General features: G+C 37.8%; 13 protein-coding genes across 34 annotated transcripts in view; 5 read left to right on the top strand and 8 right to left on the bottom strand.

Moving 5' to 3' along the window:
• Positions 1-3,938, bottom strand: part of LOC113712329 (uncharacterized) — an 8,443-nt gene extending 4,505 nt beyond the window's left edge. The window contains exons 1-8 of the mRNA XM_027235698.2: positions 3,798-3,938; positions 2,588-2,985; positions 2,256-2,481; positions 1,936-2,181; positions 1,712-1,830; positions 1,236-1,334; positions 1,023-1,110; positions 3-232 (exon numbers count right to left, since the gene is read on the bottom strand). Of these exons, the coding sequence (XP_027091499.1) occupies positions 3-232; positions 1,023-1,110; positions 1,236-1,334; positions 1,712-1,830; positions 1,936-2,181; positions 2,256-2,481; positions 2,588-2,886 (1,307 nt within the window). The 5' untranslated portion in view covers positions 2,887-2,985; positions 3,798-3,938. The remainder of the gene's footprint in view (positions 1-2; positions 233-1,022; positions 1,111-1,235; positions 1,335-1,711; positions 1,831-1,935; positions 2,182-2,255; positions 2,482-2,587; positions 2,986-3,797) is intronic.
• Positions 3,939-16,151: 12,213 nt separating this feature from the next.
• On the top strand, positions 16,152-20,680 carry LOC113712280 (polyadenylate-binding protein RBP47). The gene is made up of 6 exons (XM_027235622.2): positions 16,152-17,064; positions 18,194-18,674; positions 19,348-19,412; positions 19,484-19,614; positions 19,720-19,816; positions 20,268-20,680. The coding sequence occupies exons 1-6, from the start codon at positions 16,642-16,644 to the stop codon at positions 20,436-20,438; spliced, it is 1,368 nt and encodes a 455-aa protein (XP_027091423.1). The 5' UTR covers positions 16,152-16,641; the 3' UTR covers positions 20,439-20,680.
• A 2,761-nt stretch (positions 20,681-23,441) lies between these two features.
• LOC113710964 (uroporphyrinogen-III synthase, chloroplastic-like) lies at positions 23,442-28,996 on the top strand. Of its 4 annotated transcripts, XR_011822020.1 has the most exons (11): positions 23,442-23,707; positions 24,201-24,288; positions 24,681-24,747; positions 25,628-25,746; positions 25,910-26,005; positions 26,889-26,944; positions 27,512-27,597; positions 27,900-28,034; positions 28,136-28,215; positions 28,471-28,562; positions 28,643-28,996. XR_011822020.1 is itself a non-coding variant. In XM_027234069.2 (10 exons), the coding sequence occupies exons 1-9, from the start codon at positions 23,495-23,497 to the stop codon at positions 28,526-28,528; spliced, it is 918 nt and encodes a 305-aa protein (XP_027089870.1). In that variant the 5' UTR covers positions 23,442-23,494; the 3' UTR covers positions 28,529-28,562; positions 28,643-28,996. The 4 variants fall into 4 exon arrangements, 3 of the variants coding, with proteins under 3 accessions (XP_027089870.1, XP_027089871.1, XP_027089873.1); XM_027234069.2 differs by lacking the exon at positions 28,136-28,215; XM_027234070.2 differs by lacking the exon at positions 28,643-28,996 and having other exon boundaries at positions 28,343-28,492.
• Positions 28,997-33,127: 4,131 nt separating this feature from the next.
• On the bottom strand, positions 33,128-35,434 carry LOC140015444 (serine carboxypeptidase 1-like). The gene is made up of 8 exons (XM_072068027.1): positions 35,062-35,434; positions 34,805-34,912; positions 34,424-34,701; positions 34,080-34,319; positions 33,858-33,976; positions 33,629-33,718; positions 33,367-33,472; positions 33,128-33,271 (listed from the first exon to the last, which is right to left on the bottom strand). The coding sequence occupies exons 1-8, from the start codon at positions 35,432-35,434 to the stop codon at positions 33,128-33,130; spliced, it is 1,458 nt and encodes a 485-aa protein (XP_071924128.1).
• Positions 35,435-39,097: 3,663 nt separating this feature from the next.
• Positions 39,098-42,155, bottom strand: LOC113712581 (serine carboxypeptidase 1-like). Its single transcript, XM_027236064.2, has 8 exons — positions 41,743-42,155; positions 41,546-41,653; positions 41,164-41,438; positions 40,689-40,931; positions 40,451-40,569; positions 40,238-40,333; positions 39,902-40,007; positions 39,098-39,490 (listed from the first exon to the last, which is right to left on the bottom strand). The coding sequence occupies exons 1-8, from the start codon at positions 42,122-42,124 to the stop codon at positions 39,347-39,349; spliced, it is 1,473 nt and encodes a 490-aa protein (XP_027091865.2). The 5' UTR covers positions 42,125-42,155; the 3' UTR covers positions 39,098-39,346.
• A 16,539-nt stretch (positions 42,156-58,694) lies between these two features.
• On the top strand, positions 58,695-63,687 carry LOC113712742 (uncharacterized). 2 transcript variants are annotated; one of them, XM_027236289.2, is made up of 12 exons: positions 58,696-59,136; positions 59,294-59,388; positions 59,938-60,036; positions 60,104-60,220; positions 60,612-60,867; positions 60,989-61,146; positions 61,223-61,572; positions 61,663-61,762; positions 61,988-62,047; positions 62,465-62,548; positions 62,645-62,761; positions 63,061-63,687. In XM_027236289.2, the coding sequence occupies exons 2-12, from the start codon at positions 59,326-59,328 to the stop codon at positions 63,364-63,366; spliced, it is 1,710 nt and encodes a 569-aa protein (XP_027092090.1). In that variant the 5' UTR covers positions 58,696-59,136; positions 59,294-59,325; the 3' UTR covers positions 63,367-63,687. The 2 variants fall into 2 exon arrangements, with proteins under 2 accessions (XP_027092092.1, XP_027092090.1); XM_027236291.2 differs by lacking the exon at positions 61,988-62,047 and having other exon boundaries at positions 58,695-59,136.
• A 10,045-nt stretch (positions 63,688-73,732) lies between these two features.
• LOC113712578 (uncharacterized) lies at positions 73,733-74,869 on the top strand. The gene has a single exon (XM_027236062.1). It carries the CDS (start codon positions 73,733-73,735, stop codon positions 74,867-74,869), a length of 1,137 nt encoding a protein of 378 aa, XP_027091863.1.
• A 2,666-nt stretch (positions 74,870-77,535) lies between these two features.
• On the bottom strand, positions 77,536-82,970 carry LOC113711002 (ASI1-immunoprecipitated protein 3-like). 4 transcript variants are annotated; one of them, XM_072067491.1, is made up of 7 exons: positions 82,351-82,962; positions 80,485-80,547; positions 79,076-79,789; positions 78,778-78,912; positions 78,429-78,512; positions 78,037-78,092; positions 77,536-77,564 (listed from the first exon to the last, which is right to left on the bottom strand). In XM_072067491.1, exons 1-5 carry the CDS (start codon positions 82,732-82,734, stop codon positions 78,489-78,491), a joined length of 1,320 nt encoding a protein of 439 aa, XP_071923592.1. In that variant the 5' UTR covers positions 82,735-82,962; the 3' UTR covers positions 77,536-77,564; positions 78,037-78,092; positions 78,429-78,488. The 4 variants fall into 4 exon arrangements, with proteins under 4 accessions (XP_071923592.1, XP_071923591.1, XP_071923590.1 ...); XM_072067490.1 differs by having other exon boundaries at positions 78,033-78,092; positions 82,351-82,961; XM_072067489.1 differs by lacking the exons at positions 77,536-77,564; positions 78,037-78,092 and having other exon boundaries at positions 78,451-78,653; positions 82,351-82,968.
• Positions 82,971-83,998: 1,028 nt separating this feature from the next.
• On the top strand, positions 83,999-91,607 carry LOC113712889 (uncharacterized). Of its 11 annotated transcripts, none has more exons than XM_072067433.1 (6): positions 83,999-84,299; positions 87,063-87,145; positions 87,340-87,490; positions 88,606-88,663; positions 88,749-89,999; positions 90,880-91,607. In XM_072067433.1, the coding sequence occupies exons 5-6, from the start codon at positions 89,713-89,715 to the stop codon at positions 91,472-91,474; spliced, it is 882 nt and encodes a 293-aa protein (XP_071923534.1). In that variant the 5' UTR covers positions 83,999-84,299; positions 87,063-87,145; positions 87,340-87,490; positions 88,606-88,663; positions 88,749-89,712; the 3' UTR covers positions 91,475-91,607. The 11 variants fall into 11 exon arrangements, with proteins under 11 accessions (XP_071923534.1, XP_027092309.1, XP_027092307.1 ...); XM_027236508.2 differs by having other exon boundaries at positions 88,606-88,674; positions 89,587-89,999; XM_027236506.2 differs by having other exon boundaries at positions 88,606-88,674.
• Positions 91,608-93,246: 1,639 nt separating this feature from the next.
• LOC113711044 (probable dipeptidyl-peptidase 5) lies at positions 93,247-101,897 on the bottom strand. 4 transcript variants are annotated; one of them, XR_011821914.1, is made up of 20 exons: positions 101,094-101,894; positions 100,459-100,981; positions 100,144-100,331; positions 99,683-99,787; positions 99,510-99,581; positions 99,167-99,314; positions 98,772-98,854; positions 98,058-98,113; positions 97,438-97,574; positions 97,252-97,334; positions 97,093-97,175; positions 96,694-96,916; positions 95,888-95,989; positions 95,686-95,771; positions 95,480-95,602; positions 94,854-94,923; positions 94,575-94,666; positions 94,115-94,219; positions 93,637-94,020; positions 93,247-93,529 (listed from the first exon to the last, which is right to left on the bottom strand). XR_011821914.1 is itself a non-coding variant. In XM_072067429.1 (19 exons), exons 2-19 carry the CDS (start codon positions 100,632-100,634, stop codon positions 93,907-93,909), a joined length of 2,046 nt encoding a protein of 681 aa, XP_071923530.1. In that variant the 5' UTR covers positions 100,635-100,981; positions 101,094-101,894; the 3' UTR covers positions 93,609-93,906. The 4 variants fall into 4 exon arrangements, 3 of the variants coding, with proteins under 3 accessions (XP_071923530.1, XP_071923531.1, XP_071923532.1); XM_072067429.1 differs by lacking the exon at positions 93,247-93,529 and having other exon boundaries at positions 93,609-94,020; XM_072067430.1 differs by lacking the exon at positions 93,247-93,529 and having other exon boundaries at positions 93,609-94,020; positions 97,093-97,158; positions 97,244-97,334; positions 101,094-101,893.
• Positions 101,898-103,229: 1,332 nt separating this feature from the next.
• LOC140015313 (probable dipeptidyl-peptidase 5) lies at positions 103,230-111,040 on the bottom strand. Of its 2 annotated transcripts, XM_072067470.1 has the most exons (18): positions 110,682-111,040; positions 110,351-110,538; positions 109,963-110,067; positions 109,792-109,863; positions 109,460-109,607; positions 108,436-108,518; positions 108,115-108,170; positions 107,397-107,533; positions 107,218-107,308; positions 107,068-107,133; positions 106,734-106,956; positions 105,786-105,887; positions 105,316-105,401; positions 105,103-105,225; positions 104,519-104,588; positions 104,279-104,370; positions 103,899-104,003; positions 103,230-103,821 (listed from the first exon to the last, which is right to left on the bottom strand). In XM_072067470.1, the coding sequence occupies exons 1-18, from the start codon at positions 111,023-111,025 to the stop codon at positions 103,708-103,710; spliced, it is 2,205 nt and encodes a 734-aa protein (XP_071923571.1). In that variant the 5' UTR covers positions 111,026-111,040; the 3' UTR covers positions 103,230-103,707. The 2 variants fall into 2 exon arrangements, 1 of the variants encoding a protein (XP_071923571.1); XR_011821919.1 differs by lacking the exon at positions 103,230-103,821 and having other exon boundaries at positions 103,976-104,003; positions 104,492-104,588.
• A 490-nt stretch (positions 111,041-111,530) lies between these two features.
• LOC140004574 (uncharacterized) lies at positions 111,531-118,840 on the bottom strand. The gene is made up of 17 exons (XM_072068025.1): positions 118,038-118,840; positions 117,403-117,925; positions 117,088-117,275; positions 116,627-116,731; positions 116,454-116,525; positions 116,111-116,258; positions 115,716-115,798; positions 115,002-115,057; positions 114,382-114,518; positions 114,188-114,278; positions 114,037-114,102; positions 113,638-113,860; positions 112,832-112,933; positions 112,630-112,715; positions 112,424-112,546; positions 111,798-111,867; positions 111,531-111,610 (listed from the first exon to the last, which is right to left on the bottom strand). The coding sequence occupies exons 2-17, from the start codon at positions 117,576-117,578 to the stop codon at positions 111,531-111,533; spliced, it is 1,806 nt and encodes a 601-aa protein (XP_071924126.1). The 5' UTR covers positions 117,579-117,925; positions 118,038-118,840.
• Positions 118,841-120,173: 1,333 nt separating this feature from the next.
• On the bottom strand, positions 120,174-127,980 carry LOC140015326 (probable dipeptidyl-peptidase 5). Its single transcript, XM_072067526.1, has 18 exons — positions 127,622-127,980; positions 127,291-127,478; positions 126,903-127,007; positions 126,732-126,803; positions 126,400-126,547; positions 125,376-125,458; positions 125,055-125,110; positions 124,337-124,473; positions 124,158-124,248; positions 124,008-124,073; positions 123,674-123,896; positions 122,726-122,827; positions 122,256-122,341; positions 122,043-122,165; positions 121,459-121,528; positions 121,219-121,310; positions 120,839-120,943; positions 120,174-120,761 (listed from the first exon to the last, which is right to left on the bottom strand). The coding sequence occupies exons 1-18, from the start codon at positions 127,963-127,965 to the stop codon at positions 120,648-120,650; spliced, it is 2,205 nt and encodes a 734-aa protein (XP_071923627.1). The 5' UTR covers positions 127,966-127,980; the 3' UTR covers positions 120,174-120,647.
• Between the last annotated feature and the right edge of the window lie 11,625 nt (positions 127,981-139,605).

Here is a 139,605-nt window from a genome sequence, read left to right as displayed (position 1 = left end):
ACGCAAGATCACCCCCAATAAGGAGCAGGTTACCACGAGGCAGCGTAACCACAGAACCATTCTCTCGGACCCTGAGTAAAGGCTGAGCTAGAAGGCGAGCTATAGAGTAGGAAGAATTTCCACCGTCACCAGTATCAGCCATAAAATCAAACCACAGCTCATCTTTCTCAGTAAACTGATCGTACAGCAGATCCTCCTGTTTAGCTCCATCTTGAACTCTGCTCATTGCTGCCTGAGAATGAGGACAAGAAATCTAAGAAGCTACCACTGTGAAACCAGACTGAGATTGATGATAATAGCATAAAAAAACCCATGACCCATTCCCAAATTCACTAATTAACCACCAACTCCATCTTCTTTGTATAGAAGGAAAATGAAAGGCAAGCAGAACCCTGCCATCCTGCCATGTACTTGTTTAGACCTTCTACAGAGCAAAAATCTTTTATTTCAAACAGATATGGTACAAGATTACCTAAAAATTACTTTCAGTGCTTAGTAATTTTTATTAACATTTACTCTCTCCCGACGAAAGTGCCATACTTTGCTTTTTGGTTTGACCCTTTTGTCACCCCTACCAAAAATAGGAAATATGTGTCAACTGGTTTTCTGTTCTTACCCCTTGTGAGAATGATGTTTAAATCCAAACCATGGGGGTCAACAATTGTTATACAAAATGCTTATCAACTTCAAAATCCAGCTTGACATAAAAAAGTTGTCAGAATGTGAACTCTGAAGTCATGCAACACATTTTTGCTTGGACCTTTCGAAAAAACTATGGCCCCACTTCTTGTTTCCATTCCCATTAACAACAATGTTCAGAAAATTATTGCATGCAAGAAAAAGGGCAAAAAATAAACAAATAAGATTGCACAACATTTGCCAACGCTATTTTATAGAAAGCATGAGTCCTTATAAGAGTGACAAAATTATTGGGATGGAGGTACTTCAACATGAAGAATGGGAGACACATTCTACAATGCAACATCAATTTCCAACCAATGAGTTCAATTACACAACAGTACCTGCAGCATACGCATATCGAAGCGTCCAACGAATACAGTTACTGATACCAGTAGATCAAAAGCTGTTTTAAATAAGTCAGCGGATGTCCTGCAACAATCAATCATTGAGATCATAAAAAAGCAAAAAGGACCTTTCAATCCCTAATGTTCCCAATGTTTTGTTTGTGTGTGTAAAGAGAGAGAGAGAGAGAGAGAGAGAGAGAGAGCATGTACCCAGAGTACCAAGGAACCATATCCAAAAACTCGGGCTTCATTTGCTTTTCCTTCAACTTCTCAAATTCTTTTAGTGACATAGGATGACTAAGGGCCCATCTATTGACCACACATGACAAAATAAAAAGGAAGTTAGGCTACCAAAGATGAGAAACTTGATTTTAAAAAAAAAAAATTACAGCTGCACCAGCACACTTTCAGTTGACATGCACCATGTGTCATATACTTCTATCAAGGCATTGACCAAAATAATTCCATCTGAATAAGTTGAAGAAGACAATGGATAGAACCTTAAACTATGAGGGATGATGGTAGCCTCTATTTGATGGCCCTAAGATGGATTCTTGACCATGAAAGGATGACTATAAAAGGAAATTTCAGCAAAAAGAAGACCCAAACGACAAACAGACAATCACCAAGAAAAGTGAAAGAACTACATTTATAGATTTGAAAATAAGCACCAGCTAGCACCTCACCCGGTTGATCTTTCGACAACATAGTTGGCAATGTAAAGCCCTATAAAAGTGGCCCATAATGAATATATGGGAGAAATATCACCTGATGATCCTGAACATGAACCGTTGCTGCAGTTTGACTGATAAAAGTAAAGCGGGACAACAAAGGGCATAAAAGCATAAGTTTCTAAACACTGGAAGACTGACTAAGAATATCAGATGAACTTGACAGCCGAAAATCATACCTCTCCGTAAATAACCCACTTGGAGAGGAGCGGGTAATCGCTAGCAGATCCCACAGGAGCAAACCAAGACGAGCAAATTTCATTCTTGAATTCATTCATCCTGACAAACTTTGCAAGCCAGGAATTACGCTCTTCCTTATTCCACAGTGTGAACCAACCAGAACTTCTCCTTTCAAATGATTTTTTGGTCAACACAGTATTGTTGCCACAATGGCTATAAAAGACACAGCAGGCAATACTTAAAACCTACACACAAAGATAAAGCCATAAAATAAGAACCAAGGCTTAGCTTGACAAAAAGATGTGTTCTGAGGACTTACAGCACAATTTTGCAAAATGGCCAGAATTTCAGGCCTCTTTCCAGCTACACGAGCGACAAGGCCAATATACCAGAGTCCAAGAAATACAATGTGGAAGACCAGAAGAAACAAAATTGATGAGATAAAAATTGTCAAGAACAAAGAAAGATTCATCCTCATATCCACTCCCATTGATTGAAAACTGGGAAGATGATATACAGCAGCTACTAATATCCATGCAATATACCTGCAAAGCAAATGCAAATAAAAGTTCAACTTACTCTGATCTATGAGAATGCATCGTAGCAAAAAGATTGCCTCGTAGCTAAAGTTAGGAAAAGAAAGAAGCTTACCATCGACTGAAATTTGAATAACTGGGTTTAATTGTTTTCCCTATGAAAGGAGATGAAAAGAAATAGAAGAATCCGAACAAACAAGCATACATAGACCACCATTTAATATTGGTGTCTAATTTCTGGATAAGAGTGTGCATATTATCTGATGATATGAAAAACAAGCAGCCCACAACCACGGCAATAACTGCATGACGTGAATGCTCATGCGGATAAGGGGATGTGTGAGTCAAAATAGTCCTAACCGTCTCCATATTGAGAGTATCCAAAAAGCCAACAGACTGCCTATTAGAACCCATTAAACAATCTCAAATCCAAGCTACTTCACTTGACTCAAAATCTTGCACGCATGCCAGCTCCTTACCACCAACTGCAGAACAAAGACCAGCCCCTGGATCCTGAAAAAAGAATTCAAATGAGTGAATCTTGACATCATACGGTCAATAATTTGCACAAATAAGCACCAAAGCGCAACAAACAAGGGCAACTGGGCAATAAAGAATGCAAGCCCCACACACAAAGTAAATAGAAAGAAATCACTATTAGCTTACTCACTACTAATCTCAGATAAAACTTTTTAAAGTGGCTATTTAAACAAACTTGGAAAAGAAGTTCTGCAGATAGTCAATTCTGCGGTGAAAATAAGCCAACTTGATTCATCACAAAATTATGAATTAATAGAGTTTCTTCAGTCATTCATGAGAAACTGAAACAAGCATGAAAGACGCTCAGAAGTACACTGAAAAGAAACATCAAACCGGTTGAGTCGTACTAATAATATAATCCGCCTTACATTAGAAAGCAAATCAGCAGAAAAAGAAACAAATTTAGCAAACTAGATACTAACAACAACACCAAAGCCATTTCCTTTCTTGCAAAAACTTAAGTAAATTCGGCAACTAATCACCAAAGCCAACCCCTCAGTTCCCAGTGCCCACTTCGCGCAAGTAACAAAATTCTTCACTTGTTCACTCAAAATGCACAAAACCACAATCTACGCAGCACAATATATCAAGGGTTCCAGGGGAAAAAAGAAAAGAAAAGAAAAATAGCACCCTCATAAGAATAGAAGGCTTTGAGCTCCAAACTTTAACATCAACAATTTGTAATTGCAAACAGACCTTAATATATGACTTCTTTTTACAAAGAAAAAAGGGGAAGACATAAATTTCAAGAAAATTATATACATTGAGATATAGAGAGAGAGTACCTGAATGGAAAAAGAGGGAAAATGCAGAGAGGGAGAAGGGCAAGCCAGCTTGTGCCCTGTACTGAGTAAATATATCAACAGGGATGAAAATGGAATAAAAATTAGCGTAGAACCGAATGGCTGCTAAGGAACCATTTTTGGCAGAATGGCATATTCCTTTTTGCAGAGACAATTTTATAGTTTTTGACAACAAAACCGTTTCTCCGACCCCAGCCCACACCCCAAAAATTAATTAATGAACAATAGTGAGATGCCAAGAAAATTGACTTGCAAGATTTGCTACAACAATTAGGGTTTTTTCTTGGTTTTACAAGTACATGTTTGTACAAAATAAAAAGGAAGTGATTGGACAGAGGTTGCGCAAATGAATAAATGATTGCTTGCAATTCACAACTAGCAGTGTTGTGTCGATCTTGGCCTTTTTCGCGCTTGTGGAATTAAAAAATTTCTTTTGTTTCTATATATATATATAGTATATAGTAATAGCAGCATATAGTACTATTTGGGAAGCGTGTGGGGTCCTAGTTTGAGACCGTCGGATCGAGGCATCGTGGTCGGTGCACGCAACACCGGCAACTACCGCACGACGGGCAACACGTGTCATGCAGTTGGGGGGCTGTTTTGGGGGTCCAGCTCGTAAAACAGCTGTTTACATTTTGACCTCCAAAGCTTGCCTCCAACTTCGTTTTATGACCGAGATTTTCATTTGAGAAATATAATAGAAATTCCGATATCCGGCGGTTGCTTTTGACCCCATCATCAAGGAAAATTAGGGCACGTTTTCAACCGATTTTAAAACACAGGATCTTAGCTTAGCTTTTGATAATGATCACGTAAGAAAGTTATTTTCTTATTTTCTCTGTTAGTGACAACTACAATTTCAAAATAGAGAGGTAAATTTGAGAAGTCATTCCACAAAATGATTGTTGCACATGAAAGTTGATTGAGTCAAATGGAGTTTTCTTTTCTAGGCACAAAGGAAAAAAAAAAAAAAAAGGTACAAAAATCGCACCAATGGTACAGTACTATGTATTATAATGACCAGAATTAGGAGGAGGCAGAGGAAAAATTTAATCCCTCGAATAGACATCTATAGGAATTAGCTTATCAATCCCTCGAATAGTACTGCAAGAATCGGTACTGAACACCCCTCCTGTAATTGTCCATGCTCCCATAGCAATAACATATTTTGATTCAGGCATTTGTTCATATAATCTCACTAGAGATAGTAAAATGGGCGGGATTTGTTTGGGTTTGAGATGAAACTAAATCACATGGGTTTGGACCCAATCTTACCCATACGTGTTTTGGGACTAACTTGGGCGGGATCACTTTGGGATGGGTTTAGATTGATCCCGCCCAATACCCAAATCTATTTTCTACATATTTTTTTTCTTTTAATTCATTTTTTATTTTTTAAATAACTTTAATATTTTTTATTTATTAAATTTCTTTTAGTCTTATTGTGAATATATATTTTCATGAATTTATTTTACGCTCTAGAATGATTTACACTCTACAATATTTTTTTTTTCAAAAAATTATTTCAAATAATCAACCAAACCAAAGTTTTTGGTTATTGGAACCCATTTAGGCCATTCTTTAGCTTTGGTTGAAGATGTGAACCTTTATATTAGACTATATCATGCATTCGCATATGGAACATAAGCATTCATCTGCTACACAAATTGTTCAGGACGAGCCTCATATGCACTACTCACCGGCAATTGCTCCTGAAGCTTCTCAGGGAGAGGAGTGGATCAGGTTAGAAATGAAATTTTTTGGGAAGATATTTGGGTTCAGTGGGTACCCAAGTATTTCTCAATATTTCCTATCAATTAATGGGTACAATTGAGATATATCCCATTTTAAATTCAATATCAAATTACAATACCCATTCCGCCCAAAGTCCCTTTGGACATGGGCAGTTCATTGGGAGTTGGGACAAATTGCCGCCTCTAAATCTCACTAAAGAATGGACCATTTCATTGTTACCGTTCCTGTTGTTAAAATTAGTTCTGCCTGTCTAGGCCTTGATCTTGGTACCTCTGTTTTCAAACTCGGACCGGACCGGCCGGTCGAACCGGTTGAACCGGGAACCGGCCAGGTAGCCGGTCCGAGTCACATTAGAAAACCGGAAATTTAAAACCCGGTCAAAGCCGGTCAAAAACCGGGTTTGACCGGATTTGACCGGGAAAAAACCGGTTTTTCCGGTTCAACAGTATTTTTTTAAAAAAAAAATTCAAACTTTTTAATATTATGTTTTGACCCCCTAAATTGTTAAAACTTATTGATATACCTCAAATATTTGATACTTTATAAATATTGTCCTAAAATTTGATGTTATTTTTCAATTAAATTCATAATTTTAATTCTAAACTTGTTAATATTTATTAAATAATATAAATTGCTACTTGATTGTTCTAATTTCTTTGTATTTTCTTGTTAAATATATTTGAAACATCAAATATATATGAATATGCCTTTATTAATATCAATATATTATTAGATATTATATATATAACATTTTAATTTTAAAATAATTTTTATTTATGACGTCATCCGGTTCGACCCCTATCGACCCCCGGTCGAACCCATTGACCCCTGACCCCTGACCTCGGCCGAGTCGCTATCCGGTCCGGTTCTGAAAACATAGCTTGGTACCGGTCCATAACAATCAAAAAGTCGAATCGTGACCTTATCAGTGAACAAATTCATTGAAACAACAACTATTCATAGCTTTCCGAGACGGCTCTTGAGTGCCACAAGACTCTTCTTCCCTTGGGTGTTACGGGACTTTTCTTCCATGTTTCACACGTTAATACGATGAGTTCTCCTGATATTGGAGTTCCACACTTTTTTTCTGGTGCAAAAATGAGATTGGTCCTAAGTCTTTCGATATGCAAATCAAAATTTTTTAGTATGCATTATAAACAAGTTTTTCAATTAATTTCTTACCTTCTCACCTTCGTTTTTATTCCGTATGCATCACATCATGATAAAATTGATTAAAGTATTATTTTAAAATTTCCTATACATAGATAAGAAGCAGTAGTTGAGGGTACAATTCTCAAAATTTCATCTGCTCCTGGAGGATCAATTTGAGTTTTGGCAGACCAATTGATTTAGTAGAACGTACATACAAGCAGACAATGCTGGGTTATTTGTGAAATGACTTTAAGGGTCTATATTAAGTTGTTTGTCATCGACATTTTTACCCATAAATATGGTTACAAATCATTCAAAGTTATGAATAATTATAATGTAGATTAGTAGCCTGCTAGGGAAGTAATTATTTTGCTGCTTGTTACAACTTGCAACTACAAAAACTGGTTTTAAGGCAATGTTCATACCCTTTTTACTGAATCTCAGGCCCCTGAGATGCATTCTTTTAAACTTGGTAAGTAACTTGGCAGCCCAATGAATTCCTAAGTTCCTGAGAACCGGATTTTCTCCTCGATGTTATAGCTATCTCTTCCTTGATTTTACTCTCCTGTATCTCTTCCTTCTACTCTCCGGGCAAGTGTGCTTTTCATCATTCTTTTTTTTTGCACCGTTGACCACCAATAGGTTTACTCTTTTTGGCAAAGCTTTACTCTTTTTGCATTGAGAAATATTTTTCCAACTTCCATGCAAATGTTTCTGCCCATGTTTTTCTTTTTATTTTGACTATATAGCTTTTTCGTGTAATTAGCTACTGCATAATTTTGGAAGTTAATTATATATCAGAAGGAAAAAGTTTGATGAGGTATGTATTTAAGTGATTTGCTTTTTCTTTTTTTCTTTTTTTTTTTTTGTAAAAAAGTTGTGAACAAGGATTTAGACAATTCACAGGTGATTCGACACAAAAAAAAAAAAAAGAAAAAGAAATTGCACTTGCAATCTCTAGAGTTTCATGCTTTTATAAAGATAACAATACTTACAAATTACTATTTATCTCACAAATCACTAAAAGACAAACCACAGTATTTTAATACAGGCACCAAATAGCCGTGCATTGTGCGGGCTTCTTTTCTCAAGTTTGTTCAAGTAATTTTTGAAAACAAAACCTATGATAACTTCCTCCAAGCACCTATGAATAGTGCTGGTGTTCTGAGTGAAGAATGTTAACATTCAAGGTAAACACCCATGGTATAGCAATGGATGGTTTTCTTCCCAAGAAAAATCAGCAGTCGGTAGTGGCGGCCCTCAGAAAGTGCATTAGACATTCAACCAACGCATGATTGCAGAACTCAAATTTGGTCTGGTCTCAACAGTTTTTTGATTCAATTACGGTCCACCCCTTTTTGGCTGAACAGTTAAAATACATTTTGTCAAATTTCCTCGATTATGGGAACCAACCAGGCAAAGGAATCTTTATGATGCGAATCTAGTTGAAACGATATAGATACTGCGAATGTTTTGAGTACATAAATTGCTTGTTTGACTTGTCCACAATTATGCACCAGAAAACTATGGACGTGGATCGACCATTTTTCTTCAAGTGAATGATCGCATTAGGGAACATTATTATATACATATATATATAATTTTGTCACCACAGGAGTATCGTGGAATCACCTAAACTAATTCTCTGCGGCGGAGCTGCCCCTTAAAATGCCTAGCGCATTAATTCGAGGAAAGTCGAACCGTAATCAATGTTATAAAAATAGACGACACGATCAGTTGAGCTGCACCCGAGGGGCGAACATTAGTATATCCTCCTTGCAAAAACTATGAACTTGCACTGTGCATTTGATCTACAGGCTACATTGGCGCACATTAACTATATGTGAAGAACATCAAGACAAATTCCTTGTTATGGCTAGACAAGCGGAGCAAGAACAACTGGGAAACTTTCACTATCCTTTCTAGAAAAAGGCATTTAGGATTTGATGGACCGCAAAGCTTTGTGTATATGAGCTTTTCTCCCATCAAGAATAAGTACCCATTGTAACATCAGTTAAAAGTAGCATTATTAGCTGACACAGTGGCGGAGCCAGAAAAAATTCTGAATGGGAGCAAAAGTAATACTAAAATTTTTTACCAACGCTTTTTCTAGTTTTTTAAGCAAAAAAATATTCACCAACAAATTGAAATGAAAAATTTTTTTTTAGTTTACTTCAAATTAAACTTTGTAATTCATATATCCTTTTAAAATATTAGTTCATAAACCAATTTAGAGGGTCGCGTAATTCTTTCACTTCCTTCATAAAAAAACTTGGGACGTACATCTGAAATTATATCAAAATTCTATTAATACTATAGAAATCTAAGGGGCAGCGGAGCCCGTACTCCCAGTCCCCCAACGTGAAATCCGCCACTGAGCTGACAGTAACTAGTGGTAGAGTTTGAGAATTGAGATCGGAGAATTCGTGCAGCAGAGAACATGGTAATATACAGAAAAGTACAGTTGGATTGACAACTTCATGGATTGCGTTTCAGTTTGTCCTTCAGGAAATATAAATTTTTTTGCCTTTTGGTTGAGAACTCTGATGTGAATTTCAAGGTAAGCAACTCAAACTTAAAATTCTGATACGCCTATACATGTGTAACTAATACCCAATTTTTCATTTGTTGTCACTTCCAATTTTTGTGTTCTGATTACAGACCTCAATCAGTAATCGGAAGGCCGGCTTCTAAATACTTGCATGCGCTGCAGGTCTGTTTTTCTTTTATATTGTGCGGTCACCATTAGGTACTTTAGCGCCCACAATATTTTTGACGGATCCCATCCCGGAAAAAAGATCAATCCTACTATACTCGCACATGAAAATCTCAGAGAGAAGCTGCAGACTGTTACCCCAGCAACTATTGAGCGTAGACATTAATCAAGGAAGCCAAGTTGCTCAAGTCATGATAATGGGCTTGAACCAGAAATGTCACTCACGCAGAGCCGTGTGGCTTTATTCTCACACTTGACACTACTGTACCGTGTGTGTACTACTTACGAAAACTGATTTGGCCAACTCAACTGGGGTAGATCGAGTGGCTTCCCTCCCTCGAGTTGGGAACAAATATATTGGGGTCCTGAACATATAAATTAATGCATATTCTAGCCACGAATATATGGTTCGGATTCGGCCGTTTAGTTGCAAAGAAAGATGCGCCGTTAGATTTCAGCCATGTGAATTTACATCCGAAATTTGTAAACGTACGTGTTAAAGAAGAAGAAGGGTTAGATTGAGTGATAAGATCAAAGGAAACTTACAAAAGGAGGCGGATGGGATGGGGGAGAGGAGATTTTGTGCAAGTAAATATGATACTGACATCCACAGAATTTATTTGTAAGGTCCTTAGTCGTGCAAGTAACGCTTCCAAGTTGGTATGGTATGCTCCCGGGGTCCATCCTTTCCCAATCTTTCGTCTATAAATAGCAAGTGAGACCTCGCTCCTCACTACATTTGATCAAAACACTCATTTACTCCACAAACAATCCCTTTCTTCTATTCATATACATTACACCATCCTTAATTATTCTTCTTGTATTAATTAGTTGTAGCGATTCATTCAATCGCCAATGACGACTAAGGCCAGGGTCCTGCTCAGTAGTGCTTTTCTTCTTGCACTAATTTTGTCTTACGAAATCGTCTCTAGCGAGGCGAGACCATTGTTGAAACCAGAGAAGAATACTGCCGACGGAAAAAGGAGCTTGCATGAAAAAGACTTTAGCAGCGGGCACGCCCGCATCTTGCAAAGCCAGGTTTCCTTTCCCCAACGAGATAATCACGTGACTAGTCCCACCGTAGCCAATGAAGCTTTGGATGAAGCAGATGGAGGAGATGATGTCCGCTCCACCACACCAGGCCGCAGTCCCGGTGTCGGTCACAAAGTTTAAATCCACCCATCTATATATATATGGCTGGCGGCTGGACATGGATCGCGTAGTACCTAACGCAGCAGACCTACATGTGCATGGAAACACACGCACACACACAGAGAGGAGAGGAGTGTATAATTGCGTGAAGGCTACTACATCTGCATGCTGTGTTTTACCAGCTGCCACAGAACTATCCTGCTATAGTAGTAGTATTATGCCATGAAATTAAAGGTAGTGGAATGGCGATCCATGTGGATCAATGTGCAGTTGCTGTCAAAATTTCTCAAGACGTTATAATCTTAATTAATTATTGTACCGCTCATCTAAGATGCAGATGCAGATGCTATGTACGCAGCGTCGTCCTACATAATAATAAACATTTTCCGTTGGTTTTCAATGTTACCTCTTGCTTTTATATATATATATATATAGACCTGCTTACTCTGCATTAGAACAAGTGCTGCTTCTTTTTTTTTTTTCCCCCTTCTTTCTAAATTGGAGAAACTCTTATTATACCAATATGTGCTGGTAGGCTCATTATATTGTTGTTTACTCTTTCTGTTTATTTTTTAATTTTAAGGAGACCAATAGTTGTACGTACTTTTCTACCTTTTGTTGACTACTCGAACACTTGAACTACTAACATTAGTTATATAACCTTTTGAAGCGCCTTATTACTTGCTTCTACAGTCTAGCAGCAGGTGTCTTTTTCACTAAACATCAAATTAATAAATTTTGGCTCAACTCATCTGCCTTATTAGTTGACTTAATCTCGGTGCATGTCAGTTCAGGCTACTGACACAGGAGAGTAGTTGCTAGCGGATTGGACCAACCTAGTGCAAAAAATTAATTAATGATGGATGGTATGGTACATAATTCTTAAAAGCTAAAAGTCATGTTCATGTTTTCTTATTAAGGTCCAAATGATAATTATTGTTCATAAAATCCAGACCTAAGAAACTCTCCGATACCCTCTGCTGGAATTTTTCGCTCCTGTTGTTGGTAACTAGTATTCTATAGTAACCTCGACTAATTCCAGCAAAATCTCTCTCTCCCTCTCTCTCTTAATTAAACCAAAATTAATGAGCCATGGGCTCTGTTGTCATCTGCAGTTTTAGCAAGGAAAAATCGTTCAAAACGCCTATCACATTTTCCTAAACGAATTTTTCTTCCTTCACTTTTAAAATAGTAACATTAGATCCCATGTAAAATCAAATTGACAAAATTAAGTTCTGATCTAAATTTTCAATCACTTTTTTACTCTAAATCCATCACATGACCTGCACGTGATTATTTTTTAGAGCTAAAAAGATTGGATTATATTCCTAGTTAAACAAATGATTCAATCCATATTTTATTTTTATATCTAAAAAAGTAGGATCTGACCCCTACCATATTCATTTTTCTATTAAAAAAGTGGGATCAAACTAAATTCATATCTATTTTTACGATAGAAAAAGTGGAAGCTGACATTTTGTGCATAAAATACGACTGCATGTAGGTCATGTAATGACCTCAGAGTAAAAAGTGATAAAAAAAAAACTTAGATTGAAATCAAGTTTTGCTAACTTAATTCGTAAGCGACGTAAAATTAACATTTTAAAAGTGAAGGACGAAAAAATTGATTTTGCAAAATCGATTTTTTCTTTTAGCAAAGCATTACTTTTTTTTAGGGGGAGGGGGGGGGGGTTTGGGTCAAATGGAGGCTAAGCTGGATTACATCGCATTACCATTCAAAGTGCTCAAAGACATGGCTTGTTGGAGAGTGGAGACGTACCATACTCCATAAATCGTGAACGGTGGAGCGGGCTCCCGGCGAAGAAAAGGCAGACTAAGGGATCCGCTCGTTCCGGAAGCGAATTGTAGGCCGGTAGCCAAGGTTTTGCTAAAATGAGGTAAAAATCATGTTGAAGGAACCTTCAACTCTACCCACATACTCCACTTTAAGCCTAAAGTTATGATGTGGACTTATAATTTTGACGGCATTTTGTGATTCTTTCACATTGTTATTAACTAGAGACGAGTAGTCTTATGAATCGAGACAACCCTTTTAGCACTTTTTTCACATTTGCACAAAAGACCGTTCTGCTTGTACTGCATTTCTTTTGTCCTTCCTTCTCCTTTCTTGTGGTCTAATCACATAAAAAAAGGGCTGCTTTAAAATTTTTGTTCTTCCCTTTTCCTTCAAGCAAGTAACAGTGAAAAACCTAATCGGACTTTCCCTTATACAAAAGCTGTTTTTAGTTGTGAACACAAACGCTGCATAGCCCTACTTAGTTTGCTAAAAATCCTTGAATTTTACAACAATCTTTTTTGGTATCATATTTTCGTGGTTGCTTGTATATCTACAAAAAAAGCAACACCTATCTGACGGCCATAGTTTTGATAATTTATCTATTTTTCTTTTTGGGTATTTCAAATGGGATGATAACAAGCAGTCTTCACTTAGACTTTTGAAAACAGAAAAACTTGATATTAATATCATGTCACAATGTGTTGATGAGCAAATTAACACTGCATGTTTGGTAACCCATTAAGCTGATTCTGATGTATTAAAGAGTTTCTTATTTTGATCAGTTCTATGTCTACCCATTGTTTGATACAATTCAAATCTATCAAATAATGAGCAGTTGCTTTGCATGGTCGGTTATTTGTCATTTGGTTGATCTGCAATTATAACCCTTGTGATAATTTGACAAATCTCAAGCAACAAGTCAACTTGGCAAATCCAACTCCGTAGAAATAGAATAATTTTACATGCATGAATTGATGATAAATATTTCTTCTTCAATATCGCTGTCGTTTCATTCTCTGAAACAATGCCAAACTTCACATCCTTCTTGTAAAATTTTGGTGCATGGGGCTTCACAGGTTTCATTTTAAACACGTTTGCCCTTAGATATAATTTATTTAACTTGGACTAAAGCAAATCATATACAGACACCGTCCCGTCCCACCCAAGCCAACCGGGCCACAGCTCTACGATAAGAAGTGGGAAGGATGGGATAGTGGGGGGATTAAAACCTAGGTTTTCTACATTCTCCAGCCTTAACCTCAGTCATTAGACCAAGGCTGGCTTTTTCAGTAAATATGTATATTAACCTTTATGAACAAAACTTTGATAAAAAAAAGATAGGACGAAACAAAATAATTAATAACATCAAAGCAACCTTAAAAAATCAAATTAAAGTGAACCTAAAAGGCTTTACTTGATGTAATTTTTAAAGTATCAAATTAAGTAAAATTCATGAATTTGTACTGAATGTTCAAGAAATTTCATTCAGTTAAAATAAAGATTTTGTTGTAAAGGTGACTTTGAACAACTCAAATTAAATTCAAAATTTTGCACTGAATATAACTTTAAGAGATCAAATTAAGTTAAGTCTAAAAAATTTTACTGAATATGACTTTCAAATTATTAAGTTTAGTTAAAATTATGAATTTGTTATGAATGTGACCTTCAAGAAATCACATTCAATTAAATCAAGATTTTGTTGTAAATTTTACTTTCAAAAAATTACATCCAATTAAAATTTAGATTTTCTCTTAAATGTGATTTCAATAAATCAACTTTAGTTAAATTCAAAAATTGTGTTAAATGTGATTTTTTAAAAAAAATTATATTAAATTAAACCTAAAAGATATGTATGTAAGTAGAAGAAGTCATGCATAACAAACTACACTCATCAAATTGTAACTTAATACATGTAGGGTCTGCCTGGATTTGGTTGTTTTTGTTTTTGAAGTTTTAAAAAAAAGTCATATTAAGTTAAACCTAAAATATTTGTATTTAGGTATGTATGTAAGTAGAAAAAGTCATGCATACCAAACTCGAAATACACCTAATAAAAATTTAAAGAATTAAAAAAATAAAATAATTCTTACCATCATCACCCACCACCTCCTCTCCTTCTCCCTCCATTACCACCCCCTCCTTCTCTCCCCTCTATCCCTTATCTCCCTTCCTCTCTCATTCTTCCTCTTTTCCCAATTCCCTATGATCTAGTTGGTCGTAGGCTACTAGAAGATTGTGGAGGCAAGGGAAGGGTTGTGGGGAAAAGAAAGAGAAGGAAAATGAGGGGGAAGATAAATAGGAAGAGAGAAAAGAGAGGTGGGAAGGGATGATGGCGGTGGAAAAGAGAGGATGGGAAGGGGTGATAGCAGTGATAGAGGGAGGAGAAGAGGTTTGATGGATGGTTGTGGTAAGATTTTTTTAACAAAATTTTAAAATAATTCCAATAAAATTTTAAAATTTTAAAAATCCCCTAAAATATATAGTAGTGTCAAGTTTTTGATATACAATACTACAATATAGTATTTGAAAAATACCTCTAAAAATACTTAATTCATATGGAACCCCAGTCATTATTTACATAATATAGCATTTTCTTTTTAATCTTTATAAACGTATAACCAATACATGCCCAAAAATAGTACTAACATGTTTTAACTATTGACAAAAATATTTTATAATCATGATCTAATTTTATTCGATTCACAATAATAGAGTGTGTAGGCACATTCTTAAAGTTTAAAGTTTAATTTGTATGCCACTCTAGTGATCCTCGGACCTGACTTCTATACATGACATAGTTACCATGGTTTTATAAGTTTCATTATCCCATTTCCATCACGACTGAACATATAATCTAGCGCTAAAACATATTGAAAAACTAAAATACAATTATAAATTTCTTTACCTACTGTAAGATGCCATTTCCTTGCAGTACCCTCTCCAAGAAAATATCTTTTATTGCTTAAAAATAACTTGATTGGTCATTAGGTACTAATTATTGCATCATTTTACAAGTCTTACATTGGATTAATCTAGGTATTGTTTCCTTGTATGAACTACGAAGTGCATGGCAGGCAGAACATTTTCACTTGTATGATAATGTAGAAAGGACAAAAATAAATATTTTGAATTTTTTTAATAGGTGTCTAATGAATAATGGACACAAATATACCTTAACGAGTCTTCGATAGACAAACCACCAGCTCTTGGGCTGGTGGCCACCACCGAGTCCTTAAGGCTCACTAGAATGCCACTCTTGTGGTTCTGCTTTAAATCCAGACGGGTGCGTGGTGCACCCGTCTGGTCGGATGGTGGTTCTATCTACATCGGTTTTCCGTAGGCTCAGTTGAGTCTCCTCCAATTAGAGTAGGAGTAGAAATAGGAATGACAATTGAAAAAAAAAAAAAAAAAGTCTTAGATAGACATTTTTTTTTTGTTTTGGTTGGACTAAAAGGTGGCCATGTTATCATTAGCAACACCAAAAACCAAGGTAAAGACACAATAATAAGTCACTTCCCTTTATAGTAGTGGAATTAAGCAGTACTACGAATACGGTAGCGCAGGCCGTATCAGCTCAGTTATCTATCATACATCAGCATTCCCCATTTTCCAAAATCCGAAAGCCCAAACCCAGACCTAAAAGGGTAACCTATTCCTGCCCCAACAAAAAACAAATAATAACCAACAATAATCATCCACACTAACCAAAAAGCCCTGAGAAAATCTCTCATTCCCTTTCTCTCTCTAACTTCTCCCAAATCTGGCGGCCGAGCGCCGACCAAGCCCAAAAACAGCAGCATACCCCCACTTTTTAACTACTCCTACATATCTATCCCATCCGGGTTCTTTCTTTCTCTCTCTTTTTTTGGGTACCCCCTACCCTATCAAGTATACACATCATCCAATAATCCAACGGATCTAATTAAAAACCACCGTTTCATCCAACGGCTATCGTACCATACGCGTTGCTCCAGGGCTTCTCCCACGGATCCGCCGTCCTCACTTAAAATCTTCTCTTTAGCCTCCACCCTCCTGTTGTTTTTTTCTCTCAGAGCCCAGATTCATCCTGTACGTATTCGAAGCTTATCTCTCCGTCAATCTGAAATAAATTAAAAAGCATCTATTTTCATACACACTATTCTTTTTTTTTTTCGGGGTAGTAATACAGTATTAGGGTTTGAATAGAGGAGGAAGAAAGTGTGTTTTTTAGTGCGTGTGTTTGTGTTCCTTTTCTTCCACTGTAGAAGAAGATGCAAGCCAACAGCGGTTCGGAATCACAAAATACTAATAATAGTAACATCAACAATAATAATAACAGCAATAGCCAGCCGCCGCAGCAGGGGGTGGCTGCTACTCCTGCGGCGGTGACACCAGCGGTGGCGGCTGCACCCCAGCAGCAGTGGGTGGCGATGCAGTATCCAGCGGCCGCGATGGTAATGCCGCATCATATGATGCCAGCCCCACATTACCCGCCTCACTACATGCCGTACCATCACCACCACCTCCACCATCCTCCTCCTCCGCAGCCTCAAGGGCCTCCTCAGCAGCAACAGCAGCAGCAAGGAGGAGGAGGTGGAGGATCTAATGGTGAGAATAGAACGATCTGGGTCGGTGATCTCCATAATTGGATGGACGAGGACTACCTTCGCAGCTGCTTTGCTTCCACTGGCGAGGTCTAATCTGAACATTACCTTGTTCAATATTCACATGCCTTTCCTGGGCTTTAATTGTTTTCAACGTCTGTTTGGTAAACATGGCTTAAGATTTCACGCGCGCTATGCCTACAATGTCGGTTGGTAGATTTTTTTGTCGATGAATTTAAAGAATGATTTTCGTCTTCGTTATTTGTTGTTTACACTAAATCTTATTTTGAAAGAGAGTATGAATCCATGGTGATGTAGTTTGTCGCGAGAAACAGCTTAGTTCTTATGAGAAAGGAGAATTGAATGCTGATGATTTGATGCGCACAGCTGGATATTAGTGCCCATGTTTGGTATTATTTCTTAGAGAAACTAAAATTTTTGAGGTAATATGTAATGTAGTTTCTAAGTTTGTCAGATTGAATGACTAGATGAATTTTTAACTCTAGGTTTCTTTCTTGGTTCAAAGCTGGGATTTTTCTACAAACAAGGACAGCTCATTCAATTGACCAAATCAAATCTTTACCAGAGCTCCCTTTTTCCGTGCCAAGCTGGCATTTTTTTTAAGTATACACTTTTAGGTAGCAATTTTAGTTTTGTACATCTATATACTGAGATAAAATATTTCATATCACATTTTTTAGTAATGAATTACTTTTCATTAATTGCTTTAATTGTTCCAGCTAGATGGTTCAGTGTGTTTGAACAAAGTGCTGTGGAAGTAGAGGCTCAGGCACCTCTAAAACTGGCAAATTTTACAAGATTTACTTATTCAGAAAGACAAATTAAGAATGGTGATAATTAAGCATTCAGTAATTTAAATGAATATAGCAATCACCATGCATGAAGCATGTGAGCGAAAATGTGATAGAATATCTCTTTCCAAAGCACTTGTCTTGTCCAAATTTTGTTAGAATCCAGCATATTTGTGTGACGTTGCTCCTGGAGAGTTTAAGACGCAATCGTGTCAGGAACCTTAAATTTGTGATTTTGCTTCGCATAGTTTGTTATCATCTTCAAACATGTTTCCAATTCTACAACTAAAATATGGCTTTAGGGTGTGCAAAATATATTCTTGATGTTTCATCATTAGTAACTTGTTCATGTGCTTACATGTATAATTGTTGTACATCTTCCCCCAATTTATGTAATCTTCTTGCAGGTTGCCTCTATAAAGGTCATTCGCAATAAGCAAACCGGTTTCTCTGAGGGATATGGATTTGTGGAGTTCTTTTCGCATGCTGCAGCTGAGAAAGTCCTGCAAGCATATCCATGCATTATCATGCCTAACACAGAACAACCTTTTCGTCTGAATTGGGCTACATTTAGCACGGGCGACAAGCGTTCGAATAATGGTTCTGATCTTTCTATCTTTGTAGGAGATTTAGCTGCAGATGTTACTGATAGCTTATTGCATGATACTTTTGCCAGTAGATATCCTTCTGTTAAAGCTGCTAAAGTTGTCATTGATGCAAATACTGGACGTTCAAAGGGTTATGGTTTTGTAAGGTTTGGAGATGATAATGAGAGATCACAGGCTATGACTGAAATGAATGGCATCTATTGTTCAAGCAGGCCCATGCGTATTGGTGCTGCAACCCCCAGGAAATCATCTGGATACCAACAGCAGTATTCTTCACAAGGTAACTTCCATTGATTTTGCTGATGATTGGATTTGATGCTGTGTATCAATGCGATCAAGTTTGTTGACTAGATATTCAAGCTTTTCCTGTCAGGTGTTTTCTATTTATTGTGCTCTTCTACAATGCTTTTGGGTTACGGATTACATTTATGTTGATCCAAGGTTGAAGTAACTATTGATAAGAACTTCTATGTTTATCTCAGCCTACAATGATTACCTTTATGTTAAATTACAGATACAGACAAAGATATAGAAGGGAATTCTGTTAAGGTTACTTTTTCCTATTCCATTATGCAAATAGATGCACGACAATCTGCAACTTAAGTTGCAGAAGCATGTGACTTTATATGACCATGAAATTTGGAATCAAAGAGAACATTTGATGTCATTTTTGGTTGTGAAGCCGCCCTAGGATGAAAGATTTTATGCCAAGTGATTTTGCCTGTCTTCTCATTTCAAAGCCTTAATACATGGCTTGGTCAATTGGATATCATTCTACATCGAGTTCTTGGGTGATTGGTTTAGTTTGAAATGAGACAGATGCTTGTGTAATGGGATATCTCAAACCCTTTTGTTTTCTAGTTTGACCATGGACATTTTTGATCTATTGCAGTTGCATCGGCTCTGAAATTTTTGCTCAACAAGTTCTAATTGTTTTGGATTGGTTTTGACAGGTGGATACATTAATAGTTCATCAGGCCAGGGCTCTCAATCTGATGGAGATTCTCCTAATACAACAGTTGATTTCAGCCTTTATACTTTTCCTTTTCTTTTCCCCCACTTCCTTTGGCTAATATATTATGGTTGTAGATATTCGTTGGAGGGCTTGATCCAAATGTCAGTGATGAGGATCTGAGGCAACCGTTCTTGCAGTATGGGGAAATAGTTTCGGTGAAGATTCCAGTTGGAAAAGGATGTGGATTTGTACAATTTGCTAATCGGTATGTTTCTGGTCCAATCTAATTCATTATATTTCAAATTTTATACAGAGATTTTCCGCTGGTAGTTCAGGTACGATGGAATGAATGTGGCCATTTTTTGGACAGAAATGATGCCGAGGAGGCACTGCAGAAGTTGAATGGTACCACGATTGGAAAGCAAACTGTGAGGCTCTCTTGGGGGCGTAATCCAGCAAATAAGCAGGTAGCAACTTTCTCTTATATCAGTTCATTCCTGTGCACATTGTTTCTTTCAATAATTGAGATTGAAAAAATTAATTCGTTCTATTACAGGGCACCTTCGCTTTTCATGAAAAATTTGTGAAAAATCCGGACAATCAGGATATGCATGCTTAACTGTTTTTCTAGTGTGTCATCTGCTTCTAATATGTCGTCATTGGAGTGATTTAGTGGCAGCAAAAGGTCGGCTAGTAACAGTTCTACAATTGTGTATATGAAATGACCTCGATTAGCCATTTGCTCATTTTTGTTTTCTCCTTTCATTTTCTCCTTTTGGTTCCTGCCATTACTAACTTGTACTGGTGGAGAAATATTCTGTTAGGCTGCATCTTGAGTAGTTGGCAGTCTGAATGCTGTTTCATCTGCTTTGTTGTTGGCTGCAACTATTTCATAATTGATGAATTGTTATTTTGCAGTTAAGAGCTGAATTTGGAAACCAGTGGACGGGGGCATACTATGGAGGTCACTTTTACGATGGCTATGGGTATGCGATGCCACCACCTCATGACCCAGGGATGTATGCAGCAGCAGCAGCTGCTTATGGAGCCTATCCCATGTACGGAACCCACCAGCAACAAGTAAGCTAGACGGCCGAGCTCACAGCGATTCAGCAGATGAGGCACATGGGTGCTTTTGTCTCTCTGTTGAGCGTGTGGGAATTTGGAACCCTGTTATTCCCTCCGAAATCTGAGAGGGGAACTGAATTTTGACTAGAAATCAGGTAGTTGTTCTCTAGGGGCTTGATTAAACATTTGTTTAGAAGTGTGAGCATAATATTGGAACTTCTTAATTTGAATAAATAACATTGATATGGATTGTGAGCACTTAATTCTTTATTTGTTATTATTCCGAGCACTTGCTGCTCTGGCACCTCTGATGATGACGATAAAGAGGCAGGGATGTATTCGAATTCTGTGGTGTTCACGTTGCTATATGCTATATATACATTCGTTGAGGAGTTTGGTCAATTATGAATTGGAGTAGTGTTCAGTTCCTTCTGGTAAATGCGCCACACTTGCTAGGTTATAAAAAAACCTTAATGGCTCGCAGAATGCTCCTCCCATTCGGAAAAGTTAACTCCGGCCGAGGTCGGTGTTCTGTGGACTGGAGGAAAAGAAAAAAATAATAAATGTACAAGAAGTGATGGCCGATTACCATTGATGCACATACCACGTTGGTGTCAAGGCTAGTGGTACAACGTTGTCAGGCCCAATTGAGTGACAACTAGAGCACTAGACATTCTTGTTAAGCATTTGTTGACAGCCCCTGCGTGTGCATATCTTCATTTGAGGGCTCTTGAGATTTGATAAAGGTCCCATTTCTCATGCACCATTGTCAAAGTGTGAGCTCCATTAGGAGATCAAGCACAAAAATACTCCCTCCCTTTTTTTTATAATTGACATTTAAGAAATTTGCTCTTAAGTACTTTTATCTGTCGTTTTATTATCTCCATGCAGCATTAATTATTTTTTCACAATTTTACCCTTTTATCTCTCTTTTCATAATTGGTGGGAGTTAGTTTGCATTGCTTTTGGCCTAGTAAAACAGCATCATTTAATACTCTAGTGAGAGAAAACATGGGTGAATTGGACAATTAATGAGGGTACAAAAGGAAAGTAGTGTATAGATTTAAACAATGAAAAACTTTTCTTAATTGGTGTGCAAAACCTTAAACGTCAGTTATAAAAAAAGGGAGGGAGTACGTTTTAAAGGTTGCATTTTGGAAGGCTATAATGCCAAATCGGATAATCTTCCCGTTAAAGTAGAGAGTATGAATTTTACCAAAAATGGAAGTACAAGTAGGTGTATAAATAAGTTTAATCAAATCCAACACTCAAGTCGCCTAGTTTAATAAGGTTAAAATTGTATTTAAATTTAATTTATTTATTTACTAATCCAAGTTTAAATGAGTTTTTTTTTATTGAACTAAACTCGATTCGAGTTCGTGTAACTTGAAGTTTTTACATGTATTAGATCTTGTTTGATCATTCAATCTAGTGTCTAAAAGCTTTAGACTTGTCTGACAACAAAAAATATAACATCTTATTAAAAAAAAAAAAAATTTTGTGATAGAGGTTCACTTACTACTTAATGCAGAATATGCTTGAATATTAGGGTTTCAAAACTTAAAGAATTCAGATATTAGAGTTTTAGTGTTTAACGACTCAATAATTTAAAAAAAATTCAAATTTCAGATTTTAGATTTTAAATTTCAGATATTAATTTTATCAAAATATCATAAATTTTAATTTATGCTAATCAAGTGGAATTTAAATATTTGGTAAACACATAAATGCTATTCAATCTTAATTATTATCTGAATAATTAGAGAATCAATTTCGAAGTACATTTTATTGAATCGTACTCAATTCAAATACCACTATCATTTCATCTTTCACAAGGCACAAGCACGTTCCAGCTTGTACGGGCCTGCCTCATCAGAGGGCACACATCAGCAGATTGTGCATGAGCTTGGTTGCGATGTTGGGAGTTGGGTTGCACCACAACAATCAATCAGCAACGTTGACGCGCACCCGACGGGAACCCAGTCCCAGATCTCACCGTCAGATCACTCCCCCAACAACTCCTTTTATTATCCTCCCGATCCGATGGACGGCCCAGATCAACCCTTCTGGGAAGCATCGCGATTCCACTTCGTTTCCTAATAAAGGAGCAGGAGCCATCATTTCACGAGGTGGGCCGCGGTGACCCTTCGACCCATTGGGGGGCCAACTTACCACTAATACGTCGAAGTCAGACCACTTTTATTCCAAAATATCTGGATTAGGTCATCATTCAATCAACCAAGCTTCATTAATCAATTTTTCTTGCGGAAATAGCGAATCCAGTCATCCACTAATTTACCAAGATAGATTTAGTCCCCAAACTTTTGATCCCAACCATTTGGCCCCCTATACTTTGAGTTTCTGCACCATTTTACTCTGTCAATAGTTGCTCGACTGAGAAATTATTTACCCGTTCCAATAAACTTAACTTTAACTCAACTAGTAGGAGAAAGGCAATGAAAAGAATATTTATGATTTCAAATAATTTGTTTGGATAGAATATTATTTGTAATAATTATTGTGATGCTTCTTGTGATGTGATATATGTGAGATAAAAAGATGGATTGCAAAATATATTTTGATGTAAACAAAATATTATTTGAAAAAAAATTGCTATCCAAACACTCCTACTAGTACTAGTATTTGAGCGATTTATGATATTTATGATTTGTGACGCATCATACATATTAATTGAGAAAAACAGATAAAAATAATACTTATGATTCCTAATCGTATGGTGTGACGCATACACATTAATTTTTTTAGACAACGTTATTATTGATATTGAACACTACTATATTGAGCGATTGAAGATTGTTACAGAAATAAAAGCAAAAAAATTTCGAAAGACTTATAAATATTGGTGAGATGAAGTTTTAGGACCAAATTGGACATTTGCCCAAAGTTGTTCGTTTTTCAATTGTCAAGGCACTAGGAATTAAATTGAGTGAGACTGAGGTGGGTCAGGACTAGGATAAATATGGCAGTAGCAGTATTATATAAATATAAAAAATTTGGTAGGGGGGTTGCAGCTGGCTCTTTCGCCCGATTTTCCTAGCTCCACGTTTACCACAATAATGCCTTGGCTTTCTCTCACCTCCTCCTCTCTTCATCTTCCTCCTCCTCTTGCTCCGTCGTCGTCGTCGTCCTCCTCTCTGCAATTTCGCAGGATAACGTGCCTGCGTGCTTCGTCTTCAGTTAATTCGGCGTCGTCTGCTTCCTCAACGTCGCAGCCGAAAGTCGTGGTCACTAGAGAGCGTGGCAAAAACGCGAAGCTCATAAATGCTCTGGTATGTAACCACTCGCTCTCTCTCTCTCTCTCTCTCTCTCTCTCTGTAGCAGCAATTATGTTAATGTATGTGTATTAGCATTTTGCATTTGATGTAGTTACTCGTAAATCTTCTGGTTGCCTCCAGGAACGATGTGGCCGTTGGTTTCAGTGTAAAGTATGTAGACCTGAATTACGAGTTTTAATGCTGTATTATGGGCGTCGTTTCCTGCATTTTAGGTTTTTGATCATATACTAAGCTGAAATGTGGCTTTGTTTTACTGTCTTACTGTTGCTTCTGTAGAAATGAGTGGAAAGTCAGCTGTTTGTTGGGAAAAAAAAACAAAACGCTATCGAGCATCATTTTCCACCAAATGTATACTGCAAGTGTACTGGCATTCCTTTAGTGCCTTTCTAACACCATCATAAGTATAGTATGCTGAAGGTAGTATCCTGATTGGATTCATAAATTAGAAAACCCGGGATTAAGATGGAATTTTCATCATGTGCTGCAGGGGAAACATGGAATTGATTGTCTAGAGCTTCCTCTTATCCAGCATGAGCTGTTACCTGATTCAAACAGGCTGTCGTGTTTGTTAAGTGGTGAGTTCATTCCCCATTCGTGGTTTGGATTAGTTTGAAACTCACCCAATTGCCTAGTTTACTGGGAATGTCTACGTGATCAAATTTATTTGTTCATGTGATAATCATGGTTACTACGAATGGAGAGGGAGGGAAAGATTTTGGAAATAGGGCGACGGGAGTGTTAGCTAAAGCTGTGTGCATCATCCATCAGCCTGCTGCTTGAGTGTTGATTGCTTAACTGTTATACTCGATAGTGTTTGATATGCCTGATTGCTCTGGTATTTACTTCCGTTGTGTGCTTCACCCTAGTTTATTTTCACACTTTGATTTCATAATAAGAAAGAGTAAAATCTAGTATTGATTCTTTATTGATCCCAAGTCCATGCCTTTCTTATTCCTTGTGCCAACAGAGACTGCTTTTGACTGGGTCATCGTAACTTCACCGGAAGCAGGAACAGTTTTCCTTGATGCTTGGAAGTAAGTTTTTCCTGACTGTAGCTGAAGTGGGAAGACGTAGGTTATCTTTGAACATGATCCATCTCTTAATTGATAAGTACTTCTGCATTCTTTGGAAAAGTATTGCTTCTGGCCCTATCTGGTAACCTACAAAGATGGTTCTCCAAAGAATGTATCTGATGACAAATGAAATTTGAAGATTCTCATGATACATTTTTTTTTTTGCCATTTGAGTTTATGAAAGTAAATAAGCAAAAATTATGTTTTAACCACATTTCCGAAGTCCTGTGATCCCGTTTCATGACCATGCAATGCTAGTTTTGCCTTGGCCTAGGTTATAACTGCATTTTTGAATGCTGAACTTTTTATGTTTGGTTCCCCTTTAATTTAAAGCTGAGAATCAGAGGAGAGTTTTGGTTATGCATATGTCTCGATCGCTTTATAACCTATTGCATAAGGTTAGTAATAGTGGGATAAATGTGAATTGAATCCAATAGCCAATTCTAAAATATATGAGAGTCAGGATTGTGTCTGCAGAACTTTATGCCCACTGGAGAAAGAGGGTAATTGGAATTATTCCAAAATGAAGCATTTTAAAAGACAGTCACAGCAGAACTTGCAGTTTTGTTACAGCAGACTTCTTATTTTCTGTTGGCATATCTTAGAATCGCCTTTAGGGTGAAGATTTCACTCAAGCATGTCAGTTTTCTGCTAGAGGAAATTATAATAACAAGACAAAGTCACCTAGTGGACAGGAAATCCACTAGAAAATTGACTTGACAGAAGAATTACCCTCTTCAAATTAAGTAATGCGCATGAGTTAGCCATTTATTTCTGCTACTCTTGATCGTGATCTTTTAAGATAGCTGGTCAATAAACTTGTAACAAATTTCTGTTACAGAGCAGCAGGTACCCCAAATGTTAAGGTTGGTGTCGTTGGTGGTGGTACAGCTAGTATATTTGAAAAAGTTGCACAACAATCAAAACAGTACCTGCATGTTGCTTTTGCACCATCAAAAGGTTTGCGGTTAAAGTATTTCTCAACCTTGGACAGTATGCCACAGAAAATATTTTTCTGTATATTGTTACTGCTTGTTGCTTGTGTGTCTATTTCCTCACCAAAATGGGCAGCCACCTTTGCTTGCTGAAAACCTGAAAACTTGAATTCAATTGTAATTTTCAGCTACCGGCAAAATTTTGGCTTCAGAGCTTCCAAAGCATGGAAATGAAAGATGTAGTGTCCTATATCCTGCTTCAGCAAAAGCTAGCAGTGATATTGGTATGTGTTACTTTCATCTACAAAGATTCTGCGCACACACATACACACAGACAAGTATCTATATGCACAGGTGTATTATATTATCCTTTGATATGATAGAAAGTGAAAAGACACCAAATAAGTTGACATGTATGCACTAGAAGTGCTTTGAGTGAACAGGCATCTTGGTTTTCTTTTCCACTTACTGGATACCAAACTTACTCTATTTCATCTAAGCACATTGTAGATTAGTATAAATAACATCTACAAGCACTTAAGAAACTCATCTCAATCATCGCTTCATCACCTGCCATATTGGTGGCCTATGTAATGCCATTTTTCCGTTTTGCTGTCTCTACAGGCATAATCATCAGTACGTTATGTTTTACTTTCCATTTTCCTGGAACTGATCTATATTAATTAAGATTAAGCTAATCTTATTAACTGAAAGGATTTGGAGTTGGATATTTCTTATGTAGCGACTTCAGTTCTATTTCTTCTGCATCTTTGAAGATAATGAGAGGCTGTGCAATAAATTGCTGAAGATTTTTTTCTCTACTTTTATTAGAGGAGAATATGGAGAGATGGACAACATAAATGAAGAGATGCAATACTAAGTAGTTTTAGAAACTTTATGTATTCAAGTTATGGCTCATTTTGCAATATGGTGATTCTCTGTCGAATCATGAATGATGCTGAAGGTTATCTCTACATAAAGGGATTCTATTTCGGTGGAGTTTAGCCATTTCCTTGAGCTTTTCTTTCCCAGCATTTTGATACCATTTATCTGTTTTTGCAGTTACCTTCATCCTTGCAGAGCATGTTCCTTTTGCTCTTTGTTTCCATATGTGATTATATATAATAAAAGCAATACTAAGTAGATTTGTTTTGTAATAATTTCCAGAGGAAGGTCTCTCGGAGCGTGGATTTGAGGTCATTCGGCTTAATACATACACAACGGTAAATATGGTGTGAAATTATCAATAAATTCTCGTCTTTGCTTTCATGCATTGATGGCAATGTATGATTTGCTGTTTGTAGATATCATGATGGGAATTCAATAGTGACAGTTGTCTGCTACTGTTTTTGCATTGTGTTCCTTCTTATGTGCTTTTGTTTAGATGATTTTTTTTTTGGGTGGGATTGGCATGCATCTCAATATTTTGTTGCCTGGAACTAGGGATACAACTTGTTCACGTCTATGGAGTTAAGGATTCAGTTTGGCTGTGTCATTCACTTTGATTTTAAAATTTCATAATACAATAATTTTCTGTGCTGGTTCCAAGGGCTTGGATTTCCATGTTCATTTAACTGTTGTCTGGGGAAATGAGTTTTGGATAGTTAGGATTTTTATCATGGGAGCTATTCAGTATGTTTATAACTTCCCAGTTCCTTACTACCTGGGGAATAGCAGGTTGTTGCATGCGTAGTCTCCATTTGCTCAAGTCATGCCAATTGCCAAATATCCTTTTCTTTTTGTGTTTGCCTGCTTCATATTGCTGACTCTGAGCTCTACCAAATATGTAGGTACCTGTGGATCAAGTTGATCAGATGGTTTTGAGACAGGCACTTGCGGCTCCTGTTGTTGCTGTGGCATCACCTTCTGCTCTGCGGTAAAACTTTTGCCCTTTTAAATTACCGCAGAGCAGAAGGTTCTTTCTCTTACAATGTTGTGTATGTCAGTTCATGTGTGTAAAAGGAAAAAAAATGTTCTATTACTGGCATTGACTGCTCTGGATCAGTTGGTCTGGACAATAGATCAACAGTTAGTTCTGGCTTTGTGGTAATATCACTTTAATGACGTATATTACATGAGATGAATGCAAGACTTTATCTACTTTTGCAGTCAGTGCTTTACCTTTTACCTGCATTTTTTGCTGTTATTAATACTCATTTTGCATCTGCTCTGCAATAGGGCTTGGATTAATCTTATTCCAGAACTGGAGAGGTGGGGTAATGCTGTTGCTTGTATTGGCGAGACAACTGCTTCGGCTGCAAAAAGACTAGGGTTAACAAATGTATACTATCCAGTAGATCCTGGTCTTGATGGGTAATAGTTTTCTTTTCAAGGGAATTTACTTTCTGCAACGTCTTTAATTATGGGTAATAGTATCTATTGTGGCATGAAGGCAGAAATATGTTCCGATATAGGTTCAAGTCACCCCAGTGCCTCAGCTATGCAATGGTCTGAAGCCAGTACTTTTAAAGCTTTCCAGGCTCATCTATGCCAAGTATTGACTCCCTTTTTTCACTCTTTCCTGGACTACACCATTGTGTTAGCGATCCATTGGTCTTGTCTGCAAGTTGGCTTCCACTAATATCCTCCTCCTCTTTTTTTTTTTTATCAACTTCAAACAGTTCTCCAATTCTCAAGTCCTCTTCGATTGTGGTCTTCCACATAATATTTTCATCTTTTATTTTCAAAACAAGAGATCGACTAGTAACATCTACTACATTAAGCAATCTCATTTCATGCCTCCTTGCAGCTGGGTTGACAGCATTGTGGAAGCTTTGAAAGTTCAGGAGCAAGTCCAGAGAGTCTAATAGTCCTTTCTGAATGGCTTTTCCACCTTTCCAGGTAACATAAGACGACATATATAATGGTCTCCTTATATGTAGCTCAAACCTGTGATTTTGATTTGACCATGAACTTTGCAGGTGAAGACTGTAAAAGTAGTGCATCACTCAGGATGGACTGTATGCTTCTAGGAACACTTGAGAGAGAGAGAGAGCGAGAAGATTGTGGACAATTTAACGGGAAAATGTTGATTGTTCTGCTTATGAGCAAGCCCATTTTTCTATGGGACAAGGGGGGTGTAGCTTAGAGATCTGAGACACGGGGGGCTGGAAAAATTCTTAGAACTGTATATAGTATTTTTTTTGTCGTGTAAATGTTTTAATATATTTTTTTTTTGGGGGTTGAAATCTGTTTGGACAGTCAATTATTTGGCCAAATATATTTGCTGACATCACCATTACAATTTTCAATACACTTTTTTATCTTTTCAATTACCTTTTTATCTCACATACATCACATCACAAAAAGTGCTATAGTAAAAATATTTCAAATAACTTACAATCTAAACACACTCATGCATACGTCAATGCGTTCAGCTTTGACTTTATATAAACGATTGATCCTCCTGCTAATAATAAATTGAGCAATAAATAATATATATTTTGGCTGACCGATCTTGTCCCCCAAAAATTTATTAGTTTCCGTATACAAGTCTCGTGGCATGTTGTGTCTCATTGACGAGGAGATGAGCTGGATATATGCCATTAATTCGCTTCAAGTTTGTGCAATCGCAAATAGAGGATACGGTTCTCATTGATTCAGCATGTTGCTTTATAAATCTCTACTGCTGTAGGATTGGCAGTCGAATGAGCAGTGCTATCGAAGTTCAGGAGGATTTTTTTTTTTGGGGAGGAGGAAGTTTCCCTTGAAGGAATCATAGTTAGCGAGCGCTCTGGTTGATGGCTTGGAACTTCGTGCTCTGCGTCCCTAACAGTAAGTAAAACCAGTCCTCTGTGCCCAATTACGTAGCCGCCAACCTGCTATTTTCATGAGAAGTTAATGAAGTAAGAGGTTGCTTCTATTTATTTTATTTTATTTTTTGTTGGATGATGCAATTTGAGCAGGTTTATTTTCAGTTGCTTTTGTGCTTTTCCGAAATAGTATTGTGCGTTGAGCTTGGTGAGAAGTGAATGTGAATTTTCAATTAGATCTATTGTATGGCACTAATTTGTAACAATTAGCAGGTGATGTACCTATATAGCCAGATTCTGATGCCATTTGCGATTAAGGGAAGAATGGTATCTGGACTGCCGCTCCAATGGTATCGGTCCGCTGCCATATATATTAACATTTGTAACAGATGTCAGGGTCTTGCTTTGCCAATGTCTTTAAAATGTTTTGTCCATTTGAGGATTGAATCGAGTGACAAAAATCCCAGCTGGTTGCACTTCTACTCGGTTCAGGTATATGCCCCTGTATAATTCTTGGAGCATTCGTCCACTCTTCAATCTAATAAGGATAAAACAACAACGGCACTGTTTATATTTGGACAACATTTACGAGTATACGATGTTCAAAATGCCAAATAACATGCAGAGTTTCCACCAAATGGATTCGATTCTGACTTCGGAGTGCAAATTTCGCGCAAATGCTTCAAATTTGAGAGAGAGTGAAAAATAAATTATAATAATTTTTAGATTCTTCCGGATTCTTCATTATTTCTCTCAAATAATTTGATGTGATTACAAATCATGATAGTGTTTTGTTGATAAACGCATGCATGGTACAATGCTCAATAATGCACAGTGCACACTTACTGAATCGGAGGGTTTGCTTGGCTCTGAAGACCTGCAAATTGGAGCAGCAATGTTAAATAAACCGATCTCCCCGCGTTCTACCCTTGCTTGTTCCATGCATGCGGGTGAATAATTCCCAGTTCGATTGTCAATTTTTGCATGCGGATTTCGTCCGAGCTCAAAGCATGGGTCCAGAAGTAGTCGTACCTCCCCTTTGTCATTGTAGATGGAATGAACTGAATGCTCGTCTGTGGGTTTGCATGGAAAAAACTGAGTAATGGAACAAAAATGCAAAATGCAGTATTGACTTGCTGCAATGCCTTTGAGATAATGAAAGTTTTAGGGGATTTTCTATTCATCGCAAGGTTGGTGTGGGCAAGCTGAGGGCCATCGTAGCTCTCCCTAGTTATGTAGAACTCGTGGTTCTTGTATTGTGGGAATCTCTCAAACCAGTTTACAAGAAATGCATAAGAATCTGAAGCTGTGATTTTGTCACCCGGCACAAGGGATTTTATTAGAACATGAGAAGCCAACACCAGCTGGGGACTCTTAGAAATCTGACATTTGCAACATTATTTCGGCTGTAGTCATTTCGATAAGAGGGTCTTGCGGTCACTCTTGACTCTGAAAGGTCCAAGCTCTTGCATGGCTCCAATTCCCAGGTAGCAACATCCTGGCCCTGATCATTGCCATATCATGCTGTCAATAATATTTGTGGTAAGCTCTGCATCAATGAGAGGACAGATAATAAACTATATATCTGTTTCGGTATCTTGGGCCTAAGTTACTTGGGAGGTAGTCTTAGATGAACGGGGTCCATTGCGGATTATTGGCCTCTACTATGCTTTATATTCCTGTCCGACATTTTAGGCTCATAAGATATCTCTGTAATTGGTTTGAATCGCATTTTCATCTCTTGTACAACGCCTCATTTTCTTCTTGTGATTAATAACAGGCTGGTAGTTACATTTAAAGGAAAGAAGGGGGTTGTGTTGTGGAGGGAGGAATAAGAATAAGGGACAGTAATGAAAAAACTGAATATCAGAAAGAAGGTCCAAATGGTAGAAGTAGTTTAAAAATCCGCTTACCTCCATTGAGCCACAAGACTAGAGGCTTGGATCAAGAATCTTCAGGTGATTCCACAAAATAATATAAAATAAAGCTCTTCTGCCCTCCCGATTCACTGTTACGTAACTGGAATATTGGTTTAAATCAACTTCTTCAGGCTGCCCTGGCAATGAATCAATATTATCAGCTTCCATCAATCCATCTTGAGGGCTAATGTACACTGGGGCCATAGTTTTAATTAACTGCAAGATCTAGATAAAGCCATGGCTCCGAATTTTGGAGGATTTTCTGAATGTCGAGTCTTAATGAGTTCGTTAAGGTTATCAGCCTGAATGGCTTCACCTTTGATCATGAGAAAGGCATATTGCTGCCAAGACAGGAAAATTATAGTCAACAATACTAGTGTTGGCAGCTGCATGTTCTTGAAATTCAATAGCATGTCTAGCTACAAGTGCTTTCAAGTGCAGGGTGACCAGTTTCTATCAGTTTTTGCGACTCTGGTCAAGGCAACTTCCAACCTTATTTACGACCTAACTTCATTGGCATGGATCAAACACAACCTATAGGTGATTACTTCCATAGAATTTGAATAATTACTTGGAGAATATCTGATTCTCCCCGGTAAGTTTACCCAGAAAGCTATACAGACATAAACCTGCTGTCGCAATTTGCAACACTCGCCTACAGATATTAATCCAGAAAATTTATTTGAAAAGTAAATCACGTCCTGATTCAGGATTATCCTTTTTAGTGATTGTAGGTGGGTTATATATGGTTATTCTTCCTGTCGGCTCGCTTCCTCAGCCGGTTGGCTGATTTAGTGGGACTGTCATCATGTTAGGAAACCCGATTGTGATATTTTTGTTCTTCTCTCTGTTAAACTCCAGAAGATCTCTTGTATAGCCGAATGCAAAGATCAGTTGCTAATCAACTCAGTTCCATGGCACAAAATTTACCTCATCTCATTAAGCTAGCATACTAAAATAGGAAATTTGGGGACCATAGCTTTCATCATTTAGCCGTTTTAACATTATAGTTTTCACAAATGGACAACCAGACTCTTTCTTGAAGCAAATTACGTACTACTTGAATCTGAGGTTCACAGACAATTAGAGCGTACGTACTTGTGCAATGCTCTCGTGTCGGATGTTTGATAGCCTCTGCAGTATATAGTAGTGGGACTAGGCTCCTCTTCCTTGCGTTGGAGAGAGCTTCTCTCCATTACACTCCACTAAAATTAACTTAAAAATTATTTCAAAAATCAACATAGTTCATAACATATTTCATTACTTGTGTTAGTTATATATAAAATTTCATATAAAATTGACCAAGTTTTGTTGCCTGATTAATCATTGCAAAATTTTCATAATTTTAACTCATTTTGAATCATCTTTCTGCCCTCAATTGATTTGAACCAGAACTTGTGAGACCTGTGATCGGTAAAATTATGCATGCAGTTATTATGTTCACTAATAGAACTTAGGAAATGACTCTTTGCAAGTATATATGTCGATAATTAAGATTCACAATAGTTCAAAAAGAAAATAAAAAGAGACAACGTAAAGAAATGCACAGGGAAAGAGATATAATTTGTAACAACACTAGCTAGGGAGACATTTAAAAAGCAGACTTGATATTGAATTTTATTCGAAAAGGAAAATAAAGAAAGAATAAAAACTAAAAGATGACATTGATTCAAAGCGACAGCTCGCATGAGTTTCTTTCTTGTACAGTGGCGGAAGCATCATCCCGAATAAAAGTCTAGGTGGAAGGGGGCAACTGTGCATTGATGAATGAAGTGAAGAGAGCGAGGGCTCTTGCGGGTTGATGGTCGGGAACAAAAAGTCCGGCCCCTCTGACGGTAACGAATGTCAAGTTCTGGTATTCAACAACGTAGCCTCCGACCTGCACAAGCAACCATATGTATGTATATATCCACTTGTTTTAAGAGGAAATGTAGCAGATGCTATAAGAAATGCAAACGCGATTAGAAGAATTACCTCATTTTGAAGGTACCATGGGTACCAAGCAGTTTTCACCGATAACTTCAGCTTATTAACAGCATATTTGGCAGATGTTACAGGAATAGCACTATCAGTGTCCCCGCTGAACATCATTTGAAAACTCTTAATCAGGTATTAAATTTGCAAAAGGTAAGGAATACTACTATTTTGTTATGCTTTTGCTGTTGTTGTGTCAGGAGTTATCCATCCATCAAATGTCAGTACTGATCAAAAGCATATTTGGTCTGGAATGACTTGCCTGTAAATCCAAACTTGAATTCCACTTTGCATCAACTCAGTGATGATTGGCAACACTGTCCTAGGAGCATCGGTCCAATTCTTCAAATCACTAATTTCCGAGACATACCAGAGGACAACATACGATCCAAGGGACAATTTAATGATAGTCAAATACTTGGAAAATCTTGCTCCAAGTTTGAAGTACTAAATTTAGCAATCTAATATATTATACCAATTAGTAGCATTACTTGCAAATTTTCCACGGATAAGGAACGGTGGAAATATTTGCATGAAGAGCAATCTGAACTTCAGGATTTTCCATGTAATCCGAGACATAGTCGGTGGAGCACAGGCCAACATATGAATACTGTCATCATTTAATTAGCCAGTGATTAAAAAAGAAAATTAGATTAGTTTTTGGCACACTCGAAAAGAGACTGATCGAAGAGAATGTATCACTTTATACGTACCGGAGCCGCTCCAGGTGTAGAATTGCACAAGGATGCATAGATATCATAAGGATTGATGCCTTCAGTGACATTGCAATTGGAATTCAGATATTCAGAGCAGCTATCAGATTGAATGACTAAAGATAAATTGCAATTGGAATTCACTCCGTTATATATCTCATCTGATATGAGGGCATGTCTCCACGCATAGTCTAATGATCCGTAGAAACTTGATTCATGGTCAATGTACGAATTGCCATGCTGAAACATGAGTTATCATTTGAAAAAAAAAAAAAAGAGTAAGATTGATATCTAGTTTTATTATTATACACTAAAATTGACAAACTTGTCAAATCACTCCTTACTGCAACTCCCTTTAAGTTGATCGCAGTAGTCTGATTTGAATATTTATTTTGACGGAGTATCAGCTGAGCAAGTTGAGTAGCATAATGGCCTGCATAACTTTCTCCTGCAAGAAAAAGGTCTCTATTCTTGTATTCTGGAAACCTCTCGAGCCGGTTGACTAAGAAGGTATATGTATCGTATGCAGTGAGGGTGTCGCCAATACGTTCATAATATGCACTCGTGTTTGAGTATGAAAATCCAACACCAGCTGGTGCCTCAACAAAGATGAGATTGGCCTCTGGGACGAGTATTCAAATGCAAACTTTTGGTCACTATTCTGCAGTAACTAACCTACATATGAAAGGTTCATATCATGCGACTACGTTCGAATTAGCACTTACCGCTATTCCAGGCATATGGGTTACGGTACAGAGTTTTGCCATCTTTGTTGACTCTAAATGGCCCAATTTCCGTCCATGCTCCAACACCAAAGGAAGAACAACCAGGCACTGCATGTTCAAGAACAATATGTAAATAATTAAAGTTGATAATGGAATTTTAAACAAACGAATTCTGAACAAATGAACAAGTGATCAACATTGGTTATGTAACGTTGAAGACCAAAAGCGAAGTAACAGACCATGTCAAGGGACATTACCTCCGGCAAACCACATGAGAAGGGGTTTGGAAGATGAATCCTGTGGGGATTCAACGAAATAATAATACAAAACTCTTCCACAGTCTACTTTAACATAGCCTGAAAACTGGTTGAAGTCTACTCCATCAGGTTGCCCGGGCAATCTGTCAATTTTGTCTTTCTCTTTGAGTCCATCTTGGGGGCTAACATGCACAGCAAAAGCCTTGGCAGATGCATCAGATTCAGATCTTAGACTCAATGCATTAAAAGAATCAGCGTGAAACGCACCTTTGAACGATTTCTCTGTCAGGAATTCAGAAAGTGGTTGACTCCCGTAACACTGATGGGATATCACCACGAACAGGATTGACAAGATTAGTAGGATATTGGCCATTATGACGCTATGCTACTACTCTCCTGTAACCGAGGAATTGAAAGTGCACTGAAGCCTACTTTTGAAATGATCTGATTTATAGTCCTTTGAAGGTCGGCAATTTGATGCCATTTTGCTACATCTATTCACCAAGATATGCTTATAAACTGGTTTGTTTCTTTTTAAGCCGTCAGAGTTTGTTCAAACCAGAAGTCCGTCAATTATCTCTTTGGCTGACATGTTAGCTTTGCCCTGTTAAACCACATCTGTAGAGCACGTCAGCATGCATGCACTATAATCTTAACTTGTTACTGCTTTCCTTGATATATTCAACAAAGGATTCCTTCCGTCTCAATATTATACTTTTTTTTTTTTGGAAATTCATCATTTTAAGGGGACATTTAATCGTTGATGTCTGGATGTGTGCATTGAATGAAATTACATCTATAGCATTTTATAAAAACCATTCAGTTGGTGATTAAATGTGCATCCAAATTTGAAAAGGTTAATTTTTGAAATGATAAAATTAAAAAGCAACTAATATTTTGTATGAATTTTAAAATGGTGAGTCTTATTTTGGGACGTGAGAAAAAAAAAAAAGAAATATGGTGGAAGGTGTAGTAACTTATCTTCAAATACTCCGGCGCACAGTCTCGATTAGGTGTTTTAAGCAACTAATACAATTTAAGCAAACACGGCCAGATATTACAATTCCTTAAATGTGCATGCAAATGTTTTTTATTCGCAACGGATGCTTTTGTCTATTTGCACGTTTCAGTTTGGTTGATTCGGAATACTGACTACATGACAAGGAATTTGCAAATTCGTAGGCATCCCAAAGGATCTGTTTCGTCTCGGAGATTCTGTATCTTTTGTGATTTCAGGTAGAACAATAAAACAAAAGCAAGTTACCTTATTACCCACTAAATTTTTGAATGGTATAATTGTAGCCACTCAATCTTTATAAGTATGAAGTTATTCACACATCTCCGAGATGTGTATACTTTAGGCAATTCTGTGTATTTTCGCCATTAATTCTACCACATCTAAGGGTTTGTACGAATCATGAGACATCACCGAGAGACAGACCTGATGATAAAAACAGACGAAATGACCTAAATTATGTACGTTTGAAAGTTGAGTGGATAATTTCATACTTTTAAAAATTGAATGAACAAAACCATTCTATTACAAAAGTTTAGTAGGCAGCTGAGTAATTTGCTCATAAAACAATAGACAAGATGAAAATGACAAACGGAAACAAATTACTTTTTAAAATGCATTTAGGGTTTTTATTTTCAAAATTGTCTTCATATCTTTTGTAGTGGTAGGATTCTCAGTAATAATTTTAGGTGAAATGTCCTATTTCTTGATATGCAAAAAATCAAAATAAGTTGTAAAAACCATATTGTAAGCTTGAAATTGGTGTTCCCACAATTTACGACTTGGTGGAAAACGTTAGGTAAAGAGCGGGTGGAAGAAGGGGAAAAAAGCCGTACCCAAAAGAGTTGAATTGCAAGAGTAAATTGATTTTCCTTTTGTTGTTAGGACTTAGGACTCATTCTTTCCAATGTTCACAGATTGATTGCAAATTTTTGATCTAAAGATTTGGCCATTGTACATTTGTAATGCCTGACATACTTGTAAATCCAAACTTGAATTCTAGATTCCATGAACTCAGTGATAATTGGCCTTTCAATCAACACTCTGTCTTTCCATCTATGATTCACGATAAGACAATTTTCCACGGTCCAAAAAAGCAAGAATTGTAGTGAATATAGTTTTGCTCGAACCTCTCTTAATTCAGGCTAAAATCCTTAATATTCAAAATCAAAAGATTGGTACAAAGTCAATGTTATTTACTAACGATAATTTGATGTTGACCGTTAGTCATTATTCCATTTCTGTTAGTTATCCTAAATTTGCCTAAAATCACAAAGTTTGTTTGGGGGCCAAATTTGTTTTGATCAAAATATTAGATATCAGTTCGACACATAGGCCAAATATTGGGGATCAAAATTGCAATTTTTCCTTATTATAAAATAAAATGAGATTTGATTAAATCATGATCAAGTGAAAAAAGGTTTTACATGGTCAAAGACCAAAGAGAAATGAAAAAACTATATCACCAAGACATGCGTATTATCTCCATTAAACCACATGAGAAGTTAGGACTTTGGAAGATGAATCCTGTGGGGACTTTGGAAGTCCATTTTCGAAATGCTCTGATTTATAGTGCATGGAAGGACTGCAATTTGATATTCTTATATGGAGTATATATATGTTTTTTTTTCCTTTCCCCCTTCAGAATTTGTTCAAGCTAAAAGTCCATCCATTAAAAACTTCACCAACATGTTTGTTTGCCAAGGTAAACCAAAATTTTTGAGCATGCACTCGGCTTGTTGCTTTCTGCAGGTACGTACTCGGCGGTCTCCATCTGGATCTTCATTAGGTGTTTTTAGCAATTTCAATTTAGGAAAAAACACGTCGAGAAAATACAATTTTATAGAATGTGCATGCAATTCTGCTGTGCTTGTAACTTATGGAGTCTATACTTGTCTAGCGTACGATTTTTTAGTTTGATTTGATTCGGAGCAATGACAACAGGACAAGGGATTATATATGATCGTTTTATGCATACCAAAGGTCTCTAACGTGTCGGAGGTTTTCGATTCTTTTGTGACCTCAGGGATCGTTGGCCAGGATAAGAAACCATGCATACACAAGTGGAAAACCATATGAACAAAGTTTTACAAGTTGTGATAACTCAATTTTGTCCAATAAAATGTGTACTAATGGAGATTAAAACACACAAAATGTGTATTTATTCCACATGATCACTTCCACAGCTTTTCCTATTGAGCATATTCCTTTCTTTTTCTTTCCATTTTAATTTTCTCATTTTCAACTCCAGACACTTTTTTATTGTGAATGGGAGGACTCGAATCAAATGCATCTCACCTACATATTCTCCTCTCGAACCACTCAACCCATTCCACCCCATTTCTCAATTTCACGCTTAAAGAACTCCTTTGTTGTAAAACTATTACCATTATAATCAACTTATTTCTTGAAAATTCATGCAATTGCCCCATAATCACCACAAATACTCGTTTTTTTTGTATCTAAAGTTGTTGCAATATATTTGAAAAAAAAAAATCGTTCAAAACATCATTCACATTTCATCAAATGAATTTTTTCGTCATTCACTTTTAAAATGCTAATTTTATATCTATTACGAATTCAAGTCGATAATATTTAGTCCCAACTTGTGTTTTCGACCATTTCGATAAAAAAGTTAGATCCTATTTGTAGTTATACAAATGATCCGATCTATATTCATTTTATTTGTTTCTAAAAAGGTATAATCTGACCCAAATTATGTGCATTCTTTCCCTAAAAAATTGGAATATGACCCAATTTATATTCATTTTTGCCACTAAAGATATGGAATTTGACTTGATGTATATAAAAAATGATTGCATGCGAGTCACTTGGTAATTTAAGATTCAAAAGTAGTTAAATTGGGACCAAGTTTTACTAACTTAAATTTGAATTTGTAAGGGACATAAAGTTAATATTTTAAAAGTAAATGACCAAGAAATTCATTTAACAAAATGCAAGGGATGTTTTGGGCAATTTTTTCATTTGAAAATGCAAAACACATGAATACTGTACTTAGAATTATCATCTTAAGATGGTGTCGAGACATGTGCTCTTTTCATTTAAACACGAAATAGTAGTAATTTGGATCACAGATTTTGCATTCAACTAACAAGACAGTCGAACAAAATTTAATTTGTCAGGTCTCATACTAATTTTTTTGGCTAATGAATAAGAAGGCCAGACGAGTAGTTTGACATATATGCCAAGAACATATATGTGTTATCCGCATTTTCTTTCGGTCATCCTAAAGCATCCCCTTTTTTCAGTCTATTTGGATGGGAGAAGTTTTTGGTTTATGAATGAAGAGAAGAGTGCAAGGGCTCTTGCTGGCTGGTAACTAGGAACAAAATGTCCAGATCCTCTTATGGTAACGAACATCAAGTTTTCATACTCAACCACATATCCGCCAACCTGCAAACCCAGCATTGATATCTCAGACAAGTCCATAATTCTTGATGGGCAAGTATCATGCGAAATGTAAAGCATAATTTAATAGATGAAACTTCTCAAAAATTTTTATACCACTAAGTCTTCTATTCCACACAAAATATAAAGGAAGCTCTAGATAATTCATCTTACTACAATCCATTATAATGAAGAGCTTGCTTTTTTTTTTTTTGTTTAACACATGCTTGAATAATTAGGCAAAGTAAGTTCTTGAAACAAGTTTTACTTGTAAAAGTTCATTTTTGCCACTTCATTGGACTAACAAACTCCAGAGATATTGTTTGCGTGTAATGTTCAAGTGTTTAAGGCTCTCATTCTAAAATAATACGTTATACAACAAATAAGCCGATCAAAAAAGAAATATATGACACTTACCTCATTCTGGAGGTACCAAGGATACCAGGGAGTTTTCACAGATATCCCAAGTTTATTGATGGCATACCTTGAGGACGTTACTGGCACTGCACCATCCGTGTCACCACTGCAAATTAATCATCTGACTTTGTTAAGTTCACTTCTAACATTTTCTTTATTCAGATTCAGTCTTATTTAATGCTTAAATCCTGTTAAATTATACAATATTTGAAGATGTTGAATTGTAGGAGAATTTGGTTTTCGTTTCGTTGACAGGACTCTTTCTTTTCAATTTTCAGAGTTTATTTGACGAAATTCAGTCTAAAGATTGGCCATTGTTTATCTCTAATGACTTGCCTGTAAATCCAAACTGGAATTCCAGATTCCATCAACTCAGTGATAATTGGTAGTATAGGCAAACGTCGGTCTTTCCAGCTACCATTCATGGTAAGACTATTTCCACAGCCCAAAAAAGAAGAACATTGGTGAATATTCTTGGTGGCTCAAACCTTTAAAACTTAAAAAGCACAATTTATGACCATTTCTTCTTCAAGAGTAACAGTGATATACTTGCACAGTTCCCAGGGATAAGGAAAAGTGGCAGCATCCACATGAAGAGCAATCTGAACTGCGGGGTTGTTTAAGTAGTCGAAAGCATAATCCAGCGAGCAGGGATCAAAGACTGAGATCTGTCAATATTATTTCAAGGCAATTATCAGGAAAAAAAATAGAAGGGAAATAAGAAACCATAGATTTGATCAACAACGTTTGCACATTTAGAAAAGATAAAGAATTGATAAATACTTGCCAGAGTGGATGAAGAGGTGGAATTGCACAAGGGCGCAAAAATGTCGTAAGAGTATATGTCCTTAGTGGCATTTGTGACTTGGTCTTGATATTGGCGACATATATCAGATGGAGGAGCAGGAGACGAGAAATTGCAGTTGGATTCATGTCCAATATACATTTCGTCTGATATAAGGGCATGAGTCCAATAATAGTCTAACCATCCCCTACTGTAGGATTCGTAGTCAATCAACCCATTGCCAACCTGAAATTATGATTTATCCATATTAAATTTTAGTATGCAACTTCAATCCTTTCAACTAATAGGCATGTGCCAATGAAGCATTAGTCTAACGGTGAAGATTGAAACTCCAGAATTTAGTGATTTTGGATTCTAATCTCCTGTGTCCTTCTTACTTCTTAAATCTCACCCATCTCTGCTGAAAAAATAAAAAAGAAAAACTAACAGGCATGTCAATTTTAACTTTATCACTTACAGCGATTCCTTTTAGATTGATTTTAGTATGGTTCGTATTAGTGTTTGCATGTAGTATCACTTGAGCTAGCTGAGGTACATAATGGCCAGCATAGCTTTCTCCTGCAATAAAAAAGTCCCTAGTCTTGTACTCGGGGAACCTCTCAAGCCAATTGACTAGAAACGTATACGTATCAACTGCAGTTCTTTCGTCCCCAGTGAAATCATAATCTGATGTTGTATTTGTATATGAAAATCCAACACCAGCTGGAGACTCCAAGAATATGATATTGGCATCTGAGAAAGAATTAAAGTCCAACTTTGGTTAGATTCTTCATCTCTGTTATGTGTATTATCATATTATACATGGAGGGAAGACTGAAAATAATCTAGAATCCAATGACCTGCATTCCATGCATATTGATTTCTGTAGAGAATCTTGCCACCTTTTTCAACTCTAAATGGCCCAAGTTCCGTCAATGCTCCGGCTCCAAGAGAAGAACAACCGGGACCTGCAAAGAGCTTGGAATGCCTAGCACTTGATAAACTAATTAAATTTCGTAAGAAACAAAGTTAAACTGGCAACATTTAGCAACAGTACCTCCATTGAGCCACAGGACAAGTGGATTAGATGAAGAGTTTCTTGGTGATTCGACAAAATAGTAAAACAAAGCTCGTCCTGAATTGGGATCAACAGTAACATATCCTGAATATTGGTTGAAGTCTACTCCGTCAGGCTGTCCAGGCAGCCTTTGAATCTTGTCATTTTCTTTGCGCCCGCTTTGGGAGTAAAGATACGCTGATGAAAGGCTGAAAGACGTATCTGATCCAAATTTCGGGGAAGCGAAGTTCTGAGAGGGCTCTTCTTGCAACAATTCCTCCATTTTGAGCCCACCAATTGATGATATAGAAGCTTTACCATCATGGCACAGAAGAGAAAGTACCAAAAACAGGAGTTTCAAGCTAAGTTGTAGCTTCTCCATCTTTTGAGTTCTGTATATCAATGATCAGGGGGATGATTCATTCTGTTGAGATGTTCAGTATATATAGTCCGCCATAGGGTTTAATCAATCAATGCCAATCTTCTTCATTGTCCAAATTTCGTATCTGCCAGTTTTGCCGACTTACGTGTAGCTCTGATTTGGCGGACAGATCAATGACCCAAATCCAGGTTTGTCGACTTATGTTTAATTCCAGCTTTGCAAAGAGTGATTCCTTTCGATTCAAAAATTGCATTTATCGACTACTTCACACATATCCATATCCAGAATAGGTGCAACAAATGATCCGCCAAACAATTCAACGATGACCCAAATTCAGAATACGTGCAACAACCCAATGCCGCCATGGTGATCCGGATATTTGAAAGATTCGCACAACTAATGGTGGAGAAATACACAGTGCTTGAATTCTGTACTTGGACCGCTCCAGAAATAAGAATCCACAAATCATATTCATTTGTACTGTATTCACTTTGCTATTTCCCAGAATGGTTATTTTATTTGGATAAGTTTTTCATACACCGTTGTTTACTTGTGGATTTCGATAATTGGTGCATAATATGAATTCAAATTTAAAATTCAAATCATTCGACATGCATCATAACTGTTAGTGTAAATATTAATGTATAAAAAGTTAATCGAAATCATAATGGAAGACCGATGAAAGACAGAAAACAAAAACTTAACACTGCATTAATAACACAATTGCCATGTCCAAAGCCCACCCATTTGTCAACCCCTCGGCTTTTGTTTCAAGGCCTGGAGTCTCTCTAGAGAGACCCAAAAAATACTGAAAATTCAATGAATTAATTTCCCGCCGTCTGACGGCGAATAATCTACATTCTGTCCAATAAATAGATCCACCGCATGATTTGATTCTTTCTTGCAGGCGAGGGTTTGATCAATGATCCCTTTCCTTAAGAGGAATTAAGTGTCGTGATCATCATATTTCGCACAACTTCCTCTGATCGTGCAATTTTATTGTATGCTCACTTGTTAAAATATTGATCTTCTTTGCCACTATGTCCTCATTTCCGGAAGGAATACGCTTTATTCTGTTCTCCAACTTTTTATTATAGAGTGCACCTATAAAAAAAAAAAAAAAGACTGAAAATAATAATATTCCAAAATAATAGACTTAAGATGGGCTTTCAACATTCTTCTTAGTACTTATGTGGCTTAGTATAGGCTTTGTACTAGGATTTATCCAAGATGGGCTGTTTATTAACTCTTTTATATAACATGATGCTAGTGCAAATGTCTTAATTGGCAAACGGGCTCTCTTTTCCGGCATTAGCTAAGCGATTAACGGCAAAATTTGCAGTTTAGAGTAGCTCACGTACGTTTGCAATTTTTGTCATCCAACCTTAATTATGGAGATCATGATTTCTCTTGTGCTTAGAGAAGGGGATAAAACATATTTTTGTCTTTTGGCTAATAATACAAAAAAATTGGGATATCTCGAATGGAAAGTGCGACACTCTCAAGAAGGAAGGAAAAAAAAAAAAGAGGTGGTTTTGGCTGGCCGAAAGTTCTTGGCAACTACATATCGTTGATCAAATCATTGAACCTAAGCTATTTACTCTTAACCTAGCAATTACTATGAGATGCTGGTTGTACTTGGTAATTAGCCAGTTAGCCACTGCATAGTTTCTTGGGTCTGCTGATCTCCATTTGGCATGTACTTCTAGGTGGCCCGAGGGGGTTGTATGCTGCATTTTCGACATTTCATGTCAAGACAACTGAAAAAATGGTGAGAACAGAAAAATGGAACTTATTATATTCCAATTTGGATCAATAAAAAGACACCGATTTTGCTTGTCTTTTGAGTATAATGTAGGCCTCATAATTGTCGAATTGATCAAACACAAAAAGCTACAAGGCACCAACTTGCTTGAGGACGTGGTCCTGATGGAGAAGGAGACAGGAAGGGAATTAATTGAATTTGGTTTTATTTGCATACGCTCCCACAGAAGGGAATAGGGATATCGAACTAAGCTGCTGATTATGTTTTTGTTGCAGTTTCAGCTTTAACTTTCTCTTGATGCCTGGCATCAAGTTCGACAGGTTTGGGAACTTTGATCACGTTTTCTTAATTCAGTTCCGGGGTATCACTTGATCTTTTTAGTGCCATGGTGTCTGCTCAGTTTCGGGGTCCTTTTTGCTTGATTTTCCAGGTAGGCCTGGTTTTGATTAGAATAAGGACGCACGATCTTGTCCAAGTAGATTAGAGAAGGAAACTTCTTTCTTCTCTTTCTCTCGATGTCTAGCTTCTGATTGAAATAGCCTTACGCAACCTTCCAGGACTTACCATTCTCATATACTGAATGATACTGCTTGCTAGTTCCACCCTGGGTCTTATCTTTAGCATTGTTTGGTCCCCTGAAGGAAGGGTGAGACGGGAGCTTTAATTTTTCTGGACTTAAACCCGACAATCATTTAATTCTCCAGGGCGCTTTCACTCTGTTTCCTTATGGGAACTTCTGTTAGGGAGGCTCGCTGGACATTAGTGATCAAAAGGAAAGAAATACAATTAATAACCATGAAGTAGAAGAAGAACACAGTGCTAGTACGAAGACTTAAATCTTACATGGCTGGTTGACTTGTTGTACCCATCGATCAAGATATGGGCAGAGTTTTACTCTGAAAACATCACGGGTGGCAAAGGATTGGCATCACCCTTTATGCGGGCTTTCGATTTGTGGAGCCTTGGATTTGTGAATAAAGCTCTTCAACCCTTCTTTCCCGTTATCTGTGTACAATCAAGATGAGACTTTAATCTTGTTAAATGGACCACCAATCATCTCGGCCTGCTCCAAGTTCCATGACCTTGATCTCCATCCTGTGCTGAAATCAGGCAAACATCTGTACGCAACACCTCTTTCATTCCATGTCAAAGAAACGTGTGCGGAAAATTCTTATGTGATGATTCATGTCCCTTCCCAAAGCTAAACATTCCACAATTACCATTTACGTGGTTGGACTTGTCCATAAATTTTGTTTTTCTGATTGAATACCAAAATGAATGTCATATATGCTTTTAATGTCATTGCCCCATGTTTGGATTTGCTGATGCTTATTAGGCTTATTTCAATATAATTCTTCACATCATGTCTGGATTATTGATTCCCTAGTTTATCAAACAAGAGCAGAAAGAAATGGTGTTCCTCAGTGTTACACCTTCTTCTCCGCAAAATAGAAGACCAATACATGAAGAATGCTACTTCATTGCTATCTGCATCTTCACAGCAATTACTCCTTTCCCCACTTCTATACATTGCCTCATTGTTTACAAGCTTCGCACATCAATCTGGTGTGGTGCTGGTGTTCCTACAATGAAGACTAGGTTCCACAATTTTTAACAAAACTAGTAGTTGATTGCAAATTGTAGGAAGACGTTCATTTAACAAGATACATGGACCATTCTTTCTTGGACAGCGGCAAAGAAAATATCAAGATACTAACAGACAGTGACAGGTCTGTACGTTATGTTTGAAGCTTTGCTCTGCCCATGTGTTCTTCTCGTCTCATTTACCATTTTCTCCAGTTAATATATTGGATTCTGTTCTCTACTCTTTCTTTGAAGATCGACCTCCAAATGTTCTAGTTATTTATAATTTTCTTCAAAGCAACCCTCTTGAAGGTGCTTATTGTGTTGGATATTTTGAACGTGTAATTAATTGATAATAGACAAAAGTAGGAAGCATAAATGCATGCACACCGGCCTTAATTTTTCTTTTTCTTTTTCTTTTCTCCATCTAGAACTTTTGGTTGATCATAACTGTAGGGTTCTCTTGAAAGGTTATGGTTGTGGTCCAATTCTTTGTAGTGGCATGGCTCTTCATGCTTTCTTCTTTCCCCTCACTGGTTTCGTGCTTTATAACTTGTTGTGCACTTGTGTGGTAAGTGCCAGTTGATCAAATTACACCCATCAAGATTTCTGTTGATGTGCAGTAAGTGAATATGATGTCCTCGTGACAATGCCACGCCATAGTGTGTAGATTTTTAAGCTGTAATTTTGGTGCTCAAAGCATCTATATATATATATATATATGTGTGTGTGTGTGTGTGTGTGTGTGTGTGTGTACATTGACAGAGACTGTGTTCTGCAATAAGAAATCAGGAAAATGGTTTATTCAATTATAACTGGTTATCTTACAGCTAGCTGTGTATTCTATTGGTTTTCTGCTCATTTTCCCTCTTGCCTTCCTTTAGTGCACTAACATACTCACAAATGCATGTTGCACTAATCATGGAATTGGACAAGACTGACTATCCCTCGATGTAGAAGCACAATGATGTTCAAAGACATGTTTAGGTATCATTACATCTCATTAATCAGATATAATTATAGTTAACCAATTAGGAATTGGGTTTCTTGATGGCATCTGTATTTTAGCACTTTAATGTTTTTATATATTATGATATCAGTGGGTGATCCAGATAAAGACAGTTTAGAAATAATCTCTTATAAGCAAGTTCCTGGCGAAAGAAAGTGGCTTTTGGCTGTGATCACTCAATAAAAAGAGCATACCTTTTGGCATGTGGTTGCTTTTGCCCTTTTTTCATGGCTACGTAAAGACATCTGCTTTGTTTTCTATGTTGGCCTCATGCTTGGGAAAAGCAAGACCCAGAAACCCATGAAGAAGAGGCTGGGACCTCCAAGGACAGGAGGACCACAAATATGACAGAAAGCCAATGTAAATCTTTCGACCTTACCCGATTCATTTTAACCTTTTTTTTTTTTTCTTTTTCTTCTCCTCCTCTCTAGAATTAATTTTTATCTGAGGGGTGCATGAGGGATCAGGATTCAAGGTCCACAAGTTGAAATCTATCCAATTTAAATCGGTTAGCATAATTATTACTACATTTTGTTGGCATATTAAATCAAGACTCAAATTATAAATATTTTATATTATTATTTAGTAAATTTTAGTTAAGTTAGGATTTTAGTAATTCTATTGGAGTCAAATTATATTAGTTTTATTATTTAGGAATTAGTATCTTATTAGAAAATTTCTTATGGTTGTAAGACTTGTTTATCAAATCATCTAGTTTATAAATAGGGAGTCATATTATTATGTTTAGTTGAGAAGAGTGAAGGATTGAGAAAGATTGAGAAGAATTGAGAGCTTTGTTCTTATGATGTGATTAATAGATTATTGTTGATATTATTCCTCTTCTCCCACACATATTTTTATGTGTGTGAATTGCCTCCCCCCATATACATTGATTTTATCAAATACATCTCCAATAAGTTTTTGGGTTGATTTTTTGGATTCTAAATCTAGTATCAGAGCCCTAGACATTGAAGAAATTGATGCTGCGGTGCCTGTAGACATTGAAGAATTGACCCGATTATAAGGGTTAATTGTGACTTTTTCGCTGTCAGAATTAGAGTACAAAAATTATTGCGAAAAAATTAGTTGATCGACTTAGACCACAAGGTTGGTCACGGAGTGTCTAGTCTGTGAGGATTGGACCATAAGATTGGTTTGAGAATTGTCAGATTGATTGATTGCGGATGTTACAGCAGAGATCGAAGAATAATCCTATCAGTTGAATTGTGATTATGAAAATCACAAAATGAATTATCAATAAATTGACATCAAATTGGGTGACGAAAACAATCTATCTAGAAGCTTAAATTATTTTCGCAAATAAAAAGTTGAGCAACAAGATAAATTTGTCCAGGTACGTGGAATATTGCAGCGAAAATCAAGAGAGATTATTGATTGTGACGGTGGTGAACCTGATCTCTCTGTGATGATGGTGAACCTGATCCAAAAGAGAACTTGATTTTAGGGAGGCAATGTTGGCATATTAAATCAAATCAAAATTAGAAATATTTTATATTGTTATTTAGTAAGTTTTAGTCAAGTTAAGATTTTAGTAATTCTATTAGAGTCAAGTTATGTTAGTTTTATTATTTAGAAATTAGTATCTTATTAGAAAATTTCTTATGGTTGTAAGACTTGTTTATCAAATCATCTAGTTTATAAATGGGGAGTCATATTATTATGTTTAGTTGAGAAAAGTGAAGAATTGAGAAGAATTGAGAGTTTTGTTCTTATGAAGTGATTAATAAATTATTGTTGATATTATTTCTCTTCTCCCACATATATTTTTATGTATGTAAATTGCCTCTCTATATGCATTGATTTTATGAAATATATCTCCCGTATATTTTTGTTAGAATTTTTGGATTCTACACATTTGGTATCAACTGGTATAATTTTGGTGTGATCGACAAATCAGTTGTATGTGTTAACAAATATAAGTTTATACCCAAATTTTATGATTTTACACTAGAAATTATAGAAATTACTCCAATTGGTTTGAATGGTACAGATTTCAACTTGAGAGGCCTCTAATCTAGTGCACGAGAGGAGCGTTTGGGGAGTTTCTGTAAATTTCTACCCAAGGGTGACCTTTTATTTGCAAAATATTCACATCGACTTTTCTTTCTTTCTTTTTTTTTTTTTTTTTTTTTGATATCACATAGACCGTGTTACAGGGCACGAAAGTTACTTAGTTAAGAATAAAGATGAAACCTTCTTGCATAGATATGTGCCATGTATTAAAATTTACTGGCGTTATACTTATGTATCAATATAAGAAAAGTTAATCCAAAGAATAAACTATTTTAATGTCTAACCTAGACCATGCAATAAGAAATTTTTTTTAACAAAAAAGGGGTAGTATTTTTTCACATAACTTTCTTGTGATTTCAAAAACTATATATAACCCCCCTCATAATTTGGACTAAAGTGTGAAAGTCACGACATTTTAATTGACTCCATAATGAAGTCAATTAAAATGTCAAAAGTATCCTTTTATGAAGTTGAAACTTATTAATTAATCACAGAAGGGTTATGTATATATTTTGAAAATCATAAGGGAGTTATATGATAAAACACTAAATCATAAAAAGTTATGTAGTAATATACACATAACCATAAGGAGTTAAAGTATCATACGTATTAAGTTTATATATTTTGATTGCTTTAAATTATTTTAGTTTTTAAACAAGGATGTTCTTAATATTTCTTTGGATTCCGTTATAGAGGATCAGTTTTATCACATTGACACTTCAGTCTAAACTACAATGAGGTTACATATAGTTTTTAAAATTATGGAGAAGTTATATGAAAAATTACTAAATCGCAGGGGTTAAAGTATATTTTACCACAAAAAAAAAAAAGGGGTGGTTGACGGGGTTGCTGAGCTGTGATAAGGTTTCTCATTAGATTCCATGTATTCTTTGAGTCCGTTAATTGTCGTGGGGGGAGATTGTGCTGCAAAAATGTTTTCAGTGGTGTATGTCTAATTATTAAAAACTATTTCGTACTGTAAGGGGATAAGCCGATAAGATAATTGATTTGAAAGACGAAGAAATACATTGATAGAAGTGAATAAGCTTTAAATGGATGAGGTACAATGATTTGGGTAGCATGACTATGACACAAATTTCACCATGTCAAAAGAGAGGGAGCAAAAAAAAAAAAAAGGGGAGAGGAGTCTCGTCAGGTACTAGAAAGGAAAAAGAAAGAAAGAAAGCAAATAAAGAAGAGTCCCCACATTGAGGAAACTTTAACAGCAACAATTGATCCTGCATCCGTAACACTCACTCGTGTTTGTATGTATGGTCCTCGTGGTCCTCTTGGAATTGGGAGGATCATCATCATCAATTCATCATCTTTATCTGTATCTAATGATACACCTTCCAGAATAGGACCAAACAAGTAGAAATTTCAGATCCAATCTTAATTGCAGGCGATGGTTTTGGTGAAGGGTCAAATACCCCCAACCCCCCCCCCCCCCCCAACAAAAAAAAAATCCTGTAAACTTATATTTATTATTGGTTTCCTTTGGTCTCCCAATTCGAAATTTAGTCCAATTCTTCTGATCAATCATGAGAATGTTAAAAAATGTAGATGGTGAAGCATGAACTAGTAAAGTATGCCGTAGTGGCATTTATAGCTGTGTATCCTTTTTAATTGCGACTGCAACATATTAGTTTTGGTAAGTTGCCAAAGTTCCTACGACCCTTTAGATGGATTCTTCGCACAAACATTTTTTCCTCACTTTAGCTTTAATAATTGGATTTGAGAACTAAAAGGTTCGAAGAACAGTTTGATGTTCTTTTTTCCAATTCGATAGAAATGAATGGCCTCCTAAGGAATCAAATCAAATGAAAAGCGCTTATACCTGATTGATGATCACTATCTAATAATACTACTAAGAATTATTGTCCAATTAGAGTGGTTTAAAGTGTTTGGATTGTGTTAACAGCATATCATACTTTAGAGCATGATCTGGACCATGAAAAGAAACATTAACAGAGAACGAGTCAAATCATGGGAGAAATATCAGTTTCGTTTATTTTGGTAATTGATCCATGACATTTTACTTGCCATGTTGGTACCCCGCGGGACATAAACAGAAAGATGGAAAGGAAAGATTTTCCTTTGCTGTCATTGGGAATTGATCGTTTTGAAAACAAGTAGTGCCACGTTGTAGAGTAACAAATCATATACTGCTTGTATTTAATTGAAGCTTCTTTTCCACTAGGTTAGTTTGGTAACTCGGCAAGCATTTGGTAAGTAACAAGGAAGAGAAAATGAAGAAAGGGGTACTACTAAAGTATTTTTACAAGGGAGAGCCAAGAAGAAAATATCTGCATTTAATTTGTTCGCGTTCCTTCATTTATTTATGGTGATCAGATGCTACAACTGGAGGTGTACTTTTGCTCTGAGCTGGGTTCAGAGAAGAGTTAATTTATTCCCCCTGTTACTGTTGAGATTGCATTTCTGCAGACTTTGGACAAAGTGAAGCAAATTGCAAACCATTATTATTTATCAATCAATCAATCTAACTTGAATAATTGAAAACTGTAGCCTGGCTCTATTAAGCAGCATAATAAAGTAGTACTATAGTAGCCAGATTGGTGGATTTGGGGCAGGGACGGTCATCACGGTTCATGGTCCAGATTGGACCATAAAAAAATGTGCGGCTCAGATAACAAGTGGTAACTCGATTTTCGCGCCAAGTGTGGAGCCCACCACTATGTGTTGTGAAAATACAATCTGTGAAAAAAAAAGTTACACGGTGAACAAAAGAAGTTACGCGCTATTAATGAAGAGGGAATTTGCCACCTGCAACCGTCCCTGCCCCGAGTCCCCAGATTGGTGGTGAGAGCAAGGAGTATTGACTTGGAAAATTTAGCTGGCTTTCTTGAGATCGACATTTCGTGTGTCGAGAGGAGGACAAGCATCTCTGTCGGGTGGAACACAAGTAAGTGAAACACCACCGTTTCTTTGCGTCGGTGAACACTGTGCATTGATGCATGTTTGCCATTTTACACGAACATGGCCTTCTCATCTCTACGTTGTCAAGTACAGATGTAGGTCGAGTAGGAGTTGGAGATTTCTATTAACTAAGGTTATATATTGAATGGATATTGATTGGCAACTTGTGATACTAGTATACTACAATATAAAGCATCAATTCCTCTAAGTTCAGTTCTCAGCATTAAAAGCTTTCTTATGTGGATTTTATATTGTTTTTTTTTGGTTGGTTGCATAGCAAATTTCTCGCTTGCTCAAAATTCTTAAAATTTACTAGCCGGAATTTATTTGTTTAAACCATGACAAGTTTAAGCAACTTTTGTTTTTCACGTCAACTGTTACTTTGGAATGCACATTATTTACACCGTATTTAAATACTGACTTTCTTATATTATCAACACATTTTTCAATCACTCTTTTATCTTACCTACCTCTAAGGGTGGGCGCGGGTCGAGTACCCGCCCCATTCACCATTTGGCTGACTCGGTCCGTACTTTACGGGTCAGCCATTTTCTGGCCCTTACCCGCCCCGAATATCAACGGATACCGTTTGTAGGGTATCCGTTAAGATAGGGTCGGACCAGCGGATACCCGTCCCGCGCTGTTTATCATTTAATTTTTTTAAAAAAATAATTTATACCAACTTAAATTTATATTTTACACATTCATCTAAGATTTAATAATTTTTTTTCTAAAAAAAGGTTTCCCACCAAGAAACAAGCATATGAAGAGAATATAAGATAAAAGAAAAAAATTAAAAAAATTCAAAATCAATAAAAGTTTGAAATAAGTAGCACAATTTTTAATATATATGTTCCACATTAATTGAACTTTTTTCTATAAAATATAAGATCATGACCTTTACAAATGAATCTTGTAAATAAACTGTAGTCTCTCATATTTGTAATGCAATTTGTTCAATAAAATTACTTATTTAGTTCTAACTTATTATTTTATAGTGTGTGTATAAAAATAAAAATAAAAATAAAAAATATATATATGCGGGGCAGATCGGATATCCGCGAATTTTTAATTATGTAATCCTAACTCGCCCCGCATCTTAGCAGATACCCGACCCTCTTTTGACCCGATCAAATATCGAATATCCTAATTTTCAGATCAGATCGGATCAGATATGACGAGTTTTCAGGTTAGCGGATAATTATGCCCACATCTACCTACATCACATCAAAAAAGTGTTATAATATTTTTTTCACAGAATTATCTCAAATAATTTATTATCCAAACACACTTGAAATTACATTAGACCCTTCTCAATTCGTTTTATGTGCTACTAGTAGTGGTCCTAAGCTGCTAAGTCTCTTATAGCCAATAGTACTAAAAAAAAGAAGAAAAAAAAAAAGAGGCTGGCTTTACAGATATCATTGAAAATGAAGGTCGCTACAATTGAAGTACTATATCGCTGTAAGAACATGGTGGTATAGTATTGGCATGTACAAATTCATTAGCACTTATTTTCCTTCTACAGTTGTACTTCAAGTTCAATGTCGATTACTCAAGGCATAGTGCCACAACGCTTAGTATTTCCATGTACGGCCACTACTTCAAGTCAGGTTTGCACTTAAACAGAGTACTAATTCCACATTGTACCTCTCAGCTCGTGCAACTTTTTCATTTTGCATCTTAAACTTTAATTTTTAATTTTAGACGCTTTACACATTAAACTCTCAATTTGAGATACTTTATATTATAAATTCTCCGGTTATTAATGACAATATGTTGAGAATGATCAAAAAGATCAAAGGGATTATGACTAGAACAAACTGGTAAAAGTTTGTTCCATGTAATAACTAATATTGTTAACAAAATTAATGAGATAAAAGACAGTTCAAATAAACAACAATGTATTATTTTGTTTTAGTTGTGTTCCCTTTGATCTTTGACCACTTTAAGGACACCGTCATTGACTTTTGTGATTTTTTGTTCTATTAATTTTGCTAATTTTATTGTTGATTGGATTTAAATGGAATTAGTTTGAGAGTTTAGAATGTAAAGTCTCTAAAATTGAGAATTTAGGGTGTAAAGTATTAGAAATTGAAATTTAAGGTGTAAAGTTAAAAGTAGTACAAATTTGGGAAATGCAAAGTGGAGTTAGCCTTAATTAAATCATTCATGATTTTAGTCATTAAACAACTCAAAGAATATGTATCCTAACAACCAATGTTTTGAAAACCAGAAAGTACTGATTGTGGTCTATTTTAATAGTTAATCTAAAAATTCAATTAAATCCATCAAACTCGGTCAAGAACTGATTGGACCAAGTAAAACCAGAAAGTTCAACTAGAATTCACTAAATCTTTATCTTTTGGGAAAAAATTTTCATTTGTATTTAAATTTTTAATACTAAAATAAATAAAAATGATTAAAATTTAAAACTGAAATTGAATTGATCAAATTGGTTAAACTGCAAACCAAAAGCTCTTACCAACTCGCAGGAAAAAAAAAAATTTTGTATGCGAAAAACCAATTTAAGTATAACAAAAGAATCTTCCAGCTATTATTCAACAAAATTATACACTACTGCTTATTGATCAAGGAACGAAAAAAAAAAAAAGAAAAACTTGATTTGTGCTAAAATTTTGAAAAAGAAAAAGACTAAATGTGAACATTCTCTTCACATTTTTCGCTTGCACAGAATTCACAATCTAAATCAGACATCAAAAAATTGAGAGTATAACACAAAGATGAAGTTGGGAAAAACCATATATAGTTTGAATAAATCTTATATACACTGACAGTGTATACACTGTCATGGTTGGATGCATGACACATATGCAAAATTTAAATTATATGTCATGTATTTAATGGTGAAAGTGCATGCACTGTTAGTGTATAGAAGATTAATCCATATACTTTCCGTGCATTATTCTTGACGCATCCATAATTACAATTTACAAGACCGTACTTATTGGCTACTTGGTTTCATATGCTCTTGATAGGACAATAATTAAGGATTGATGAATGAGAAAGCAACTATGCAGTAATTTAATCCGCGCATTATTGATAACAGTAGTTTAATGGGTGTTCCTAAATCACAAAACCTTACCGTGCACGGTGATAATGATGTTTTGACCTATTTTTCTCCCATAATTAGACGAAAGCGTCACATTTGATCTACTACCTATTTTTTAAATCCTTTGCCTTTTCAATTGTCTCTTGCCGGATTTATTAGCTGGCAAGCGCTCATTGCATGATAAATTAAAACAGCGATTTAAAACAAAAGCATACAAAAACAAAATTAAACAATTCTTTTGATTCTTATTAAAATAATGACAGTGTGATTTTTTTTTTCTTCTAAAGAGTCGTTTGAAGTCACTGTCTATGTAAATAAAATCTGGAATCAAGTGCGTAATGTCAATTCTTAGTTTCTTACAAGTAATCATCTACTGTCTAATTGTCTAAGATGGGTTGAGTTTTTTTTTTTTTTTTTTTTTCCGGTGGGAGTCATTGTTAGATACTAAATGAACGAACATTAGACGCCCAACTCACTAATTAAGAATTTTCAAATTTGTTGCATCTATTGATTTTATATCCGTACGTATATGTGTCATATTTGATTTGACGTGTTTCTGTCATTAATACAGATTTATTGAATGAAATGATCTTTTTTTATTTTTTTTTAAAAAAAGAAACATCAAGTGTTGTGGTTACGAAACCTTAATTACAAATTGTACTGTGTTAATTGTGGTCGTAGGAGTCATTCTCACGTGGCTGTAAGTGGGACGTCTATTTCATAATCCTAAACTATCATCAGCTGTCTGTCCCTCGACCCTCCACCATCATGGTTTCCCACCCCTGAATTTTTAATTCCATGTGTATTTATCATCCCCTCTTTCACTAGGATAAATCATAGGAATAAAATATAATAAGACTTATGTTCATCTCTACAAGAAAAAAACTTTGTGAAAAATTAAGCCAAAAATAATATTCGAATCACTTTTTGGCTTATTGTATTGTCTTTTTTTTTGGGTATAAAATCATAATATCATTCCGATATCTGTGTTAATGGTAGCAAATACATCAAATATGACAAAGATCCATATAGATTTCAAAGTCAAATGATACATCTGATCTATAAAAAAACTCATAAATTTGAACTAAACCAGAGATATGAAATCAAGGAAGCAAACAAAATGTCTTTAAATAAGAAGATCATGTTTGATCGCTTAATCACCACCTGCTCTGGCAATTTTGATACTCCCTCCGTTCCACTTTGATAAGTCTTGTTTTTTTTTTCGTCTATCCCAAATTATAGTCCACTTTCTAATTGAAAAATGTAGTTGTATTTTAATTTTCCTAAAATACCCTTATTCAATGTAAGTTGTTGTTACTATAAACCTATCCCATTTAATGAGAGTTGGTTCTTTTTTTACCATCAATTCAAGTTCCCATAAAGTTGTACTCTAATTAATGTGAATGTATTTTAGAAAAATAGTTATCTAAATTGATTGTTCAAATAAAATTAACTACTTTTTATTAAATTGTATGAAAAAAGAATCAGAACTATCAAATGGGACGGAGAGAGTACTTAAAAGAAATGAGTGGATGTCAAATCAACGTGTGGCCGTGAAAGTGATTGGGAATGAACTTTTGGTTTTGGGATTTAGGCCATTTTTCTGGCTTTGTGCTCAACTTTATTATGCTCAACCACCTCATTCTTGAATGATAATCGTGCACCCTAGAATTGGACCGTTGCATTTTGGATTTCTAATCATAACCCTTGATGTATTATGCTTTGTGAGGGCTCAATTTTTTTTTTTGTCAAACCATAAATCTAATCCCAGAACAATCCTCAAAAGCCGGCAACTCTTGAGGACATCCTGAGGACTTATAACCTAACCCAAACCCAACCCCAACCCCGATGTGGGATAATCAAACCTCCACAAGGGAGCTTGCCCTTCGGCGCGGATCTTTTCGCCCGTGACTATTCGGACCCTCACTCCCCGTGATAAGCTGGCGTTTCTTCTCTCAACGTTGTTGTTGTTTTTTTGTCAAACCATAAATCTAATCCCAGAACAATCCTCAAAAGCCGGCAACTCTTGAGGACATCCTGAGGACTTATAACCTAACCCAAACCCAACCCCAACCCCGATGTGGGATAATCAAACCTCCACAAGGGTTGTGAGGGCTCAATTGATTTCTAGTATTCTTTAGATGACCAAAAAAAAAAAATCATAATTGAACTATTTTTCCATAAGATGGAGTATAAAAATTGAAATACATATTCTTGCCTGACCAGCACGTGACTGACTCCGTAAAAATTGGCTGAAAAATTATTGAATTGCCTTCAACAAAATGGGTACTGAAAACTTAAAGTTAACGTAATGTAAGGACATTGCGGGATGCCCTGAAAAGCCTTTAAATTTTCTTTTTCAAGTGCAGAACACTTTATTAATTGGCAGTCATGTGATTAGGCAGCTTTTGCATTCAGATTTCAGCCACTCCCACGCCACTCTTCTTAATTTCTTTCTCCTGCCTTTCATTGTTCGGATTGTAGCTTTTTACAAAAAAATAAAAATAAATCAAATTTTGCGTGTTTCCCTAAACATATTTTCAATTACTTTTTTACTTTATATACGTTAAATTCTTACAATATATTTTTCTATAAAAACTCAAAAAAAACTAAAAAATCCAAGCAGGATTAATTTCCTTGTTTGTCTGGTTGTTTTCATTTTCGGCAAAAGAAACCTCAAAGTTACTTATAGTTAAGAGAGAGAGAGAGAGAGAGAGAATAAGAAACCCGGCTCACTTTGTAATTCTAACATTTTAAAGTATAGTTTGTCTAATAGGTGCCATAGGGCACCCGTAACGGATATATTTCAAGTGTTATATTTTTAAAAATATAAAATTAATTAAGAAAAGTAAATAAATACAAGAGAGGGTAGGTACAATTAAACAATGAAAGTATATAAATATAAGACAAGATAATAATTATTATTATGTGCATATATATATATATATATATATATATATATATATATAGCGAGTTAGATGAATATTTGTTATGTTAACGCGTGCTTAAAAAACATCCGTTAGAAAAACCCTTTAAAATAACTTAAAGATTGATTCTGTGGATTACTATAAAAACAGGGAAAGTATTAAACTCAGTAACCCGTAAAAGCATATACTATAAGCGTGAATTAATAATGTTTAGAGCAACTCAATAAACTCATTTCTAATATCTCTATAGACAGAATTCAACATATTACCATCAGAATGAAGCCAAAAATGACTGCTAGAATTTCCTTATTCTTCAAATTGCAGTAAAATCAAAAGAAATTTCTTAGTTGGTGCTCGTTTTGTTAGGTGTCAGATCAAAACAAGAATTTATGCACATTTTATTCAGGGACCCTGGAATTACCATAACAAGGCAAATGCCCGATTAGAAACCATAAAGCAGAGCCAGATACGTAAAAGAGAAAGCGCACGTTATCTCATGATTACTGAAAATTGGTTTGTCTGCCTACTTTCCTTTTTATCAATCCCATTGCCAAATTTCTCAACCCTTACATCCATTTCACTGCCTCATCATTTTAGGAAACCCCAAGAGCTGGCTAGTGGGTGCACATTGCAGAAGTCAATTGCCATTGATGAAGACCAACCTCCCCCACCCCCCCCCCCCCCCCCAAAAAAAACTTCTCTCTTCTGATGATTAATTTTTCTGTCCTTACTTGAAAGACGCCAAATAGGAAACAAACAAAAAACTGGAGACTCCATGTCTAACCTCTTATTTTTGTCATTGCAATTTGCAACCAATTAAACAATCAATGAGCAGTTCTAATATTTAACCAAACCTCTAATTTTTAACCATTTTTTGCCTCCCCCTGGATTACCACAAATTGATATTCATTCTTCCGGGGCACTAGTTGTAACTTATTAGCACTGTATATTTTGATCAGAAAAAAAAATCTTGCACAGATAAATTACTAGGCATCTTTAGAAAAATTTATATTTGAAAAACTTGTTTTTGAAGAATAGGATTGTAGCATCTTTAACTGTTTTGTACCATGTCTATTGTAATTTAACTTGTACATTTTCCCGCACCATAATATTTCTAAATAAAAATTTTCAATTACTAATTTAATGTTAGCCAGAAAGTACAGTTGTAAATTCCCTCTCTCTCTCTCTCACTCTCTCTCTTTCATATGTATCTGCGCGTGTATATATATGGAGAGAGAGAGAGAGAGAGAGAGAGAGAGAGGGAGGGAGGGAGTAACAAATTGGACTAGTATATTTATCTCTCTTTCATACTAGTTTCACTGACATTGAGAAGTGGAAATTTGCACTTTTTTCTCGAGGGATGATATAGATAGATAGTAGTATACTAGTAGTAGTCCAGTAGCTGAAGAGAGCTGAAACGGGGTGGCGATAGATAATTAGATAATGCGTTAACTTCACGGAGATCAAGAAATGCAGGGATGAACTGAACATTCAACAGACCAAGAGAGACAGAAATACCAAGTACTCTAGTCAGTTGTTGTTGTTTGTCTTTTGGGATTCTAGGCTACCTTTGTTTTGCATTTTGGATTATTCAACACCTGTTTCCCGCTTCTGGGATATCGGAATTCTGCTTCTTCTGCTCATCTGCTGCTGCCGCAATGAATTGAATTCATTCCTCTGAAGGTCTCATTCTTCTCATCCATCTCTCTCTTTGCTTGCTATCTTCATTTATTGCTTCTCCCCTTTACCTTGTTCTTATTCTAATTGTCTTTTTTCGTTTTTTTTTTGTCTGTTTGTATATTTTTTGGATGCATTGAAATGGGATTTTATTGTATGGCAGGTTTCATTGATTTCTCTGGGGATTGAAGAAAGATGAATACCAGAGCCAGGACTGCTGTGCAGTCTATGAGAGCACCTCCTGTAAAGCAAGAAAAAGTAACCACAGTCTATGTTTACCTTTATCAGCTTGTACTAATCACAGCCATTCATTCTCCTTACAACTTCTATCCAATTTGTTTATCAATTGGTTGACATGAATCTTCCAGAAATGGCAATTTTCCAGAATAAGAATTTTAGGGCCTTAAGTCCAATTGGGAGGGCTTCAGATGGAGAAATTTCCTGGAAATTTTGATAAAGTAGGCATCTTTCATATGAATTCCAGATGAATTCTCTGTCTTAGTTGGTTAAATGCAGGAGGAACAGAATTTCTTTGGCTTAATCTTGATTAGTTTTGAGTTTATATTGAATTTTGGATATTGGAATCTGTCCCCTCCACTTTTTGTGTTTCCTATTGATGGTGGGATTGGATCCTCTCTTTCAATAAAGCTTCAAAAGTTTCCTGCTTTGCTTCTAATCCACAATGATTTTGATCTTTCCTGGCCTTTCTTTTGTCCCATGTGTATGTGTCCTTTTTTGTTTATTATGCCATGTCCAATTCTTTTCTTGTGGAAGCTGACAGTTGTATTCTCTTCTTACTGGTTGCAGGAAAAAGTGGAAATACATGGTAAGAGGATAATGAATGCTCAGAAAGCAACCACAAGACGAGTATCAATCCGAGAAAGAAAGAAAGCATTGCAGCAAGATGTAGGTTTTTAATTATCAATTCTGCATTTTAACCTTTCACAATTTGGTACTAATTTTTGAATTTTAGGTTGACAAGTTGAAGAGAAAACTCAGACAAGAAGAAAATGTTCACAGAGCTTTGGAAAGGGCATTCACCAGACCTCTTGGAGCTTTGCCTCGTCTTCCCCCCTATCTACCTCCTCATGTTAGTCTCTCTTTCTCTTTATCTGCCTGATCTAAAAAACTCTTTCCTTTCCAATGTGGAGGATGAATTTCAGACTAGCTACTGTTTATGGAGAGATAGGAACAGTCTTTTCTGTTTTCTGGATAAGTATTTGTGATATGCAGTAAGGTACTGCATTACAAACAGTGAAATTAAATGTTGTAGTTGAGGCATGAAGGGAGAATGTAGTTGAATAAATAACAAAACTCTTGATTTCATTGTGAAATTGCAACCATGCAACTGCTGTGTGAGACTACCTTTACTGTTAACTGGTTGTATACTGAAAAATTCCTGTCATGGTAAGAAATTGATAAATTCCATGGAGTTTTAATATCTCAAATGTGACCTGAATGCCTAAGATGGATATGTGTAGACACTGGAGCTGCTTGCCGAAGTTGCTGTTTTGGAAGAGGAGGTCGTTCGGCTTGAAGAGCAAGTTGTGCAGTTCAGGCAAGGATTGTATCAGGAAGCAGTGTACATCTCATCGTCAAAGAGGAACACGGACAATTCACATGATGTATGTGACCAGTACCAAACGAATGATTGGAAACAAAAGCAGTCTAAGTTGTCAATTCAAGCTGAAGAAAATTCCATAGTATCCAGAGGGAGGCATTTAACATTTCTCACAGGTAATACTTTGATCAAGTTGTTTTGGCTTTACCTCATGCCTATACCTACTTTCACCCATTTACCTTGTCAAAAATGGATAGGACAACTAGAAGAAACTGTTGCCTCTGTTTGATTTTTCAGATGATGCACGTGGAAAAGAAAATGATTTTTGCGCTAATTCAACAAAGAATAAGCAGAAACCTCCAAGTATCAAAGCACCAACTGTCAGAACTCCTGTTAAAAGGCCTCCATTCGAGTCCAGATCAGCAGACAAGCGCTTAGAACCCAAGAAATTACAGGTGCTTACTTCATTCTTTCTTTGTAAATCTATGAGATATATGTCCAATCAAATGACCACAGGTTCTAAATTTTCAGTTAGATATGGACCATGAGTGCAAAGGGAGGACTCCTGTTCCTGGTGATGAAAAATCATCAGCAACTGACAATCCAAACAAAATTTCCGAAAGCATTTTGAAATGCTTATTGAGCATTTTCTTAAGAATGAACTCCAAAAGGACTGGAAGCATAGCAGATTCATTACCTTCACTGTCTACATTGAGTTCTTGTGAGGGCTTTGAGGATGCAGATTTTAAGGATCCATATGGTATCTGCTCAGATTTTGGCAAGAGAGATATTGGTCCATATAAACATTTATTTGCTATAGAGGCAAGCTCTATCAATCCAAACCGAACCACAGTATCCGTGTTCCTACTTCATAGACTAAAGTAAGTTACTGTCATAATCAGTTCTAAACTTTATTACTCATTCATACTTTTACTGGTGCTCTTACATGTCTCGTCTCCCTTGGTTCTCAGGGTTTTACTTGAGAAATTATCATCAGTTGATTTAAAAGGCCTCACTCATCAAGAGAAGCTTGCTTTCTGGATCAACATTTACAATTCTTGTATGATGAATGTAGGTGTGAGATTCTACATGCATTAATGCAGAATCTATCTAAATCTCATTTCAGCATTCATTTCCTATATGCATCATGGTTCTATATGCAGAACACCATTTCTCCTACTCCCAAAAGAGGAAAATAGATGAAACGCACTAGATAAAACTTTCTATACCACCTGTATGTTTACACGTGCTCAATTTAAGTAATTGATGTGTAAGTTCTTTACTACCTTGATTCAGGCATATCTTGAACATGGAATACCAGAGAGTCCTGAAATGGTAGTTGCATTGATGCAAAAGGTATTTCTATTTGAGATGTCTTGTCCTTTTTTGTGTAATCTAAGAGTTTTTTTCCTTCTCAAAATGTAAAGAATGCAGTAATCATGAGTTGGTGGGGGGGGGGGGGGGGGAGGAGAAGAAAATGATCTTGAGGAAAAGCAAAAGGAAAATGGAATTTAATGCATTATGTGAAAGAAAAATTTATACAAGCTTAGTTACCAGAATAACATGTTCAAAGATTTGAATGACCTACAAAAACTGAACGTTATTTCTTACATGCATTATCTGCATCAGAAGTGTATATGGATGTAAGCTCTTTTGTCTCATAACCTTCACAACAATATTCAATAACAAATTTGATACATAATCTCAAATGATATTTCTATATAGATGAAATACTATGCATATCTTGGTGATACTTGGCTTCTTATAATGCAGGCAACCATAAATGTTGGAGGTCATTTTCTCAATGCGATAACTATTGAGCATTTCATACTCAGACTGCCATATCATTCAAAATATGTAAGATGAGTCTTTATCAGACAGAAGTACCAGCATTATGTGAAGTAAAATTTAAAGTAGCTTATGTTTTATCTGGCTATGGTGGTGTCTTTTCAGACTTTTGCAAAAGGGGCCAAAAATGAGGAAATGTCAGCACGTAGCATTTTTGGATTGGAATTATCAGAACCACTGGTTACATTTGCTCTTTCCTGTGGTAGCTGGTCTTCACCTGCTGTAAGTTAGTGCACAGAGTAGACAGAATTCATTTAGTCATCCTCAATTGGAAGTGTAGATTACTTGGGAAAACTATTGTTGACTCCTGCCAATATGTATTGTTGACTGCAATTGTCTTAAATTTGCATTTGCCAACATCTTGCCTAGTGTACTGAGGTGTGTATAAGATTTGAGACTCGAAAATGCTGATTTGAAGTAACGTTTTATCAATCAGCAGAATTTTAGTTTTTACATCAGTGCATTATTAAGTTTTTAGCATGCCTATGCTGTTAATGATGAGGTTTGCTTTCTCAATCAAGGTGAGAATGTACACAGCAGCTGAGGTTGAAAATGAGCTGGAAGTGGCTAAAAAGGAGTACTTGCAGGCCACAGTTGGCATTTCAACTACAAAGAAGGTGGTGGCAATTCCAAAACTATTGGATTGGTATATGCTTGATTTTGCCAAGGACTTGGACTCGCTGGTTGATTGGATATGCCTTCAACTACCGATTGAACTTGGAAAAGAAGCGATTAGCTGCCTTGATAGGGAGAGAAATCAGCCTCTGTCACAATTTCTTGAAATTGTGCCGTATGAGTTCAGTTTCAGGTACCTACTGCAAACATGAATAAATTTTGGTTTAGTTCCTTCCTCTACATAGTTATCATTGGTTAGTCATTGGGTCTGTGTATACATCTATAGATACATGATGCAAGAAATGTATAATCTTCTCCACTCTTGTAAGTAAACTTTGACTCTCAAGAAATTTTCTGTTGAAAGGGTTCAGGCTGTATGAAGTATTCATTTTTAGTCAGGATACAAAAGAAACAGCCAGCATTAGATAAGCAAACCAACTCTCCAAGGCCTTTCTCTTGTTTAGTTTTCGTTGTAGAAGAACCGCAACTACTTATAGTATTCTACATGAATATACGTGAAGGTTGATGCTTTCTGCTGTGGAGCAAAGTTTTATTTATGAGTCTTCTAGATATAATTTCTCAATCACCTCCTAAAGCACAAGGTCCAAATATAGGACATGTGACATGCTATGGTGTTAGAGACAAGAAAAGATGCGGTGTTTAATTTCTATAAACACAGTATTGAGTGTGAATGAGAGTTTGAGAAAACTCAGTATTTGTGGCACTGGCCTTGGCAACAGATAGACACTTACTAAGCAAAGGAAGAAAATCGAAGTGACAGATTTTTCATTTAAGAATTTAGGTGTGAACAGTGACAGCCCATTACTCAGGCATGTTAATGCCGCTAGCTAATAAGAGAGGAGAATATGTGGGTGGACCATCTCTGCGGTGTGAAATCATCTTCATCAAGACTTGGGTCACTCAGAGAAGGCATCCATGATCTATGCTGGGAGACACCTAGTGGCTAATGGCACAAGTTCATGCATAACCACAAAGTTCCATCCTTGGTAGATTCTTATTGCATTTAATACAGAAAAACCATCAGAAATTAGACTCAACTCAAGAAAAGTTCCACAAAATTCAGCTCCATTGACGATGACTATGATAGAATTGCCACCAGCATCCTTTCTCAACGGTTATTTAATTCCTTGGACAAGCCAACTCAAGCCAGCTGTGACGTGCGACTTTGGTCGACAAATTGGAGATTTCAGTTAGCTAATAAGTTTTGCAACCAATTTGACTACAGAGAATGGTCAAGATTCAACACTGCCTTGCTCTGCATCTTTTGCCCTGCCTGTCTCCTAAATGTCTCTTCTTCCAGAGTCAAATAATTAGTTTTATGTGTAGAGAATGTATATAAAAACCAACATGTCAATCTAAACTCCACAGGCCATTCTTTTGCAATGAATCTGACCACCTCTTTCCCCGACTCATTCGTTATTACTTGTAACGGGGAAGCTTTCAAAATGGAGGAAGGCTCTCATATCGTTAAAGATAGATCTAGATGCCACGAATAAGTGGTGGTGGTAGATGCATCTTTTTTTTTTTTTTTTTCAAAAAAAAAATTTAATGCAACCTAGGTTTGTGATCTAATTGGCCTAATGAATATGCACTCCAATTCTGTGATACTTCATTCGGAATTAACTGATACTTGGAGTATCATTTATCTTTAGATTATGCTAAAAGAGTTTAATTAATTAGAATTAGCATAATCCAGCATTGATTAGATTCTAGGACTGCATACAAGTCGAGCTGTTCATGAGCCGATCGAACTCGAGTTCAAGCTTGCTGAAATTAAGCCAGTTTTATTGAGTCAAAACTCGATTCAGCTCGTTTGCAACCATGATAGATTCTAATAGATTTTAACTTTTTTTTTTGTCCATCCGAAAAAAATTCTAAAATCTAAACACAAAGGCGAGCACCAACACAAGAACAAAACTGATTTTTCAAAATAATCTGAAATTGTGTGTACTTATCAAACGAGAACCCACCCTAAATATATCAAGCGGATTGTAATTGGCTGAATATTAATAAACAAGCAAGAGAACTGGATAGAAACGAAAGGCAGGGAATGCAGCAGGAGGGGGGTCAGGAGTAGAAGAAACGCAGCTAAAGAGAATCAAAATTTGTGCCCATATAGAAGAAAAGCAACTTATCATGCAAGTGCTCAGGGAACAGAGGTGCTAATAGTACCGTCCTTTTCATGTGGGCCGAGTCATCATTTGTCCAAATTTAAGCAAAGATCAAACTGCTTTTTGCAAAGTAAGGGAAGAAGGAACAGGATCACATCCACACTTAACATATACAGACATATGCACACCATCATGCAACCGTATCCATAGTGTATTTTGTCCTTTTGACGAAACAGCCGTGAAGTGGAACACTGGCTAACGTAGACGGATTATTTGAGGAACATGTGATACTCTCGTACCTGCTTCTGAGTTCTGAGGTCTGGTACTTTAAAAGTTTTCTTTTGCCTCGATTTTGTGACGCCATGGCACCCTAATATGTACAGCTGCTCAGTACAGAGACAGAGACTGCTGGTGCTAGGCCAAAAATTTAGCATCATGCAGCCTTGTGCAAATGTCAATCTACAAAGAGGAGTTCTAGCAGAATAGCACTTTCGCCCTCATCCATATTGCCAAAGATTACAAAAATTTAAGGACAAAAGAGAAGCACAAGATGGCTTCTTTTCTGCTCCTAGGTTGTAAATGAGCACAATAAATTTTTTTATTATTTCGACGCGTTTGGGATTATATTTAAATTCGACTTGTTTATTTATCTAATGGAACTTAAACGAACTTTTATCTGAGTTGAATTTGCGTTAATTTCAAGTAATTTGAATTGTTTACATATAAATTTTACGATGCATGCTAATAGTTACGCTTGAAACTTTGTGGAACGGAGATGTCGTTCATGTTTCATTTGACTGATTGGTGAATCAAATTTGAGTGAACTGTAATTGAACTCAATTCAAGTATCGAGTAATGTAGTTTATTTTTCAGCCTTGCCTACCCCTCCAAACGACATGTCTCAAACTTATTAATGCATGACAGAGCCTAAAAAATCATGTTGTATGTTAGTTAGAGTAGCTTTCCCTCTTAGCATTTAGATCCTAAGTTTTAATCCTCCTCTCCTCTACTTATTCTTAAGTTTTATTCTTTCCTTACTAAAAGAAATTAAAATAGAAAAGGAGTAACCTTGCCTGTACTAGTACAGTTCATTTATGAAAAGTTTCCTGAAGAAAAGCTTAAAAAAAAAAGTTTCCTAAAAAAATTGAAAAGAAAAGAAGCAAAATCTATTTTAACGAGTCCCTTGGTCTTCAACCAAAAAATTAGTAAGTTGTTCTTTTATTTTGGGGAAACTAGGCTTCAAGCTTTTGGAGGGGCAAGTCAAGTCACGTGTAGATTCATTTCAGGAGCGGCCAGCCTGCACATTTGGGTGTAGCCCACTGAAGATTTTCGTCGCGCAAAGCATTGCAACTAACTGGATCTTCGCAATGACTTGGTGACCGCCACGAGAAAGCAGATCAACTTTAGAGCCCAAAGAAAATGGGCTTTGAAAATCTGAAACCACGGAGAGACGGCCCACGAGTCGTTTGCATTCATCATAGTATTATGGCATTCTGTTGGTGCAGTCTCAAAAAAAAAAAAAAAAAAAAAATCAATGAAACTGGGTAACATTAAAAAGTCCAACCCTCACTATAATCTTTTCCGAAAAAGAAAGGTTAAGAAATATGAGAAATCAACCAGTTCCTTGTGCCATGATGCAGTTACAACTTTCTCTGCAACACACTTAAAAAGTTTATGTTTCGTTCTCTTTGTTTTAGACTTAAAAAGTATTTGATCAAAATCAATTCGTGGTCCGACAAGTGCTGTGCTACAACGAACCTGCCTTTCCTTAGGTATTTCTTTTGAATTTGAAGTTTAGAATACGCAAAGACTTTAGAACTCTGAATTCTATTCCTTTTTGCTCTCTTTCGATTTGTAATTTTTGTAGCTTGCTCTTTAAAGAAACAATCTCCAAGGGTACGTACCAATATCAGTCCCTTACTGCTAAACCTGATGCAAGAAGTTAGTATGAGAAGACGAGAATGCTTTTTCGAGACCAAGCCAGCTGGACGAGGGCAGGAACAGTTAACAGAAAAATCGTCCGAAGCGATTTTGTGCATTTTGCACAAGATTTAATTTAATTTACACACGATGTAACTCATTTTACACAGCGTATAACTATAGAATAAAATTTTGTGGATTCCACACATAGTGTAAAAAATTATGTGCAAGATGAAATCTGAATCTTACATTTTTTTTTTTGGAGTCAAATCTTGGCCATCAACGTTCCAGAACGGTTCCAAGCTACATGCAACAACTATTTTTGTGTCACTGTCATAAAAAATGTCAGGACGTATCAGCATCAACCAAATGGATAAATTTCCGGTTTCAAAAGAAAATCCCATACCATCATCGTGCGCTAGACTACAAATTGAACTTGCATGAAAGGGGAAATGGCACCGACCCAGAAGATCACAGTGATGATGATGCAGTACAGTTCGTTTGTTGTCACGAAGCACTTTCTGCAAAAGGAATATCATCCTCGAGGAAATTGAAGCTTAAAATTCTTCTTCTTGTTTTACTGATTCTTCTTGCAGACGAATCAGATATTTTAAGGGTGTGGTTACTCTTTCGCAGAAATTTGGAATGAGCTGGTGTTGTCTCCAATCCATGATGCTTTTCAACTTGTCAGAATATTAATCAGGTGATCATGACATACTTTATTACTCTTATATCGTCTCTTTTTCGCAAGGCTCATTCAATTCTTTCTTTAAGGGGAAAAAAAAATGCTGGTAATGGAATTTATGTCGTAAGAACACGGTGTTTCGTTGATGCTAAGCAAGAGTTGCAAAGCATTCATCTTAATTTTGATTAACAATTTTAATTGCCACTACCATTCCATGTTTAATCCGCCAAAGCTCTGTCCAATTTAGGCTTCTGCTAAGTTGATACATAGTATTAACAATGCTTAGTCGTAAGTAGCACGTAAATTGGACAGAATTTTCCTAGTCTCTACCAAAAACTCCCAACATAGTACTCCCCAGTAGGAGTGTTGTTAGCAGCTTTAGAACTACGTTTCTGGTGAATAAGTTCATCCAAGAATATTCAGAAATCTGCAGTCATCAACATGTCCTTCTAGACGGTCGTCTCCCGTGTGCCACAAGCCCACAACGCAGCAGTCTCCCTAAGATTACCCGTTGGAACTAATCAAATACAATTAGTTTAATTCGCTGTCTGAGGTTCCAACCAATTAAATAAATAAATAAATAAAAAGAAACAAAATGGATGGCACGAGGATTACAAGTCGCTCGCTACCTTGAGATCCCTATGTAAAAAGACAATACCAATAGTTTTTATTATGAATTTTGGTTGTTCACACCCCTTTTGGGAAGAATATAATCAAACTGGAAGAGAGATAAGAATGAATCAGTGGCAAATATAAAAGCTAAACGTGATGGCTCCATTTTGTCTCTTGTAGTCAAACATAAAATATTCACTTTATTGCTGCTGGCTAACTGCAAACTAGGCTACATACGAGTCGAGCCAATCGCGAGCAGTTTGAGTCAAAACTCAACTCGAGTTCGATCAACTCGAGTCGAGTTCGAGCTGATTAAATCAAAGTTTAAGGTCGAACTTGAATTTAAAGATACTTAACTCGTTAACTCGTGAATCGGTTCGATTATATATGTATATATATTAGCTTTTATTTTAATAGTGAAATTACATATAAATTTATAATATTTTATAATTTGTTAAGTAAAATTACTATTTATCCATTTTTTTAAAAAATAAAATAATAATTTTTTATTTTTTAAACTCGAACTCGAGTTCGACTCAACTCGAACCCAAGTTTTACATTGAGAGTTCGTTGAGTTTGAACTTGTGCTCGAGTTTAGTGAAATTAAGTCGACTGAATTAGGTTAAAATTCAATTCGATTCAGCTCGTTTGTAACCTTATTGCAAACTCAAGATATTGCCTATTTTTTTTTGAAGCTTATCTTCTAAGAATTTAGGAAAATCTTTTACTATTTTTCTTCTTTTTCTTTTAATAGCCGATCTCCATTACCATCGTCATCATCTAATTTGTTAGAAAGAATTCTGCACGATTAACGCTTGGCAAAATCGAAATTGGATAGTGAATTGCGCAATTTTCTTGCCATAGGTTGATATTAAGCTAGACGGGTTTTTTCTTCTTCTTCTTTTTCTAACGAACTGTCTTCTCCTTCCCGGTAAATAGTAGCTGCCAAATTAGAACATGGCGGTTCACTTGAGACAACGCAAACGATGAAGTACCCCGGATGAATAACCGTTGAGTAGGCCACCAACCAATGCTAAGGACATATTATCATGGACAACGAAAATGACACAACTCTTATTTTGATGAAAAATTGCCGGCTATACAACCATATGCATTAGCAGCAAGTTTTTCGTCCCAGATTCCACTGCATGCTATCGTATTTGCTGTACGTGGATCATAGGACCCTGTCTTGTACGTGAAGGAAAATGGTAGTTGTCGGTTGCTTTCGAAATCATCACCTACAAATTGGTAACTAACACTTTCTGGAAAATATTGGAAGGTGTTCAAGCAAATTTTCTTCAGCTAAGCTACGCCGTTGAGCCGATTATTGCACCAGCTGAAGAATAGACAGAAAACTTTGGAATCTTAACCTTGGCAAGAACGATCAACCCTATTACAGAATCATCTTCTTGTCAAAGTAATAAATTCTCAAAAAAAGAAAAAAAAAAAGAGCTGCAATTTGATGATTAAATATATAAAACCTTATATGAACCCGACCAATATAGACAAATAATTGGAAATATATTACTAGTATTAAATTCCGCTGAATTTAAAGTATATATTACCAATATCGACCAGTAGTCTATGAGAAAATCTTGTACTCTTCTCTCTAGAGAAAATACAAAGTTAGCCTGACGGGTAATTCTATATTTCAACTGTAGGCATCAATAGTTTAGGGCATCTACCTGTTTAATTTGATTTCATTTTCATGGCTAAGGGTGCACTAAGGAAAAAAAAAAAGAAACGAGATCGTGCAACTTCCTTCAATTTAGCTAAGCCTAACCAGGCAGCAACCACCGCCATATGTGAAAGAAGAGAACGGTTTGCGTTCTGGGACTGCAACGCATCTGTCCAAAAGCTGCGCCGAAAGCTGAGTCTATTTCGGAAGTTATTGCTTCATCTACTGCGCTGCCAGATGGAGCCACTGTAGACGAACAATGCAAGACTTTGCTCGTGGACCATACATTAGATGCATGCAAAAGATGTCACAATAACGCCTTCTTGGATGGATGTGTATTTCTAGATGAAGAGATAGATGGAAAATGCGCGCGAGATGTCTCGAAAACAATGTAAATAGCGGTATTTTTTTGACTGGAGTCTACAATTTATAACAAGTATGAATAGATTTATGGCGAGTTGGATAGTAGGTGTAAGAGAATAGACATGCACAGACATCTATGGGCAGTTCGTTCAATTGGTCAGATTCGATGATTTGCGATCACTGTGTAATTTTTTTATGTTTTGTAACTCTATTAAATCTTGTAATTTTTTAAATCAAATATATCTGTGACATGTTCAATGTATTTTCTGTCATTGGTGCGGATTACTTTGCCGAGCAAATCGTGATGGACGATTTCTAGTTAGATTATTAATACTATTGACTTATGTTTTATCAAAAAGAGAAATGAATAGATTTATGATTGAATGATTATGTTTCATAACATATGTAAATGAAATGGATTCATAACAATTAACTCACACTGTGGGTATAGCTGTTAACGAGCCGAGCCGAGCTCGAGCACGTGATAATCGAGCTCGACTCGAACCCCTAATCGAGCCAGCTCGAGCTCGCTCGATTAGTAATTAGAGTTTCACAAACTATTCGAGATCGACTCGATGTGATCGATAGAAAACTCGAGCTCGAACTCAAACTCGAGTTCAAAATCGAGTCGAGCTTATCGAGCTCGAACTTGAGCCTGTCGAGTATCAAATACGCAATAAAAATGACGCTAATACTCCTACTATTTATAGTAGTTTCGAGTTCGAACTCGAGCCTGTCGAGTCTATCGAGCCTGTAGAGTATCAAATACACAATGAAATTACGCTAATACCCCTACTATTCGAGCCTATCGAGCTTAAACGAGTCGAGCATAGCTCGGCTCGTCTATTAAACGAGCATCAAGTTGAACTCGAGCTCGGCTCGTTTCTCTCAATAAACGAGCCGAGTCGAGCCCTTATCGAACCGGGTCGAGTTCGGCTCGCGAGCTACTCGATTCGATTAACAGCTCTAACTGTGGGTTTCTTTTCAAAATTAGATCATGTAAAGTATAAACTTGGAGCATTATTAATATGTTCCTTCAATCTCACATGGTAGTCTGTGGCAGGGCTAGCACTCCATTTTGTCAATAATACCGCCACCGGTTCGCTTTTGAATCACTATTTGTCAAAAGAAAGAAGGAAAAAGAGGAGTGAAAGTCGTATCATTGAAAATAGGAAGTTGCTTTTTACACTTTATTAACTCAGGGAGCAAATGCATTCGTGGCATGCATAAAACACAAGTTTGTCATTCGAGTAAAACAGCACTGTTTGAAGGTCCTCTTATTCCAACTAATGCCTAATTAATATCCCACGTTTTAGGCGACTCAATCTCCTTTCTGGCCTTTTGCTGTCAATTTTGTCCAAGTAATTGATCCCTGGCTGCATCTAGAAACTGGAGTGTCAGATTTTATACAAATATTTTACCTATCAATTGGGGTCATCTTCTTATTCTACGTTCTCTTCAATTTTTCATGCCGTTTACTCAAGCCAAATATAATAGCAATGTCAACGGTGAAGTTCCCCATCATCAATTCCATTTAAATGGGTTGATTACAGCTACAAAAAAAAAAAAATCAATATTGTTATCCAGAGGAATTTACTATTCAATTGTCAACTATTATCTTGAGTGCCCCAGAAGAAAATACAAGCACTGATTCAAAGCGAAAAAGAATAAAAAGAGTTTGAAAATTTATAAAATATGATACCATTTCAATCAATCTAGTCCGAGATTTCTTCCGCAAATTTTATTTGTTAATGAGATAATTTGGTTCAGGCAAAACTATAGTATTGAAATTGGGCAAGTACAAGATTAAAAATGAAGAGAATCGTTTCCAAAAATCCAACCTGACGAACTAATAGGGACATTAACCCGTTTTGTTGATCGTGTGAAATTGCCTCCTTAATTTTATAATTTCAGGACTTTCATCTTTGGGGGTAGAGGCCAGGCAAACGTGACATCAAGCATTGGTCCTCGAGGGACATGCATGCCCCATTGATTCAAAGGTTATTCCGTAATAAGAAAACTACTCCCATCTATGAAAGCGTTAATATCACGAACCTCCCTGAGATTTATCATAATATCACCTAGCACCCTTAAAGTTTCAGAAATTTCATATGGCTCCCCTTGAATGATAATTTGTGTAACATTGTCACCCCTTACGTATAAAAGTAATATTGAAAAAAAAAAAAAGCATTGGAGGAGAGAGATTATGTTATCCTTCCACTTTTATCCTCATGCAATTTGATTTGTGAATTTTGAAATATGAAAAAAAGACCAATAAGGTGGAATATTAAATTTATAATATAAGAAGGTGTAACTGCAATAAATAGGAACAAGGACGAAATTAAACATTATAAAAAGGCAAAAGTTTCAAGAGATTGGTCACAACAAACAAGGAGGAAATTAAGAGCAAAGAAACACGAAAGTTTTGCCACGAAGAGGGAAATTAGAATGAAAATTTTATGAGACCGGTTATGGCAACGACGAACATTAAAAATACAAGCAAAGATTAAAGAAGGAGAAAAATATTTTAGATGGCATTCTTATTATTTGTTTTTAGATATTTTAGCTTGTATTTTTTAAATATTTTCCCAACCTTTTGCTACCTAAAAAAAGTAGGAAGATATTGGAGGTAACTTTGTAGTTTCAATGTCTCGGGACATCTAAACACATCATATTGATAGGGGGCGGTAAGTTTGATTTTTGGGTGTATTGTATCAAGTGATATCAGGATGAAAATTAACGCTTTATGAAATTAATTCATTACGCATGTCGTGGCTTTGGTAATATATTTTTTAACAACCATTATCCTTATACTTGAAGGAAAATTTGTACTTTGCGGGGCCATTAATGCTTGTCGCGCAAAATTAAAACACTTGGAGCTGAGCATCGAAGTCGATAAATAGGAGAAGGTGACAAGGAATCATCCGACCACAAAAGTAATAAATGGCGGCGGCTTCTTCTTCTTCTTCCTCCTCTTACACCTCTTCGAGTCAATAATATCTGGCTGCTCTTTCTCTCTTCTTTCCTGCTACCACTACTATTCCAATACTACTTGTAAGCTGCAACTTCCTTCTTATAGCTGAACCAAAGGAGTTGTTAGGCATCTGCCTCTGCTAGTACTTTTGCTTTGCTATTTTCCACAGCAGACTCCTAAACAGCCGAAAGTGTCGGCGAAGTTTGTGGAGAAGATGGAAATTGTGGTGCCAATTCATCAAAACATGGATTTTGATTTCAATAGTGCTCGTTCTTCTCCAATGCATCATTCCAGCAGTCCTCGTACCCCAAAGGCTTTTGGAGATGTCTACTGCAGTGCTCCTGCCAGCCCATCTCGGCTCTCCCAGTTTTACCGGGAGTTTGATGAATTCCTGAGGATCAACGAGAATATCAGCAATGGAGAAGGCTCTTATTCAGAAGCGGCCGTGCCTTTTGACTGGGAAGAAAAGCCTGGTACCCCAAAATCACCCAAGGCCGCCGCCACAAAACATGATGATGATTTTGCTTTTCATGTTGGTCTTGATGATTTGGAAACAGCATCTCTGTCAGCTGAAGAACTGTTTGATGGCGGAGTAATTAAGCCTTTCAAGCCTCCGCCTGGACTACAACTTCCTTCTGCAGCAAGAATCAGTGGCTCAAGCTCAATTAATCTATCCCCAACATCGCCAGCATCGGCATCACAGCGCAAGAAGATTGTGTTGGGGTTCTCGCCGAGGTACAAGAGAGAATCCTCCACCCCTTTTAGTCATTCACCCAAAACAACGGGTCAAAGATCGCCGAGGGCCGATAGAGGAAGGGAAAGAGCTCCTGCAGGGATGAAATCATCGAGCCGAAGAGGAACAAGATCGCTCTCTCCTTTAAGGGTTTCTCGGTATCCTTGGGAACAAGAAGAGCAGAGCAGCCAGCAGCAGAATAGAAGCGAGTCATCAATCATTGCCAAAAGTGCATCTAACTTTGCCTCTTCAGCTTTGGCTTCATTTTCAAAAGGGTACAAGAGATGGAAATTCAAAGACTTTTTCTTATTCCGAAGCGCATCAGAAGGCAGAGCAGCCGACAAAGATCCTCTGAAAAAATATACAGCTGCAGTCAGGAGACGTGAAGATGTGAGGACTTCGAGCATGAGGAGTATTGATAGCCCTTCTGGGTTGGTTCCATCAAGGAGGAGGAGTCCTGTTTCTGCTCACGAATTGCATTATACTGTTAACAAAGCAGTTTCCGAAGATCTGAAGAAGAAGACCTTCTTGCCTTACAAGCAGGGGATTTTGGGAAGACTTGCATTCAATCCTGCAGTTCATGCACTTGCTAATGGATTTGGATTATCTCACAAGTGAATTTTGATCACAGCTGCAGATATCGATTTCTTTTCTTTTCTTTTCTTTTTCTTGTATAGATAGATATTGTATTTGTTTTTTGACACGTTGAAGAACAGAACCGTTCATGTCTGTGCAATCACGATCAAAGCACAAAGTTTCTTTCGATCAAAATCTTCATGTTACACAACCTAGTCTCTATGTAAGAATTTCATGCAATAATTACAAGAAGAAAAAAAACTTCTTCATCTTCTGAGAGATCCATCATGACCAGTGTTGTTGTTGTTGTTGGTTTTTTCTTTTTCTTTTTTTTTTTTAGTTCTTTTTCTTTTGTGTCTATTTTTATTTTTTATTTTTCCCTTTTGTTTTGCCTGGTGGTTGTTACATAGGTAATTGAGGGATGCCACAACTATATTTGAGCATTTCTCTGTTTATCCAAGGTTATCTCAATCTGTTCAATGAGCAATTGCTAATTGCACATATGGAAGAATCACGAACGAAACATTTTGCCACAATGAATCCAAAAGAAATCTGAGTTCCACGAGTCTATATATTCTATGTATTCCATTCGTTTTTATGGTAAGATGAGCAAGTATGAATGAATTCGAGTTCTTATGAATACAAATTGGTAGAAAGCAATTTTCTTTCTTTTTTTTTTTTAATTTTAGCGGAAAAGAAAAGGGTTTAGTTTAATATGGAGGAGAGATGTTTATTTAGCAGGGGAAGATTGACCATCTAGATTCATAGCTCATAGCTCATCTTCCAGGACCAGAGAGTCAAACCTGTCCCGATGGGATATTCGTCATAGCTGCCAAGTACGTGATAGCAATAGACAACGTAAATTGATTAGATGTGGACAACAAAAATATATGCAACAGGGACATGTGCCAACAAAAAATATACTACTGCTTCTAGGTTGCTGAAGAGGAATGGTGTTGGATAGCGACGAAATATGCTGGACAAACTATTCTCAGTCTTCGTGCAGATACGTATATGTCATATGGCAGGTGAAGAAAAGTAGTGATCATGTTCTAGATAAAGCCGATTTCTTTATTCCAGTTTCTTCCAGTCTGACTTTTCTCGGGCCTCCATCCATATTGAGTACTAGTAGAGCAAACTACAAAAGAATGGTCGTTGAAGTACTTCGGATTCGATACTTTGGTCGCTAAACTAAGAAGTTCATTCTTGTCTTGGTCATTCATTCAATTAATAAAATGTAAAAGTATACAAAATATATGTTGTTTTATTTAGTTGAATGATCGTTTTTGCTAGTCTACTGATTAAAACAAGAAACGTTGAATTGTTTAATGATCATTTTTTGCCATTTCCTTGCTTGCCACTTCTAAACACGTTCGTAGGTTATTTTGCTCGCAGACAACAGAAAAACAACAAACAGACAACAAAAGGGGAAAAGTAGCATAGATAAAAACACGCTGCCCACTTTGTAAACCAAACTTCTTCCATAAACAATAACCAAAGCTCTCACCTATGGATTTACTCACTAGACAAACATCCTCCTATAAAAGCCTAAAGCTCCACCATGCAAAGGTTCCCGCGTTTTACATTTGCTATGTCTATACACTACACCTAGGCATGATTACCCATCCAAACTAGTCTCTAACGCCATAGACAAGTAAAATCCCTAAAAATTCGAGAGAACATGACTCGTAGCACCATGCCACCATTAGTATTTAGTAGTATCATACAGTAATAATTTATATATACTTTTAGGCAGGCTTCCATGACTATTTCTGGCTGTCCAGCACGGCCACAAAAGCTTCACTCGTCTTCTTAAACCCATCATCTGCTGACTTGTCATGTCTACGAGGACTAACCAACTTCTTTTCCACATCTTCGAACTTGGCAGTCGCCAAAGGTACGGTTCCAACAGTCCTCGCAGAACTTGGCTCATCTATCGTCAACGTAGATACTTCATCACTTGAAGCATACCAGTTGTTGCCACAAGCATTGCACTCCAGCTGAAAATTTCACCAAGACCGGATGGGGGAAAATATGAAGTCAATGGAAACTCCACACCGCCCAGAAAAGGGAAAACCCCAAAAAAAAAAAAAAAACAAGTGGGGTACGATGTATAAGTTGACAGCAGGCTCATCCTCAAAACTGACTCCTTTCTACATAACCTAGGGATGAAGCGCAGTATCGAAAAACTTACTCTCATTGCTGCAAGAAACCATACACTTCTCAATTTCTCAGTATGTTGTGGAAAATAAACGCCTCTAACTCTAAGCATCAACATCAAGTAACACAAACATCAGCCAACCATACTCTTTAAGATCAGCCCCCAAAAAAAAAAAAAAATTTCCCATTAACCAAAAGAGAGAAGAGGCAAAAAGAAAAAGGGAAAAAGATAAAACCAACAAAAAAAAAAACCCCCCAGACGAATTATGAGAAATTGGGATTGAAAAAATAAAAAAAGAAATAGATATTAGCACATTGGTACAACTTAACAAGTGGACATCCAGGAGCGAGCAAGCTAAAGAGAGTGAAAGATAAAGTATATCTTGCATCTGGATTAAGTAAAAATAACATGAACTATGGCAGATAATATGCTTGCATTCATACAAGGCAAGGTAATCGAGAAACAAGTTCAATGCGTATGAGTGCAAACCTGATAACGATCTCCATGGCCAGTCTGAATTATATCTATAAGAACCACTTTCTTCTCCTTGCACCTTTTGCAGCGAGCATCTGTCATCTGTATCATAAGCCAAATCACAGCGTTAACAACATTTGTACATCCTTTAGCCTAGAAAAGGAGAAAGTAATATCCTCACCAGAAATATTGCACAAACGTTTTCAAAAAGATAATAACAATTCTAACACAAGGAGCCATGAAAACCTACTACTGTATTGTCAGGTCAATCTCATGGGTATGATATACAACTATAGCCAGAACTAATTCCCATATAGTCCATTTCAATCTCCATGGCTCCAGCCAAATAATAATAATAAACTCCATCGTTCCAAGGTAGACGGCTGAAATTTTTACAGGCATATAGACAAAATTCCAGATGATATTCCACGAAATAAGAGAAAATTGCTGGCTCTATGTGACTGAAAACAAGTTTTCAAAAAGTATCTCTACACAATGCAAGTTTTTATTAGTTATCCTTCCAAAATTAAAGACTTAATCTCCAGAAAATCCATGAATCGAGATGATTACCTGCCTGTGTTCTGACTCCTCAGGCTTCCTACTCGCTATCTCCTCTGCTGTCAAACCCTCCTGAAGCATAAAAGAAAAGGCTAACAAGGTAAAAATATTGCTGATAGCAATTATCTAGTATTACAAAATCAGGAGTAAAAAGCCATGTTAGGAAAACTAGACCAGCTGTACATAATGTCATGGATACAACTGGACCATGCACCATTTATGCATTGTATTATACGAATAAAAAATGATGCATATTCGTGTACAAGAATATAGAATGAATCTAAGTGTAATACGAAGATTGCCGACACAGGAATCACTGAAGAGAACAATTTATTCATCCAATAGAATGAACGATTAAAGGAGAATCATCCGGAAATTATAGATCATGAAAAAAAGTAACAGCTATACCTTTAACTCATTAGGTGTCATGCTCAATATTTGTGAAGGCTCCAACTCTCCCTTCAGAAGTCATCCTGCTAAAACTGCATTGTTCTGCAAATGGTTCAGAATTGAAGAAAAAGCCCCCAAGAGAATCAGAAGATGGGAAGAATGATAGCTTCAGGAATCAAAAGACCACAAAGAATGGTTTCCTTATCTTTTATTTAGAAAAGGAAAGACATCATCATCACAACACTGAAACATGAAACTTCAGGATATTAAGTTCACCCACAATCCAATTTTCATCCCATCTCACGAAAACAGACCTTAAAGAATAAAATAAATCATCAAACACATGACAGATACAGATACTGTTCACCTTAAGATTGAAAGCCAATTGCCGCATCTTTTGGTTATACTTCTGAAAGTCTGAGGATAAAGCTTCATGAGAAGCCTTTTCAAGAGCAGCTATAGCAGAAACAGCGCTGTCCGGCCAGTGAAAAGGCAAACCACTCTAAACATATAAAATTAAATTAAACAATTATATAATAGAAAAGATCATCCAGTGCCAATTTGCAGATTCTTGTAGATCAACTATAGTAGTAGTGAAGAACCATCACGATATGAGGTGTCAAATTACTCTTAGAAAAGCTGATGAAAGAGAAGCTGGCCATTACATTAAGATTCTTGACCTCATTTCGATTTGCAGGAGCTGGTAGCCCCTTTCCATCACCCGGCCCCCCATCAGCGGCAGTGCATATAAACTGAATCGATTGAAGCAGCCTTTCCAACCACTTGTCCCACTGTGTTTCACCAGTCAGGGCCTTTAAGCTTGAAAGAATGGTGTAATATTCTGATGCATTACTAGCACAACTTCCTGGAGTCTCAGCTTTAAAAGACTGCCCAGATCTTGTAGATGCTTCATCCTCTCGGGAAACATCCAACTGAGTCATGCTCTTCTTCCTCAACAGTCTCTTGTTTCTCAACTGATGTTCCTGATCAGTAGCTGCCTCCTCTGGCTCGATGTCAGGAAGATCTCCCAAGCGTGACATTGTCTTCTGAACAAGGAGATCAATCTCTTCCTGTTTGTTGTCTTCATAATCTTTATCTGTAAGCTTGAAAAGCCTTCTTTGTTCAGTGTCGTATACCCTTTGCACTATGAAACCTGGATGTTGCTTCCGTGGGGGAATCTGCTTGTTCAGAGGTATAAAATGCACCACACACTTGTGCATGACAGATTCTGCTGGGACCTCATCCCGGTGAAAACTATAAAACAGCTCTCGCGTATCAGTGGATTGCCAATTACCACCACTTTTCTTTTCTGCCTCTTCAGGGCGATAAAACCATTGCCCAGTGACCATCAAGCTGCCATTTCTTGTCTGAGAAATGTCCTGAAAACAGAAGCAAATTTGCCACAACTGAAAAAATACCAATTCTACACAACTGGAAACATTCTCTGCAAATTTGCCAAGCTACTGATGCCGAAAAACCAGTATCAACGTACTCCAGTATAATACAATCATTTGCACAAAAACCAACTAACAACAACGCATTAGGCCTTTCACCTATAAAGTGTGTATGCCACTAAGGGACCAGGTAAATGCTCTAGACAACCAATATAGATAATCTTTAGGGAAAAAGAAAAAACTGAAAACAGCATTGAATATAGCAAAACCATTTCAACAATCAGCCTTTGACAACCGTTATTGAAGCAATGTGCAGGACAGAAAACTCAGGAAGTCGTAAGGTACATTAAGGAGTCTATTCAACAATTCTATAGTTTCAAAGCCCAATAGACCAACAAAATGATCCACCACCAAAGAAGCCTATGAGACAGCTCATTAGCTAAACAAAAAAGTCCACTGGAATATAACCCCCACTGGGAAATAGAAAGAATGGCAAGAGGACGAGCAAAACCATGAAAAATACTTGTTATATATGTCTTTCATTCTTCTTCATAATTTCTTCACATTACTGCACACTTGCAGTTTAAAATAGAAATATCCTCAAAAATATAGAATGGGTATATAATCTTCAGTCTTCATGTTCAGCTTGTGCAACAGGATTTATGACAATTCACACATACCTTGATAATGGCCACATAAGGCTTCTGATTTGCTTCCTCAGGCACTAAGAGCACAGGATCCTCCTATCGCAAAATCAAAGATAGAAAACTAAAGCAAGTTAGACATGGAAATATATCTACAGAAACTATTTTACTAGTAATTGCTTCTAAAAGGGGCAGATATATTGACCATCATGTAATGAAACACAGAATTCCTGATCAAGATCTCAAACATTCTTCATATGACTACTTTTTATAAAATTTTATTTTACTGTAATTGATTGCTTGCATCTCAACACAGGAATATGTTTGGATACAAAACAGAAATAGATCAGATGTGATACATGTTAATAATTTCTTGCAATATACATTTTTGTCCACTTCGCTTCTCTCTCTTCTTCTTCATTATCAGGAAGAGCATAGCAAAAAATCTTCATACATATTCAGATATTTTCCTAAAAGCTGTAAATTCTAATGAATCTTTTAGACTTCAGCTTATTGACAAAGTATTCATCAAATAAGCTTTTTACATCAAAAACAGAGCCTCATCCGAAATTCTTCAGCTTTTTAAAGCTTTTTAAAGAAAGTATTCATCAAATAAGCTTTTTAACGGTTGAAAACATGCTTTTGGTTTAAAAGTTCCAAAGAAGCCAACAAGTGTTTCTGCAACCACCTCAGGGGCCGTATTTCCAGTCCAGCTTCTTCAGCTTACATTAAGCGCATAGCAAAAGCCATGTGCATTTAAGATAAACTCAAAATAACTTTTAGCTCAGTAGGAGCCAGAAACCTGGTACATGCCCAAAGTCTACTAAAATAAGTAGGCTTGACTAACAGATGCTTTCAGCATTTTAAGATGTATAAACTTTCATATGGATAATATATCCAATTGTTTTGCCTCCCACACCAAATCAGTATAGAATTCACAACCTTTATCAAGAAAAAGGAGTTCTAGGAAGGTAAATATTATTGTGGTCATCAATCAAGTGTGGTAAAGTAAAAGCAACAACAGAAGCATCAAACGAGTTCCAAATGATTTCACAGCCACCAAATGGGCACATGCAAACAGCAGTATCTACAACAAGATGCTCATGTGATGCTCAAATGACCACTTAGAAAAAGGTTGCCATAATTGACATTCGTTACACCATGCCAGCTAAGGATCATTTGCACTATAAAAGATTTACTTTCAATTAAAATGGTAGAAACAGAAAGCCTAGAATTTCATGCCCCATACATAGTCTTCCTTGTCTCCTCTCATGGTCAGATTTTACCTATCAAAAGATCCTCCTAATACTACATTTGCAGGTTCCCCTTCGTCCAATACACACAGGACTCTGAGTCCCTGATTCAAAGCTCCAAAGATACATATAACAGCTTGACCCGGAAAATTTTCATTGGGTGGATGAACCGGGCATAAAGGACTTTAAATCCACCCTACATGAGTTTCAGCTATATAGCAACAGATTTCAACTAATTCCTCCTGAAGTTATTTGAAATCTAGAGTAAGAGAATTCTCACATCATTTGTAGGGAACCAAAAAAAAAAAAAGAGCATAAGATAGGCTCTTTCTCCCTCTCTAACCCTTCACATGTACCACGAATATACAGGCATAACCGTAGCAGGAACCTTACTTTGTATTTTTCGTGCTTATTAGTTTCATTTAACATGGCTTGTATGAACTCTAGTTCTTGTTCTGCACAAAATAACCCTTTTTTAGCCTCAACTTCTAATTAATGGGTCGAAGCTTACAATTACAACTAATTTCTAAAAGTATTCAACAAAGTTGCATACAATTCAGCAATGATATTGTTTGAAATGCTTACTTATGAGCATAAGTATTACCCAAGAAATGAATCCAATTAACGAGAATTTCGAATTAATATTTACCAAATCATATCGCATTCCATCATATTCGAAGGCCTCATAGTGATTCCTCCTCCCTCTTCCTTTTCCCGAAGCCCTAATTACATCGCCAATTGGCTTGGCGTCCTCCTGAGGAGCCTCCTCCTCATCACCGCTAGGCTCAGCCGCAGTTGCTTCTTCTTCTTTGATCACTTTCTTTTGCTTCTTCCTATCTCTGACACTGTCTTCCTTCACTTGCTTTTCTTCATCTTCTTCTTCGTCGACGAGCTTCATTTTCTTCCGCTTCCTTTGGTTCGTTTTCTCCTCGTCACCGTTCGCTGAGCTCCGCCGCGGCGGCGGAGGTGGTGGCGGTGGCCCGTCGTCCTCGTCATCGCTCGGCGGCATCTGAGTGAACCTCCGATTACCCATTGCGATTACTGTGTGTGATTAATGAGTGTGCCAGTGTGTGAGAGAGAGTGTTCGTACCCGAGAGGGCAAATGTCATGAGCTAGTAAGCTAGCTAGGCGGTTTCTTCCAGGTCCGAAAATTTTAAGGCGCCAAGTGTTGGGTTGGGATTTTGTAGAAGCCCTGGAACAAGATGGTTATCCGGTAATTGCCCTATATAATTTTCTTTTTCTTAAAAAAAAAAAAATTCTCCATAGTTGTAGTGGGTGGATTGGGGAATTCTTTAACAATCCATCATATTTAAAATTGACATTGATATCAAATTATCAATTGACTTTTTGAATCCAGCCTTAGTGAACTCAAACTCACCTCATAAATTATATGAATTTTTGGGTTTTAGACTTTAAATTTATATTAAAAATTTAAAACTCAATTTATGTTATTATATGAGATTTGGATTCAGTAATCTTTTTTTCGGGTCGCACAAACTGAATTTAACTTGATCTACTCCTATTAACAATCCTATTATCAAATAATAATTTGAATAATACGTTTGTCAAAAAAAAAATAATAATTTGAATAATAGAAGAAAATTTCGATATATATAGAATTTGACACTCACCTTCTCTCTCTCTCTCCTATATTTTATACTCTTTTTTTTTATCAAAACCTTTCGTAAGACTTTTATAACTTTACAAATCTAATGTAAATCTCAAAAGCCGCTTACATTTTTTTTTGAAAGACTAGACTCTGCTTGGATTAGCTATTTTTAGGGTTGTTTTTCAAAAACAGCACTGTAGCATTTCGTTTTTCAAATACAAGTCCGTTTGAATTAGTTGTTTTTGGAATTATTTTTCAAAAACTATATTCCAAACTTCTACTATAGATGTTTTACGGATTATTTTTTGATGTATTTTTAAAACATATTTTCGAGTATTTTTATAATTTATAATTTTTATATTTTTATAACAATATATATTTATACATTTATAATATATTTATAAATATTTATAAATAAATATATTTATATAAAAATATATAAATGTATTATATTATATATAATACATAATATAAATATATTTATAAATGTATAAATAGGGGTGCAAACGAATCGAACTGCTCGCGAGCAGTTCGGTCAACGCTCGACTCGAGCTCAGTCAATATCGAGTTCGAGCCAGCTTGTTTATAATACGAGTCGAGTTCGAGCCTCGCGAGCTCGCGAGCCGTGTAAAATTACATAAATACCCCTACTTATTTAACTAATTACTAAACTAGAAACTAGATACAATTTCTCCAAGGACTAAGGACCAAGACAGCGGACACCCCTAACACAAACACGCCTCTTTCTTCTTCCCACTCGGCTGTTCCGCTGTCGGCAACTCGGCATTCCTCTTTCCCCAAATCAAAAGCAAACCCTAGCCGCCGCTACCACTGTTTTCACCACTCACCAGTTGGCCACTTCTGCCACCACCACTGCCGTCCTTCAATTGAAGAGCCCTTTCTCTCCGAGTCCCAGTTTGTTGGCCAACGTTAGACTCAGCTACGGTAGACATTTCATCAGCTCCATTGGTGGAGGGCCTCGCGAACAGGTAATCCATCACTCTTATTCCCTTATTCTCTGTTTTTGTTGCTGTATAATGATGCTTGGTGGTAGAATAAGTGATTGTTTCCTGTCATTAAAGCCAGATCGACTTCTTCACCTCGTTCCTGTTGTATAATGTATAGATGTAAAATTATTACTATTAATTTCCTCTTTCCTGTTAATGGCGACGGAGCTGGAGCTCTCGTTAGACTTAGATCGCCTCTTCCTTCCCATTTCCGTCCCCAATTTCAATCAATTAGCCGAAAAAAAAAATTTGTCTCTTCTCAGGTATTCGGTGAATTAAGATTGTACTGATATTGATTGGAAGTTGGAACAAGCGTTTTTGTCTATGTATTTTTTTCTCCTTATTTTTTTTTTTTTTTTTTTTGAGTTTGGATTTAGGACGGTTTTTGAAGATTGGTAAGAACGTTGGGTTTCTTTTTTTAACTTCTTACATACATTTTCATGGAATATACCTTCTGTTTGATTGAAATAATTTTGGTTTGTAGTTTTTGATTGTTCACTTTTTATTTTCTCATTCTGGGGTAATTTTTAGCTTGTCCTGTTAGAAAATGCAAGCTGGATTGCGTTTAGAAATTATGTGCTTAGTGAACTTAATCAATGTTAAAGTATAAATGACCTTTTCGGCTGCTGGTGATAGGAGAAAGTATAAATGTTAAAGATATGACAGATTTGTGCACTAAGAGTAAATGGAATGACTTTGATGATATTTAGTCAAGGGTCAGAGTAAATATGCAAAACTCAACTAAGAAGGTAATTAAACATAATCTTTGATATGATTTTTTTTATTTTACATAATCTTGGCTTATGCTACGATTGGATTTGCGTTGCACTACATTTAATATTCCAAACCTGGGAAAACAGGAGTTTATAGACATTAGGAAAAGAGTTTACTAGCTGCAATTTGGGTTTTTTTGCTGTTTATGTTTTAGGCTCAGTTTTGTATGCTTCAGGATGTTCCTTTTGCTTAGAAGTTGTTTCATACTTTCTCAACAGAGTTAATCGTGTGGAGCACTTTGTATGCTTCAGGATGTTCCTTTTTCTTTCATTTCTGTTATATTTCTGTTACTAGATGGGCTGTTATTGAAAAAAAAATTGATCTCATTTATTGGACAATGAAAAACTTGTTTGTTGTTACTTTTAATTCATGTTTGGAATTGTTATATTCAAGTTTGCAAGGCATTGAATAGGTTAAAACGTGCTATTGGAGTCAGGTTAAATAAAGCTGGTTATATTTAGTGATAGAAATTTTTGAGCTGAATTCGAGCCATTTCGAGCTCTTGTCGAGTTGAGTAAATCGAGCCTTATCGAGTCGAACTCGAGCCAGTTTCTTACTTAGTCGAGTCGAGCTCGAGCTCAATTTTCTCGAGCTCGAGTTCGAACTCGAATATACAGTAGTCGAGTCTGGCTCAATAAGTTCAATGTTTGACTCGGTTCGGCTCGTTTGCACCCCTATGTATAAATTATAAATGAATATTATATAAATGTATAAATTATAATTTATAGTTTATAATTTTTATATTTTTATACATTTATGCATTTATAATAAATTTATAAATAAATATATTTATATATTTATAAATAAATATATTTATATATTTATAAATAAATATATAAATGTATTATAAATGTATAAATGTATATTATTATAAATGTGTATAAATTATAAATGAATATTATATAAATGTATAAATGTATAAATTATAAATTATAAATTTTATATTTTTATATTTATATACATTTATGCATTTATAATACATTTATAAATATTTATAAATAAATATATTTATTTATAATACATATAAATATATATATATAATAAATATATTATATATAATACATAATATAAATATATTTATAAATGTATAAATGTGTATAAATTATAAATGAATATTATATAAATGTATAAATTAATATATTATAAATATATGTTAATATTATGTATAAATGTATTAATATATTAAATATAAATGTATAAATGTATTAATATTATATATAAATGTATAATTAATATTATGTATATTAATATAAATGTATAAATATATTATAAATGTATTATATTATATATAATACATAATATAAAAGTATATTATAAATATACATAAATATATATATTATGTATAAATGTACATTTATATAAATGTATAATATATATAATATATATTATGTATATATCAAATATATATAATATATAATATTTTTATAAATGTATAATTACATATTATTATATATCATTTATATAATTTATAATATATAATATTTATATAAATATATTATAAATATATAAAAATATATTTTATCCAATATATATTTATTTATAAAATAAAATATTTATAATATGTATAAATAAATATATTTAAATTAATATTATATATATATATATATCCTATACATAATTGAAATATACAAATTGAAATAAACATATTAAATATTTATTTGGAGTTGTTTTTGATATATTGTTTGGATATGGTGTTTTTGGAGTTGTTTTTGAAATACACATTTATTGTAGCATTTGGAATGTGAAAAACAGTTTTTCAAAAACAGTCCCAAAAACAAGCTATCCAAACAGACCCTATAATTTATACTTAGGATCTGTTTGTTTGGATGAAAAAGATTTTCTAAAAAATATTTTTCATTGTTTAATTATTAATTAATTTAGAAAAATAATTTCGGATATACCCACGGGTTAACTTCCTTATTATCTATCATTGTTGAAGAAGTTATTTTCCTCTTCTTTTCACGGCTCCAGCAAGGGTTTTCGATCTCATCAGCGACATCTCATCAGGAAAATAACTTTCATTCCCGGCATCTCTCTCTTTGGCATCTCATCAGGTGAGCTACTCCGGCATCTCTCTCTCTCTCTCTCTCTCATATATTTTTTTCCTTTGAAAGCGGCCAATATCAACGGCTCAAGTCATGTGTGGATGCGTTTGTGTGAGTGTGAGTTTGTGTGGTCCATTTCTCTAGTCATCGGAACTAGACTTAGCCATTGCGGCCGGTAACCATCTCCCTCTCTGACTCTTCAGTCTGCTTTTTGTTTGTGAGCTGTGCCCGCCATTGTGGATGCGTTTGCTTATGCAGCCTCAGAAGCTTGTTTGACGGCCTAAGCACAATCTCATTCCCGTTCCTACAGTAGCATTTCCAACAAGGGTGAAAACTCCTTAAGTATTTCCAGAGGTATGATGGTCTCTTATTAGCCTTTTTTTCCTCCCTTTTCCTTTGAAAAATTGTCTAGAATACTGGTGTAGATTCTTGAAGTTGGATTTGAATGAATTTTTGTGAGTTGCTTTTGTTTTAGTTTGTTCTTACCTGATTAGGGTTAAATCTGATTTGATTGATGCTAATGAATTAATTTGGCTGCTGAGTTTTGGGGGTTTTATGATTCTTGGAATCAGAATCCGGGTAGGGTAGGGTAGGGTAGTGTTTTTCTTACAGTCTGGCGAGACCATTTGTAAATAGTTGACAAAATCTGATTAGGAAGGAAAACAGTTTGCTTGTGTTCATCCCAGAGAGCAAAGAATCTCCCAGCGTTGCAGTTAACAAGCTATAATGATATTCTTGTTTTTCGTGAATCATAACAGATCCTATAATGTCTGACTATATTCGTCCTACTTAAAATTCTATATTTGAAGAATGAGTTCAGTTCTATTGAAATGTGTCATCACAAGTAGAACCAGCTCAAGCCAATAGGGCTAAGCCTGCGCCCCAAGCTCCAACATCAGCGCATAATTGATTTTTTTTGCTGTCTTTCCTGTAAACTGAAGTGGACCTGTATAGATGTTTAATCAGAAAGAAAAGCCACAGATCACTTCGGGACTTAGTATTTGCATGTTCATGCAGATTTCGTGCAACATTTGTACAGACAGTTGCACTCTCCTATTTTAATATCAGATTTCAGCAGCAAGATTGTTTTACCAATCCTGTCCACTTTTTAACGTGATTCATTGGAAGGGGTTCTCTGGGAAAAAGTAATGAAGTAGCTAACAAAAGTTTTAGGAGACTACACAATCATATTGTTTCTTTTCCTCTGTCTCGGGTGCTGAAACAGCTGAACTATGAACACAAGCTAACTTTCTTTTCCTATGTCCTTTATATACTCTTATTCTTCTTGGGCCCGCCCACATTTAAGGAGAACATTAACTGCTATTGGTATAACCTGCATCACTCTGCATTTGAGACCCCTGCATCACTCTGGCTTTTTCTGGTACACTACTAATAATCTACTGCTACGTGAATTAAATGTTTATTACCCAAACAAGTAATCTTATTGGCATCATGGTTTTGGGCGGCAGTTGGATTTCTGTTGCGAATTTCTGTTCAAGTAATCGTACTCCTTACACATTCGCTAAGGTATTCCATTGGTAAGTACATCTTTAAATCCTAATTAACAATTATATGCATGCAATCAATTAATAATTATATTAAATTTTCATAGATGGATCCCGATAGTGATGATGATGAGGATGCTATTGTAATTGGTGCCGCCACTTCAGTCCTAGCAGCAAGATATGCAGCTCTTGAAGTCTATAAAACTCCAGTTGTTATACCTAAACCACCTCATGTTAATAGGGAGTGAGCTAGAGAGGATTACATGGATAACATATTATATGGAAGTAGTTCCTATTGTATAGACCAAATTAGAATGGACCAAACTACATTTTTTCAATTATTAAATGCTCTCACCATAAAATTCACTATAATTCTATGCTAACATGAAAAGTTTTTCTTGGAGTATAAAAATTTTATCTTGTGTTAGTTAAAGTTTGGGAGCGAGGAGGCTGAAGCCAATATCTTCATTGTTGCACGGTATAATTTCAGGAACCTCCTTGAGTTTTTTAAACAATTGCAGTCACCTCAGGATCGGACGCACGGATAAGTGTAATTTTTCAAACTTTAAAGGTGGTGGTTGTAATTATAAAAAATCTCAGGGGGGTTTATGAAATTATCCCGCACTATTTTGTGTCGAAATCTGTTCACAAAGAAAACAAGTAGTAGACTAGTAGTAGTTATTTGGCCCGAATACCATGACCTGGGCTAAACTGTCTCGAACCCATCTTGTCCCAGCCCAGACTGTAAGTCATAAGACTCATGCGGCCTCTACCTGAGTTTCTCCTTTTATTCCGTCCCTCAATCATTCCTCCCTCTTCTTCCCTGCTGCTGCCACTCTCTGGCACTGCTTTCTATTCTATTTCGTTGGTCCAAACAATCAAAACCCCACCAACTAGCTAAGTTGATTTGGGTAATTATCTGATTCTTTTTCTTTTTTGTTTCAGGTATTATCAGACTATTTACTAGTTTGAATCTTACTGTTACTGTTCTTGATATTGTGGCTGCGATTCCTCATTAAGTGTTTAAAACATATTTTGATACTTTTATTGAGTTTCCAAATTTGAGTAGCGATGGGTAAGAAGAAGAATTCATCCACAGCAGCAGCAGCGGCAATATCTTCACAGCCACACTTGCAGCAGGCTCCTTCAGGAACAATGAGAGAAGAATCTAGCGGAAAGAAACAGAGCAGCGTAAATCCCAAGTCCATGTTGAAATTGGACCACCTTAAAAACCTCGCTATCTGGGCTACTGCCGAAGCTTCCGTATGTTCACTAGGTGCTTTTTTTGGCCACCGCTTGGCTGCCACTGCTGAAGCCTTGGGTGTTCCTCCTGACCCTTCATTGTTCTCCTGCCAGAGGTCCCCTAAATTCTTCCCATTTTTCCTATCGTTTTTGTGCTTTCTACTTGTGGCGTATTCTACATGTTCGATACAAGTCCTATTTGGTTGTATTAGAGTTGTTGTGTTCTATTTCAGTAGTAACGTTTTTTAGTTTGATTTAGTGCTTCCATGATTAGTTCCTAGGAATTTTAGAGGCTTAAAGGCTTTGGTTTGTGATGCGGTACAGTTAAATTACGTGTATGTCTATCAGATTATGACCTCTTCTCTGTAATGGAGTAAACTGTTTTGGACAATCAAGTTTTTACACACAACGTTCTTGTAGAATTTGCTCTAGTAGCTTATAGAAGGCCGTCTTACCGTATTTTGGGAAAATACTTCCGTGAAACCAATCTCCTCAAACATGCTTGATGTTTCGGATAAACATATTTTGTTTGTGCTTCTATCTAGGAGTAGCTAGTGAATTTCATGACTCGAAGATTAACTGGTATTTCTACAACAACGAATTGTTTTGGAAGTAATATCATTCCTAAAACTGACATATAGGTCTGAGTACAACACTCATTGGCCCAAGTTATTATCTCTAGTTGCCCTCAGCTAGAGCAAGAAAGCGAAGGAAGGAAGCATAGATGTAGAATGAAGTCCTAATATAACCCTTTATGCAGATGGCTGATGCAACGATGCTCACCCATATTTCTAGATGTTTTCACTGCCTGGATGGTTCCTTCTGGCTCTTTGCTACTAAAGATCGATTCTTGCAAGACTATTTTTCTTGATTGTATAGAAGCAAAGGAGATACTGCAGTACAATCTTAATGTTGTTACCACCATGGTGGTGGATTATAATACAAACATTCATCTGCGTGTCTAATGTTTTGATTACCATTGTAATTTTTCTACAGGTGTGAATCTATTCTTCAACCTGGCTATAATTGTACGGTTCGGATTGAGAAGATAAAACCAAATCCAAAGCGAAGGCGCAAGAAACGTAGTCTTTCGATTGAAAACAGTGTGGTTTACAGCTGCCACTTTTGTTCGCATAGAAACTTGAAGAGAGGAACCCCGAAAGGCTACATGAAAGAGTTGTGTCCATCGAAGCCCAAAGTCTCTTCAAAATCAGATCCTACCAAATCAAGTCATCCAAAGTTTGCCAAAGCAAAGGTCATTACAGCAAGCAAAAATGATCCCATGTCCAAGGTGGATGGAATTGCTTCACAAAAAATAATTAACAAGGATCCTGCGAATGACAGTTCTACAACTCCCTCGGCTAAAGTTGAGACTTTGTTGGATACAAGAAAGAGGAAAAGGACTAGATCAGGATCCAAGAAAATTGTTGAATCAGAAAGCAGTTCTGTTCCTGTTGATGCAAAGAAAGCTTCCATACCATCAAGCAAGCGGAAGAGAAAATCTTGGACTAGTTTAAAGGACATTGCTGAGTGTAGTGACCAGGATAGTAGCCGTAACTTCACTAACTTAGCAATCCCATTTCGTATATAAAAATGTAAATTGGTATGGAGATGAGAGTAGTAAAAGACATCCAATGTGTGGACCCGTATGGCTGTATGCATAGCTTAAGTATTCAATGTGACCGATAGAAAGCATCTGAATTAAAAATTCATGGTTGGAAACATGCACTATTGTCCTTTTTGTCATTTCATTATAAATTCTCTTTATCTTCTTCTCATATTAAGATACATGCCATGAGCACAAAGCATGACAAAAATGGATTTAGTTACTTCATCCTACTTGCAAAGGACCTAAGTGATATACTCTAATGATCTCTCCAATAACTAAGAAGATGTACCAGGCAAGTAAAAGAACCTCGCCTTTGAAAATTTGGAGAAATTAAGACTTTTTTTGCGATTTTTCATATGGAACAATCTTTTCTTGGCTTAGATCTCTGAGGTGATATATGGTTGCAACTCACAAATCTTGAGTAGAATATTTAATATCTGCAATATCCTTCCCATCCAAAATTATGTTGTGCATAATCAATCCTGTCATGCTTTTGCTACTCTCCTTTCCGTAAAGAATTAAGAATCAAGAATGAGTAAGAACAATTTAAACTTGTGATTTCCAACTCTCATATTGAAACAAACTGAAAATTGTACAGTAACTTAGACTGGCCAGTCACCTCTAAAACCCTCTTCGTCTCATTTACACTTCATAGATACTTCTCGTCATGTAGCTATATATCAATCAAGCGAGGAATCAGTGTGGTGAACAGCTCTAGCAAAAACCAAAATGTCATCAGGGTCTTTTGCTCCTTCCTTCTCGTCATTATTATCGCCCTGAGCCTTTCCATCATCTTTGCTAATGACAGCTTCTTGAAGTACCTCCCTAGCCTTGGCTATTGGATCAACACTTCCCTTCTGTTCCGTTTGCCCCTTCTCCACTTTCTCTTTTCTCTCCTTCGTTGACTCCATTTTTGCCACTCTCTCAATTTGCCTCTACCTGTAAAGCGTTAATTTGTCTAAAATCTTGTCATATATATGTGATTAGAGATGTACACGTGTTAGGATACTCAGATTTGCGACAGAGACTCATCCACATGCACAGCAAATTCGTGTTACACGTAGCTCTTTACCGTGTTATCTTACTGGTTTTTATTTCTGATCATGTTTCCAACTTTGCCATGGCTCGATGGCAAGCCCCCCCCCCCCCCCCCCCCCCCCCAAGAGCTTGAAAATCAGAGTTGAATGCCTTAAAATCTGTTTAATTTTTAGTTCTACCCCGTAATAAATTCAAACTTGGTCTTTCCTCCACCAAAATTTTAGATGATATGATCTCTCACGGTGCAAGTCTTGACCACCCAAATCTCAGGCCTTATGTACAATTTGGGAGTCAAATTTTGATTCTTTGATAAATCTTCTTAGCAGTCGAGATAGGATAATTAGTATCACTGGAGCTGGTTCAGTGATTCAGTGGCCAGAAGAGAATTTTTAAAGTTTCCTTCGCTACTAAGTTTAGGGTTCAAATATTGATTCTAGTAGTTGTTGAGAGATAAAAAAGAGCGTGAAAAGAGAAAAAAATGGAGAAATGAAGTAGTTAACACTCATCTTGATTCACATGGCGCGCTTTCATTGGACTTAATTGTAAGATTAGGATTAATACCTAAAATTTAATTTAAATGGTGGGTACGCTAATCAAATGACCATCAGATTTCAAATTCGACTAGTATTAAGTTCTCTTTTTTTTTTTTTTGAAATTTATCTACCTCATTATAAAGCTTGGAATCTCAAGTCCAATAAAAAGATAAGATCAGGACAAGCTACGCTGGAACGAGTTGTTTCTTTTCTGCCTTCTTTTTTTTTCTTGAAGGAATCTTTTCTGCTATTTTCACTAAGAAAAGGTATCTGTTACAGCATTTGGATTGTGCGTTTAAGAAAAAATGGCAATATGGCAGATAGCGCTTACGCAGCCTTTTCATAAAAGGATCAAATAGGTGAGAAAATTAGTGCCTTACGGCTTTCTCGAGTTCGCCTTTCCTGCCTCAGGGACCAAAAATAGCATCTTGCATCGGCGAAGCTGAAATTCTACATTCTTCCTTACCTGGCCGCAATATGAGGAAAATTCATCCAAGGGATGATTGATGGCTGAAAAAGATGGCAAGTCATTGAAGAATGAGGAATGAGATCAGCAAATGTAAACCCTGATACCTTTCATTATTTTTTCTCTCGTGTTAAATCATTCATGGATATGGTCTATGGGCATAGTTGGTCGAGAAGAGCACCCAAGATTTCCACGCTCTTGGTGGTAACGTCCGAGTGCATGAATCAGAATCAGGCGGCTCTGAACACAAGTAGTTATAGCAGACTCCAGCTGCACAGAATAATCATCAGTGCTGCGTAAAATTCTTCATACAAAAAATGTGCAGTAAAGGTTTGTATCAGCCGTAATAGCGGACTCCAACATCAACTACGGACGCCTCAGTCAAAGTTATCAATTCTGATGGGAGTGATTTCATCTGCTACGTCGAAATGTCCCACCATCCTGGCAAGAAACACCATTTGTTGTTCGAGGGTAAACTTGATGGTTTCAGCCTGCATAACATGAGAAGTACTGTATATCAATCAGTAGTTATTAGTCTGCAGAGTGGTTGCTGCAGTAAAGTAATACCCTTTCTCGGATGCATACCTTCCGAAAACCATGCCCTTCTCCCTGGTACTCCACAAGAGCAACAGGCAACCCTTTCTCCGTCAATGCAGTATAGATTCTTCGTGCTTGATCAGGAGGGACAACCTGCAATATGATGAATTCACTGAAGTCGTTTGGGCTGATTTAAAGACCATATACTTGTTAATGTGAATAGAGAGGTCCAATTTACCATAAATTAATTATTTTTTCTGCTTTGAAACTAACTGTTATCAGCCACAAAGACCAAAAAGATAAAATATTACAACTACAAAAGGGGAAGGCTGAAGGCATGTCAACATTTGACTCCAGCCCATGCAAACAACTTTCCAGGGTGATGGAGATGTGATCAAATGCTTCATTGTTTCCATTTTTCTCTATACTCTTCCTCAGGAATACAGCTTTAAGGTAAATTGTCCAGGAACCAAATCAAATAGCAAAAGGAAAACAGTGATCGGCATACCTCGTCTTCTAATCCTTGAAATAGAATCACAGGGCAAGAAAATTGATCTACAAAATTTATAGGTGATCTCTCAAAGTACGCAGATCCGCTTCCTGCAAGTACACAAAAGGTTGCCTTGACTTGCGATTAAGCAAAATTGTACAATATCCACTCTAAAGAAATGGAAACAGATCTAGGAAAAATTTGCATGGTCGTATCTTCTTTCACCAAAATAACGTTACTCAGTTATTACCAAACAAATGTAACATAAAAAGATAAGCGTCAAAGAACAGTTGTTACCAACAAGATTGTCGGTATAGTGCGATTCGAACTTGTGCATTTCTTCTTTCAGCAAATTCAGATCAGCAATCTGTACGTTGAACAATGTGAATAAACAAGTTATCGTTTCTAAGAATATGAATCCCTGAGTCCGTGAAACCTTTTTTTTTTCGATTATTGAAACTACGTAGAAAAGCAGCAGACTCAAGCTTGGTGGTAAGGCAAGAATGAAGAGAATGTTAAAAAGCACCAAATTGTACCAAATCTAAATACAAGACCGTTACTGAGAAAAAATCAGCAGAAAGCTTTGAAAGCACTATGACCCAAAAAAGCACAATGATAATCTATTTGCGTGATGTTTGAACATATGATGCAGTTTGTTCGGCCCTAGAGATTATTTTGGTAGCACACTTTGGTAGTATAGTCAGATAATGCAAGTTATACAAGGTGGCCCGAAAAAAGCTCCATCCTGAACGTTCAGGAATCAGGAGACCGCATGCAACTTGCAGCCAGCATATAAGCACATGAAGAGGATATACAAGTACAGAAGTTAACCGGAAAAAAAAAAAGCAAAAACATCAACAGCCATGACAAGGAAAAAGTTCAGCTTTTAACCACCGTAACACCGAAGTAGATCAAGCACTCACACCAAACAAGGAAGCTCCAGCTTTAAATGTTTCTGTGAATGCAAGAGCTGCTAGAGTGGTGTACCCACCAGCTGATTCCCCAGTAATACAAAGCCGTTCACCATCTACTTTTCCGCTATCCACCTAGAAAGTTAAACAAAAATTATCCAACTCAAACAGAAAGTGATTACGATCTATTACTAAGGGAAAAAAGGAAAACTATTTACCAAAAATTTTGCACAACTGCAACAATCATTGACATCAACTATTCCCCACTGTCCTAATATCCTTTCTCGATATCTTCGGCCATAGCCTTCAAATGTTAAATGTAAAAATTTTTTAGCAGAAGAAATAACTGTGCTTTTAATCTATGCAGTTACTGAAAACTGAACATACTGAAAATTTTGATACATAAAATTACAAACATACCAGAACTTCCACCATAGTTAACATCCACAATTGCCCAACCACGACTTGTCCAGTATTGAACACCAAGGTTTAAGATTGCACGTGTCTCCAGAGTAGGCCCTCCTACAACATTGGGAAACAATGTTTAGACCAAATGTAAAATATATTACAATTACACTTAAGAGATTCCTGAAGCTGATGAATGTTCTGAATTCAGAAACAATATGTTTGAACCGCTTCATTAGACTTCACAAAATGTTAAAATCTAACCAGCTGCTAGCATTAATCCTCCCTCAGAGTTGTTTGCGCTAGCATCATAATTAGGAGAGGATCATTTAACCATTCACGTTCAGCAAACTAGTGCATGCACAGCTATACAAAACATATGCACCCCAGTTTGCATCACTCAAGCACACATGAGACAGGACAGATTTGTGATAAGTGTAATAGGCTCTCGAAAAAACCCCTAGGACAAATTCCATCTTGCCTTCCAGGTCATTTTCTGTCCTAACCAACTGCAAAGTTCCCCTTGATCCGCAGCAAATAGTACCAGTACACAGACTTATGTAATACTCATCGAACCTCAAAGAATTAATCTTTTATTGGAACATTCTTTTTAATTTTCAGCCTCAGGAATGTTGTGTTTGCAATATCACATGCAAAGCTTGACACTTTGCAACGTGTATAAATTAAACACTTCAAAAGAATGAAAAAAGAAAGGAAAATGAGGCAGCAAATTCCTTGTTAAGCGACATCTGTCATCCAAACAATTCTAATAATTTGGCTATGAGAATCCCTTTTACAAAGTAAAAGGAATCAAAACTTACCATGGCTTTTCAAAAGTAATGGAGGCTTCTCTTCTGGATTAGCTTGATATATTGGATTGCTCGGTGGGTAGAAGTATGCATATGCACTCAGACCAGGGACACTGGTTGGAAACTCTATCAGTTCTGGCATACTAAAATATGATTTATATGCTGAGCAAATACGAGAAGAGGACCATGTAATCCTGAAATCAACTGCTTTTGATTTCTGATAATCTAAAGTCACCTGTCAACCAGTAAAGAATCTAAGAAAATGACACAGACCCAAATGAAAACCCTAGAAGTATCTCTACTAAAAATTATTCTCCTTTACCAAAGAAGGCAATTGGTAAAGTAAGTTACTCAAGAAGAAGAAAAAACAGAAATAACGGCTTTAGTAGGAGGAAGATGAGAAGATATCACCTTAGATATTGACAATGGATCAACTGCAGAAGCTCCCTCAATATATAGGCAGTGAATCCCAGAAGTCTGTATAAGTATCATAGCTTTTTCAAGCACTATCAATATTGGCTAATAAGAACTTTAAAATAACAAAGAGGGTATTTGGTTTTACAATAGTACTTATTTCTGTGAACGGAAGATCAATCGGTGACAATGTGCATTGAACAGGATCCAGAATACCAAGATATGACTTCCCATTTTGGCTGCACATCATTCTGACATCAATTATTTATGGCAACACATTTTTGGAAAAACAGCATAACGCGTTGAATGAATTGATTATAAAGACCATATTTCAGGAAGAACCTGTAACTGCAGGCAATTAAGCTTTTCTGATCTTTGTCCTCAATAAAGTCGTATGAGTTCATACCGAAATTCCACATAGGTCTTGCAAACTCAGCGTCCAATTGGAAAACTGGAACCACCAGATTGGTAGATTCCGCCTATCATCAAGAATTAAACATAATTGTAGTCAGAGTCCGTTAACTAAAGCCAACCACACACACCATCCGGGGTGTATTTCTTTGATAAAAATGAAAACGAAAAAATTCAAGGTCCCTAATTCTCACACTCCATTGACACCTGACAGCCACCCACCCCCTCCCTCCCAAAAAATAAAAGGTGAAGAGTTGCCACAAACTGTTATGTCTGATAGCTTTTAACAAGATGCCAGTGCTAGAGCTAGGGTTCGTCAAATTTACTGTGTAACTTGAGTACGGATAGGTTTCATATGCCAGTTCATCATCCTTTTTTGAAAAAGCTAATAATGCATTCCTTGGTGCATTTAGGAAGCAAATGCAACATAATTATGAACTAACAAGTAGCAAGAAGACATGGTATAAGTGCCAACATATACTACGCATGAGACCAGAAAACAAGAGATGACCAGGATATCCCAACAATGATCCTTTCTTAGACAAGCTCACCCATTTGTAAAGATTCCAAAACCCAGTTTCTCTATCAGAGATGAAGAATAGCTCCCCTGTAACAGCAAACACAGCAATCAACACCACAATTTTGAAGCATAGCAATACAACACCAGCTTAAAAAATGTACGTCATTTCAGGTGAACCAAGGATTTTAGATTCAGTTAAGAGGATAAAGCATAAGTATATATATTCTCAACGAGATAATATAATTACAGCATAAACATCATCATGCATACAGGGAAATATCAACAGGTGCCGCAAACTCACTGTAGGTGTCGCACGATCATTCTTGTAAGCTAAACAGCAAATACAGCTTCTATCCAAAGTTTTATGATTAATGTCAAAATAAGCAAGCATTCTCTGGGTCACCCAATTTCTTGAGCACTTGGTCGGTAATTAGTTTATGTGATGTTTTAGGGAAAATACAGCAAATGTAAGCCACAGAAATCCTTTTTGGATTCACTTGATAAAAGAAAGAAAATGACACCTCCACCTCAGAAAAAGGCAAAACTCGGTAAGGTTTCCAAAGCTCCAATTTTGTTTTATATATGACCAATAAAATGATCAGGACACTTATTGCCTTAAATTCAACCAAGCTACAACTAGAGGATGGGAAGCTAGCTGTTTTTTGTTTGATGATTGTAAAGTGATCACATAAACATGATCTTGCATTCTATAATCAATTAAGTCAATTCACATTTCACCATATACCTTGAGGAGACCACTTAGGTTGAGTTGGAGATTCCACAACCATTTGATCACCACCCACAACACAGATTCTTTTCTGCATTTCCCTAGGCAAAGAAAATAACATTTAAATCACGAGCCAAGAAAACAAGAGTAGAAATTGATCAGAAAAAAATGCAATTATAAGTAGACAAAGAGGATTAGCATGTGCAAACAAGAACAGAAAGAACATAGTGTAATAAGAATTGCTGCAATGGAAATTGAAACTTCAATGGAAAGGAAAGTTTATGGTAACCAATTGAACATTTTACAAATAACCTGCTCCAGAAAAGAATTGTCAACTTGTTATAGGCAGATAACCTATCTAAAAGTTCCAACCTGACACAATACCCCTAACAGATAGCAATTATGATGCGTACCCTTCATCACCTATATAGCCAACCCAAAGTTCTGATCTGTCCCATGGCATATCAGGATGGTTCCACTGAATCCAGGCCATCCGCTCTCCTTTTGGATCCATGCGCGGGAAAGCGTAAAAATCACTGCCAGCAACCAACGCTTCTGGTTCTGCAATGTCAGTGAAGCATGTAATACAAGCAGACAGAAATATCTTTCATAAATAATTAAAAAAAACAAGAGTAAAAGCGTGCAACCAAATAAAATGCACTGTTTCCACAATTATACTTGCCAACACATGCAAAAATAAATAAATAAATAAAACACAAGAAAAAACCTATGAGGAACAAGGGATTAAAAGCCTACCTTGGATACTTTCATTGTCAACATTGATGGATACTATAGTTGTGATAGAATTCATGCTACTTTCACGGCAGTCTGTCAAGCATACAAAATTGAAATAGCTAAATTGGTATTGGGAAAACAAAGTTACATAACGTAATAGTGCAAACTTAAACCAAGAATGTGATCAGATCCACCTTCTTGTACTGCTATGTAACGATTAAACCGCGAGTCAAAAACTCCATCCGCATAAGACACAAGCGGAGTGCCATGATCTGGAGTAATTGGCACAGGAGTAGAATCTGCCAGCAAAGAAGTGCTTGAGACTAAGAAGAAAAGGTCAACAGAAAGGTGGATACAATAAATCGTCCTACACCTAAATGCATTTAGCATGAGAATACTGCACTATAAATCTTAGTTAATATTCCTTAATTTACTAAATTTACTGCACTAAGATACCTAAAATTGTTTTAAATTGATGAGCTGCAAATTTCCTTACGGCTAAAAAGAAATCAAAGCAGGCTACACTTTAAAAGCTTTTTAAATTTCTTTTTTTTTTTTTAAACTCTACCAGCAGCTGTAAGATACACGTATTAGCCAAAGAACCTAAGTCGAGTAACCTAGTACCTAGCAAAAATTAAAAGGTTAATGAAATTACCTTTTGACGAGATTGACTGCCTGTAGAGTCTTTGATCCTTGTAATTGGAGAAGAATAATGTGTCGCCTGAAATACAAAAGGCTCCTCCTTGCAACTGATGAGTGACCGACCTAACACAGAACTCCTTTGGGGTAATATCTATTGGCTTGTCCCCTTCTTTTTCTCCTTGCTTAACCAGCACCAATCGCCTGAAACAAACCACCAAGAGGAAATCAGGATTCAAACTTTGTGATTTATAAGCAAGCAGAGAATGCTTCACTGGAAAACTAAACCATAATCATAAACCTCAAGATAAGATTGAAGAATGATGTATACCCTGATTCGTTGGGTCGGGACTCTACCCAAAAGAGGTGGCCGAAGCAGTCAACAGAGATGCCAAAGAGGAACTTATCAGAGCCGGAGACCAGGTCAGACGTGATAGGGGACTTCCAGGAACCGTAGGGTGCAATGATTTTTGCATCATTGCTGTTTTCTGGGGTTGTCGAAGACATTTGCCTGTAAGACTGATGGTAGTACTTGGTAGTCGAGACTACAAAGAAGTATGTCCGATTTTCTAGTAATTGGGTTGATCATGGAAGTGAGAGATGTTATATATATATTTTTTAAAAAAATTATCATTTTTGTTTAGGGAACTGAAGTGAGGTGTTATAATAGTCCAAAGAATGCCGGAAACGGAGTTTAATATAGCAATGAATTGATACAAGTGTTAGTGCCATGCTGCCAGTGGCTTCCAAAACTTCCTTGAAACCTTTTTGGACTGCAATGCTGGTACTGATTGATTCTGAAGAATTTGACTTCGATTCTGGAAAATCTTGCATTGCTTAAAAGGCAATTCTCTCTGAATGTAAGGAATAAACCAAGCAGCCATCATGTACGGGAAACAGATTGCACCAAGAAAAAACAAAGTATCGATATGAGAAACACAAATGTTAAAACGAAGATAAACTCACGTCTCCTCTCCTCCGCGTGCAGCAAAGCCTTCAGCAGCGAAAACGGTAGAGCAAGCAAACGTAATGTATTTGGGTCCGGTAGAAAATCACACTGTTTAGCATCCTCTGAATATCCATCTTTCTTCTCCAACTTCACCTTGACTATTGCCCCCCCCCCCCCTGTTAGAAGTCAATCGAGGAGCCCATGAATGTGGAGAAGTCCTCAGAAACATCCGCAAAGTCTTTAGGATGAGAAGATATTTCTGTGAAACAGAGTCAACAAAAATTCTGCTATAATAGGTCACAGGTTACTCCGGAAGAAGTCCACATTTACATTTTACCGACGAACAGCTCTGTTACAACGGAAAGTGGTTGTCCATTTGTAGCCAATCACGCCCACCCCCAAGTTTATTCGACATGCAGATGTTTATTAAGCCCAGTTTATCCGACAAAGCAAGGACCTTTGTCCGTGAATGTTTAATCTTTTTGTCAGGGTGTGAAATTTGGCCAGCCAAGTTTAACATCATGGAGAATTAAGCCAGGTTTATTCGACAAAGTTGACTGCAAGTTGCCACATATGTTTGTAAACTGAGTTTTTTGGGAGTTTGTCTAAAACTTTACTATAGTGTACTGTAGAAGTTTGGTGAAAAAATTTTTTGTAGAAGTTTTTGTAAGATAAAAAATTTTGTAAGGTGCATTTTTTTTTCCTTTTCTTTTTTTTCTTTCTTTCTTTTTTTCTTTCTCTTTCTTTTTTTCCTTTTTCTTTTCTTTCCTCTCTTTCTTCTTTTTCTTTTTCTTCTTCCTTTCCTCTCTCGCCACCCTCTCTCCTCCGCCAGCCCCCTCTCCCCTTCTCCTCTTCTCTGCATTTTCCCCGCCACTTTCTTCCCTCGCCAGCCCCCTCTCCCTGTTGCCACGCCACTTCCTCCCCCCGCCACCTTCTCTGCCCCTTCCCTCTCCCCTCTGCACGCCGCCCCCTTCTCCCCGTCAGCCCTTCTCTCGCTGTCCCGCCACCCTTCTGCCCTGCCCCTTCCCCTTCCCCTGTGCCCCTTCCCCCGCTGCCCGCCACCCCCTCCTCCCGCCAGCCCTTCCCTGCTGCCGCATTACCCCCTTCTCCCGCCATTTTCTCTGCCCCTTCCCCCTCTCCTCTGCCCCGCCACCCCTTCCCTCTCTGCCCCTTCTCCCGCTACCCCGCCACCTTCTCCCACTGCCCTCTCCCCCTCTAGCCCACCACCCCTTCCCCCGCCACCCCCACTGCCCCTTCCTCCTTCTCTCACCAGCTCAGGGGAAGATGTCCCATACGGATTGCGGGCGGATAGGCTCAGTGAATCAGCCTTGCCCGCCACCAGTGGAAGCAAGCTGCCCCTTCCCCCTCTGCCCCGCCACCCCTTCCCCTCTGCCTAATTTCTTGGGAGAGAACCAGTTTGCTGAACTTCATGACTTATCCCCACCAACATCTGGCTATGTGAAGATATGGCATGCGCCAATTTTGCATTTGTTAACTTCTGGTCATGTGATGGAAGGGGCAACAGTGGTTATGGTAAGGCTTCTTGATCAACAATGGTTATTGAACAGGGTTTTTAAAAGAAGAGGAGGTTTTCAAGGAAGGAGAGAGGGAGGGAGAAATGAAGGAAAAAAAAAAAGGAACACCGGCAGCGGAATAGGTGGCCGGCGCCGAAAACGGCGGCGGAGGTGGTGGCCGGCGATGAAGGTATGGTGGATGGGGTGGGAGAGAAAGAAGAAGAAAAGATAGTAATTTAAATATTTTGAGATGTGTAGGTTAAAAAATTTGATAAGTTTTTTTGGATTCCTGTAATTAAAGTTGTTAAAAAACTAGTAGCTAAAAAACTTGGCCAAAAAATTCACTTCCAAACAGGCCTTCCTGAGATTGCATCAAGAACAAGAGCCAATCCGAATTCAACTCAGCTGCTCAAATTTTTGTCGTTTGTAACGATCAAACCAGTAATAAGGGAACCACGCAGAGAAATTCTTTTTTTTTTTTTTTTTTTTTTGAGCCAGGGAGTGAAGGTTAAAATCAAGAAACCTCCGAAACATTTACAGAAGTCATACAAGTGGATCCAAAAAAGTTAAATGGTACATTCGGGTAATTGGAGAATATTTTGCACTCAAAATCCATCTACCGTCAGCAAGAAGGCAAACTTAGGAAATTCTGCATCGCCAAAAAATATTATTTAGAAGAAAAAAATTTATTATTCACAAAACACATTATTAGACCATCTTTTTATCCGACATACATCACATTAAAAAGAGTACTATAGTAAATAGTACCGAAACATTTTTTCCAAATAGCTTTCAACCCAAAAAAGTACCAACTGATGTAATATATCTTTTTGCTGCTGAGCAAATTTCCGGACTCCACATCCTTAGCTTGGCACTGTCCGTCAACTGTATTGAACCTCACCGTGTGGTTTAACATTTTTGGAATCCAAAACATAACTACAAGTAGACATGCCAAACATGGTCCCTCAAGAAAACAAGAACGTGTACCATACTCCAGTATGATCATCGGATCATATGCATAATCGCATCGTCTCAGAATCGAAGATACCAATAATCCATCTTGCTGTTGTACCTGAAATCTCTTAAAGCTACCACCAATGGACCCACTACCAGTTCCTCAGTCAAAGTTATCAATTTTGATGGGGGTGATCTCATCTGCTACATTGAAATTTCCCACCAAACGTGCAAAGAACACCATTTGTTGTTCAAGCGTGAACTTGATGTTTTCAGCCTATGGAAGACGAGTTAATCAGCTATGATTTGTATGTTAAACAGTTGCTGTACCAGAACTTATCTTATGGTGCATACCTTTCGGAAACCATGTTGTTCTCCTTCATACTCTACAAGAGCAACAGGCAACCCTTTTTCCTTCAGTGCATGATAAATTTTGCGTGCTTGTTCAGGGGGGACAACCTGCAAAATGAAGGCCAATAATGATTGAATGCATTTACATGATTATGTCAATGACCGGTTTAAACAAGCTACTCCAAGAAAAAGGAACCTCATTTTGATTGTCATAGAAGAGTCACATTCAAGATGGATGACAACATCTTAATTGTTCCTCACACAAGCAATAGCGTCATGTTCTCTTTCTGTCGGTTATGAGCCGCAAACACCAAAAGCATTGAAAAGAAGAATAATCATAATAGTATTGTAAGAAAGGCAGGTATAATCACTATTGTTCACACCTTGTCTTCTAATCCTTGGAATAGAATTATTGGGCATGAAAATTTCTCAACAAAATTTATAGGTGACCTCTCAAAATATGCTCTTTCACTTCCTGCAACAATTTCAAAAGGTGTACTCAGTTTGTTGTCAAGTAATATGCAATTGGAAGCTCTCCAAAGAACAGAATATTTTGAAGAAACGAGCAAGAAATGCATGAATTGTGATTCGCTTACAGTAAAAGAATGCAACTGAGTTATTACCAACAAGATTGTCGATGTAGTGAGATTCAAATTTGTGAGTCTCTAATCTCAACAACTTCAGGTCAGCTACCTGTTTTTTAAAGAAGAATGTGAAGAAAAAACATTACTTCAGAAGCAGAACCAATATGCATACCTCAAAAAAAAAAAAAAAAAAAAAAAGAATCTAGAGCAGAAAACCAACAATAGCAAGATAATTACAAAAATAAACGTGAACAGAATCCAAAAGTTAGACAGGATTCCTTTAAGATTAATGAAACCATTATGTTTACATAAATGAAAGAGAGTTTTTGTGAATTGCCAGCCAAATAGGGTCACATGGTACTCACCAATCCGAAAGAAGCTTTACTCAGTTGTTTACGTGGGAAGAAACTAATCAGAATTGATAGATCTGAGGGAAAAGATTATGTACACTACTGCAAGTAGAAATTGAAGCTACAAACGCCATATACTACCTAAGGCAAAGCCATACGCCAATAACACTCGTAAAGAGAGAGAAATTGACTGGAAAATTTTACAAACCTAACCAAGAGAAGAAGTGAAGTATGTAACTAGCAAAATTTGACAAAAGCTGATTAAGCACTCACACCATACAAGGAAGCTCCGGCTTTGAATGTATCTTTAAATGCAAGCGCTGCCAATGTTGTGTATCCACCAGCAGAGCCCCCAGTAATACAAAGCCGTTCACCATCAACTTTTCCACTGTCAACCTTGAACATCAAACAAAATTCAGGACAAACTAACCAGATATTCAGGGGCATTTTCCATCATTCAGTGGAATTAAAGAAACTATCGTTTACCAAAAACTTTGCACAACTGCAACAGTCATTAACATCGACAATTCCCCACTGTCCTAACAGCCTATCTCGATATCCTCTGCCGTAACCTTTAAATTTTGAAATGCAATTAGTTGGATTGGACATCAGTAAAGAGTATAAGTCGAAAAGATGGCTAAAAGACATACTCTAAAAATGGATAATTTCATGCCATTAAACTAAAATGATAAACTAGCAAGTTTAAGTAGTAAGTGGAGATAAAATACTTGGAACGCCAAAAACCAACAATAAGCAGTTGAAACAAAACAGCAAATCAAGTGCTTCAAGTTCTCCAGCTATAAGCTCAGTAAAGTACTACCTGCTTGCCAACTAGTGCCAACACGATAAAAGAATGTTTCCTTGCACAGAACCTCTTTCTTTCCAATGTATGTCATAGTAATCTTGCTGAAACTTTAGAAGATACTGAAGAATGAATAAATAGAATGAAAACCCACCAGCACTTCCACCATAATTAACATCGACAAATGCCCAACCCCGACTGGTCCAATATTGCACGCTAAGATTTAAGACAGCACGTGTCTCTGCAGTAGGGCCTCCTATAGCAGTTGAAAAACATATTTCATTGAAGTCAACGAATAACACGAATACTAATTTAAGACTAGCCTAAAACTAATAAAGGTTCCTATCTATGAAACGTAGTTCTTGAACAAAAATTAAGCATTAAGCTTTGGTTTACTACCATCATTTCATCAAAAGGACTAAGAATCAGTTACCAACCCAAAGTCATCAACTAGCCAGTTCTAAACTTAGAAATAAGCTGATATTTGCGTCATTAAAATCAGAATCTTCATCCTTAACATAATTAACCAATCAACTATTCAACCAGAAGAATCTCATCTAGAGTATTTGGCATGGAAAATGCATACAATGATTATGGGCAAAACATTTTTAAGTCGCAGTCTGATGACAAAAAAAGACATAATTTTTTTACCAATGTCTAGAGAATTGTGGAACACACAATTTTTTTACCAATGTCTAAAGAATTGTGGAACACACCAGGGCCAAACCCAGGTCGTGCATCATTCCTTACAGTTTATCTTTTCTGTAAACACAGTGGGAACTTCCCCCCACAAATAAGCCAAACAAAAAACCATATCCATGTAGTGTTAGCAACTCATCTACCCTCAAGATACAGAAGCTAATTTCCACAAAAAAAAATCCTGCAAATTCACATGTGAAGCTGGATTCCCCCAACATGTAAACATGACAACTTTCAACAGGATAGAATATCTAAGACTAAAATGTCCCAAATCCTTGTTAACCACATCAGGGAAATCCAATCATTTCTGATACCAAGGCTTCAAACAATTTCGACAAAGATAAAAACTTTGCAGGATAAATCTCACGCGCGCGCGCGCACACACAAAAGAACCAAAACGCACCATGGCTTTTCAATAGTAGTGGAGGCTTTTCTTCTAGATAACCTTGATAAATGGGATTGGTAGGTGGATAGAAGTATGCATATGCATTCAAACCAGTGACATCAGTTGGAAATTCTATCACTTCTGGCATGCTAAAATATGATTTGTCAATTGAACTAATGGATGAAGAACACCACATGATCTTGAAATCAACTGCTTTTGATTTATGATCATCTAAAGTCAACTGCCAACCAAGAAAGAACAACCATTACAAACTCTTGAAATCATGGGTTTGAAAAGTATGAATCAAAATAACATAATATGCTTTAATATGAGCAAGAAAAGAAGTCAGCACCTTCGCAATAGACAATGGATGAACAGCAGAAGCTACCTCGATGTATAGACAGTCAAGCCCAGAAGTCTATAATAGCAACAAATCTTTCAGTCATTATCATTCTAGGCTAAAGGATTTTAAAGCAACAGACATAAAGTCTCATCACCATACAATGTTGTTAATGTCCGTGAATGGAATTTCAACTGACAATGAAGTGTTCTGGGCAGCATCGAGAATACCAAGATATGACTTGCCATTCTTCCTGCATATCAATCACACAACATTAATACTTGCAAAGGATATAATCATACAGGAATAAAGTAAGTTGTGAAAACAATCCTAGGGGCAACCTGTAACTGCAGGCAATGAGGTTTTTCTGATCTTTATCAAAGATGAAATCATAGGAATTCATGCCAAAAATCCACAGAGGTCTTGCGAACTCAGCATCCAATGTGTAAACTGGAAGCACTTCATTAGAAGTTTCAATCTGTTATCAATGAAATGACATCATATTACAATCAACTTTGAGTCACTCAAACTGCAATCCAACCTATCTCACAAGAAAAGGATGTTGCTGATTGATAACAGACATGCAATGCTGCCACATCACCCCCAAACCGCCACACACACACACATGCATGCACGCACAAGCGCACAGACACCCACACACACACACACACACAAAAGAAAAGAAGAAAGTGAAGAAAAGTCAAGGAGCACCCTAAAAATGGCATCATATCAAACTTTTAAGAGGATCAGTGCATTTGTCCAACTAGAACTGTATTTAGGTGAGTCAGACCTATTTTGAAGCGAAGGCGACCCAAAAGGTTGATAAGATATACTTCATAATTTGACTCAGGATAAATGAACAAGGGTTCGCAGTAATTGCCAGGAGATCATCAAAAATGTGATCTTAGAGACACTTAAAGAACAAATGACACATATTACAATTGAATAATAACTGGTAGCAACAAAAGACATGAGTATCAACACTAGGAACATCTCAGATTATCAAAAAATTGCAGATAGGGAGAAAATCTCAAAATGATAGTTTTCTAGCAAGCTTACCCATTTGTAGAGATTCCAAAATCCAGATTTTCTATCAGTAATGAAGAACAGTTCTCCTGCAATAGCAAGCACAGCAATTAACACACAGTCTTGAGGCATTGAAGATACTAAAACAGTTAACACTATACAGCAGTTCCACATAAAACAAGAATTTCAGAGTCGAGTAAGTTGAATGCACAATATATGCCTATTACAATATGATGAAGGAATACCAATGTCTGTAATGGAAACTAGACATGTTCAACAGGCGCAAAGAAATTCTCATATTTGCCACACCAATATCCTCGTTTTCTAGTAAAGAAAGTAAGCTAGTGGAAATACCTTGAGGTGACCACTTGGGCTCAGTTGGAGATTCCACAAGTGTTGGATCACCACCTGCAACGCAGACCCGTGTATGCACGTCTCTGTTACAGAAAAGTAATATTTCAAATAACCAACAGAAGACAAAAGACGAGAGATTTATTCGTAGAAGGTTATCAATGATACCGGAATTAGCATTTGCCAACAAGAATTCACACCTCAGTGATCCAAACACAAGTCATTTGATGGATCCAAGTACAAGTCTTTTGACGGATCTTAAATGGGAGACTTACATAAATCTGCAACCAGCATTTACTTGGTGCAAAGGAACTAAGGGAATTTATGCAGACAAATCCTCATACTATGTTGAACCTTGCCAAAAAAAAAAAAAAGTGCCTTCTTTGAGTTCAAATATTTAGTCAGAAAAGAATAGCATTAAAGATCAGAAAGGCAAATGCCTCAGCTGCGAATGAAGGACTGACGTCCAAGTTTGACCATCTTGGGGGTTGTTATTAAAGTCGTATGAAGACAACTACCAATTTCATGCCAGTGGAGACATGGAAACAAGGAGAGAACTTCACACACAAGAAGCCACATAAAGTTTCAAATCAAAGCTTTATCATCTTCAGGGAACATCTATAAGTTTTTCTTGAACTCTACTTATTTTTAATTCTCCACGTTTTTTCTGGTGTAAAAGCCTGCCACAGCCATCAACAAGTAAGATTTGCCTTCTCGAGAACACAATCACATACAAATATATTTGAAGCAAAACAAACACTTTCTTTTTTTTTTGGAAGCAAAATTAACTAAATGGATGAAAAAAACCTTATTGTGACACAAGTAACAAAGTAAAGTTTTCAAGAAGCTTCATACCCAAAGAAGACTTCCACTAAAAGGAAAAGCAAAGAGAATTGAAATAATTGTGCATCCTATCAACATCCATTATCAGTGATAAAAATGCACAATATGCACCCATTATCAGTCAAATTACCAATCCAAAGTTTCAAGCAGACAGCCTACACCTCAGAGAGAAACTGCTGCATACCCTGAATCACTTATGTAGCCAACCCAAAGTTCTGATCTGTCCCATGGCATGTTGGGATGGCTCCACTGAATCCAGGCTATCCGTTCTCCTTTTGGATCCAAACGAGGAAAAGCATAAAAATCGCTGCCAGAAACCAGTACTTTCGGTTCTGCATTGTTGATGGTGCACACCAGACAAGTCAAAAGAAACAATCATCATGGTTCATCGACACAAATCAGAGTACAAGCAACTTAAAGGAACAAAGAAGCAATCTTTGAACCGGTATACTTGCAACTCACAGACAGAATAAGAAAGGTATTAGTCTAAAAGAGATTAGACAATGTAAAGCCTACCTTGAACGCTCTCATCACGGATATCAAATGACACAATAGTTGTTATAGAATTCATAGCACTTTCACAACAGTCTGTCAAACATAAAATTTAAAACAATTAACCAATATTTACAATTAACTCTGATGGTTGATTAAATAACCTCAAATCAATAAATACATGCTAACAGCTACCTTCCTGTACTGTCACGAAACGACTAAACCGTGCATCAAAAACTCCATCTGCATAAGACACGAGCGGTCTGCCATAATCTGGAGTAAATGGCAAAGGAGCAGAATCTGCCAACAGAGCAAGTACTCATATTTAAACCCAAAACAAAAAGTAGTAAACTGAGTAAAACTCAATCATTTACTGGCTATTTGCAATACCTAAGAGGTTGCTACACTACAATAAATTAGATTCTAGAAAACAACAAAACTAAGCAATTAGAACCAGTGCTCATAAGAAAGCAAAGCTTTAAAGCTTTGGTGATTGGATAGAACCCAGTTTTTAATTCAGCTAAAGCATAGGAAAAAATCCCAGGACGGAAAACAAGAAAAGAGAAAAAGTGAAAGATCAAACCTTTTGAAGATAATGACTGCCTATAGAGCCTCTGATCCTTGTAATTCGAGAAAATCACTGTATCTCCAAATATCCTAAATGCCCCACCTCCATATTCCTGAGCTACTGCCCTCACAGAAAACTCCTTTGGGGTGATATCAATAGGGTCATCCCCTTCTTTTTCTCCTTGCTTCACCAGCACCAACCGTCTGAACCCATCAACCATAGAAAAAAAGATGAAATAGAATAAAAATAAGTAAAAAAGAAAAATTTATTCAACTCTTATGCTACTACGAAGTATTGACGACTTAAACCCTGCAAAACCCTTCAAAGAGTGGAAATTTCTATATACCCTGATTCATTGGGGCGGGTCTCGACCCAGAAGAGGTGGCCGAGGGCGTCGACGGCAGTGCCACCTAGGCGCTTATCGGAGCCGGAGACAAGGTCGGAAGTTATCGGGGACTTCCAAGAACCGTATGGGGCGGTGATTTTAGTATTCTCCGCGGTTACTGAGGACATTTTGGGTGAAGACTGGGTGTGACAGTGGGAAGCAGCAGTGCGAAGGAGTTGAATTTTTCTGGAAATGTGGTTGAATGAGGAGGAAATAAACGACGTCGTGGAGAAGGGGTTAAAGTGGTGGCGTCTTCTGTAGCGAGTCAGCGCGGATATGGCCGTAAATGAAGTTGAAAGTGCCATTGGTTTGGTTTGGGTTTTTCTTTCTCAGCTTGTCTCGCCATTATTTTATTGCACACTGGTTAAATTTTTTTTAGTTCTCTTTTCTTGGATATTACACAATTATGGTTTTAATAACTAGTGAAAATATTTTATTCTTTTAAGAGGAAAGAATTATTTCCCGCATAGATAAGATTTAATGGCATTACTACAAGATTTTTATGCTTTTACATGACAATGAACAAGTATATATCTAAGGTTCCACTCTGAAAGTTGATTTGCTGTCCAAACAAAGCCTTGTATGGCTCAAAAAATGCTCAATTTGGATTTTTGGAACTATTGAACTTAATGAATGGATTGTTTCTTTATCCTGTAAAATTTGGCAACCTAACGGTGAAAGAATTCCAAATTGTTTAATGGACAAGTTTGGAATTTGAGTGTAGTACAAAACCATGAGCGGAGAAAACTTGTATATTTGCATGTCCAATTCCATCAACAGTTCAATATGGACTTGAGAGTTTAGAGCATCCTATGATAAATCGTTCACATTTTCAGATATTTTCCCCATAAAACCTTCTGGTGATCTCTCAAAGTACGCAGATCCGCTTCCTGCAAGTACACAAAAGGTTGCCTTGACTTGCGATTAAGCAAAATTGTACAATATCCACTCTAAAGAAATGGAAACAGATCTAGGAAAAATTTGCATGGTCGTATCTTCTTTCACCAAAATAACGTTACTCAGTTATTACCAAACAAATGTAACATAAAAAGATAAGCGTCAAAGAACAGTTGTTACCAACAAGATTGTCGGTATAGTGCGATTCGAACTTGTGCATTTCTTCTTTCAGCAAATTCAGATCAGCAATCTGTACGTTGAACAATGTGAATAAACAAGTTATCGTTTCTAAGAATATGAATCCCTGAGTCCGTGAAACCTTTTTTTTTTCGATTATTGAAACTACGTAGAAAAGCAGCAGACTCAAGCTTGGTGGTAAGGCAAGAATGAAGAGAATGTTAAAAAGCACCAAATTGTACCAAATCTAAATACAAGACCGTTACTGAGAAAAAATCAGCAGAAAGCTTTGAAAGCACTATGACCCAAAAAAGCACAATGATAATCTATTTGCGTGATGTTTGAACATATGATGCAGTTTGTTCGGCCCTAGAGATTATTTTGGTAGCACACTTTGGTAGTATAGTCAGATAATGCAAGTTATACAAGGTGGCCCGAAAAAAGCTCCATCCTGAACGTTCAGGAATCAGGAGACCGCATGCAACTTGCAGCCAGCATATAAGCACATGAAGAGGATATACAAGTACAGAAGTTAACCGGAAAAAAAAAAAGCAAAAACATCAACAGCCATGACAAGGAAAAAGTTCAGCTTTTAACCACCGTAACACCGAAGTAGATCAAGCACTCACACCAAACAAGGAAGCTCCAGCTTTAAATGTTTCTGTGAATGCAAGAGCTGCTAGAGTGGTGTACCCACCAGCTGATTCCCCAGTAATACAAAGCCGTTCACCATCTACTTTTCCGCTATCCACCTAGAAAGTTAAACAAAAATTATCCAACTCAAACAGAAAGTGATTACGATCTATTACTAAGGGAAAAAAGGAAAACTATTTACCAAAAATTTTGCACAACTGCAACAATCATTGACATCAACTATTCCCCACTGTCCTAATATCCTTTCTCGATATCTTCGGCCATAGCCTTCAAATGTTAAATGTAAAAATTTTTTAGCAGAAGAAATAACTGTGCTTTTAATCTATGCAGTTACTGAAAACTGAACATACTGAAAATTTTGATACATAAAATTACAAACATACCAGAACTTCCACCATAGTTAACATCCACAATTGCCCAACCACGACTTGTCCAGTATTGAACACCAAGGTTTAAGATTGCACGTGTCTCCAGAGTAGGCCCTCCTACAACATTGGGAAACAATGTTTAGACCAAATGTAAAATATATTACAATTACACTTAAGAGATTCCTGAAGCTGATGAATGTTCTGAATTCAGAAACAATATGTTTGAACCGCTTCATTAGACTTCACAAAATGTTAAAATCTAACCAGCTGCTAGCATTAATCCTCCCTCAGAGTTGTTTGCGCTAGCATCATAATTAGGAGAGGATCATTTAACCATTCACGTTCAGCAAACTAGTGCATGCACAGCTATACAAAACATATGCACCCCAGTTTGCATCACTCAAGCACACATGAGACAGGACAGATTTGTGATAAGTGTAATAGGCTCTCGAAAAAACCCCTAGGACAAATTCCATCTTGCCTTCCAGGTCATTTTCTGTCCTAACCAACTGCAAAGTTCCCCTTGATCCGCAGCAAATAGTACCAGTACACAGACTTATGTAATACTCATCGAACCTCAAAGAATTAATCTTTTATTGGAACATTCTTTTTAATTTTCAGCCTCAGGAATGTTGTGTTTGCAATATCACATGCAAAGCTTGACACTTTGCAACGTGTATAAATTAAACACTTCAAAAGAATGAAAAAAGAAAGGAAAATGAGGCAGCAAATTCCTTGTTAAGCGACATCTGTCATCCAAACAATTCTAATAATTTGGCTATGAGAATCCCTTTTACAAAGTAAAAGGAATCAAAACTTACCATGGCTTTTCAAAAGTAATGGAGGCTTCTCTTCTGGATTAGCTTGATATATTGGATTGCTCGGTGGGTAGAAGTATGCATATGCACTCAGACCAGGGACACTGGTTGGAAACTCTATCAGTTCTGGCATACTAAAATATGATTTATATGCTGAGCAAATACGAGAAGAGGACCATGTAATCCTGAAATCAACTGCTTTTGATTTCTGATAATCTAAAGTCACCTGTCAACCAGTAAAGAATCTAAGAAAATGACACAGACCCAAATGAAAACCCTAGAAGTATCTCTACTAAAAATTATTCTCCTTTACCAAAGAAGGCAATTGGTAAAGTAAGTTACTCAAGAAGAAGAAAAAACAGAAATAACGGCTTTAGTAGGAGGAAGATGAGAAGATATCACCTTAGATATTGACAATGGATCAACTGCAGAAGCTCCCTCAATATATAGGCAGTGAATCCCAGAAGTCTGTATAAGTATCATAGCTTTTTCAAGCACTATCAATATTGGCTAATAAGAACTTTAAAATAACAAAGAGGGTATTTGGTTTTACAATAGTACTTATTTCTGTGAACGGAAGATCAATCGGTGACAATGTGCATTGAACAGGATCCAGAATACCAAGATATGACTTCCCATTTTGGCTGCACATCATTCTGACATCAATTATTTATGGCAACACATTTTTGGAAAAACAGCATAACGCGTTGAATGAATTGATTATAAAGACCATATTTCAGGAAGAACCTGTAACTGCAGGCAATTAAGCTTTTCTGATCTTTGTCCTCAATAAAGTCGTATGAGTTCATACCGAAATTCCACATAGGTCTTGCAAACTCAGCGTCCAATTGGAAAACTGGAACCACCAGATTGGTAGATTCCGCCTATCATCAAGAATTAAACATAATTGTAGTCAGAGTCCGTTAACTAAAGCCAACCACACACACCATCCGGGGTGTATTTCTTTGATAAAAATGAAAACGAAAAAATTCAAGGTCCCTAATTCTCACACTCCATTGACACCTGACAGCCACCCACCCCCTCCCTCCCAAAAAATAAAAGGTGAAGAGTTGCCACAAACTGTTATGTCTGATAGCTTTTAACAAGATGCCAGTGCTAGAGCTAGGGTTCGTCAAATTTACTGTGTAACTTGAGTACGGATAGGTTTCATATGCCAGTTCATCATCCTTTTTTGAAAAAGCTAATAATGCATTCCTTGGTGCATTTAGGAAGCAAATGCAACATAATTATGAACTAACAAGTAGCAAGAAGACATGGTATAAGTGCCAACATATACTACGCATGAGACCAGAAAACAAGAGATGACCAGGATATCCCAACAATGATCCTTTCTTAGACAAGCTCACCCATTTGTAAAGATTCCAAAACCCAGTTTCTCTATCAGAGATGAAGAATAGCTCCCCTGTAACAGCAAACACAGCAATCAACACCACAATTTTGAAGCATAGCAATACAACACCAGCTTAAAAAATGTACGTCATTTCAGGTGAACCAAGGATTTTAGATTCAGTTAAGAGGATAAAGCATAAGTATATATATTCTCAACGAGATAATATAATTACAGCATAAACATCATCATGCATACAGGGAAATATCAACAGGTGCCGCAAACTCACTGTAGGTGTCGCACGATCATTCTTGTAAGCTAAACAGCAAATACAGCTTCTATCCAAAGTTTTATGATTAATGTCAAAATAAGCAAGCATTCTCTGGGTCACCCAATTTCTTGAGCACTTGGTCGGTAATTAGTTTATGTGATGTTTTAGGGAAAATACAGCAAATGTAAGCCACAGAAATCCTTTTTGGATTCACTTGATAAAAGAAAGAAAATGACACCTCCACCTCAGAAAAAGGCAAAACTCGGTAAGGTTTCCAAAGCTCCAATTTTGTTTTATATATGACCAATAAAATGATCAGGACACTTATTGCCTTAAATTCAACCAAGCTACAACTAGAGGATGGGAAGCTAGCTGTTTTTTGTTTGATGATTGTAAAGTGATCACATAAACATGATCTTGCATTCTATAATCAATTAAGTCAATTCACATTTCACCATATACCTTGAGGAGACCACTTAGGTTGAGTTGGAGATTCCACAACCATTTGATCACCACCCACAACACAGATTCTTTTCTGCATTTCCCTAGGCAAAGAAAATAACATTTAAATCACGAGCCAAGAAAACAAGAGTAGAAATTGATCAGAAAAAAATGCAATTATAAGTAGACAAAGAGGATTAGCATGTGCAAACAAGAACAGAAAGAACATAGTGTAATAAGAATTGCTGCAATGGAAATTGAAACTTCAATGGAAAGGAAAGTTTATGGTAACCAATTGAACATTTTACAAATAACCTGCTCCAGAAAAGAATTGTCAACTTGTTATAGGCAGATAACCTATCTAAAAGTTCCAACCTGACACAATACCCCTAACAGATAGCAATTATGATGCGTACCCTTCATCACCTATATAGCCAACCCAAAGTTCTGATCTGTCCCATGGCATATCAGGATGGTTCCACTGAATCCAGGCCATCCGCTCTCCTTTTGGATCCATGCGCGGGAAAGCGTAAAAATCACTGCCAGCAACCAACGCTTCTGGTTCTGCAATGTCAGTGAAGCATGTAATACAAGCAGACAGAAATATCTTTCATAAATAATTAAAAAAAACAAGAGTAAAAGCGTGCAACCAAATAAAATGCACTGTTTCCACAATTATACTTGCCAACACATGCAAAAATAAATAAATAAATAAAACACAAGAAAAAACCTATGAGGAACAAGGGATTAAAAGCCTACCTTGGATACTTTCATTGTCAACATTGATGGATACTATAGTTGTGATAGAATTCATGCTACTTTCACGGCAGTCTGTCAAGCATACAAAATTGAAATAGCTAAATTGGTATTGGGAAAACAAAGTTACATAACGTAATAGTGCAAACTTAAACCAAGAATGTGATCAGATCCACCTTCTTGTACTGCTATGTAACGATTAAACCGCGAGTCAAAAACTCCATCCGCATAAGACACAAGCGGAGTGCCATGATCTGGAGTAATTGGCACAGGAGTAGAATCTGCCAGCAAAGAAGTGCTTGAGACTAAGAAGAAAAGGTCAACAGAAAGGTGGATACAATAAATCGTCCTACACCTAAATGCATTTAGCATGAGAATACTGCACTATAAATCTTAGTTAATATTCCTTAATTTACTAAATTTACTGCACTAAGATACCTAAAATTGTTTTAAATTGATGAGCTGCAAATTTCCTTACGGCTAAAAAGAAATCAAAGCAGGCTACACTTTAAAAGCTTTTTAAATTTCTTTTTTTTTTTTTAAACTCTACCAGCAGCTGTAAGATACACGTATTAGCCAAAGAACCTAAGTCGAGTAACCTAGTACCTAGCAAAAATTAAAAGGTTAATGAAATTACCTTTTGACGAGATTGACTGCCTGTAGAGTCTTTGATCCTTGTAATTGGAGAAGAATAATGTGTCGCCTGAAATACAAAAGGCTCCTCCTTGCAACTGATGAGTGACCGACCTAACACAGAACTCCTTTGGGGTAATATCTATTGGCTTGTCCCCTTCTTTTTCTCCTTGCTTAACCAGCACCAATCGCCTGAAACAAACCACCAAGAGGAAATCAGGATTCAAACTTTGTGATTTATAAGCAAGCAGAGAATGCTTCACTGGAAAACTAAACCATAATCATAAACCTCAAGATAAGATTGAAGAATGATGTATACCCTGATTCGTTGGGTCGGGACTCTACCCAAAAGAGGTGGCCGAAGCAGTCAACAGAGATGCCAAAGAGGAACTTATCAGAGCCGGAGACCAGGTCAGACGTGATAGGGGACTTCCAGGAACCGTAGGGTGCAATGATTTTTGCATCATTGCTGTTTTCTGGGGTTGTCGAAGACATTTGCCTGTAAGACTGATGGTAGTACTTGGTAGTCGAGACTACAAAGAAGTATGTCCGATTTTCTAGTAATTGGGTTGATCATGGAAGTGAGAGATGTTATATATATATTTTTTAAAAAAATTATCATTTTTGTTTAGGGAACTGAAGTGAGGTGTTATAATAGTCCAAAGAATGCCGGAAACGGAGTTTAATATAGCAATGAATTGATACAAGTGTTAGTGCCATGCTGCCAGTGGCTTCCAAAACTTCCTTGAAACCTTTTTGGACTGCAATGCTGGTACTGATTGATTCTGAAGAATTTGACTTCGATTCTGGAAAATCTTGCATTGCTTAAAAGGCAATTCTCTCTGAATGTAAGGAATAAACCAAGCAGCCATCATGTACGGGAAACAGATTGCACCAAGAAAAAACAAAGTATCGATATGAGAAACACAAATGTTAAAACGAAGATAAACTCACGTCTCCTCTCCTCCGCGTGCAGCAAAGCCTTCAGCAGCGAAAACGGTAGAGCAAGCAAACGTAATGTATTTGGGTCCGGTAGAAAATCACACTGTTTAGCATCCTCTGAATATCCATCTTTCTTCTCCAACTTCACCTTGACTATTGCCCCCCCCCCCCCTGTTAGAAGTCAATCGAGGAGCCCATGAATGTGGAGAAGTCCTCAGAAACATCCGCAAAGTCTTTAGGATGAGAAGATATTTCTGTGAAACAGAGTCAACAAAAATTCTGCTATAATAGGTCACAGGTTACTCCGGAAGAAGTCCACATTTACATTTTACCGACGAACAGCTCTGTTACAACGGAAAGTGGTTGTCCATTTGTAGCCAATCACGCCCACCCCCAAGTTTATTCGACATGCAGATGTTTATTAAGCCCAGTTTATCCGACAAAGCAAGGACCTTTGTCCGTGAATGTTTAATCTTTTTGTCAGGGTGTGAAATTTGGCCAGCCAAGTTTAACATCATGGAGAATTAAGCCAGGTTTATTCGACAAAGTTGACTGCAAGTTGCCACATATGTTTGTAAACTGAGTTTTTTGGGAGTTTGTCTAAAACTTTACTATAGTGTACTGTAGAAGTTTGGTGAAAAAATTTTTTGTAGAAGTTTTTGTAAGATAAAAAATTTTGTAAGGTGCATTTTTTTTTCCTTTTCTTTTTTTTCTTTCTTTCTTTTTTTCTTTCTCTTTCTTTTTTTCCTTTTTCTTTTCTTTCCTCTCTTTCTTCTTTTTCTTTTTCTTCTTCCTTTCCTCTCTCGCCACCCTCTCTCCTCCGCCAGCCCCCTCTCCCCTTCTCCTCTTCTCTGCATTTTCCCCGCCACTTTCTTCCCTCGCCAGCCCCCTCTCCCTGTTGCCACGCCACTTCCTCCCCCCGCCACCTTCTCTGCCCCTTCCCTCTCCCCTCTGCACGCCGCCCCCTTCTCCCCGTCAGCCCTTCTCTCGCTGTCCCGCCACCCTTCTGCCCTGCCCCTTCCCCTTCCCCTGTGCCCCTTCCCCCGCTGCCCGCCACCCCCTCCTCCCGCCAGCCCTTCCCTGCTGCCGCATTACCCCCTTCTCCCGCCATTTTCTCTGCCCCTTCCCCCTCTCCTCTGCCCCGCCACCCCTTCCCTCTCTGCCCCTTCTCCCGCTACCCCGCCACCTTCTCCCACTGCCCTCTCCCCCTCTAGCCCACCACCCCTTCCCCCGCCACCCCCACTGCCCCTTCCTCCTTCTCTCACCAGCTCAGGGGAAGATGTCCCATACGGATTGCGGGCGGATAGGCTCAGTGAATCAGCCTTGCCCGCCACCAGTGGAAGCAAGCTGCCCCTTCCCCCTCTGCCCCGCCACCCCTTCCCCTCTGCCTAATTTCTTGGGAGAGAACCAGTTTGCTGAACTTCATGACTTATCCCCACCAACATCTGGCTATGTGAAGATATGGCATGCGCCAATTTTGCATTTGTTAACTTCTGGTCATGTGATGGAAGGGGCAACAGTGGTTATGGTAAGGCTTCTTGATCAACAATGGTTATTGAACAGGGTTTTTAAAAGAAGAGGAGGTTTTCAAGGAAGGAGAGAGGGAGGGAGAAATGAAGGAAAAAAAAAAAGGAACACCGGCAGCGGAATAGGTGGCCGGCGCCGAAAACGGCGGCGGAGGTGGTGGCCGGCGATGAAGGTATGGTGGATGGGGTGGGAGAGAAAGAAGAAGAAAAGATAGTAATTTAAATATTTTGAGATGTGTAGGTTAAAAAATTTGATAAGTTTTTTTGGATTCCTGTAATTAAAGTTGTTAAAAAACTAGTAGCTAAAAAACTTGGCCAAAAAATTCACTTCCAAACAGGCCTTCCTGAGATTGCATCAAGAACAAGAGCCAATCCGAATTCAACTCAGCTGCTCAAATTTTTGTCGTTTGTAACGATCAAACCAGTAATAAGGGAACCACGCAGAGAAATTCTTTTTTTTTTTTTTTTTTTTTTGAGCCAGGGAGTGAAGGTTAAAATCAAGAAACCTCCGAAACATTTACAGAAGTCATACAAGTGGATCCAAAAAAGTTAAATGGTACATTCGGGTAATTGGAGAATATTTTGCACTCAAAATCCATCTACCGTCAGCAAGAAGGCAAACTTAGGAAATTCTGCATCGCCAAAAAATATTATTTAGAAGAAAAAAATTTATTATTCACAAAACACATTATTAGACCATCTTTTTATCCGACATACATCACATTAAAAAGAGTACTATAGTAAATAGTACCGAAACATTTTTTCCAAATAGCTTTCAACCCAAAAAAGTACCAACTGATGTAATATATCTTTTTGCTGCTGAGCAAATTTCCGGACTCCACATCCTTAGCTTGGCACTGTCCGTCAACTGTATTGAACCTCACCGTGTGGTTTAACATTTTTGGAATCCAAAACATAACTACAAGTAGACATGCCAAACATGGTCCCTCAAGAAAACAAGAACGTGTACCATACTCCAGTATGATCATCGGATCATATGCATAATCGCATCGTCTCAGAATCGAAGATATAATCCATCTTGCTGTTGTACCTGAAATCTCTTAAAGCTACCACCAATGGACCCACTACCAGTTCCTCAGTCAAAGTTATCAATTTTGATGGGGGTGATCTCATCTGCTACATTGAAATTTCCCACCAAACGTGCAAAGAACACCATTTGTTGTTCAAGCGTGAACTTGATGTTTTCAGCCTATGGAAGACGAGTTAATCAGCTATGATTTGTATGTTAAACAGTTGCTGTACCAGAACTTATCTTATGGTGCATACCTTTCGGAAACCATGTTGTTCTCCTTCATACTCTACAAGAGCAACAGGCAACCCTTTTTCCTTCAGTGCATGATAAATTTTGCGTGCTTGTTCAGGGGGGACAACCTGCAAAATGAAGGCCAATAATGATTGAATGCATTTACATGATTATGTCAATGACCGGTTTAAACAAGCTACTCCAAGAAAAAGGAACCTCATTTTGATTGTCATAGAAGAGTCACATTCAAGATGGATGACAACATCTTAATTGTTCCTCACACAAGCAATAGCGTCATGTTCTCTTTCTGTCGGTTATGAGCCGCAAACACCAAAAGCATTGAAAAGAAGAATAATCATAATAGTATTGTAAGAAAGGCAGGTATAATCACTATTGTTCACACCTTGTCTTCTAATCCTTGGAATAGAATTATTGGGCATGAAAATTTCTCAACAAAATTTATAGGTGACCTCTCAAAATATGCTCTTTCACTTCCTGCAACAATTTCAAAAGGTGTACTCAGTTTGTTGTCAAGTAATATGCAATTGGAAGCTCTCCAAAGAACAGAATATTTTGAAGAAACGAGCAAGAAATGCATGAATTGTGATTCGCTTACAGTAAAAGAATGCAACTGAGTTATTACCAACAAGATTGTCGATGTAGTGAGATTCAAATTTGTGAGTCTCTAATCTCAACAACTTCAGGTCAGCTACCTGTTTTTTAAAGAAGAATGTGAAGAAAAAACATTACTTCAGAAGCAGAACCAATATGCATACCTCAAAAAAAAAAAAAAAAAAAAAAAGAATCTAGAGCAGAAAACCAACAATAGCAAGATAATTACAAAAATAAACGTGAACAGAATCCAAAAGTTAGACAGGATTCCTTTAAGATTAATGAAACCATTATGTTTACATAAATGAAAGAGAGTTTTTGTGAATTGCCAGCCAAATAGGGTCACATGGTACTCACCAATCCGAAAGAAGCTTTACTCAGTTGTTTACGTGGGAAGAAACTAATCAGAATTGATAGATCTGAGGGAAAAGATTATGTACACTACTGCAAGTAGAAATTGAAGCTACAAACGCCATATACTACCTAAGGCAAAGCCATACGCCAATAACACTCGTAAAGAGAGAGAAATTGACTGGAAAATTTTACAAACCTAACCAAGAGAAGAAGTGAAGTATGTAACTAGCAAAATTTGACAAAAGCTGATTAAGCACTCACACCATACAAGGAAGCTCCGGCTTTGAATGTATCTTTAAATGCAAGCGCTGCCAATGTTGTGTATCCACCAGCAGAGCCCCCAGTAATACAAAGCCGTTCACCATCAACTTTTCCACTGTCAACCTTGAACATCAAACAAAATTCAGGACAAACTAACCAGATATTCAGGGGCATTTTCCATCATTCAGTGGAATTAAAGAAACTATCGTTTACCAAAAACTTTGCACAACTGCAACAGTCATTAACATCGACAATTCCCCACTGTCCTAACAGCCTATCTCGATATCCTCTGCCGTAACCTTTAAATTTTGAAATGCAATTAGTTGGATTGGACATCAGTAAAGAGTATAAGTCGAAAAGATGGCTAAAAGACATACTCTAAAAATGGATAATTTCATGCCATTAAACTAAAATGATAAACTAGCAAGTTTAAGTAGTAAGTGGAGATAAAATACTTGGAACGCCAAAAACCAACAATAAGCAGTTGAAACAAAACAGCAAATCAAGTGCTTCAAGTTCTCCAGCTATAAGCTCAGTAAAGTACTACCTGCTTGCCAACTAGTGCCAACACGATAAAAGAATGTTTCCTTGCACAGAACCTCTTTCTTTCCAATGTATGTCATAGTAATCTTGCTGAAACTTTAGAAGATACTGAAGAATGAATAAATAGAATGAAAACCCACCAGCACTTCCACCATAATTAACATCGACAAATGCCCAACCCCGACTGGTCCAATATTGCACGCTAAGATTTAAGACAGCACGTGTCTCTGCAGTAGGGCCTCCTATAGCAGTTGAAAAACATATTTCATTGAAGTCAACGAATAACACGAATACTAATTTAAGACTAGCCTAAAACTAATAAAGGTTCCTATCTATGAAACGTAGTTCTTGAACAAAAATTAAGCATTAAGCTTTGGTTTACTACCATCATTTCATCAAAAGGACTAAGAATCAGTTACCAACCCAAAGTCATCAACTAGCCAGTTCTAAACTTAGAAATAAGCTGATATTTGCGTCATTAAAATCAGAATCTTCATCCTTAACATAATTAACCAATCAACTATTCAACCAGAAGAATCTCATCTAGAGTATTTGGCATGGAAAATGCATACAATGATTATGGGCAAAACATTTTTAAGTCGCAGTCTGATGACAAAAAAAGACATAATTTTTTTACCAATGTCTAGAGAATTGTGGAACACACAATTTTTTTACCAATGTCTAAAGAATTGTGGAACACACCAGGGCCAAACCCAGGTCGTGCATCATTCCTTACAGTTTATCTTTTCTGTAAACACAGTGGGAACTTCCCCCCACAAATAAGCCAAACAAAAAACCATATCCATGTAGTGTTAGCAACTCATCTACCCTCAAGATACAGAAGCTAATTTCCACAAAAAAAAATCCTGCAAATTCACATGTGAAGCTGGATTCCCCCAACATGTAAACATGACAACTTTCAACAGGATAGAATATCTAAGACTAAAATGTCCCAAATCCTTGTTAACCACATCAGGGAAATCCAATCATTTCTGATACCAAGGCTTCAAACAATTTCGACAAAGATAAAAACTTTGCAGGATAAATCTCACGCGCGCGCGCGCACACACAAAAGAACCAAAACGCACCATGGCTTTTCAATAGTAGTGGAGGCTTTTCTTCTAGATAACCTTGATAAATGGGATTGGTAGGTGGATAGAAGTATGCATATGCATTCAAACCAGTGACATCAGTTGGAAATTCTATCACTTCTGGCATGCTAAAATATGATTTGTCAATTGAACTAATGGATGAAGAACACCACATGATCTTGAAATCAACTGCTTTTGATTTATGATCATCTAAAGTCAACTGCCAACCAAGAAAGAACAACCATTACAAACTCTTGAAATCATGGGTTTGAAAAGTATGAATCAAAATAACATAATATGCTTTAATATGAGCAAGAAAAGAAGTCAGCACCTTCGCAATAGACAATGGATGAACAGCAGAAGCTACCTCGATGTATAGACAGTCAAGCCCAGAAGTCTATAATAGCAACAAATCTTTCAGTCATTATCATTCTAGGCTAAAGGATTTTAAAGCAACAGACATAAAGTCTCATCACCATACAATGTTGTTAATGTCCGTGAATGGAATTTCAACTGACAATGAAGTGTTCTGGGCAGCATCGAGAATACCAAGATATGACTTGCCATTCTTCCTGCATATCAATCACACAACATTAATACTTGCAAAGGATATAATCATACAGGAATAAAGTAAGTTGTGAAAACAATCCTAGGGGCAACCTGTAACTGCAGGCAATGAGGTTTTTCTGATCTTTATCAAAGATGAAATCATAGGAATTCATGCCAAAAATCCACAGAGGTCTTGCGAACTCAGCATCCAATGTGTAAACTGGAAGCACTTCATTAGAAGTTTCAATCTGTTATCAATGAAATGACATCATATTACAATCAACTTTGAGTCACTCAAACTGCAATCCAACCTATCTCACAAGAAAAGGATGTTGCTGATTGATAACAGACATGCAATGCTGCCACATCACCCCCAAACCGCCACACACACACACATGCATGCACGCACAAGCGCACAGACACCCACACACACACACACACACAAAAGAAAAGAAGAAAGTGAAGAAAAGTCAAGGAGCACCCTAAAAATGGCATCATATCAAACTTTTAAGAGGATCAGTGCATTTGTCCAACTAGAACTGTATTTAGGTGAGTCAGACCTATTTTGAAGCGAAGGCGACCCAAAAGGTTGATAAGATATACTTCATAATTTGACTCAGGATAAATGAACAAGGGTTCGCAGTAATTGCCAGGAGATCATCAAAAATGTGATCTTAGAGACACTTAAAGAACAAATGACACATATTACAATTGAATAATAACTGGTAGCAACAAAAGACATGAGTATCAACACTAGGAACATCTCAGATTATCAAAAAATTGCAGATAGGGAGAAAATCTCAAAATGATAGTTTTCTAGCAAGCTTACCCATTTGTAGAGATTCCAAAATCCAGATTTTCTATCAGTAATGAAGAACAGTTCTCCTGCAATAGCAAGCACAGCAATTAACACACAGTCTTGAGGCATTGAAGATACTAAAACAGTTAACACTATACAGCAGTTCCACATAAAACAAGAATTTCAGAGTCGAGTAAGTTGAATGCACAATATATGCCTATTACAATATGATGAAGGAATACCAATGTCTGTAATGGAAACTAGACATGTTCAACAGGCGCAAAGAAATTCTCATATTTGCCACACCAATATCCTCGTTTTCTAGTAAAGAAAGTAAGCTAGTGGAAATACCTTGAGGTGACCACTTGGGCTCAGTTGGAGATTCCACAAGTGTTGGATCACCACCTGCAACGCAGACCCGTGTATGCACGTCTCTGTTACAGAAAAGTAATATTTCAAATAACCAACAGAAGACAAAAGACGAGAGATTTATTCGTAGAAGGTTATCAATGATACCGGAATTAGCATTTGCCAACAAGAATTCACACCTCAGTGATCCAAACACAAGTCATTTGATGGATCCAAGTACAAGTCTTTTGACGGATCTTAAATGGGAGACTTACATAAATCTGCAACCAGCATTTACTTGGTGCAAAGGAACTAAGGGAATTTATGCAGACAAATCCTCATACTATGTTGAACCTTGCCAAAAAAAAAAAAAAGTGCCTTCTTTGAGTTCAAATATTTAGTCAGAAAAGAATAGCATTAAAGATCAGAAAGGCAAATGCCTCAGCTGCGAATGAAGGACTGACGTCCAAGTTTGACCATCTTGGGGGTTGTTATTAAAGTCGTATGAAGACAACTACCAATTTCATGCCAGTGGAGACATGGAAACAAGGAGAGAACTTCACACACAAGAAGCCACATAAAGTTTCAAATCAAAGCTTTATCATCTTCAGGGAACATCTATAAGTTTTTCTTGAACTCTACTTATTTTTAATTCTCCACGTTTTTTCTGGTGTAAAAGCCTGCCACAGCCATCAACAAGTAAGATTTGCCTTCTCGAGAACACAATCACATACAAATATATTTGAAGCAAAACAAACACTTTCTTTTTTTTTTGGAAGCAAAATTAACTAAATGGATGAAAAAAACCTTATTGTGACACAAGTAACAAAGTAAAGTTTTCAAGAAGCTTCATACCCAAAGAAGACTTCCACTAAAAGGAAAAGCAAAGAGAATTGAAATAATTGTGCATCCTATCAACATCCATTATCAGTGATAAAAATGCACAATATGCACCCATTATCAGTCAAATTACCAATCCAAAGTTTCAAGCAGACAGCCTACACCTCAGAGAGAAACTGCTGCATACCCTGAATCACTTATGTAGCCAACCCAAAGTTCTGATCTGTCCCATGGCATGTTGGGATGGCTCCACTGAATCCAGGCTATCCGTTCTCCTTTTGGATCCAAACGAGGAAAAGCATAAAAATCGCTGCCAGAAACCAGTACTTTCGGTTCTGCATTGTTGATGGTGCACACCAGACAAGTCAAAAGAAACAATCATCATGGTTCATCGACACAAATCAGAGTACAAGCAACTTAAAGGAACAAAGAAGCAATCTTTGAACCGGTATACTTGCAACTCACAGACAGAATAAGAAAGGTATTAGTCTAAAAGAGATTAGACAATGTAAAGCCTACCTTGAACGCTCTCATCACGGATATCAAATGACACAATAGTTGTTATAGAATTCATAGCACTTTCACAACAGTCTGTCAAACATAAAATTTAAAACAATTAACCAATATTTACAATTAACTCTGATGGTTGATTAAATAACCTCAAATCAATAAATACATGCTAACAGCTACCTTCCTGTACTGTCACGAAACGACTAAACCGTGCATCAAAAACTCCATCTGCATAAGACACGAGCGGTCTGCCATAATCTGGAGTAAATGGCAAAGGAGCAGAATCTGCCAACAGAGCAAGTACTCATATTTAAACCCAAAACAAAAAGTAGTAAACTGAGTAAAACTCAATCATTTACTGGCTATTTGCAATACCTAAGAGGTTGCTACACTACAATAAATTAGATTCTAGAAAACAACAAAACTAAGCAATTAGAACCAGTGCTCATAAGAAAGCAAAGCTTTAAAGCTTTGGTGATTGGATAGAACCCAGTTTTTAATTCAGCTAAAGCATAGGAAAAAATCCCAGGACGGAAAACAAGAAAAGAGAAAAAGTGAAAGATCAAACCTTTTGAAGATAATGACTGCCTATAGAGCCTCTGATCCTTGTAATTCGAGAAAATCACTGTATCTCCAAATATCCTAAATGCCCCACCTCCATATTCCTGAGCTACTGCCCTCACAGAAAACTCCTTTGGGGTGATATCAATAGGGTCATCCCCTTCTTTTTCTCCTTGCTTCACCAGCACCAACCGTCTGAACCCATCAACCATAGAAAAAAAGATGAAATAGAATAAAAATAAGTAAAAAAGAAAAATTTATTCAACTCTTATGCTACTACGAAGTATTGACGACTTAAACCCTGCAAAACCCTTCAAAGAGTGGAAATTTCTATATACCCTGATTCATTGGGGCGGGTCTCGACCCAGAAGAGGTGGCCGAGGGCGTCGACGGCAGTGCCACCTAGGCGCTTATCGGAGCCGGAGACAAGGTCGGAAGTTATCGGGGACTTCCAAGAACCGTATGGGGCGGTGATTTTAGTATTCTCCGCGGTTACTGAGGACATTTTGGGTGAAGACTGGGTGTGACAGTGGGAAGCAGCAGTGCGAAGGAGTTGAATTTTTCTGGAAATGTGGTTGAATGAGGAGGAAATAAACGACGTCGTGGAGAAGGGGTTAAAGTGGTGGCGTCTTCTGTAGCGAGTCAGCGCGGATATGGCCGTAAATGAAGTTGAAAGTGCCATTGGTTTGGTTTGGGTTTTTCTTTCTCAGCTTGTCTCGCCATTATTTTATTGCACACTGGTTAAATTTTTTTTAGTTCTCTTTTCTTGGATATTACACAATTATGGTTTTAATAACTAGTGAAAATATTTTATTCTTTTAAGAGGAAAGAATTATTTCCCGCATAGATAAGATTTAATGGCATTACTACAAGATTTTTATGCTTTTACATGACAATGAACAAGTATATATCTAAGGTTCCACTCTGAAAGTTGATTTGCTGTCCAAACAAAGCCTTGTATGGCTCAAAAAATGCTCAATTTGGATTTTTGGAACTATTGAACTTAATGAATGGATTGTTTCTTTATCCTGTAAAATTTGGCAACCTAACGGTGAAAGAATTCCAAATTGTTTAATGGACAAGTTTGGAATTTGAGTGTAGTACAAAACCATGAGCGGAGAAAACTTGTATATTTGCATGTCCAATTCCATCAACAGTTCAATATGGACTTGAGAGTTTAGAGCATCCTATGATAAATCGTTCACATTTTCAGATATTTTCCCCATAAAACCTTCTGGTAGAAAACTTGCTAGAGAGATTTCCGTAGGTAAGATCTTGATCCAGCACCCTTCCTCACTTAGTGCCGAGATGTTGGTGAAATGTTAATCAGATGAAAAAAATGGAAAATCATCAGAATCAAGTTGAGCCAAGAAATCACTGTTCAATGTGTGAAAAAATGCAGCCTGTGAATCAATTGACTATGCCCCCCTGCATATCCTAGCTAACTGGCCATGCATATACCAAATGAAGGGATTGAAAAGTAGCAATTGTGGTCTCACAGGCCAGTAATATGACCAGCCATTTAGGTATATCCTGCCTACACAATGAGGTCAGCCACACAAAGATCAATTAGGTCTTAGGAGGAGGATCAAGATACATCTGAGAGTTGTTACAGGAACTTATTGCAGATTACAGCTAATTTATGGATTATCTATTTCTTCATTCCAATGTCTATGGGACCAAATGACCTTTAAAATCCTTCCTTGACCAATCCAGGCCGAATTCAAAAGTATGAGAAAAGCCAGCAAAAGAGAGGGACGGAGAGGTTTTGTCGTTAGGAGGGATCTTAACTTTCTTGATGCAGGATTCCGTAAGGCCACCAACTTAAGCACGCACTAAAAGTAAGCCTTTAAGTGGACAAATAGCATGGTTTGATACTACTGGCACCTTTATGCAAAAGATTTTCATGGAAAGTAGGTGTATCCTCCTGATTTTTATCAGGCAGTAATGCGATACTGCAAGGACTAGTGGCGTCAGGAGTCTGTAAAACAAATAAATTGAGACTGTAGTTCTGAATGAGGTGTTTTGATTCTTGGTTGTAATGCTTGGTAATGAAGAGAGGGGATTACATGAACAGATTGCGCCAATGTTAGCAGACTCATTAGAATCTCACAATACATTTCAAAGAAGCCTTGAAGGGATCTCTGTCGAGACACCTTGTGTTAAAAGTTAGATCAAATTTACTTGTCATTGAGATCCTGTGAAGAGGTGATTCTTGTCCTACTGGAATGGTCCTCCCGATCTGGAGAAGGGTGCTATTCTGGGCAGTTCAATGGGATGAGGTCACCTGCTTAATTTATAAGAGGGACTGAATCCCCCGGTGTAACTCTGAAACTTAAGTCAGTTCGGTATTAAAGAAATGATATAGCAATGGAGAGGGTAAGTGACTTGCTTTACCAGAAATTGGTCATCCCCCACCTTAGTAGATACATTGGGTATTTATAGGGGATTGGTCGGGATGAGGGACTGGCAGCGCAGGTCCCTAGAGATCTGAGATGGTCAGTGCATCTGGTAGATTTGACTGGTCTCTACGAAAAGTGACGGGACATTTGCCAGGTTCAGGCGGCGTGTGTCAGAGCAGCCGTCCATCAGATGTCAAGCGTGTCAGGTGTCATTTCCTATCTTTTATAGGTGTCTATCAGTCAGTCGTCACCTCGGCTAACGACCTGAAGATTATAGCCGAGGTGGTACACGGGTTACGGTCACCTCAATAAGTAACGAGCCGAGTTGGCGCCTCATGAGGTATCAGAGGATAAGGCCTCGGACTATCCGGGTCGAAATGACCATCCTCACTAAGCCCACCAAGCTTCGAGAAGGGCGAGACCGTGGCTTCCCGAGGTCGTTCCTTTCCGAGGCTAACGAACGTGTAAAATACGCAACACAGCAAGGACACGTCAGGACTGTGTGGATGGGACTGAGAGAGGGGTGAGACTATGGCTGTCAGCTTTAACGTTGGATCCTGGAAATCAACTGTTAGATGAACAGCATCTTCATTAATGAGGGGAGAGAGAAGGCACTTCTTGGAATCCCAAAGGTGCCGCCCTTTCAGTCTCTCCCTGCTGCCTATAAATAGGGGTTTCTTTTTATCGTTTCACTGTTCACCAAAAATCTTGAATCACCCCAGAGCTTTGTTCCTGCGTCTTTTCACTTCAACTATCTTCTAAACAGCTTCTTCAAAGTAAGTTTACTTCTTTCTTTTTTGTAATAATGGCTAGACAGCTCGCACACACAAAGAGACAGTGAGGCCTGACTTCACCGAGGCAGAGAGGCCTGACCCCTCCGAGGAGAGAACTGCTTCCGACGTCGGGGAAGGAGGTGCTGAAGCGTCTCACCGATCGGGACATCTGCAGGGCAGCATGAGTAGATCGAGGTCGAGGCCGAGATCCTTTACAATGACGACCTCGGGAATGAGGTCCCTAGGGACGAGGGCGTACAAGAGCCTTCCTCTCCTCCGAACGTGGCCACACTTAACTACGGCCAGATGCCGACCTTCACCAGTGTTATGGGACAAGCCTTCGTAGCCGGGTGGTCCACAAGTATCCATGGAGAGGGACTACAGCATCTACCTGCCCCAGCCACATCAATCTGCCGCGCTGCCACCGAAGAATAGGGTGGCCATCTATGTGGACCAACTGGAGGCCGGATTCAGAGTACCTACAACAAGGTTTCTCCGGGACTGCTTGAGGTATTGGGGGGTGAGAATCACCCAACTCACCCCTAATGCAATTCGCGTTCTCGTCGGCTTCCAACTGTTCTGCCAACATCAAGAGATAGAGCCCACTGTCAACCTCTTCTGCCGCTGTTACTGGCTCAAGAACAGAGGGAGTGAGTAGGGGTGGTTCTACTTCGGAAACAAAGGTCCGAAACTAGTGGAAGATGCCTCGAACTCAATAAAGGAATGGAAAAGAAATTTCTTCTTCGTCCCGGCAGAGGACTTTCGTCGGGGATTCTGGTGAAGACCTCTCACCTCGGTCAAAGAGACGTCCCCGGGCAAATTAGAAGAGCGCAACTTCCAGAAGTTAACGGGGTCAGGCCTCAGAATTAACTGCTGGGATTTTCCTAAAGCGGTGCTCGTGGAAGGCGGGATCAGTCGAGCTCTGATCAGCTCGGATCACCCCATCCTCTCCTCTTCTAGGTTTCAAAAATCTTATACTTTTTCATTTCCCTTTTTTATTCATTCTTCTTGAATTCTAACTAACTCTTTTTCAGTATGCAGTGGTGAAGGTTTTCGACTTGAAAACCTCGAGAAACGTCGAAGTGGTGAAGAGACCACCCAAGAAGCGAAAGGATGCTGCTGAGCCTTCCACTAGGCCGCCCAAGAAGACCACCGCGGCGATGGGCGACCGCGAGCCTGCCGTGGTGATCGTGGGCGAAGACTCACACACCTCGGCCACTCCAGGAGATTCCCGAGCCTCGGCTATTCCTATGGGAGTCCCTTCTCGAGGGGTCACGATAGCCACTCCACCTCGGGGTCAGGGCGTGACCGCGTTCCCGGATAACCCCGTCACGGGATTTTCTTTGTTCAACCTCCAACATGTGTCTTCCAAAGCGGTCGGGGAGGACAAAAGGCACTCCGGATCACATTGGTGTTCGGAGTGGGAAGTTAACGTCAATGACCGCTGCAAGAACCCCCTGGTCGCTCAGGAGCTTTTAGTGCATTCGGTGTTGCCGCGAGATAGCATTTATGCCAGAAAGCTCACTCCAGGTGTCATGGCCTCCACCACGGCCTTCTTTGGTGAGATGATTCAACGTTACGAGCATTTCATGGAAACCTACGAGTCCCCGACCGAGCTTCAGAAGAAGATTGTCGATCTGAAAAAAAAGCTGAGGGCAACCGAGCTGGAGCGCAACAAAGCCGAGGCGGCGAGGAAGAAGGCCGAAGTCGCGAACAATTCGCTAATAACTGCCCTTGATGAGAAGAGGGGAAGAAGGGCCCAAGAAGAACAGTCGACCAAGGAGGCCATACACAACGCCGGGGTCACTACCGTGGAGGCCTTCCAGAAGTTGGAGTCTTTCATCAACGACCTCGGCGAGCTCACACACCCCAGCTTTATGTTCGGCTACACGTCGGCTGTTAACGATGCTATGCCCTTCCTTTCTTCTGAGCAGCTAGAGTCCCTTCAAAACGCTTCTCACTACAACGAAGATGCCAAAGAACTGTGCGACCGTATGGCCGAGGGCATCCAGGCTGGAAAAGATCTAGCCGAGGTTCGTGCCGAGTTCAACAAATGGCTTCAGGAGTTTGACCTAGACGGTGATGGCCTTGAAGGGAACCAGTCCGGCGGAGGAACTGAGGGACAGCAGGACGCCGAGGCGGGAGGAGAGACTATGGGGGAGCAAGGCTCCGGGGCAGGGCTCCATGACCTCGGTCTTCTACTTTTTGTACTTGTGTTTCAATTCAATTGACTTCATATTTTTGCATTCTTCTTAATTGAGTTATGTTCTTTTCTTCTCAGTTTTCTTTTCTTTACAACTGCTTTGTCCCCTTATTTTTCACTTGTAATGAAATGGGAATAAGTGAAAAATAACTCAGACTTAAAATTAAAAGCACGTACCCCTCAAGGGTAATACAATTTAAGATTTTCAGCATGCCAAGTGCGGGGCACCCGAGATCCATCTCTGTACGCCAATTTACAGTATCCATTTCGGCTGAACTCAACAACACGGTACGGTCCTTTCCACTTGGGGTTTAGTTTACCCTGGGGTTCAGCTCAGCTGACCGAATTCTTCCGGAGCACTAGGTCTCCCGGATTGAACCGCAAGTGTCTGACCCGAGCATTGTAGTAGCCAGTTAGGATATTTTTATAAAGAGCGACTTTGGCTGCAGCCATATCACGCTTCTCTTCGGCGAGGTCAAGGTTAACTCGCCGTTCCTCTTCATTAACTTCGGCGGTGTACATTGCCATTCGTGGGTTCGGAGTGATAAACTCGGCTGGGACGACAGTTTCGGACCCATAAGTTAAAGAAAATGGAGTTTCTTGGGTTGCTGACCTCGGCGTGGTTCGATAGGACCACAACACGCTGGGAAGCTCTTCCATCCAGGACGATCCAACCCGGTGCAGCCTGGTGTTGAGGTCATGAAGAAGAGTGCGGTTGAAGTTTTCGGCCTGTCCATTGGCCTGGGGGTACCCAACCGAGGTGAAATGCTGTTTGATTCCCAGGTTTTCGTACCACGCTTTGAAAGGATTATCAGCAAACTGCGTGCCGTTATCCGAAATGATCACCCGGGATAGGCCGAAGCGACAAACCACGCTCTTCCAAAAGAATTTTTGAACAGCTGCTCCGGTGATACTTCTCAGAGGCTCTGCTTCGACCCATTTGGTGAAATAATCTACCGCCACTACTACGTAGGCGTAATTACCTGGGGCTCTAGGAAACAGGCCGATTATGTCAGTCCCCCATTGCTCGAACGGCCATGGCGAGGTGATGGGAATCATAAGATTGGTCAATTGGTGGTGCTCTGGGGCGTGGTGCTGGCACGAAGGGCAACTGAGGACCAGGACCTGGGCATCCACCCTCATGGTAGGCCAGAAATACCCGAGCAACAAATCTTTTTTGACGAGCATCCTGTAGCCGACGTGAGCACCATAAAGTCCCTCATGTATGTCCTGGAGAATTCTCTCGCCTTCTTCCGGCGTGATACACCGCAGCCATGGACCGAGGTACGACTTCTTGTATAAGAGATTTTGTCGGAGGGTGTACCGAGCTGCTTTACGTTGAAACTTTCTTGATTCAACTCGGTCCTCTGGAAGCTCCCCTTGGCCGAGGAATCGAATCAAGGGTCCCATCCAGGTGTCCCCAGGGTAAACGGGATACACAACCTCTTCTATTTACCCCAGCTCGGCTAGAATTTCGACAAGAACCGTCTTGTTCAAGTCAGAGAACGTGGTGGAAGCGAGTCGGGAGAGGGCGTCAGCTCGTTTGTTCTGTGACCGCGTTATCTTTTGAATTTCAAAAGACTCGAAATGTGCGATTAACTGGTGGAGCTTGGAGAGGTAGCGATGCATCACCTCTTCCCTGGCCTCATATTCGCCAAGTATTTGGCACACAACGAGTTGGGAGTCGCTATAAACCAAGATATGCGCGGCCCCGAGCTTGCGAGCTAGCTGTAGGCCGACGATGGCTGCTTCGTATTCGACTTCATTGTTAGAAGCGTTGAAATCAAATCTCAAGGCATATGAGCATATTTCTCCTTGGGGGTTTTCGAGGAGCAAGCCTGCCCCACTTCCCTCACTACTGGACGAGCCGTCCACATGCAAAATCCACCGTTATGGCTCGGCGGTAGCCGAAGCGGTATCGTGGGTGGTCTTATTCACCTCGTCCAAAGTGAGCTAGCTAGGAAATCCGTGAAGGCCTGTGCTTTGATTGCGGTATGAGACTCGTAAGACAGGTCGTACTCGATGGCCCATTTGGTAAGGTGTCCGGAAGCCTCCGGGCGTGATAAGACTTGTCTAAGGGGCTGGTCAGTTCTCAAACAGACGTGGTGAGCTAAGAAGTAGAGCTTGAGCCTGCGGGCAACGTGGATCAAGGCCAACACAAGTTTCTCTGCCTGACTGTATCGAGTCTCCGGATCTCGGAGGACTCGGCTGACGTAGTAGACTGGCATTTGAACACCTTCCTCCCTTATCAATACGGCACTTACAGCTTCAACCGCGGTAGAGAGATACAGGAATAATTTGTCCCCTGGCCGAGACGAGGTGAGTGTTGGGAGGTGGTAAAGGTACTCCTTCAATTAGTCGAAGGCCTGCTGACATTCTTCGGTCCAGGAGAAGCTGTTGGCCTTCTTTATAACCTTGAAAAAGAGCAACGCCTTGGAAGCTGACTGCGACAAGAACCGGTTCAGGGCTGCCAACCACCCTGTGAGTCTCTGCACGTCGCGGATGCACCGAGGTGGAGACATCTCTTGGATCGCTCTCACCTTATCCGGATTTGCTTCGATGCCCCGCCTAGAGACGAGGTAGTCCAAAAATTTTTCCGAAGTGACCCCGAAAACACATTTCTTGGGATTTAGCATCATTCGCGTCTCCCGAAGGACCTCAAGGACCTCTTTCAGATCGGAAAGAAATGTTGAGGTCGTCTGGCTTTTGAGAAGAATATCATCTACGTAGGTCTCGACATTTTGGTCGATCTGAGATTTGAAGGCTTGATTAACCAGGCGTTGATATGTGGCTCCGGCATTCTTTAATCCGAAAGGCATGGTGGTATAACAGTATGTGCCCTGGTCAGTGTAGAAAGCCGTCTTCTCCTGATCTTCTTGACTCATTCCTATCTGGTGATACCCCTTGAAAGCGTCAAGAAAACACAGAACCTCATAACCCATTGCCGAATCCACCAAGGTGTCGACCTTGAGTAATGGGTAGCAATCTTTGGAACAAACTTTGTTGAAGTCGGTAAAGTCGACGCACATCCTCCAAGCTCCCGTGTCCTTCTTGACCATGATTGGGTTGGATAACCAAGTCGGATATTAGACCTCCCGGATTATTTTTGCAGGCAGGAGCTTGTCCACTTCTTCACCAACAGCTCGGCTGCGCTCAGAGCCGATATGCCTTCTTTTCTGTTTAACCGGGCGAATTTTGGGGTCGACGTTCAGCTCATGTATCATGAGATGATGCGGAACTCCTTGGACCTCTTCGGCGGCCCAAGCGAAGACGCCCCGGTATTCTCTGAGGAGGTCCACCATCCTTCTTTTAATCAGGCCGGGCAGTCGGGTGCCGACGCGGGCTGTCCGATCAAGTTTCGTGGGATCCAGAGGAATCTCCTCCACCTCATCCCCAATCTCCAGCCTCGGGATCTTCTCAGGTTGCTGAGAATCAATACAATTTATCGAGAGAATATTTGACCTCTTCTTGGACCTCGCACCAGAGGTCGATGGGGAGGTTGCTTGTAGAGTAGCGAGGTAACACTCCCGGGCCACGCAGACATCGCTGCTGATCTGGGCAACCCCCGCCGGGGTAGAAAACTTAAAACTCAGGTGGTAGGTGGAGTAAACCGCTCGCAAAGTATTTAGAGTGGGCCGACCCAGAAGTAGGATGTACGGGGAGTCGGCCTTAACTACTACGAAGCTAACGGGGATGGTTCTGCAGCGGGGGTGATGCCCCACAGTCACCGTCAGAGTCACCATCCCTTCGGGATGCACAACGTGTCCCCCGAATCCTACAAGAGGAGTTCGCACCGGGGTCATGTGTTCCCTGGCTAACTTGAGGTTCTCAAAGGTACGGAGGTACATGACATCTACCGAACTCCCTGGGTCGATGTAGACCTTCTTGACAATGTAATTGTTGGTGAGCACCTCAATCACCAAAGTTTCGTGACTGCTGGAGGCAACTGGGACAAGATCGCTGGGCCCATAAGCGATCACCTCGGATAGGTGGGAGCCTGACTCGGCATGATCCGGATTAGCCTGTCTATAGGTCCTCTTCCGGGAGTTCTGATTATCTCCTCTCGTCGGACCTCCGGCGATAGTGTTGATGACCCCAGCAATGTTTGGCCCATATCCCTGCCCTTGACCTGAAGATCCGTCTTGGGGAGGCCTTTTTGTCTCCCTAGGATCTTCAGGGGGTCTACAACTGCTTCTCGACGTCTGCCTTTCGTTTCGGTGTTGGTCACCTTGTTTGTCTCGTCGGTTCTCATCACGCTGGTGACCTCCACCTCGGCGAATAAACTGCTTTAAGTGTCCTCGCCGGATGAGGTTCTCGATCTCCCTTTTGAGATCGTTACAGTCCTCGGTTTTATGCCCTATGTCTCGGTGATATAAGCAGTAGAAGTTCGAATTCCTCTTATCTCTGCTGCCTGACATCTTGGGGGTGCCTTCCCGAGGTTGTTCTGTTCCATTATGGACAACACCCGTGATCGGGTGGTATTCAAGGGAGTCAGCTCGGACTCAGGGATGGATGACTTTCCCTTGGAAATCCTGTCGAACACGCTGCGGCGGTCTCGACCAGGACTTTGAAAGCCACCTCCTGTCCCCACTTCACTTCGGCCAAAATCTTTCCCCCTTCAGGGGTCGGCTCTCGGGCGTGCAGTTTGGACTTCTTTCTTCATACGGTTGAGGTCTTTGGCCTGTATGCCCTTCTCAACCTTCAACCATAGTTCATGGAGTGTGCGGGGATACTTCTTGTGGATCTCCTTGTTGAATACCCCGGCTATGAGCCCATGGGTAAAAGCAGCAATGGTGACCTGCTCATTGGGGTCAGGTATCTATACGCTTTTCTCGTGGAACCTCTGGACGTACGACCGGAGTGATTCTCCCGGGTTTTGTTGCATATTCAACAAGTAAGTCGAGGTCCTGGTCGTAGGTTGGGAGGAGATAAACCGATGGAGAAATCTCTCCACTAATTCCCCCAGAGTCGAGATGCTTCTAAATTCTAAATCCCAGAACTATTTTCGAACTGTCCCCTGAAGGATCACTGGGAAAGCCCGGCAAATGACGGGATCAGGAATGCAATATAAGCGGAAGGCCGAGATGAAAGCATGGATGTGGTCCTCGGGATCATCTCGGCCGTCATAAGATTATATGGAGGGAAGCTTGAAATTGGGAGGAAGCCTTTCCTCGTTGATATCGTCAGTAAAAGGTAGAGCTTTCATATACTCCACCCCGGGCCTTCCTAACAACTGAGGTTCTTCCTCAGGTCGTCGTCCCAAAAGGTCTCGGGAGAATGCCTTGGTCAGGGAGGCTACTTTGGAAGTGGTCTTAGAGAATGCCCGCTTCGAAACACTCCGGTTTAGGCACCTCCCATCAGATTTCTCTTCAGATGAACCTTCAGGGGATTCATTTGACTTCCTCTTGGAGGACTCAGCCTTCTGCTTGCCTTGTCTCTTTAGGTATCTCCCCAACTCCTCGAAGATGTTGGGGTTTTCGGTTACAAATTCGACCATATGGGTTATGGCTTCTTCGTTTGCGGGCTGAGTCCTTGGAGACTCCTGCCCTTCGGAAATATCTTCCTGTTGAGCTGCATTGCTTTGCTCAGCCCCAATAGTGAGAGCTTTCCTGCTCCTAAAACGCGTAGGCTTCATATTCTGATGTCTTCACGTTCCCACAGACGGCGCCAATTGAAGAGGTGATTCTTGTCCTGCTGGAATGGTCCTTCCGATCTGGAGAAGGGTGCTATTCTGGGCAGTTCAATGGGATGAGGTCACCTGCTTAATTTATAAGAGGGGCTGAATCCCCCGGTGTAATTTCGAAACTTAAGTCAGTTCGGTATTAAAGAAGTGATATAGCAATGGAGAGGGTAAGTGACTTGCTTTACCAGAAATTGGTCATCCCCCACCTTAGTAGATGCATTGGGTATTTATAGGGGATTGGTCGGGATGAGGGACTGGCAGCGCGGGTCCCTAGAGATTTGAGATGGTCAGTGCATCTGGTAGATTTGACTGGTCTCTACGAAAAGTGACGGGACATTTGCCAGGTTCAAGCGGCGTGTGTCAGAGCAGCCGTCCATCAGATGTCAGGCGTGTCAGGTGTCATTTCCTATCTTTTGTAGGTGTCTATCACTCAGTCGTCACTTCGGCTAACGACCTGAAGATTGTACCCGAGGTGGTACACGGGTTACGGTCACCTCGATAAGTAACGGGCCGAGTTGGCGCCTCAGGAGGTATCAGAGGATAAGGCCTCGGACTATCCGGGCTGAAATGACCATCCCCATCTTGCAACCTGCATTTCGTGAGATTATTTAGTCCTCTGAAACATTATTGAAGACTACCGCACAGTATTCAGAAAAGACGTGTCCTTTTTTCTGCTCCCTACTCGTGTTTAATACAAACGAGTACTTGAAGTTGCTGTAATTAATAAAGGACCCCTTTTGTTACGAGACATAGGGATCCAGAGAGGAAGTAGAAATTAAAGTGAGAATTTGATAGGTCCACATAAAAAGTAAAACTTTTACTTGAAGATTCGAGAGAGGACAAGAAATTATGGGATTTAACATGCATGTGTGGTTCTCCTAAGAACATTCATTTCACAAGGATAAGCAAAGGGATTATTATAACTACGGAGACGGTATCTATTTGTAGATGCTCCTTTAAAACCTTTGCTTGGATTTTTTCAGCATTCTTTGTCCTAGTAGTAGTGGTAGTGGTAGCAGTTTAGTTTTAGTGATGATTCTGATTTATATTGTGATTAAGTTGGGTTTATATTGGAATGCAATCTCAATATCCTTGTTATTACAATAATTCATTTGAAGAAAGAGATGAGAATTACAGCTCTTAAAAATTTCACAGTATGAATAATGAGGAGGTAAAGTTGATGGACAAAAAGATGCAAAAATCAGAACATATGTTAATAAATGTCCTGCTGATTAAGTGTTTCCCATTTGAACACGGATTC

This window comes from Coffea arabica, chromosome 10e (assembly GCF_036785885.1).
Source record: "Coffea arabica cultivar ET-39 chromosome 10e, Coffea Arabica ET-39 HiFi, whole genome shotgun sequence".
NCBI classification, from domain to species: domain Eukaryota; kingdom Viridiplantae; phylum Streptophyta; class Magnoliopsida; order Gentianales; family Rubiaceae; genus Coffea; species Coffea arabica.
Note: the sequence above shows the minus strand (reverse complement) of the source record. Positions and strands in the feature narration are given on the sequence as shown.

Bases quoted from the DNA above. Each gene is read 5' to 3' on its own strand.
- LOC113711002 (XM_072067488.1), bottom strand. From the start codon at position 82,734: ATGGGTAATCGGAGGTTCACTCAGATGCCGCCGAGCGATGACGAGGAC. The intron at 79,790-80,484 runs GTATGTGTGAAT...TTCTGTTTTCAG, and splicing joins CTTATGTGGCCATTATCAAG to GACATTTCTCAGACAAGAAA. The intron at 78,913-79,075 runs GTAATGGCCAGC...TTATATGTTTAG, and splicing joins ATGAGGTCAAGAATCTTAAT to AGTGGTTTGCCTTTTCACTG.
- LOC140015326 (XM_072067526.1), bottom strand. From the start codon at position 127,965: ATGGCACTTTCAACTTCATTTACGGCCATATCCGCGCTGACTCGCTAC. The intron at 122,828-123,673 runs GTGCGTTTTGGT...CAACTGCTATAG, and splicing joins ACTACTATTGAAAAGCCATG to GAGGCCCTACTGCAGAGACA. The intron at 120,762-120,838 runs GTATGCACCATA...CGTCTTCCATAG, and splicing joins AACAACATGGTTTCCGAAAG to GCTGAAAACATCAAGTTCAC.
- LOC113712889 (XM_072067435.1), top strand. From the start codon at position 89,713: ATGGGTAAGAAGAAGAATTCATCCACAGCAGCAGCAGCGGCAATATCT. The intron at 90,000-90,879 runs GTCCCCTAAATT...ATTTTTCTACAG, and splicing joins TCATTGTTCTCCTGCCAGAG to GTGTGAATCTATTCTTCAAC.
- LOC113712581 (XM_027236064.2), bottom strand. From the start codon at position 42,124: ATGGAGAAGCTACAACTTAGCTTGAAACTCCTGTTTTTGGTACTTTCT. The intron at 41,654-41,742 runs GTACTGTTGCTA...AGCTCTTTGCAG, and splicing joins TGTCCTGTGGCTCAATGGAG to GTCCCGGTTGTTCTTCTCTT. The intron at 40,570-40,688 runs GCAAGTATTTAT...TAATATTGACAG, and splicing joins CCACCTCTTCATCCACTCTG to ATCTCAGTCTTTGATCCCTG.
- LOC113712578 (XM_027236062.1), top strand. From the start codon at position 73,733: ATGGAAATTGTGGTGCCAATTCATCAAAACATGGATTTTGATTTCAAT.
- LOC113712742 (XM_027236289.2), top strand. From the start codon at position 59,326: ATGAATACCAGAGCCAGGACTGCTGTGCAGTCTATGAGAGCACCTCCT. The intron at 61,147-61,222 runs GTGCTTACTTCA...CTAAATTTTCAG, and splicing joins TAGAACCCAAGAAATTACAG to TTAGATATGGACCATGAGTG. The intron at 62,048-62,464 runs GTATTTCTATTT...CTTATAATGCAG, and splicing joins TAGTTGCATTGATGCAAAAG to GCAACCATAAATGTTGGAGG.
- LOC140015444 (XM_072068027.1), bottom strand. From the start codon at position 35,434: ATGGCCAATATCCTACTAATCTTGTCAATCCTGTTCGTGGTGATATCC. The intron at 34,702-34,804 runs GTAAGTGCTAAT...TACTCGTCCCAG, and splicing joins CCCATATGCCTGGAATAGCG to AGGCCAATCTCATCTTTGTT. The intron at 33,719-33,857 runs GTAATGCTACTA...CTCGGAAATTAG, and splicing joins TATCCGTGGAAAATTTGCAA to TGATTTGAAGAATTGGACCG.
- LOC140015313 (XM_072067470.1), bottom strand. From the start codon at position 111,025: ATGGCACTTTCAACTTCATTTACGGCCATATCCGCGCTGACTCGCTAC. The intron at 105,888-106,733 runs GTGCGTTTTGGT...CAACTGCTATAG, and splicing joins ACTACTATTGAAAAGCCATG to GAGGCCCTACTGCAGAGACA. The intron at 104,371-104,518 runs GTAATAACTCAG...AAATTGTTGCAG, and splicing joins CTACATCGACAATCTTGTTG to GAAGTGAAAGAGCATATTTT.
- LOC113712280 (XM_027235622.2), top strand. From the start codon at position 16,642: ATGCAAGCCAACAGCGGTTCGGAATCACAAAATACTAATAATAGTAAC. The intron at 17,065-18,193 runs GTCTAATCTGAA...ATCTTCTTGCAG, and splicing joins GCTTTGCTTCCACTGGCGAG to GTTGCCTCTATAAAGGTCAT. The intron at 19,615-19,719 runs GTATGTTTCTGG...TTTTTTGGACAG, and splicing joins TTTGTACAATTTGCTAATCG to AAATGATGCCGAGGAGGCAC.
- LOC113710964 (XM_027234069.2), top strand. From the start codon at position 23,495: ATGCCTTGGCTTTCTCTCACCTCCTCCTCTCTTCATCTTCCTCCTCCT. The intron at 23,708-24,200 runs GTATGTAACCAC...CATGTGCTGCAG, and splicing joins CGAAGCTCATAAATGCTCTG to GGGAAACATGGAATTGATTG. The intron at 28,035-28,470 runs GTAATAGTTTTC...GCCTCCTTGCAG, and splicing joins GTAGATCCTGGTCTTGATGG to CTGGGTTGACAGCATTGTGG.
- LOC113711044 (XM_072067429.1), bottom strand. From the start codon at position 100,634: ATGTCTTCGACAACCCCAGAAAACAGCAATGATGCAAAAATCATTGCA. The intron at 100,332-100,458 runs GTATACATCATT...GGTTTGTTTCAG, and splicing joins TCCCGACCCAACGAATCAGG to GCGATTGGTGCTGGTTAAGC. The intron at 94,667-94,853 runs GTAACAACTGTT...GTGTACTTGCAG, and splicing joins CTATACCGACAATCTTGTTG to GAAGCGGATCTGCGTACTTT.
- LOC140004574 (XM_072068025.1), bottom strand. From the start codon at position 117,578: ATGTCTTCGACAACCCCAGAAAACAGCAATGATGCAAAAATCATTGCA. The intron at 115,058-115,715 runs GTATATGGTGAA...TTGCTGTTACAG, and splicing joins ACCTAAGTGGTCTCCTCAAG to GGGAGCTATTCTTCATCTCT. The intron at 112,716-112,831 runs GTATGTTTGTAA...TAACATTTGAAG, and splicing joins TAACTATGGTGGAAGTTCTG to GCTATGGCCGAAGATATCGA.